At 36.8% G+C, this 144,179-nt stretch overlaps 4 protein-coding genes across 11 annotated transcripts in view; all 4 read left to right on the top strand.

Moving 5' to 3' along the window:
• Positions 1 to 16,237, top strand: part of LOC106871301 (NPC intracellular cholesterol transporter 2) — a 22,791-nt gene extending 6,554 nt beyond the window's left edge. Inside the window, exons 3-4 of the mRNA XM_052971756.2 lie at positions 7,048 to 7,223; positions 16,065 to 16,237. Of these exons, the coding sequence (XP_052827716.1) occupies positions 7,048 to 7,223; positions 16,065 to 16,145 (257 nt within the window). The 3' untranslated portion in view covers positions 16,146 to 16,237. The remainder of the gene's footprint in view (positions 1 to 7,047; positions 7,224 to 16,064) is intronic.
• A 21,317-nt stretch (positions 16,238 to 37,554) lies between these two features.
• Positions 37,555 to 93,476, top strand: LOC106881588 (lysosomal proton-coupled steroid conjugate and bile acid symporter SLC46A3). Of its 3 annotated transcripts, none has more exons than XM_052971753.2 (4): positions 37,555 to 38,853; positions 85,112 to 85,195; positions 89,279 to 89,435; positions 91,761 to 93,476. In XM_052971753.2, exons 1-4 carry the CDS (start codon positions 37,704 to 37,706, stop codon positions 91,969 to 91,971), a joined length of 1,602 nt encoding a protein of 533 aa, XP_052827713.1. In that variant the 5' UTR covers positions 37,555 to 37,703; the 3' UTR covers positions 91,972 to 93,476. The 3 variants fall into 3 exon arrangements, with proteins under 3 accessions (XP_052827713.1, XP_052827715.1, XP_089216005.1); XM_052971755.2 differs by lacking the exon at positions 37,555 to 38,853 and adding an exon at positions 50,400 to 51,571; XM_089359879.1 differs by lacking the exon at positions 37,555 to 38,853 and adding an exon at positions 77,310 to 78,699 and having other exon boundaries at positions 91,761 to 92,419.
• LOC106875162 (proton-coupled folate transporter) lies at positions 64,701 to 66,170 on the top strand. Its single transcript, XM_014923192.3, has one exon. The coding sequence runs from the start codon at positions 64,830 to 64,832 to the stop codon at positions 66,033 to 66,035; it is 1,206 nt and encodes a 401-aa protein (XP_014778678.2). The 5' UTR covers positions 64,701 to 64,829; the 3' UTR covers positions 66,036 to 66,170.
• A 7,744-nt stretch (positions 93,477 to 101,220) lies between the features above and the next one.
• Positions 101,221 to 144,179, top strand: part of LOC106881589 (lysosomal cobalamin transporter ABCD4) — a 99,122-nt gene continuing 56,163 nt past the window's right edge. The window contains exons 1-2 of one of the 6 annotated variants that reach the window (XM_014932045.3): positions 101,221 to 101,721; positions 130,162 to 130,280. In XM_014932045.3, coding sequence (XP_014787531.1) covers positions 101,693 to 101,721; positions 130,162 to 130,280 — 148 coding nt within the window. In that variant the 5' untranslated portion in view covers positions 101,221 to 101,692. Of the gene's footprint in view, positions 101,722 to 130,161; positions 130,285 to 144,179 lie in introns of all 6 variants that reach the window. The other 5 variants (XM_014932044.3, XM_014932046.3, XM_089359876.1 and 2 more) reach the window with 5 other exon arrangements.

Here is a 144,179-nt window from a genome sequence, read left to right as displayed (position 1 = left end):
CGTTTAACGTCCACTTTCCATGCTAGCATGGGTTGGACGATTTGACTGAGGACTGGTGAAACCAGATGGCAACACCAGGCTCCAATCTAATTTGGCAGAGTTTCTACAGCTGGATGCCCTTCCTAACGCCAACCACTCTGAGAGTGTAGTGGGTGCTTTTACGTGTCACCCTTATGAAAACGGCCACGCTCGAAATGGTGTCTTTTATGTGCCACCCGCACAAGAGCCAGTCCAGGGGCACTGGCAACGATCTCGCTCGAAAACCCTACAAGGCCAGTCAGGCGGTACTGGCAACGATCTCACTTGGCTTGCCGGGTCTTCTCACGCACAGCACATTTCCAAAGGTCTCGGTGAGTAGTCATCGCCTCGGTGAGGCCCAATGTTCGAAGGTCTTGCCTCACCACCTCAGCCCAGGTCTTCCTGGGCCTACCTCTTCCACGGGTTCCTTCAACTGTTAGGGAGTGGCACTTTTTCACGCAGCTATCCTCATTCATTCTCACCACATGTCCAAACCAGTGCAGTCGTCTCTCTTGCACACCACTACTGATGCTTCTTATGTTCAGCTTTTCTCTCAAGATACTTACACTCTGACGGGTATGCACACTTACATTACACATCCAGCGGAGCATACTGGCTTCGTTTCTTGCAAGCTTACGCATGTCCTCAGCAGTCACGGCCCATGTTTCACTGCCATGCAGCATGGTTGTTCGTATACATGCATCATACAGTCTGCCTTTTACTCTGAGAGGCCCTTTATCACTAGCAGAGGTAAGAGCTCTCTGAACTTTGCCCAGACTATTCTTATTCTAACAGCTATACTTTCAGCACACTCTCCCCCACTACTAACTTGGTCACCTAGATAGCGGAAGCTATCAACTACGTCTAGTTTTTCTCCATGGAATGTGGCAGAAGTTGTTTTCTGCATTGTGGCAGAAGTTGTTTTCTGCACTCTAATTTGAAAATAACAAAATTCGTTTTTTACTATATAATCATACTGGCTTCTTTCCTTGCGAGCTTACGCATATCCTCAGCAGTCACAGCCCATGTTTCACTGCCATGTAGCATGGCTGTTCGTACACATGCGTCATACAGTCTGCCTTTTACTCTGAGTGAGAGTCCCTTTGTCGCCAGCAGAGGTAAGAGCTCTCTAAACTTGGCCCAGGCTATTCTTATTCTAGCAGTTACACTTTCAGCGCACCCACCCCCACTACTAACTTGGTCACCCATGTATATATATATACGTATATATATATATATATATATACGGGCGTAGCTAGGATAAATGGTGCCCAGGGCAAGCATCAAAATTGTGTTCCCCACCCCAATCAAAAAGTGGAAACTCACTTAGAGAAAATGAATAAATGGTTTTAAAAAATTGCAAGAAAAGATTTAATTAAAAACTGACAAAAGATGACAATCTTATCTCAAGGAAGCAAACTGTTCGATAATTTAAAATCCATTCTCTCAAATTCATCACTTTCCACACTGAGAAGGGTGAGATCATTGAGTTGTTGTTGGCTCATAGATGTTCTCGTGTACGAAAGTATTAATTTCAACTTGCCGAAAGATCTCTCGCAGCTAGCGATTGAAGCAGAAATTGTCAGCATGATTTGTATGCTGACTTGCAAATTTGGAAAAATGCATTCATCTCCGATTTGAACAATGAATTTAAGGAAGCTTTCTGGCCTTGTAATCATTTTGGTTGTCTGAGTGGCCCGCAATGCTCTACAGTCCAATATTTCTTCAAAAAGGTACTCTCCATTAATAGCAGAACTGTATACACCAGCAAGATAGTTGCACTTCTCCTTAAGGATAGAGTTGTCAGAAACAGTTGCGTAGCGCAAGCTATGGACACCAAGAAGAAAACCAAACATAGTCAGTTTCGTTAAGGTGAGTGAACCACTCTTCCATTTTAGTTTGAAGACGATTAAGAGCATCCTTCATTATTCTTTCCAACTCTTTCCTTGTGGTTAATTTAGAGTCCCTGATATTTTCACCAGTGGATTGATGCCTTCTTTACTTTCTCTGAAAATCAACATTCCTTTCCTTGCACAGAGCAAAGCTGTCTTCAAGGGACTCACAGATCAAAGATTCTCCTTCATTTTTAAAATAAATTCAAAGAGCTTTGATATCAGCAGCAGTATTGTAGAAGTTCATACTTGGATCTTGGAGTCTCTTTTGCACTCAGTTAATGCAAGAGAGAGTCTTGTTCAAAAATCCCAGCAAGTTCAAGAAATCCTAGCTGAGTATCCGATTATAGAGATTGCAGGCATCACTCCAGGTCTCACAAGTCTTGGTTTCATCATCACTAATTTTTTCAAGAACTTGAAGAATTAGTGAAGGAAGAAAATGACAAGATTTAATGCATGTATTGTATGCTCACAATTATGAGATTGGAAGGCTACAATGGATATTACAATGTAACTTTGTAATTAGCTTCGTTATATAGGTTGGCACCAGTAATCTAACTTGTTCATACAATTTCAAAGAAGACATGTATATTTTCATATAAAGTTTATTGTAGAAAAGTTTTCCAGTACAAAAACGATATGCATGCAAAACTTTACGATCACACCAAGATTTTCTAAGACATCATGAAAATCATGACTTTCCAGGATGCAAAGGGGCTGGCACGGGACCGCCAACGATGGAGAGCACCGGTGGGCCTGGTTGACTCTATGCATGATGATGCCTCTGAGACCTCTAACTTGGAATAACCTCAACCCCATCAAGCAAAGTCATTTTGCCTCATATATGGTAAAATTGACTTACATTTGTGTAATAATTCACACTGATTTCTGAAAAGTGTGTTGGATTCAAACCCAGGAAGAGAGAGAGGAGACGTTTTGTTTATCAGTTACCAGACAAACAAAGTATGGTGGTTTCATTCCTTTTACTGAAAAATATTTCTACATCATTGATCAAGTTCAATGGTTGTCAGGGCAGGCTTAAATCATTGACCCAAATATTTCTCAAGTAATATTTGTGTCAGTGAGGCTATGAAAGCAGATCTGCTTTCATGACCTCTACTCTTCAGTTGTTCCCTAATTGAATTCTGTTTCTATGACTGTTTCACCTCATTCATTTCTCACCATGAAGTTTCAATTTTCCATTCCATTTCATTTGTTGCTACTTATCCACATTCCTCTCAAGATGATCGCTTATTTTATACAATTGACTACATACTTTGCTTCTACAAACCAGACTTCTCTTATAACTGGGTGCTTATGGAAGGGTGTTTATAGTCTTCAACCATCTACTAGTTCTAGCAATACTGGTTCAATAACATTCCTTTTATTATGCAAATCTTTATAGAAAGACGATTATATTGTTAGAAAAATGGACCAAAATAACTGCATGGCACACAAAAGCACATAAAAGTGCACATTCATGAATTCAGACAAAGTAAACCAGTCAGTGAGGAATGAGGGGTCAGTGCATGCATTTTGTGAGGTCAAGTAAGAACACCCATTCTGTCTAGTGACGTATATGGTGATAAGCAAAACAGACCATGCCTGAAAAAATTAAAAAAACTTTTTTAATGGCTTGATTAGTAAATGATCCTTGCCAAAATTGCACCCTACCTCAAAGTGGTCATTCATGACCAAAGAGGTCTTTACCTCATGTTTGTGCATAAATATAATAACTACTATTGATCCCTGTGGAAGGAAATTCAAAGCTGTCTTTTTGAACTCAGTAGTGGAGTTTTTGACATTTGAACTGGTTCACTTCTGTTATATTTTTGCCATATCATTACCTTTTAAAATTAGTTATCAATGTAATTAAAACTTCATCATCATCATCATCATCATCGTTTAACGTCCGCTTTCCATGCCAGCATGGGTTGGACGATTTGACTGAGGACTGGTGAAACTGGATGGCTCCAATCTAATTTGGCAGAGTTTCTACAGCTGGATGCCTTTCCTAACGCCAACCACTCAGAGAGTGTAGTGGGTGCTTTTATGTGTCACCCGTACGAAGGCCAGTCAGGCGGTACTGGCAACGGCCATGCTCAAAATGGTGTCTTTTATGTGCCACCCGCACAAGAGCCTGTCCAGGGGCACTGGCAACGATCTCGCTCGAAAATCCTACGAAGGCCAGTCAGGCAGTACTGGCAACGGCCACGCTCAAAATGGTGCATCTTATGTGCCACCCGCACAAGAGCCAGTCCAGGGGCACTGGCAACGATCTCACTTGGCTTGCCCGGTCTTCTCACGCACAGCACATTTCCAAAGGTCTCGGTGAATAGTCATCGCCTTGGTGAGGCCCAATGTTCGAAGGTCTTGCCTCACCACCTCAGCCCAGGTCTTCCTAATTACAAAATTAATATTTGATATATTAATATAATAATGAAGTGGGAGGCTGCTCATAGCTATATTAATAGATAGTTTATCCATTGCATGTGCTGGTATGGACATGTCCTTTGCCTCTCACAAGATCATCCTACCAGGGTTTTACTCTCATTCAATGCAGTAGCTACAAGCTGAAAGAAGCTTTGTGGCAGATCCTGCACTAGATGGCTGGATGTGATTGGGGAAGATCTCCAGAGGCTTGACACCATCTTGGAGGATGCAAGGGAGCTGGCACAGGACTGCCAGTGATAGAAAGCACTGGTTGGCTCTATGCATGATGATGCCTCTGGGATAACCTCAACCCCATGAAGCAAAAATATGAAACAGCAGCCTATTAATAGAGGCAGAGGCATGGCTGTACAGTTAAGTTCACTTTGCAGCCAAGTAGCTTTGGGTTCAGTCCCACTGTGCAACACCTTGGGAAAGTGTCTCTACTATATCCCTAGACGAACCAATGCCTTGTGAGTGAATTAAGTTGATGGAAATTAGAAACATGCTGTGTGTGTGTGTGTGTGTGTGTTTGTGTGCACACATTTGTATTACCACACCACCACCACCATTCGATAAGTGGTGTTGGTTTTGCTTAGTGATTTAGTGAAAGAGACCAATGAAATAAGTACCAGACTTTAAACCCTTTTGGTACCAACCTACCTGAGGCCACTTTTGGTTCTGATATAAATTTTCTGTTTTAATGTGATGTAAATTAAAATCTTCCATCAAAATTTTATGTTAATTTATGTTTCAAGCACCATCTTAGTAATGTTATTTTGGTAAATTGTTCATTTTTGAAATTAATTAAAACAAAGTCATTGCATTTCGAAAGAAATATGTTAATTAACCCTGTATTAGTCACATAAGGTGTTTTATTATGTGTTTTATTACCCCCCCCCCCCACTATTTTTTTAAGTGCTCATAATTCCTAGTTGGCAGCAGCTTGCTTTTTTTTTGCTCCCTCCCACTACTCTCTTGATTCAGTGAGGGTATATAGTATATAATGTGGTGCAGTTGTAGTTCAGTTGTCGTAGGAGGCAGACGTTGCTTTGTCTTCAACCAGTGGTGAATCAAAGTGAACGGTAATGGCTATATAATGAGTTCACATTGATTTTGCTTTTCATTTCAATTCATGAAAATATGTTGTGGTTGTTTTTGATGATTAAAACTTTTCTCTATTATTGTATTGGTGTGTTTCACCTACATTTTACAACATACATTTATGCAACAAATCTATTAATATTTTCATTTCAATGAATAATTGTATCTTCAGTTCAAGATTTGATTTAATGTATTTTCTAATGGAGGTTGCCTGCTATGTTATTTTTATTAGCAGTATGACAATATTTCACATAATTGTAACACTATGAGCATATTTGTATTGGGGTGTGTAAACACCCCAGGGGACTGTCCACTTTTGGAAAACCGAGGTGACTAATGAAGGGTTACAGGGTTAAAAATACAAGTATTGGAGGTGATTTGTTCAACTAAGTCTTTCAAGACAGTGCCAGCATGGTAACAATCCAATGACTGAAACAAAAGATATAAAACATTTAACAGTCTGTGACAGCATTGAGGATACTAATGAAACTTGTTAAAAAAACTTTAACACAACCTCTGATGTTGCAATCTGAAACCAAGGGGTTTTAATAGCACAATTCTGGCAAAGGTATGATCATGAATTGATGCAATATTTTGACAATTTGGTAGAAAAATAAGGGAAAAGAATAGAAAATTTGGATTTATTTTTAATCATCATTATCAGAATCCTTTGTGGAGGCGCAATGGCCCAGTGGTTAGGGCAGCAGACTCGCGGTCATAGGATCGCGGTTTTGATTCCTAGACCGGGTGTTGTGAGTGTTTAATGAGCGAAAACACCTGAAGCTCCACGAGGCTCCGGCAGGGGATGGTGGTGAACCCTGCTGTACTCTTCCACCACAACTTTCTCTCACTCTTACTTCCTGTTTCTGTTGTGCCTGTAATTTAAAGGGTCAACCTTGTCACACTGTGTCACGCTGATTATCCCCGAGAACTACGTTAAGGGTACACGTGTCTGTGGAGTGCTCAGCCACTTGCACACTAATTTCACAAGCAGGCTGTTCCGTTGATAGGATCAACTGGAAACCCTCGACGTTGTAAGCGACGGAGTGCCAACAACAACATCAGAATCCTTTAATCATCATTATCAGAATACTATGATCAGCATCTATAATTGCAACAATGAAACAATATCATTGTCTTTTGTGGCCTCCAATAGTTGTAAGGTCTTATTCATCATTTGGGTCGTGCCAACAATAGTTCTTGTGAATGTAGCTTTCATCCATATAAACAATCCTCTGACTTTTCTCTTCATTTACTTTCATCATTCACTTTAAATATTGGTCATGCATGAGCAAAATGTGTTTCTTCAGGTGGTCGTTATTACTTCCTTTCTTCTCTTAAAAATCCCTTACAAAGAAAAATTAATCAAGATATGAACTTTGTAGTGAGCTCCCTTGCTTTCTGGGGTGTTTAGGGCCTGGGAAATGATCAGTTGGTGAGGAAAAATTCAAAAGTATCCTCAGTGCTGTCATGGACTGTAAAATATATCAGAATAGAAATACTATTTTCATATAAATACCTAGTTGACTTACTTGCTTTCAAATTTTTTTATGTAAAGGGATGATTAATTTCATCTGAAATTTCTTTTACTTTTTCTTTTCAGAAGTTACAATAAACTCTGCCACAGTTAAAGTGTATGGAATTATAAACGGCATTAATATACCATTCCCTGTATCTCCAGCAGATGCTTGTAAGGACAGTGGCCTTCACTGTCCATTAAGTCCTGGGATAACTGCTAACTACCATTATAGCATGCATGTTTTACCTTCATATCCATCTGTAAGTATTTTGTGAATTATTTGAAACTCTTTTATATTCACGTCTGTCATAACAATCACCTGATTCTAAGAATTCTGTTAGATCGTTTTCAGAATCTTTTGCATCATCATCATTTAGTGTCTAGCTTCTATATTGGAGTACTGTGTCATGCTCCAATGTCTGCTTGAGCATAGTTTTTATGGCAGGATACCCTTTCTAATGCCTATCACTTTACAGCATGCATCTAATACTTTTCTTGTGGTACCAGTCATTATCACAAAAAATGTTATTTTCACCTGAGTAGACTGGAGCAGCATGAAATGATGTTCCTTGTTTAAGGGCACTACCTAGTCCGGGAACTGAACCAACAGCATTATGATCATGAGCCCAACATGCTAACTACTAGGGTAGAATAAAAGTAATTTTAATTAATTTCATCATTTTAATTTTCTTATTAATGTCCTAGTATTGATCAATCCCTATTCAACCCTGATTCAGCAGACTTATGATCAAAGTCTCTCAAACATAACTGTTGTATTCCTCTCGGGGGACTTGCACAGAAAAGACAACGGGTTGTACAACTTAGTTATTACATGTATTTATTAATTATAAACAAAACGCACTCACCGAATGTTTGTTATTAAGAAACAAGAATCTTGTCCTCGCCATATATATCAATAACATTTAACTTTGACAGTCATTCAAAACAACAACGAAACAAGGACCTCAAACAAACTACATTGAACCACGGGACCTCAGATGAACAACTAACAAATCCGACAGTCCATATAACAATAACTATTCTAGAATGTCGGAAGGAATGTTAAATTTTCATCTGCTATTTCCAGTGAATGGAAATTAACACCTAAGGAGAGACATGTATTAATTTCAAAGAAGTACAAAATTCTAATCTCCTTCAAAATAAGATCCCTTGAGTTCAGTGCACTTGTAGCACTCCAGCCACTTCATGTAGATTCCATGGAAATTCTCTAAAGTGAAGGTGTTCAGGACTCTTGTCACAGCCAACTTCATCTTCAAAACAACTGCCCTTGAGGTTCTCAATCAGGTTAAGGAATAATGAACATTTTAATTAAATGGTTAAATTCAATTTTTAGCTTAAATACCTAATTTTAAATACTGAATTCATTTTTCTGCGAAAATTTTATTCCATCATCATGTTTTTTATATTTCCAAAGTAATGTCTGCAACTAGTCATCTGAACAACAAAGATTTAAATTAATCTAATGTAAGAGTATATATTTAGTTTATTTTATCTCTTATATACATAGAATCAATTTATAAGTTTCACATCATAGTTATGATTCAAGGGAGGTAACACTTTCTGCACTTTCAAAAAAAAAAAAGAAAATAATCCTATCGTTTCAGTTTTAGAAGTTCGCAGTATCTATTAGGGAACCAACCACGTAGGAAGTATAGTAAGCTTATTTAAAATGGGTAACTAATTAAGAAATAGTAAATCGAAGAAAATGGCTGTGTGGTAAGAAGCTTGCTTCCAAACCACATGGTTCTGGGTTCAGTTCCACTACATAACTCCTTGGGTAAGTGGCTTATACTATAGCCTTGGTCCAACCAAAACCTTGTGAGTGCATTTGGTAGACGGAAAAACTGAAAGAAGCCCATCGTATATAATATATATATATATATATATATATATATATATATATATATATATGGGAGAATATACAAATAATAACAACAGACGAGGACAGGTGGTGTAAATAACAAAAGTATATATTAGTATGACGCTCGGGAATACGGAAAGTCTTTGACGTTTCGAGCTACGCTCTTCAACAGAAAGAATACAGAGACAAGGAGAAAAACACGGAGAAAAAAAAATTGAATAGTGTTCAGTCAACGGTCAATCATAATAATGGCCGATCATTATATATATATGTGTGTGTGTGTCTGTGTTTCTGTTTGTCCCCCACTATCGTTAGACAATTAGTGCTGATGTATTTATATCCTTACAACTTAGCAGTTTGGCAAAAGATATCAATAGAATAAGTACCAGGTTTAAAAAAAATAAGTACTGGGGTCTAAAAGTTCTTTTAGGTGGTACCCCAGCATGGCCGCAGTCTAATGACTGAAACAAGTAAAAAATAAAAGATTATAGATAATTCTCACCTTATAGAAGATATATCATAAAGAGTGAAATTTTTGCATTCTGTACTTGAACATTATTTATATTTAGCCAAGAGTTTAAAGGCTTACATGTAAGAGAAAATGAAATTCTAGGAAGAATAGCATTGCTTATCAAACCTGCTAAAAAATATTAGTAACATATTGGAATGATTAGTGAACTGGTAAAGTTTATGTACATTGGCTCGTCTATCTGAACACCAATTAGAGTTAATGAAAGCAATTTGAATTAGAAGTAATTAAACAGCAATTATTACAAACATGAAATATTTGCGTTTTCCTCCTTGACTATTTATACTCATTAGTGTCTCTGAATAAGTCATTAACTCTATTGAATTAACATGATTAAGAAACAAAAATATATTTAGGTTAGTTAAAATATGTTTGTGTCATATTTCAAATTCTAAAGCCAAATTCACTGCAGTTACTATGGAGAAAAAAAATTCTCTCTTATGGTAAAAAGGTGTAAAAACACCATATTTGTTCAGTGCTGTCCCCTGTCAGATTCCCAGACATATTTCTAACTCTAGCCATTATCAATAGAAAGTACTGAAGAGACGCAACTCTGGACATACTTAATTAAAGCTGTAGCAACATTGACTGATTTGTGCCATTAGACCGCCAGGTCATAAAATAATTACAGCAGTATCAGAACCCATCAGTGTTTAGGCATAAGCAAACTTTTGGTTAGTTGAAATATGTTTGTGACATATTTCAACTTCTAAAGGCAAATTCACTGCAGTTACTTTGAAGAAAAATTCTCTCATAGTAAAAAGGTGTAAAAACACCATATCTATCCAGTGCTACCCCACTTTGGATTTCTGGATGCTGCATTTTTAGCTGTTGTCAATGGGAAATACTAAAATGAGGTAACTCTAGACAGATTTAAAGCCATAGCTTTAACTTAAACACACTCACCAACATTGACTGATTTGCGCTATAAGACCACCAAGTCAGAAGAAATTCATTGGTATCAGAACAAAGCAGTGTTTAGGCATAATCAAATTTTGGTTAAGTTAAAATAGGTTTTTGACATTTCAGCTTCTAAAGGCAAATTCATTGCAGCTTTTTTTTCTCCACGGTAACTGGAGTGAATTTGCCTTTAGAAGTAGAATATGTCACAGACATATTTTAACTAAAATAAAGTTCACTTTTGCTTAAACACTGCTTGGTTCTGATACAGCAAAAAAAAACCCCCATTTATTTATGGCTTTGCTCATGTTAATGGATAAAATAGATACAATTTGCCTAGAATTTCTCTTTATTTCTGAGTTGGGGCAACCTACTAGTAAATAGTTTTTGTCATTATTGTTGAATTCTTTCCTAAGACATGATTTAAGGTAGATTTGACTTCTGTTTCTAGCTGCTTGAATGATCACTTAGAGGTTCCCTATATCTTATTATCACTAATATTTTAAAGTGAAATTATATAGCCTATATTTTTTATGCATTCATTTTCATTTAATTTGTGTCTACTGGATATGTCTACTGACTAAAGCTTTGTGAGTGGATTTGATAAATGGAAGCTGTTGTGTGTTTGTGTTCTCTTGTCTTAACATCACATGATGGTTGTAAACAAGACTCACCATCATACAAGTGGTGTCCTTCATTTCCAGTTTTCCATAAAAACAATGTTTGGCTGTAGAGAAATATTGCCTTGCTTGGAGACAAGTAAGGATTGGTGACTGGAAAGGCATATTTGACCATAGAAAATCTGTCTCAACAAATTCTGTCTGACTCATGCAATCATTGAAAATATTAAAGCAATAATGACAGATGTATCTGCAAGATTGAAATTTTCTTGAGCTGCTTCACAGATATGCCAATAAACTCTGTGATTTCATTTCACACAAAAGTAGAAGTAAATAGATAAAAATAAAATCTCTCTCTCTCTCTGTCTGAGGTAAGATTTACATTCTGATCTGCATTGGAAATAGGAATGAAATAGCTCTGGAATTTTGCTTATTTTTGTATTATTCTACAACACTGAGCCTTTTCCAACATTAAACCAATCAATCATGATGTGGAATAGGTGTGTTTTCAAGTTGAGAGACCCAAACATCTTTTTAACTCCATCCCTTCTATTTTCCCAAACCTGTCACTATTCTTTTATATTTCTGGATAGCCCTGTACACTCACTTACACAACCCAACCTATCACCTTTCCAACTCTATCTGTCTTTATCTCAACCCTGTCACTAATCCCTTTCCCTGCTATACTCTTCCATTCTTTCCTTCTTATCATTCTTTCATCCCTCCATCTGGGGTTATCCACTCTCTCTCTTCTGTTTACCCTGATAGAGGGTCCATTTTTAGCCCTTAGATTTGCAAGATATGAGGCAAGTATTACTGGCACCATGACAAAAAACACCCAGCACACTCTAAAGTGGTTGGCATTACAAAGTGTGCCCAGCTATAGAAACCATGTCAAAGATGACACTGGTTCATGATACAGTCCTCTATCTCATCACATCCTATCAAACCATCTGACTCGTACCAGCATGGAAGTTTGACATTAAATGATGGTGAAAGCAAACAGTAATGTGCTATGATTAAATGCAAAAACAATGTCCGTAGTTGGGTTTGAACTATTGAAGTTAGTAATTTAAAACCTTAATGTTACATTGCCATCATCATCATCATCTGTTTTCTATAATGATATGAGTTAGACAGTTTGATGGGAACTGGTAAGCCAGAGAGCTGCACCAAGTTCTAATCTGTTTTGGCTTGGTTTCTATGGCTGGATGCCCTTCCTAATGCAATCCACTCTACAGAGCGTAATCGGTGCCTTTTAATGTGTCACCAGTGCTGGGCATGACTTCAATTTCACTTGGCTTGATGTATCTTCTCAAGCACAGCAAATTGCCAAAGGTCTCGGTCACTTGTCATTAGTTCTGTGAGATCCAACATCCTAAGATTGTACTTCACCACCTCATTCCATGTTTTCTTGGGTCTACCTCTTCCGCAGGTTCCCTCCACAGTTAGATTGGCACTTCTTTATGCAGTTGTCTTCTGCACTTACAAATTGAAGAAATAAGTGCTCTGAGTTACAAAAAGATATAACTCTGAAGTCATTATCTTTTAATGGCCATCTTACGTGCTGGTATGAGTTGAATGGTTTGACAGGATCCACTGAGTCCAAAGACTGCATTGTGCTCCAGTGTTTGTTTTGGCATGGTTTCTATGACTGGATGTTTTTTTGTAATGCCACACTTTTTCCTGAGCATCACCACAAGTGAGGTTGTCATGCAGCTCATAAAACTAAGATCTGCTTTGACTGAGTATGGCTATAGACAAGAGGGAGGTGGCTTTATGCTACAAGATGAACAAAAGAAAATGTGTGAGGAGAGGTTTCTTGCTGTAGAGGTGGGGTGGGGCTACATGGCTACTCACATTGTAGATGAGTGGCCAGGGTGGAACTAGAGAGACAAAATAGCAGTGATAGTCAGGGAGGACTCTCAAGGTACAAGGTGATTAGAAGTTAGTGGGGGACTGAAGAACAGTGTGTGGGTATGTACAGATTGCAAGAGTGTATAGCAGTGTGTGAAGGATGGTTAGAGATAGAGAAAGGGTGAGAAGGTGAATACAATAGATAAACAATGACTGACAAACAAGGGTTGAAGGGTAGTTAATGATGAGTTAGAAGGGAGTAGATAATAGTTGACTGCAGAAAGGGGTGAAAAGCAATAAAGCAGTAATACCAATAATGCAGTTGACAGGGGAAGAATTAGAGAAAGGGCAGTAATGTGTAGGTGGGTAGGTTGCAAGTGTGCAGGAAGAGACATAAAAAGTGCTTTTTTTTTTGTCTTGAATAGCACTGCGTAACACAATTTTTATCCTTGGTAGCAACTGTTATTTCCTATTTGCTTACCCCTAGAAAGTATGAAACATAGCTAATATTTCCTTCAAACTTTGCTTTTGTTACATTTATTCAAACCCTAAAGAATTCCTCTCAACACATGGCTATAATGCTCCCCCACTGCTCCTGCTCATGATCAGAGACAAGCATATCGTTAGCCACTAAGGAACATGCTCAAGTGGTTAAGGTCAAGCAACTGACAAGTAAATCTGTGATAGTGAGCAGAATATTTGCTATAATGTTATTTCTGCTTCAGTAACTCAGTACTGAATCTGTCTGAATTGAATGGAAAATAGGTGAGTTTCAAAACATTGATGTCCAAGTGACAAAAGCAAAGTTTGAAGGGAATAGTAGTAATTTCCTTTAATTTTTAGATAGAAGCAAATAGGAAATGACACACTTACTGATCAAAGACAAAGAAAGAAAAATTTTGTTACACTGTAATCATGAACATCATCATTATTGTTTTAATGTCTACTTGTCCATGCTTGCATGTATCAGGTGTGACTTCATTGAAGCAGATTTTTGATAGCCAGATGTCCTTCATGTTGCCAGCTGTCACCTGCTTCCAGGCAAGGTGGTCATTTACAGTTGTCATGTAATGCCAATGAAAGGGAAAAGACAAAAACACACATGCACACACATTTACATACAAAAACGTTTAAACAAGCAAACACTCATGCACATACATATTATGGGCTTCTCTCAGTTTCCATCTACCAAATCCACTTACAGGGTTTTAATTGGCCCAAGACTTAGACTTTGGGCCTCATGGAGGCAGTGACAAGTGACTGAGGCCCTTGGCAATATACTATGCTTGAGAAGATCTGTCAAGCCAAGTGAGATTGTAGTTGTGGCTGATGCTGGTGTTTCATAATTGGCACTCATGCCAGTGGCAAGTAAAAAGAACCCACTACACTTTTGGAGTGATTGGTGTTAGGATGGGCATCCAATTGTAGAAACCATGCCAAATCAGATTGGAACCTGGTGCAACTCTCCTGCTTATCAGTTTTCAGTCAAACCGTCCAACCCATGCCAGCATGGAAAACGGACGTTAAATGATAATGATGATGATGATGAGGGCTATAATAGAAAGTATTTGCGCAAGGTGCCACACTGTGAAACTGAACCTGAAACCACACGTTTGGGAAGCAAGCTTCTCAATCATGCAGCTACATCTGCACCAACTTGAAATTATACTCTCTTTACTCTTTTACTTGTTTCAGTCAATTGACTGCGGCCATGCTGGAGCACCACCTTTAGTCGAGCAAATCAACCCCAGGACTTATTCTTTGTAAGCCTAATACTTATTCTATCGGTCTCTTTTGCCGAACTGCTAAGTTATGGGGATGTAAACACACCAGCATCGGTTGTCAAGCGATGCTGGGGGGACAGACACAGATACACAAACATATACACACACATACATATATATATATATATATATATATATATATATATATATATATATATACATAAGGGTGAAAAACTAGAGGTAGTCGATAGCTTCCGCTATCTGGGCGACCAAGTTAGTAGTGGGGGTGGGTGCGCTGAAAGTGTAGCTGCTAGAATAAGAATAGCCTGGGCAAAGTTTAGAGAGCTCTTACCCCTGCTGGCGACAAAGGGACTCTCACTCAGAGTAAAAGGCAGACTGTATGACGCATGCGTACGAACAACCATGCTACATGGCAGTGAAACATGGGCTGTAACTGCTGAGGACATGCGTAAGCTCGCAAGGAATGAAGCCAGTATGCTCCGTTGGATGTGTAATGTCAATGTGAATACCCGTCAGAGTGTAAGTATCTTGAGAGAAAAGCTGAACATTAGAAGCATCAGTTGTGGCGTGCAAGAGAGACGATTGCGCTGGTATGGACATGTGAGAATGGAGGAGGATAGCTGCGTGAAAAAGTGCCACACCCTAACAGTTGAGGGAACCCGTGGAAGAGGTAGGCCCAGGAAGACCTGGGCTGAGGTGGTGAGGCAAGACCTTCGTACATTGGGCCTCACCGAGGCGATGACTACGGACCGAGACCTTTGGAAATGGGCTGTGCGTGAGAAGACCCGGCAAGCCAAGTAAGATCGTTGCCAGTGCCCCTGGACTGGTTCTTGTGCGGGTGGCACATGAGATGCACCATTTTGAGCGTGGCCGTTGCCAGTACCGCCTGACTGGCTCCTGTAGGATTTTCGAGCGAGATCGTTGCCAGTGCCCCTGGACTGGCTTGTGCGGGTGGCACATAAAAGACACCATTTCGAGCGTGGCCGTTTTCGTGCGGGTGACACGTAAAAGCACCCACTACACTCTCTGAGTGGTTGGCGTTAGGAAGGGCATCCAGCTGTAGAAACTCTGCCAAATCAGACTGGAGCCTGGTGTTGCCATCCGGTTTCACCAGTCCTCAGTCAAATCGTCCAACCCATGCTAGCATGGAAAGCGGACGTTAAACGATGATGATGATGATGATGATGATATACATATATACGACAAGCTTCTTTCAGTTTCCGTCTACCAAATCCACTCACAAGGCTTTGGTAGGCCCGAAGCTATAGTAGAAGACACTTGCCCAAGGTGCCATGCAGTGGGACTGAACCCAGAACCATGTGGTTGGTAAGCAAGCTACTTACCACACAGCCACTCCTGCACCTATATAGATAACTTTCTATGACATTTTTTGTAACAAATGCTCTGACAAAGTACAAAAATAGTAAAATGTGACTAAAACTATAATTTTAGACTACAGTGTATGAAAAATAAAAAATTTTGCAAATTTGTAACTTTTCCAATTTGTCATTGACTGTTGTGATCTTGAATTTATATTTTGTTTATTCAAATCTGTTTATTTCTTTCAGTTATTGGTCATCATCAAATGGTTGGTTATGCAAGAACAAGCATTTGTTTTCTGCTTTGAAATCAGTGCTCTGCTAGTTTAACTTTGATGTGTAGTTACCTTACTGCATTTATAGTGAATGAGATAAATAAATGGAAAAAATTATCTGCTTTTTTTAATAAATTATTTCTCGAACTTGTTTTTCCTTGTTCCATTATTTAGTTATTTGAAAATAGGAAGTCAATAGATGTAAGTGTTAGGCTAAATAAATGTTTAACATATTCATTCATTTGTAAGTTTGCTTCATATCTATATGATTTTAGGTCCAGTCCCATTGCTTGGCACCTTGGGCAAAAGTCTTTTACTAAAGCTCAAAGCTGATCAAAGCCTCATGAGTAGATTTTGTTGGTGGAAACTGAAAGAAGCCTCTGTGTGTGTGTGTGTTTGTGTATAATGCATGTGTGTGTGTGTGTGTGTGTGTTTTGTTTACATTTGTGCTCTCTTGTACAGAAGTTATGACATTTGAGTATTATTGTTGGAGCTTCTCCTTTGAACAAATCAACTTATTTCTTGCCTTCAAAGATAAGTGGAATAAGAGATCCTTTACTTGAAAAACAGGTAAGGGTTAGCATCATGGAGGGCATTTGGCTATAAAATAATGCCTCAATACTATCTTTGTCTAACCCATGCATGGAAAAACATCTGTAAAAGTGAACAGGTATGTGTGCTTATGTCACTTAGTCTTGAATCACATGATAGTTGTAAACAAGTGTCCCCATCTTACAAGTGGTGTCATTTGTTTCCAATCTGTAGAAACATGTGAAACATTACCTCACACAGAAATAAGTGAGGTTTAGCAACAAGAAAGGCATCTGCCTATAGAAAATCTGCTTTGCCTCACTGAATTCTGTCTGACATGTACAAAGTTGGAAAAGTGGATATTAAACAATTCATTTATTTAATGTCTATGTTTTCATGCTTACACGGATTGGACAGGAATTTGATTGTGGTAAAATTTTACAGCCAGATGTTCTTCATGTCACCAATCCTTACATCTTACAGGTTTTAGACCCCAGACTTAGGAAAAGTGTTGAGTAACTGATCTTAAAGTTAACAAGGAATGTAACTAGTTGTTTTGCTGAAGCAGTATGGATTACACTGTGTAAGACAATTTCTGTTCTTGGGTAGCAGCTATTATTTCTTATTTGCTTACTTAAGAAAATATGAAAAATGGCTAATATTTTCTTCAAAATTTGCTTTTGTTACATTTATTCAAACCCTAAAGAATTCCTCTCAACATATGACTATGATATTCCCCCACCACTCCTGCTCATGATCAGAGATGCACATATTGTCAGCCACTAAGGGTCAAGCAAATCTATGGTATCGAACAGAATATTTGCTATAATGACATCTTTGCTTCAGCAACTCGGTGCTGAATCAGTCTGAAATGAATGGCAAATAGGTGAGTTTCAAAACATTGATGTCCTGGTGACAAAAGCAAAGTTTGAAGGGAATAGTAGTCATTTCCTTTAATTTTTAGATATAAGCAAATAGGAAATAACACACTTATTGACCAAAGTAAAAAAAAAACATTTTTTTAATTTAAAAATTAGAATTTTTGTTACAGTGTTATCAATATTCAGGTACATTTGTGTACACACACAGATCTGGGTGGTAGACTTATTCCATCACCTGGATTAACACCCCCACCTTGTGTCAGTAGTGGAATTTACTCTGTTGCAAGTATTCAGGCGAAGTCTCCAGCTTGAGGGTACCTTCACTATTCTTTCTCACCAATATCAGAAATCCCATTAAGTGTCATGAGCATTCCCCTCTCTCTTGACTAAAAGATTAAAAGAATAACAAAAGAAAGAGGGGTTTCCTGCTACTAAATTCACTCATAAAGCATTAGTTGACTTGGTTGTATACGAGAGGGTGCTGAAAAGTTCCTGGCTTTTGTTAAAAGAAAATACAGGAGGATTAGTTAATTATGATTTTATTCCACATATCCACCATCACTCAGATTCACACACCTATTGCAATGGTTCTTCAGTTTTTCTAAGCCCCATAAAAGAACTGAGAAGGTTGGGCCTGCAATCAGACCTTTCACAATACCTTTAAAGCCAGGAACTTTTTTAGCACACCCTCATAGAAGATACTCAAGCTACTGTGCCTTGTGTTTGCACTTAATTTCTGTAGAATTAATTTAAATTTTAACCTGGAAATTGATAGAATAAGTAACCTCATGTCTCATTAAAATGAATTAATTACACTGTTATTTTGTAAAAACTGCCAAACCTCTGTCTCAAAAAAGTTATCTAAATATGTCAGCTTTTACATGGAGCATTTGAAAAAAAATAATCTTCCCTGTTGAGAATAGACGGATTTGCTGTTTATTTTCTTTTCAGGTTTGTTCATGAAATGATGAATCAAAGCACTGTAACTTGTCATACTTGACCTTTATCTGAAATCTGTTTCCAAATTTCATATTTGTTCTTTAGGTCACCCCTTCCCATTGCCTTTGATAAAGAAAAATTCTCTTGTGGTACTTATCATTGTCATTTGTAGCCTTATATATATATATATATATATATATATATATATATATAAAACACGATGGGCTTCTTTCAGTTTCTGTTTACCAAATCAGCCTGAGGCCACATTGGAAGACATGTACCCAAGGCGCTTTATAAATCGTGTTTTGCTATTTTTGTTTAGAGATGGATAAGTTGGAAATTCATACAGTTTTGAAATATGAGTTCTTTTTTAGAAATAGAGTATCACAAGCAGCTCGGAATATTAATGGAGTATTTTATTCCAATGTTATTACACAGTAGACAGTATCAAATTGGTTTGCAAAATTTTGTTCTGGTAACTTTGACCTCACAAATGAGCAACACAGTCGACCAGAAACAAAGGTGGATAATGACAAACTGAAAGCCACCGTCGAGTCAGATCCATCTCAAAGCGCCTGTGAATTATCATCGTTGTTTGGTGTTAGCAAGCAAACAATACTGACTCACCTAGTTCAAATTGGTAAAGTGAAAAAGTTGGATAAGTGGGTTCCACATGAACTCAATGAAAGTCAGAAACAGCAATGTTTGGAAGCCTGCATTATGCTACTTTCTTGTCACAAAAATGAATCATTTTTTAATTGAATTGTAATGTGATGAGAGATAGATCCAATACAACAACTGTAAACGTTCAGCACAATAGTTGGACAAAGTCAAGCCACCAAAACACAGTCCAAAAAGCAAAATTCATCAAAAGAAGCTGATGGTGTGTGTTTGGTGGTCTGGCACAGGTGTGATCCATTATGATTTTCATTAAACCTGGTTCATCAATCACGGCTGAAGTATACTGCAGCCAATTATTATTATTGTTGTTGTTGTTGTTGTTATTTAGTTTGCAAGCCAGCAGAATTGTTAGCACTCTGGAAAAGATGCTTAGCAGCATTTCGTCCATCTTTATGTTTTGAGTGCAAATTCTGCCGAGGTCAACTCTGCCTTTCATCCTTTCAGGGTTGATAAAATAAATACCAGTCAAGTACTGGGGTTGATATAATCGACTTATCCCCTCCCACCAAATTTCAGGCCTTGTGCTTATAGAAGAAAAGATTATTATCATTATTATTATCATTAAGTTTGTGAGCCAGCAACTTCATTAACATGCCAGGCAAAATACTCAATAGCATTTTGTCCAACTTTGTGTTCTGAGTTCAAATTCTGTGAAGGTTGGCTTTGCTTTTCATCCTTTCGGGGTTGATAAATTAAGTACCAGTCATGTTCTGGGGGTCAATGTGGTCGACTAGCTTCTCCTCCAGAATTTCAGGCCTTGTGCCTTGAGTAGAAAGGATTTTTTATGTATTAGTTAAGGAGGCAAGTTAGCAAAATTGTAAGCGCATCACATAAAATGCATAGTGGTGTCTCTTTCAGCTGTTTAATTTCTGAGTTCAAATTCCTCCATAGTTAACTTTGCCTTTCCTTCTTTCATGGTCATAAAATACTAAATATTTGTCAAGTACTGATGTTGATGGTATTGATTACTACCTCTCCCCTCAATATTGCTGGCTTTGTACCTATGTTGAAACAATTATTATTGGAAACGTGTTGCATTTATATTCATTGTAAAGAGGAACATTTATCGACAATTTTGGTTTAAGCATCCCTTCAACTCTCGGAAGGATGAATGACAAAGTTAACCTCAGCAGAGTAGTAATAATAATAATAATTTTGGAATTTTTAGAAAACTTTTGTGCATTTGTGTTCTATACTCGGGAATTCATACGATTATGCAAAAAAAAAAAAAAAAAAAAAATTGCATGTGATTTAAGGACGATTTAGCTGCTGTTACCAGCACGTCCTATGACAACCTGTCCTCGTTTCTTTGCCACTCTGACATGTATTGATGTATTTCGATATTTGACTTGCGCCAAACACATTTAATGGAATGACGATGCACTTAAGGGTGGTCCACTGCTGGTATTTTTGCCAAATATTCGGACTGACCGTTTTTAAACTGATTAAAAAAAAGAAAAATCAACAAAGTGTGGAAATTTTAGGATTTATGGTGAGGAGGAGAGGTTTCAAAATGTTTTTTCCATAATCATATGAATTCCTGTATATAGAACTCAAATTCGCTATAATTTTCTGATAATCACCCCACCCCTCCAAAAAAAAAGTTAGGAAGGCTTATACGAGTTGCTTAAACCAGAAATCTATCTAATTATCACCTGGAGACGTGTTACATCAAATACAATGGAAGGGAGATAACTACCAACTCTGTTAAAGGGAGCTGATTAGCAACTCTGTGCAGGAGAATACGCTCACTGTTAAGGGGAATAATTACCAACTGTGTCGGTTTTTCAATATGGCTGCAACTTTTCAACCACATGAAATAGATACATAACTAGCGCCAAATTACCAGTAATTTAGAAATGCGTTTTCAATTTCCAACTACTTTTTCGATAGTCTTTCGGTATTATTCTTTTATTTGTTTGTCATTTGACTGCAACCATGCTGGAGCATGCCGCTTGGAGCTGTTCTTAGTTGAGCAAATCAACCCCAAGATTTATTCTATCTTTTTCCGAACCGCTAAGTTACGGGGACGTAAATACACCAGCATCGGTTGCTAATCGATGTTGTGTGTGTGTGGGGGACAAACACTGACACACAAATATATATATATATATATATATATATATATATATATATATATACTAGCAGAGATACCCGGCGTTGCCCGTGTTACATGCAATTGAAGAATGAGACTTTTCTGTTATATTTTCTTTAAGGAACTGGAATACCTATGATTCGAATTTCATCAAAATTGCACATGGGGGTTCTTTCCCTCTTTACACACCCTAAAAAATTCTAATCATGACACATGTATCCCATACTATTGATCTTTATGCGCATATTCCAAATTTCCAGTCTTATGGAACCTATAAAAATGGAGCTCATGGAGCTCTAAAAGGTGTGTTAATGTCAACCAGAGAAGTTGAATTGTTGGGAATGTTTTTAACTTGGGTCTTCTAGTATGCTTGTATATATGTGAGAGTATAGTTTCAGTTTAATAGTTTCAGTATGAAATTGAAAGTATTTAAGTGAAAGTATCTGACATTAGTGTAGCGACATGTTATTGTTTCATTTTTGACACGTAATAGTGAAATAGTGGAATAGTTTCAGTATTAAAGTGAAAGTATCTGAAATTACAGTAGAGTGATGTTATTGTTTCACTTTTGACACGTAATACTGAAATAGTGGAGATATGATATTGCTGTGGGCTCGAACTATGCAAGAAGTTAAAAATTCTTTTGGCCTAAGACACTACATGGACCCTAAGTAAGGCATGTGTAAATTTGGAATGAAATTGGTTGTGTAGTTCTCGAGTTTTAGGGATTCACACACACACACATTCTCATCTTTATATATATATAGATACACACACACACACACCCAAACGCACACACATATATATATATGTATATCAATATAAATACATGAAAGTCGATGAAGTTTGATAAAAAAAGGTAATCATGTACATACTTTCTTGCTGTTGTGATTAGAACACCTCGTTGTAAACAATATTCCTTGTTTTTCCTTGTGGAGCATATGCAAATAGGTTTGTTTTGCTTCCCACTCTTGACCAGCCAATATACAGTTGTCTATGTGAGAAGCAGGGCTCTTCCAAGAGAAGACCAGCCACAGAGAGGATTTGACCCTGAGATTTGTTAATGGACAAGGCAAAAGTCACACGAAGGGGGAATTGCAGTCTTCTGAATGTAAAAGGAATGTCTGCTCCTGATGGAGTAAGAGGAATTCTTGGAATAAAGACGTCATCACCTTTTCCACATCCAGAAAGAATGGTAGCCTCGATAACGTGTGACATCATCGTCTTTATCCCTATGATTCGAATTTCATCAAAATTGCATATGACGGTTCTTTCCTTCTTTACACACCCTAAAGAAATTCTAATCATGACACATGTATCCCATACTACTGATATTTATGTGCACATTCCAAAATTCCAGTGTTATGGACCCTGTAAAAAGGATTTTGCTCCGGAAAATGGAGCTCATGGAGCTGAAAAATGTGGGTGTTAAGGTCCCAATTGGGGCTGGGTGTGTTAATGTCAACCAGAGAAGTTGAATTGTTGAGAATTTTTTTAACTTGGGTCTTATATGTATAGTTTGAATTTCTTTGAAATAGGAAATATATGTGTGTTCACTGGGTTTGTAAAAGAGAGCAAAGCTACAGGAAACCGAAAGACGAATGGTCACGATAATCAGTCAGCTACCATAGCCTAGCCATTACTACTCCCCAATGTAGGATTCTTCACCATACAGGTGACAGGCACAGCTGTAAGATGCATTGCGGATCTATAGCAATTGGAAGGGCATGACTCAATAGAAACAACAATGTGTGACGTTTGGAGTAAAGGGAAATGAAAGTGCCGCCTCTGGAGTTTGCAAATGACCACTATATCGATAGGTAACTAGGCAGAAAAAAATTTACAATCAATAAATGTCTTAGAACAACCAGTCACTCATCTGGGAAGGCATTGAAATCAATGTTACCAACTGGGGACTATGTGTGACCCAGTGATAATAAAAAGACTCAAAGGTGGTCTGTAACGAAATAATTTTACTCAACGATGCGTCTCATTTACTTGACAATCTATGCACCACATTGCAGAAATCACAATGTAAGTATATCTGAAAGGATAGTCTTACACTGTTGTACTGTTGAATTATAAATAATGCTCATCTGTTATGTTTGGGTGACCCTATAGCTTCCAATAGTACAACTGTATTCGTCTTTGCTTAGGAGAAATGACTAAATTGTGGGTGTGAAGTACTCAAGAAGGGGTCTTTGTAACTTCTAAGAAGAAGAAATTTTAGAAATATTACTTTATTTGTGCGTAATATGCATGGTTAAAATTTCATCAACATAAAAAATATATGAATTTTCATGGGAGTTATGGCCGTTATGCATAGAATATAATTTCCAAATTTCATAAAGATCCATTCAGTACTTTTGACGTAGTTTTGGATTTTAAAAAATGACTAATGGGTGTGTGTATATATATATATATATATATATATATATATATATATATATATATATATATATATATATATATATATATATATATATATATATATATATATAATTTATATTATTATATACGGTTATCAATTCGTTTTGCAAGATTTCTGATGTGAAATCGTGTGTTGAATCAGATATTGTTGTATTTCGACACTTACAGCCGCTACACACATAATAGTAGACAGACCGAGCCTCAACAGAAAACATGAATAGAACAGTAACACCCACCACCACACCACATGACTAAAGACAGTAGGGATGTGAAGAGAAAGGGAAAGGGAAAAGAAAAAAACCGTAAATAATACACAGAAACATACAGGGTAATACACACACAATAGACATATATGCACTTATCCGTGATACTTATGAGGAATAGAGATTGATGTATAAAAAATAAGTAAATAAATTAATACATAAGTAGCTGAATAAATAAATATATAAATATATCTGCCTTGTGATAAATGTAAGACAGAGATAGATAAAAATAAATAAATAAAACTACATAAAGGGCATGGATATATACGAAGCGAACCCCCCACACACAAACACACACACATACATGAAACTTCATGGACCACCATAACGATGTCAACAACACATCTAACACAGTGCCAACGATTGCAATAACAACAACCACGATGGTAACACCGTGGCTGAACACACATACACAGGAACTGTATCACACAAACGCACGCACGCACGCACGCTCACACGCACGCACGCACACACACACACACACACACACACACACACACACATACACACACACACACACACACACACACACACGGACACACACGGACACACACGGACAAGGACACACACGGACAAGGACACAAACACATGCGCACATAAGGATACACATCTTAGAACAGAATGAAGTGGGGCAAGAACACACATTACGGGAGGCAATGCGAAACCAAAGAGGTCGTTTACGGAGCTGAGGTGATATCTGCCCCTAATGGCTGCAGCAGCTTTCCCAACTACTACTGCAGTAGTAAGAATGGCAGTATCAATGGCAACAGTAGCAACTCTAACAGAAATAGCAGCAGCAGCATCGCTAATAATAACATAACTCAGCATGATTTTCTATGTTTAAATGTCTACATAACTGTTTGAAGCAATTTTTTACGCTGATTTCAGATTTGTTAGTAGTTTTTCACCATCACGTCTAGTTTTTCCGAAATAAAGCTTTGTTTTTTTTTTCTGTATTATGGTATCAGAGAATCAGATGACAGTGATCATCTGATTTATTTTGCTCAGCAAAATAGATTGCTATAAACCAGTGCTGACCTAATATTAGTAAAGGTAAAATAGCAACCGATATAAAGTTTATTAAATAGTCGTTGGCAACTCTGACAGATGATGTGACCTTGAAAAGCTGTGTACACGATAGCTAACTGATGCTTTAGTGCACATATAAACTCCTTTTAAAATAAGTGCGTGAACAATCCAGACATTCTGCTCCATTTGTGGCAGGTATGTTGTCATTAAGCAGAGACAATATAACTGATCTAGTAAAAAATCTATACTTCGCTTATTTTGATGTTAAACTCGGTGATGAAGACAAACCCTGGACTCCTCACAAAGTATGTCACATTTTTGTTGAGGAGCTGGTTAGAAAAAAAGAAATGCCCTTTGGAATGCTGATGTGGCGAGAGCCGAGTAACTACGTTGACGATTCTTAATTCTGCATTACTAAAGTTGATGGGTACTGTACAAACAATAGACATAAGATAGTGTATCAAAGTATTCTGTCAGCTATACGGCCTATTGGATATGGGGTTGACATTCCAGTTCCTTCCCCACCCACTTGTTATGAAGAATGTTACATCAGATAGTGATAAAGAAGACAAATGTGAAGAAGAAAGAGATGACTACACTCCCGACGAAATCGAAAGTCTGCAGTTATTTACACAGGAAGAGCTGAATGATTTGGTGAGAGATTCGAACCTCCCAAAGGATACAGCAGAACTTCTTGGTTCTAGGCTAAAAATGTAAAAGCTTTTGTTACTGGGAACCTTTTTCTCTTGTTATCGTCACAGGGAACACAAGTCGTTACCATTCTTTGCTGAGGATGAATCAGTGGTGTTTTGCTATAATATTCCAAACCTGCTAAACTATTTTGAGATCTAGAGCTATTCATTGATTCCTCCAAAAGGAGTTTGAAGGCTGTCTTGCTACACAATGGAAATAAGTATTCATCCATTCCAGTGGCACATTCTGTACCACTAAAGGAGTCGTATGAAAATGTGAAAACAAAATTGTTAAATATAAAATACCACTGGCAAATGTGTGGAGATTTCAAAATTATAGGCGTGCATTTTGGCCAGCAGGTAGGCTACACAAAAAGCCATGTTTCTTATGTGACTGGTACAGCAGAGCTAAAGAAAGGCACTGGATGGTTAAAAACTGGCCACAAAGGAGTCGATTATCACCTGAATCAAAATATATTCTGCACGAGCTCTTGATTGAACCTACACAATTACTGCGACCACCTTTGCACATCAAACTGAGTTTGATGAAACAGTTCGTTACAGCTTTGCCTGCAGATGGAAAATGTTTGCAGTATCTCTCAAAAAAATTCCCAAATATAACCAGTGAGAAAATTAAAGCAGGAATATTTGTTTGTCCAGATTATGAGAAATCCATGAATGAATCTCAAAAATAGGCATAGGTGTGCTTCAAGGGTGTTGTCGAGAAAGTTTTGGAAGCAATAAGTGTTCAAATTACAAAGTCATAGTTGATACCATGTTACAAAACTTCAAAAAGCTTGGGTGCAACATGAGTGTTAAAATACACTTTCTTCACTCACACCTCGACTATTTCCCGGAGTATCTTGGCAATCTAAATGAAGAGCACGGTGAGAGTTTCACACTTTCAATTTCAACCAAAATTACAAAGTTCTGCATTACGAGAGTGTCGATGTGTGAATAATGAAAGTAGTGTTTCTACAGATACAGGCAGAGGAAGATTGCGCACACATTTTAACAATCAACATACACCGTGGATTGTATAAACTCAAGCGGCTTTCTTTCGGAGTAAAAGTGGCACTTGCCGTAATGGACGCAATGTTAAATGACTGCAACTTCGTTATTGCTTATCTCGATGATATTCTGATAAAAAAAAAAAAGGCGGCGAGCTGGCAGAAACGTTATCACACCGGCCGAAATGCTTAGCGGTATTTCGTCTGCCTTTACGTTTTGAGTTCAAATTCCGCCGAGGTCGACTTTGCCTTTCATCCTTTCGGGATCGATAAATTAAATACCAGTTGTGTACTGGGGTCAATATAATCGACTGGACCCCTCTCCCAAAATTTCGGGCCTTGTGCCTAGAGTAGAAAAGGATAATCTGATAAAGAGCGAGTCAGGGGAGCAACACTTCGAACAAAAAAGCATTCGGAAAAATAAATGAATACAGGTTTAGACTAACAGAGGAAAACTGTGAATTTTTGATGAAAAAATCAAATATTTAGGTCAAGTAATTGAGGAAAAGGGACAGAGGCCAGACCCATCAAGGGCGATGGCAATACGGAATATACCTCCCCCAACAAACGTCAAATTGTTACAAGCATTTTTAGGCTTGGTAAACTACAATCAAGTATATATCCGAAACATACACAAGTGCTCCACTAAACGAGCTGTTAAAAAAGGATACCAAATGGTTTTGGTAAAAAAAATGTCAGAAGGCATTTGAGGAAGTAAAAAGCATGTTAACTTCAGACTTGTCACTTACACACTTCGATCCGAAGTTGGAAACGATAATGGCAACATATGTTGGTGATTTGGGGATAGGTGCCATACTCCTACACAAAAGTGAAGATGGTAGCCAAAAGCCATAGCTCACACGTCAAGGACGCTATTGCCAGCGGAAAAAAAATTATAGCTAAATTGAAAAAGAGGCATTTACGATTATATTTGGCATAAAAAAGTTCTACAGGTTTATACATGGTAGACAGTTTAGACTACAAACAGACCGTCACCCGTTGGTAAAGATTTATGTACCCAAGAAAGGAATCCCAGTACATACAGCAAACAGATTGCAGTGATGGGGCACCATACTACAGAGCTACGACTATGCAATGGAATATTTACCTTTGAAAAAGCTAGGACATGCTGACGGCCTATCCAGAAATGGCGAGCCATTGAAGAACACAGTAATATTGCAGCCCTAAGAGCCGGAGGGAAAATTAAACACAATGTGGAATATTGTATGAGAGTTACTAATAATTCTGGAGGAGATAAAGCGATACGTGTCAAAAGATAAGTTCATTAATGAAACAAAAAACCCTGTGGTCAGCTAAAGAAAACAAAAACAGGTTTGGTAAAAAAAAAAAAAAGACAGCAACAGGTAAACATATATTCAACATCCGGCGGCGTGCTGATGTATGGCCGAGGGGTAGTGATACCTGAGACTTTACAAAAAAGAATGTTGGAAGAATTCCATATTGGACATCCGGGGATCGTAAGGATGAAAGCGCTTATGCACAGTTATGTGTATTGGCCGAAGATAGACAAGGAAGTTGAAAATGTAATAAAAGGCTGCAGAAGATGTGCTCTGGCAGCGAAATTGCACTAAAAAATGGGAGTCTTGGCCAGAAGTAAAAAGCCTATGGATAAGACTACATATCGATTTTGTTGGCCCGTTTAATGGTTATTACTACTTAGTAGTAGTTGACAGTTTTATAAAATGGACGCAAATTGTTAAGTACAAAAGACCAACCTCTGAAACAGTAATAATTTTTTTGCACGAATTATTCGCAAGATTTGGCATCCCAGACATGATTATATCTGATAATGGAACACAATTTGTGTCCAGTAAATTTAGAAAATTCTGCGAAATGTTCACAGTAGAATATAAAACGATAGCGCCTTACCATCCCAGATCAAATGGAGAATCAGAGCGTGTTGTGGACATTTTTTAAAGAGCTTTGAGAAAAGCAAACAAGGAAACCACAGACGAAGTCGTTCTGTCGCAATTCCTAAGCATATACGGGTGACACCGAACCCCAATACACCAGCAGGAAGCTCACCAGCAGAACTGATGTTCGCGAGTAGGTGAAATTAGTTTTTGGTAAACTGTTACCCGGCGAGGAAAGAAAAAGTAACAGGAAAGAAAATCCAAAATTTTTCAAAATTGGCGATACATGAGGTCGTACAAAACGGAAAACAATACTGGGAAGAAGGAAAAATTACAAAGTACACAGGGGAAAATGATGAACGGAATTAAAAGCAGAAAAGGTGTTAAAAAAAGACTCAGGAATCAATTGAAGAAGAGATTCATAGAAAATGGACCAAACAGATTGGAAGAACCTATGGCATGACTGTATGACACATTCCAGGTATCAATTCAAATTCCGCCGAGGTCGACTTTGCCTTTCATCCTTTCGAGGTCGATAAATTAAGTACCAGTTGTGTACTGGGGTCGATCTAATCGACTGGCCCCCTTCCCCGAAATTTTAGGCCTTATGCCTAGAGTAGAAAAGAATATCGGAGCTTAAATGTCGTGGCGCAGCATCCTATATAATTGTAAATTTTGTTCCGGCTTACTGCTGCACATTCATATACTATGTTCCTTTCTAAACATGATTTATTTAAAACACATTCCCTATCCCCTCTACAGTTACAACCGGCCCTGTCCTTCCTATTATCACTATTGTCGTTACTATCGTTATCATTACCATCATTATTACTTTCTCTTTACCACAGGTCTTGTTGGAGCTCCTGGAACCTTGCATGCGTAGCGGGCTTGCTACCTGCAGCCTATGGTTCCATGCTATTTGTTCTTTTCAGCTATCTAATATTTCTTTGCTTATTCTGGTCATACCAAGGAAGCAAACCTTTTGTAACAGTTCTACTGGGCACTCTATTCCAATTTCCTTTATATTCCTCTTGATGCCTTCAGATACTGTTCCCAAGGACCCAACAATAATTGGCACTATCTTCACCTTCTTCATTTTCCATAGCTGGCCTATTTCGTACTTTAAAGGGTTGTATCTATCTACCTTTTCGCCTTCCTTCTTAACTATTCGTGGGTCAAAGTGGAAGGCAACATCAACTATATACAATATGTGGTGCACCTTGTCCACCACCACTAGGTTCGGTCTGTTATGCTCAAGCACCTGATCTGTTTGGATTGGGAAATCCTAGAGGATTTTGCTAGTCTCCGACTCCGCAACTCTCTGCGGTTTGTACTCATACCGTCTTGCTTCTCTCTAGCTCCCACTTTTCATACACTTTCCAATGTAGCACTTGCGCTACCTGGTCGTGTCGCCACAACTTGTAGTGGTTTTGGGAAAATCTAGAGCATTCGTTCGTGATATGGGCAATGATTTCATCCACTCGATTGCAGATGCGGCGCAGCGGAGACACTTGCTCATTCCTAAGGTTGACCCCCCCCACCCAGTTCGTGGCCAAAGATTGGTCTTGCGCTGCCAGTAGAGTGCTCTCGATCTCTTGTTTTTTTAGGGTTCCTTTCATCAACCAATCCCACCTGTTTTTTTCCAGCAGCTTCTGTTGTGGCTACATGGAATTGATTGTTTAGCCCCTACTTGCATAACTCTTCTTTATGTCCTTTTTGTACTTCTTCCTTTATTTTCCCTTTTTTCTCTGCTCTCAATACTCCCTCGTTCCTAACTGTCACTAGCAAGGTTTCCTTACTTTGGGCTAGGTATCTCATTAAGCTCTCGAGTTCGATACATATGCAGTCTTCCACACTTATCAGTCTCCTTCCTCCATTTGCTCTCTTCATATGCAGGCGATCAGTGTCTGCACGTCGATGATGGGCTTCATACATCGTTAGGAGCTTTCTTGACTTCTTGTCCATCTCCTTTAGCTCCTCCTCTATCCACTTCAGGATTCCATTGCCATACCGAACTACTGCGACTGCGCACAAGTTTATTGCCAAAATTATGTTTCTGGCATTCAGCTTCGAAGCCAGTATTTTTCTCACTCACCGCAAGTACTCTCTTTTTGTCTTTTCCTTCATGTCGTGGTATTTGATTCCATCTGCCTCAAGTATTCCCAGGTATTTATAGATGGATTTGAGTTGAATGGCCTTCATTATTTCATCACTTGGCAACCATATGCCTTCTGTCCTAACAAGCTTTCCTCGTCTTATCACCATCGTAGCACATTTTGAGAGTCCAAACTCCATCTTAATAACATTGGAGAAAATCCGCACAGACTAGACTAGGCTGTCCAGTTCTGCCTCAGTTTTTGTGAATAGCTTCACGTGGTCCATGAATAGCAAGTGGTTCAGTTTTCCCCTACCTCTTCCCAGATCATACCCCATTATTATTATTATTATTATTATTATTATTATTATTATTATTATTATTATTGAGTGAAAGAGCAGTGCATGCCATCAAAGTGATACTGGGGTACAATTATACGAAGCCCAATATACCCATCATTACTACCCGTCTGATAAAGGTACTCCAGGCACATGCATCACAACCACATGCGCGCAACATGGTGATCTTATATCAAGATAAATAGCGCATGACCTTGCAGGTGGGGCCCAGTTAGAATTTATTCAGGTTGAGTAGCCCATCCTGCTCAGAAGGTCCTTGAATAAGGTTTGTTTAAGGATGATGAACAAAACACCCATGTTTCCAGAGGTGAATTATTCAAACCCAAAATAATTCCTCTCAACACATGGCTATGATGCTTCCCCACTACTTCTGCTCATGATCAGAGATGCATATAACATCATCCATTAAGGGACATGCTCAACTGGTTAAGGTCAAGCAACTGACAAGCAAATCTGTGGTATTGAGCAGAATATTTGCTGTAGCCCATCTTTTATACCAAGACAAAACAATATACATGATAACACTTCCAATCAGTTAAGATCAGAAGCCATGAGAGTCACTGCCTGGTACAGCATCAGGGCATTATTATTATTATTATTATTATTATTATTATTATTATTATTATTATTATTATTATTATTATTATTATTATTATTATTATTATTATTATTATTGCCTTTGCACAGCTTCTAACGCTGGAGATGTACTACAGTGTCAGCTGTTCACTACCAGTGAACTAAGGTAACACCTCTTATTTTTCGAGCACCTTCCGGAGTATTCAAGCGGTTCCAAGCAGTGCTGTTTTCTACAAGTGCTTCACCCTTATTGCATCCCCTATTTGTTCCATGTACTTCTCGAGATTTTTGCTCACTGTTCCCAGGACTCCGGCAATTATTGGTACGACTGCTACCTATTTCATCTGCTTAACTTCCCAAGCTAACCTGTCATATCTCTCAACTTTTCTTTCTTCCTTATCGCATACCTTGTTATTATTATTATTATTATTATTATTATTATTATTATTATTATTATTATTATTACTATTATTATTATTATTATTATTATTATTATTATTATTATTATTATTGTTATTATTATCGTTGCAATTACCACCCTTATTATTGTTACTCTTGTCTTCATACCATCACCGCCACTGCCGCTGTTCATGTCATTTATAGTATCATTTCTATTTATTAGGTTGTCAAAAATTTTAAACTTTGGTTTTAAATGATGAATTTTCAAATTAAGTTTCGTCCCCGTTTTTCGCTCTATCTAATCTTTTTGAATAATTAGGCCATTGTTTCCGGAACATGGACAAAAAGCAAATTCGCACAATTTTCTTATTCCAGTTCAAGCTAGGCCGAAAAGCTGCTGAAACAGCGCGCGATATCAACGATGCGTTTGGCCCAGAAACCACTAATGAACGTACAGCACAATGGTGGTTCAAGAAATTTCGTAGCGGTGACGAGAGTCTTGAAGAGGATAAGCGTAGTGGTCGGCCATAGGATGTTGACAACGATCAACTAAGAGCCTTAGAGGAAGCCAATCCACGCACAACTGTTCGAGAGCTTCTTTCTGAATTAGACGTAACGTATACGACAATTTCCAACCTCTTGAAAGAGATTGGAAAAACAAAAATACTTGAGAAATGGGTGCCGCACGAATTGAACGACAACTAAATAAAACGCCGTTTTGAAGTGTCGTCTTCCCTTCTTTTACGCAACAAGAACGATCCGTTTCTCGACTGGATTGTGACTTGCGATGAAAAGTAGATTGTTTACGATAACCGGCAACGCTCAGCTCAGTGGTTGGACGCCGACGAAACTCCACGGCATTTCCCGAAGCCAAAGTTGCACCAAAAGAAGGTCATGGGGACTGTTTGGTGGTCTGCGACCGGTCTCATCCAACACGGCGTTTTGGATCTAGGCGAAACCATTACGGCGGAGAAGTACTGTCAGCAAATGGATGAAATGCATGAGAAACTCCGACAACAACAGCCAGCATTGGTCAATAGAAAAGGACCAATTCTTCTCCACAACAACGCTCGGCCGCACATCGCACAACTGACCTTGCAGAAGTTGAACGAATTGGGCTACGAAACTCTGTCTCATCCGCCATACTCACAATACCTCACGTTTACCGACTACCACTTTTTCAAGCATTTCGACAACTTCCTGCGTGAGAAATGCTTCAAAAACCAAGACGATACCAAACACGCCTTCAACGACTTCATCGCCGCTAGAACGCAGGATTTTTATGCTACTGGCATAAATAAACTTGTTTCGCGTTGGCAAAAGTGTGTTGATTCTGATGGGGTTTGTTTCGATTAATAAAGTTTTCTTTGAGTCGAGATATGTGCATCTGAATTTAAAGGTTAAAAGCCGCAAGAACTTTCTTGACAACCTAATATATTGTCCTCTCTATTCGTCTTAACATTAGCCTTGATGTCTATTTCCTTTCCATTATTTTCTATGCTCTTATTACTTGCATTTCTCATGCGATCTCGACTTCCACGCACACCATGCAAACCATGGCCCCTCTCATTGCTGGTTCTAGTCGATTCGTTACCTCCGTTACTACTAGCGTTATATCTAATGTGTTTCCTACAATCGCTATTATTTCTAATATAATTATAGGTATTCCTAACACTAGTAATATTCATACAATCCTCCATGTTCCAGTTTTTATTACATATTCTATTCCGGGCTAGGTCTGTCAAATTTAAATTTTCTGATTTCCTTAATCTACGGGTGTTGTGGGACGCTATAATTTGTGTTAGGTTTCTAGTAGTGGAGTAGGCAAATCTTACGGAGTGCCGGTTAAACAATTTCCCATATCGACTCGATGGAGGGAAATGTTTGTCTAGGGTTGCGAATAATTTCCTGGGAATATTAGTATCGATTTGAACCCCAAATGATGCATTGAACCAAATAGTTTCCGTATGTTTCTTTTTCTTATTTATGTTGTGGTAATCTATCTTGCGCATTTTTCTCCCTGGATTTTTCGGTTTACGTTTATTCTGATCTGTGTTGTCATTATGACTACCTTCATTCTCATCTAGATTCTTAGCTCTGATGTCTAACTCAAGTGTCTCCCTCTTTCTATTTTGGCTATCGTTCAGTGGTGGTCGTCGTTTTTGTTTGCTTACTTGTGGGTCTAAAATCTTACCCGCTAGTCTATCCTTTCGTTTATGTTCCATTATCTGGCTAGTTTTGCTAACTATTAGGAGCGTCCCACCCTCTGGCAACCCAACCGTTGAATCGCATACATGAATCGCACCGAGGGATATATTTCATTTTCCCACTATAGCCGGCCTCCGTTAATGCCATATTGTAATAACCTACGTGTCTATTAAATATGTCCCAAAAGTCAACAACCTAGATATTCTAGCTGAGAACCCCATGGGGATAGGGTTTATGGTGTTTTTCAGATGGTTAGATCCTCTACTAACATACTTTAGGTTCTCGTTTTGTTTATGGAACGGGTAGTGCAGTCCTGTTCTAAGGTCGAGTGTGGCATCCAGAAAATTAACCTTACTATACTTCATTTCTATTGATATATTATGTCCTAATCGTTTAAAGAGTTTTTTTTATTTGCTTCCTATACTTCTTTAATATGCTAGTGTTACAATTATGTATGGTAAATAGTGAGTCGTCTCTATATAATCCATCCTCTATTTCTAGAAACTCAGTCCATATGCAGCTTAAGATATAAACGCCCACTAGATCTGTAACTTGAGCCGACTCATTCGAAATCATAGTTATATCGAAGTTATACATATGTGTGTGTGTATGTATATATATATATATATATATATATATATATATATATATATATATATATATATATATACATATATATATACTAGCAGAAATACCCGGCGTTGCCCGGGTTAAAGAGAATAATGATATCTAAAAACGCCGTCTAGACTACGCATCATCTTTATATATAGAGATGTATATACACACACGCACCCAAACACACGTATATATATGTATATCAATATAAATATATGAAAGTCAATGAAGTTTCGTAAAAGAAGGTGATCATGTACATACTTTCTTGCTGTTGTGATTATAACACCTCATTGTAAACTATGTTCCTTGTTTTCCCTTGTGGAGCATATACAAATAGATTTTTTGTTGCTGCCCACTCTTGAGCAGCCAACATACAGTTGTCCATGTGAGAAGCAGGGCTCTTCCAAGAGAAGACCAGCTACAGACAGTGTTTGACCCTGAGATTTGTTTATGGACATGGCAAAAGTCACACGAAGGGGGAATTGTAGTCTTCTGAATGTAAAAGGAATGTCTGCTCCTGATGGAGTAAGAGGAATTCTTGGAATAAAGACGTCATCCCCTTTTGCACATCCAGAAAGAATGGTAGCCTCGATAACGTGTGACATCATTTTCTAAATAATGCTCATCTGTTATGTTCGGGTTAAAATTTCATCAACATCAAAAATATATGAATTTTCATGGAAGTTATGGCCGTTATGCAAAGAATATAATTTCCAAATTTCATAAAGATCCATTCAGTACTTTTGACGTAGTTTTGGATAAGAAAACAAATGACTAATGTGTGTGTTTGTGTGCATGTGTATGTATGTGTGATGGGTGTATATATGTATAGATATCTGTATGCATGTATATATGTATATATGTGTACATATTACATGTACATCTATATATATATATACATCTACACATATGTATACATATACATGTATGTATAGATCTATATATATATATATATATATATATATATATATATATATATATATATATATATACATATACGTGTACATCTATATGTAAACATATACATCTCTCTCTCTCTCTTTTTCTCTCTCTCTTTCTCTCTCTCTTTCTCTCTCTCTTTCTCTCTCTCTTTCTCTCTCTCTCTCTTTCTCTCTCTCTTTCTCTCTTTCTCTCTCTGTGAAAGTATGTGTCACTACAGTATCGAAATGTGATTGTTTCAGTTAGTGGAATAGTTTCATTTTTAAAGTGAAAGTATTTGACATGAGTGTTTTTGTTTCACTTTTGAAACGTAATACTTAAATAGTGGAGGAGATATTATGTTGCCGTGTGCTCGAACTCTGCAAGAAGTTAATAACTTTTTTGGACTAAAACACAACTGGAACCCTAAGTAAGGCATGTGTAAAATTTGAATGAAATTGGTTGCGTAGTTCTCGAGTTTTAGGGATTCACACAGACAGACAGACAGACAGACAGACAGACATTCTCATTTTTATATATATAGATACATACATACATACATACATACACACACATGTATATGTATGTATGTATATATATATGTGTGTGTGTATTGATGTATATATTTATGAGTGTGTCCTTGTGTTTGTGTTTGTCCCCCACCATCACTTGACAACCGATGTTGGTGTGTTTACATCCTCGTAACTTAGTAGTTCGGCAAAAGAGACCGAAGAATAAGAACTGGGCTTACAAAGAATAAGTCCTGGGGTCGATATCCTCAACTAAAAACCCTTCAAGGTGATGTCCCAGCATGGCCGCAGTCAAATGACTGAAACAAGTAAAAGAATAAAAGAATATGCAAAGAAAGGGAGACGGGGGAAAAAGCTTTATCGAGCAAGAACACAAAAGGTGAAATATAACACTTAACGTTCCAAAATTTGTATGAAAGGGTGGAGTGTAAGGGTCACATAGTTGTACCATTCAAACCAATTTCTATTAATAGTATTCAAAATCCTGGTCTTTTCCAAAATATCAATCGAATTACTATCTTATTGGTTGATTTATGAAATGGTTGGTTTTCTAAGCAGAAGTGGGAAAACCCAGAAATTCAAGTCCAACTTGTTTCTACATACACCTCACACTCACCCCTGACTTTGCAAAAGTCAACAAAGTAAAATAAATAATATATTTTGAAATTTCCGTTCAAAATCATTTTGCTTTTATTACGTAGCATTTTTTTTTACACCGGTCTTCTCTTCATAACCGAAAGAATTCGATAAAAGGAAAGGGAAGGAAAAAAATATTAAAAAAAAAAAAAATTCATTTCATGATGATTAATACTCTGATTACATATCTTCTATGTATCTATGCATGCATGAGCGCGCGCGCGTATGTGTGTGTGTGTGTGTGTGTGTGTGTGTGTGTGTATGTGTGTGTGTGCGCGTGCGTGCGTGCGTGTGTGTGTTTATGTATATATGTATGTATGCATGTATGTAGATATGCATGTATGTGTGTGTATGTATGTATGTATGCATGTATGTATGTATGCATGTATGTATGTATGCATGTGTGTGTGTGAGAGAGAGATAGAGATAGATAGATAGAGAGAGAGCGAGAGAGAGAGAGAGAGAGAGAGAGAGAGAGATAGGGGATGTGTGCTCGGAGTGTCTGTACAGATGTGTGTGTGTATGTGTATGCATGAATATATGTATGTATATATTTTTGTGTGTATATGTATTGATGACAAGACATGAATATGTACATATTACTATATCCTTTATCTACTGTCTGTCTGTCTGTCTGTCTGTGTCTCTCTCTGTCTCTCTCACACACACGTATATACATATATGCATGCATATATGTGAAGATATACATACATACATACATACATACATGCATGCATGCATACATATGTATATAACGGAAGTCATATCGGCCAACAAGCAGACACCTATCAAAGCTAAATGAAAACAAGTTAAATACTGAATATAACTTTAATAAGTCTACTCTAAGACACAATGGCTACAGAAGAAAATGGTGCTGCTTCCAAGAAACAACTACAGAGATCAGAATCTTTAGTGGAGAATGTCAGCTGGCGTCATTATATGTATTTTGTCGTTCATATACTCCAGTCGTGCGCCTCGGCGATCGGTTATCCTGTGATAACGCAATTCCTTTATGCAAAAATCAATAAGGAGTACCTCGAAGAATCGAACATCACAATCGATTCCAGTGATGACGATCACTTACGCCTAGGCCACTGCTTCGTTAATAAATCTTTGCCTGGTTATGCCATCCAACAGCAAGTCCAAGCTATCAATGCACAATGGCTGCAATGGTTTTCTCTATGTTATGGAATACCAAGCATCATTACGGTCCTTATCGCTGGATCATGGACCGATGTTCTTGGAAGAAAAACAATATTTCTTCTCAATGCAATCGGACGCATGATAAAATACGTTATATATGGTATTGTGATGAAACTTCACCTCCGTACAGAATATTTGATATTAGGATACGTGACAGAAGGTTTTTCTGGGAGTTATTTTTTGTCTATTTTGGTAACATATGCCTATACAGCAGACATTACACCAAAGAACGAAAAGCGGTCATTCTTTCTTGTAGCATCAGATAGTATTTTCCATGTTTGTTATGGATTGGCAAATTTGTCTGCCGGTTATTTCATTCGTGCAACAGGATTCTTTTGGCCGCTTGTATTTGCTACATGTCTCTCAATATTCAGTTCGATTATCTTCATACTTATTGTTCCAGAAACCGTGAAAAAGGGAACTTTTTCAGATCTTTCACCAAAGAAAAGCATTCTCAGAACGCTAACATTTTATGTTGGTAGCAAAAATAAACCTAAACCCAACAAATTGAAGTTCTGGCTTTGTTTGTTAGCTTTTGCAGCATTGTCACAAAGCGTTATTGGAGAATTTGATATTGATACACTCTATGTCCTAAATTCGCCTTTCTGTTGGGATTCTGTAAAGATTGGAAACTATGGAGCAGTCGCGTCATTTGTAATACCAGTCATAACAGTGATTTTCATGAGGTTGATGCAATGTTGTTTACCTGAAGCGTTCATAGCAAGTTTTTCACTGCTGTTTTTTATCGGTCGGTCTTTTGTCAAAGCTTTCAGCACTGAAGATTGGCAACTTTATTTAGGTAAGTACGTTGAATTTATTTCGAAAAAATTTTCTCTGCATTTCTTTTTGACGAAAATTTCAACAAATTAACTTTACAGATAAGTCTGAAATATATATCTGAAATATAGAAGAATGAAATATATCTGCTTCCCTCTGTATTATTATTATTATTATTATTATTATTATTATTATTATTATTATTATTATTATTATTATTATTATTATTATTATTATTATTATTATCATCATCATCATCATCATCATTATCATTATTACTATTATTATTATTATTATTATTATTATTATTATTATTATTATTATTATTATTATTATTATTATTATTATTATTGTTCAGTAGTTTTATTTTTATAACGTGCTTTCACTTCACTACCGAGCGCAGCTCTGTGTGCCTTGGGTATGTGCTGTGGTTTGCTGTGATGCTCTTATGGTTACTGTATTGAAAGTGTTTTGCGTAGGATGTGTGCAGTGCCCAGTAGTGCAATTTTCTGTATGTTATATATATTTGTAAGTCCTGGTGTTTTTGTTATGCATTTGTCTGAATATTTTTTTTATTATACCTAAGGCACCTACTATGATAGGAATTGTTACTGTTTTTAGATTCCACATTCGACTTACCTCTATTTCCAGGTCTTTGTATTTTGAAAGTTTCTCCATTTCTTTTAGGGAAACGTTGTCATCTGCTGGTATTGATACATCAATTAGAAAGCATTTTTTTTCCTTCATGATCTTTGACAACTATATCTGGCCTATTGGACTTAATTTCTCTATCTGTGTGTATTGGCATATCCCAGAGTATGGTTGCTTTCTCGTTTTCTGTGACCTTTTCTGGTGTGTGTTTATACCATCTTTTTTCTGTTGTTATTCCATAGTGTTGGCATAGCTTCCAGTGTATATAGGTCCCAGCTCTGTCGTGCCTGTGAATATATTCCTTCTTAGCCAGGACTGGACAGCCAGAGATAATATGATTTATTGTATTATTATTATTATTATTATTATTATTATTATTATTATTATTATTATTATTATTATTTTCGTTGTTATTGATGCTTTGACTCAAGGTATTCCTGATTGAGATTTGTGATCAAGCACAAGTATCCATCTTTTCAGCGATCACATATTTCGGTTTACCTTATCCAATATCCATTTTTTCTCTCTCTCGGACAATAGTATGTACTTTGGGGTGTGTACTTTGTGGCATAGCTTGAGATCTGCACCCCCACTCCACCCCTGTGCAGTAACCACATTCTTCCTTAAATGTAACATACCTCCGACTACAACAAACACACGTATAGAAAGTGACTGCCCCGTGTGGTCTGCACATCCAGCTCTACTCCACCGCCACTGTTGTTCTACATTTAGCAGATCGAGTGACCAGCTAAAAATAAATATCTCTCTCAATAACGCATGTTGTTCTGAATCGATTATCTGAATCCATTGATGTTTCTACATATAAACTGTGCAACCTGAATTTGTTCAGACACATAAAGCTGGTTGGCTTATCGAAGTCCTCAATGTAGTCGTTTTGTGTTGTCCCAAGTTAGTCCTCATCGAGCAGTCCTATTACACGCTTATATATCAAAAATTGTTCTTTCCAGTTGTATCGTCTTTCCGTCTAAACACGTACAACACTGAATACTCCGACATGCATTGTTATATTGCGTGTATGCAACAGTGTTATATTGTATGAGGTGCGACATGAGAATCCGGGACACACTGCTTTTTCGATTTCCCAGATCATTCCTGTATACTCGTAGATTTATATAAAGACTACAGCGCGGGTGAGCGGGATAGATAAGTCAGAGCAGGCAAGTGCTGCTCTCCTGCACATTCTGACGGTGATATTCAACTCAGTACAGTTGATATTGCAGTTATATCTGCGTGTATGTGTTTATTTTTATATGCTTTTAAGGACTAAGTGGGAGAGGGGTGGTTTTAGAATTAACAAAGGCAAGGTTTGACCTCAGCAACAAAAATCAAACATTCACTGTATCCAAATGCAATGATAGCCGATGCGGTACATGCCGATCAATTCACACCGGCCCATATATGAACACAAAAACAGGAAAATATTCACCAATGCGAACATGAACTGCAAAAGTAGAAATCTAATCTACTTCATCAAATGCCCTAATTGTGAAGAACTGTACGTTGGCCAGACAGGTAATGCACTATCGGAACGCTCACGGGTGCATCGACAACAGATTAAAAACCCAGAAGTCCGCCAAATACCACTGAGTAACCACCTAGCAACATGTGGTCGTCAAACTTTTATTATATTTCCATTCCATAAACTTTACAACCGGAATGAAATTGAGAGAAAATGCAAAGAAAAAGACTTTATTAAGAAATTCAAATCCACTCTTAACAAACAATGATTAAATTTATCTTACTTGGGGTTTAAAAATCTTATCCCTATAACTAAAACACAAAAAAATCTCTCAAATGTCATCATTTCTAAAAATAAACTTGGCATCATTTCTAAAAATAGCCAAACACCTACTGGAGTGTAAAAATCTTATCCCTATAACTAAAACACAAAAAATCTCTCAAATGTCATCATTTCTAAAAATAAACTTGGCATCAATTCTAAAAATAACCAAACACATACTGGTGCTGTCCAAAGGAATAGGTATAAAAGACAGAAAACCAGCCAGTCTATTACAGTCTGTTACAGTTTGTCAGATACCGGCCATGATGAAATACCAAAAGGTATTGAAAATACGTATTAGCCTTTATATATTTAATCCTTTATATTGAACACTCACTATTTCATATATTCCATAAGACATATTCCATATATTCAATAAGACATTCAGTACTTCATTTCATTGTACCATCCATTTTTATATTATATATTACATATTCCATATTCTATATCCCACATTAATTTTACAAGAATATAAATAAAACATAAAAAACAGACAGAGTTGGAACTCTTTTAATAAAATAATATATATACATATATATATTTCACGGTGGTGCATCAGCATGGCCGCAGCTCTAAGCTGAAACTTAAAAATAAAAAAAAAAAAAAAAAATATATATATATATATATATATATATATATATATATAACGTCCGTATATGTAAGTATACTGTTTATATACATGTATTTGTATTTATGTACTTGAGTATATTTCACTGATGAAGGCAGAGCATTTATGCAAAGCCAGAAATCCAGGATTTGAAATTATCTTATTATTTTTACTGGTTTATTTGGTCTTCGTCTTCGCTAATCGTGCCTTGCGGACATTTATTGTGGTTTTGGAGTTAGGATTTGACTGCTATTTTTTCAGCGTGGTGGTATCTCTTGATACCCTGTATTATAATTTTAAATAATTATTACCTTTGATGGTTTTTATTCCCATGCTGACCACTTGATAAGATCAATATTTTAAATACCGATCTTATCCTTATTTATATATATATATATATATATATATATATATATATATATATATATATATATATATATATATATATATATATATATATACATACATATATATATATATATATACATATATATATCCACACATACATACATACAATCATACATGCATGCATACATACATACATACATACAAAAATATCCTGTTAGTGATGTTGAAATTCCAATGAAGGAGCCTTGGATTTAGGTTAGAAATCGGCTCTTTCTCTATTGGCAAGAAATCTTGAAATAAAATTGAATAATGACATACATACATCTCTCTCTCTCTCTCTCTCTCTCTATATATATATATATATATATATATATATATATATATAATATATATGTATGTATGTATGTATGTATGTATGTATGTGTGTATGTATATCGTCTTCTCACACTTAATTGTAGACTTTCTCCCTTCCTTCCTCTGTTCTTTTTCTCTCTCTCCCTCTCTCTCATTCCCACACGTGATCGGAGACTGATTTTCTATTTTCTGCCTTTCGGCCATCGGACGTTTAGTATGCTGGTCAACTTTTTCTCCTCTATTACCAGTTCTGCTTTTATATCCATTTGAGGATTTCTTCCAGGTGTTAATCCATCATTCTCGCGTTTGGCCCTAAGGCCTTATTTATTGTCTTCGTCTATCGTTTCAAATTACTTTTCTTTACTCTCGTACGTCTACTCTGCATTATTTTGTCTGCTCGAGCCTTAATTCTACGCAAATCTTGAGGGTGCTGCCGACATACGAAGTTCCCAGTCTTATCGTTAAAGGTACGAAACAGGGTATTAGTATTCGGTCGATAACTCATGAAGAATTAGGCTCCTTGTGTCTGTCCTACGTGTACTTTTGTAGTATTTAATGCATTTTTCATTTATATATATGTATGTATGTATGTGTGTATGTATGTATGTATGTATGTATGTATGTGTGTGTGTATGTATGTGTGTACGAAAATCCACGGCTGTCTCCCTGTTATACTATTTTTTTTTTACACCGAGTGATATGCAAGGCAAGGCATAAATAATGGTCATTGCATATTTCTTTATTGTAGTAAATTTGACTTGCAGCTGTTTCCAGTAGTCATTATAGGTTCGTTTTTGATTGGTTTAGTCAAACGACCCGTTGATCTGTTGAGAAAAAATGACCGACCTAAAGAATTAACACTACTTTCATCAGAATCATTTCTGGTTATAAGCAAGCAGAACACTGAAAGAAATGATATAGGCACGGGAAGTGAGGTGCGAAAAGAAGCAATAAGTATAAGAGTGGAAGAGAGATAAAGAGGAAAGGGGGAAGGAAAGTGATGAGTTGGAAAAGAAGGATTAAAGGGAAGAGAAAGAAAGAAAAGAAGAGAGGAAGGAATAGAAAAGAAGAGGCATGCGATAAAATAAGGGACAAGGGACAGTCATAAAACCATTATGTTTGTAATTGGAACATTAAACTCGGAAACATTTGCACTCAAAAGCACTTCCACTCATCTTATACTTATTACCTCTCTTCGCTCCCCTCTCCATGCCTCTATCATTCTTTCAGTGCTTGCTTATAAACAGAAATGACTGTGACAAAAGAAGCATTAATTCTCTAGGTTGTTCAGTTTTACTAACCAACCGATGCGCCGATTGAGTAAAAAAATCAAAAACGAACCTACAATGACTACTGGAAACATTTGTAATTCTCTATGTTATGACCATTATTTTATGCCTTCTCTTTATATATATATATATATATATATATATATATATATATATATATATATATATATATATATATATATATATATATATATATATATATATATGGGGATGGTCATATTGCCAGTTTAGCCAATAAAAACACACGCACTGTATATTTCATCTATATCATCCATCGATATATAATTGTGTGTTCGACCGTGTGACACGTTTAAATAAAAGGAGTCCTGTTTTTCCATTCGTCACCATTTCTCCTTTTTGAGTTCGCACGGTCGTCCCTTACAATTGGTGACCCCCGACGTTGATTCGTTCATACAGCTCTTCTGATCTGTACAGCCAACGCGAGCCTGTTCACACAGTTTCCCTTACAACTGGTGACCCCCGACGTTGATTCGTTCATACAGCCCAACTTGAAAAGTTCACATAACTTTCCAAAAAATGGTGACTGAATGCCAGTAATAGACCAACCGTTCTTTAAGTCTTTTTCACTACAATTTTTTTTCTTCCTTATTTCGTCTGTTTGCCTTCGACAAACCGACTGGTGCGAGGCTAGTGTAGTGAAACTACCTCCCGCCATTAGATACAAACTACTATCGCCATTACATACAATCTTCCTTTAAATATAAACAAACGCGAACGTAGGGGAAAACATTAACCTTGTCATCACGTGACTGATCATTATTCGAATCGGCAACTTCTTCGAACCGTTCCCGCCAGAACGCAAACTGACCAATCACGGCCCCTAATAAGGTCACGTGATAGAGTATATTTCTACCATCTGGTGAGCCAATAATTTGTTATAAATAGCTTTAACTCGGCGGCCAAATTTGTCTCGGTCCAGTTTCTCTTTGAGAACTGTTCCGTGTACCACTCGACAGCAGCAGCAGTTCCAGCGACCACTTCAGCAGCTTCGTCCAGCCACGATGACCTCCGCCGTCGCCACATCAGCAACAAGAGTCTACGACTACTATCCAGCATCATTGTCATGACCAACACGATTACTACCAAACAGCCTCTACACCACCAGCGTCAACACGACTTACTATGTACACCAAACCAAACCTCCGCGGCACATCTCTCTCTTCGATTCTGTTAGGTGACTCAGCTTCACCACGGTAAATAAACAGACAAGAAATTCTCAGCCAGCGACGAACATCTGTATAACAAGAATCACGGCCCGGCATCGATGCCACGACATCACAACTAGTGATCAGCTCTGCCAAACTCAGCCAACTCACTTCACATACAGATTCATATTATTGTGTACCCAAGAACTGGTATAATTGTTCACGTGTTATTGACTCTCTTTTTCTCTGCTGTAGTATTTCTCATACACACATGTATCACTCACATACACACTTTTCTTTGTATGACGGCCTGTCTTTGATTATGTTATTATATGTCGCATTCACACTCTCACACAGACATACATCTTTAACACTACAATAAATATCTCTGTTATTCATCTAATACGGTTGTGGTCTTTCATTACTGATCATCTATGTTATCGTCGCATAACATATCATATATATCATCCATCGATATATAATTGTGTGTTCGACCGTGTGACGCGTTTAAATAAAAGGAGTCCTGCTTTTCCATTCGTCACCATTTCTCCTTTTTGAGTTCGCACGGTCGTCCCTTACAATTGGTGACCCCGACGTTGATTCGTTCATACAGCTAAAAAGGAGAAATGGTGACGAATGGAAAAACAGAGGACTCCTTTTATTTAAACGTGTCACACGGTCGCACACAAAATATATATATCAGATGATGATATACATGATATGTTATGCTACGATAACATAGATGACCAGTAATGAAAGACCACAACCGTATTAGATGGAATAACAGAGATATTTATTGTAGCGTTAAAGATGTATGTCTGTGTGAGAGTGTGAATGCGACATATAAGGACATAATCAAAGACAGGCCGTCATACAAAGAAAAGTGTGTATGTGAGTGAGACATGTATGTGTATGTGAAATATTACAGCAGAGAAAGAGTCAATAACACGTGAGCAATTATACCACTTCTTTAGTATACTATAGGAAAAGTTCTGTATGTGAAAGTGAGGAGAGGCTGAGTGCGGCAGAGCTGATCACTAGTTGTGATGTCGTGGCATCGATGCCGGGCCGTGATTCTTGTTATACAGATGTTCGTCGTTTGGCAGAGCTTATCACTAGTTGTGTTTTGGCTTCGATGCCAGGGCCTTGAGGACAGACGTTTATCGCAGGCTGAGATCTCTTGTCTGTTTATTATCGTGGTGAAGCTAAGTCACCTAACAGAATCGAAGAGAGAGATGTGTGCCGCGGTGGTTTAGTTTGGTGTACATAGAAAGTCGTGTTGACGCTGGTGGTGTAGAGGCTGCTTGGATAGATGATGCTGGATAGTAGTCGTAGACTCTTGTTGCTGATGTGGCGACGGCGGTGGTCATCGTTGGCTGGACGAAGCTGTTGAAGTGGTCGCTGGCTACTTGTTGCTGCTGCTGTCGTGTGGTACACAGAACAGATCTCAAAGAGAAACTGGACCGAGACAAATTTGTTGGGTATGGGTTAAAGCTATTTATAACAAACTATTGGCTGCCGATGGCTTCAGTTTAATACTCTATCACGTGACCTTATTAGGGGCTGTGATTGGTCAGTTTGCGTTCTGGCGGGAACGGTTCGAAGAAGTTGCCGATTCGAATAATAATCAGTCACGTGATGACAAGGAATGGGTTCTCTACTACGCTCGCATTTATTTATATTTAAATGAGAAGATTGTATGTAATGGCGATAGTAGTTTGTATCTAATGGCGGGAGGTAGTTTCACTACATATATATATATATATTGATTACTGGTGAAGGCCGGTTTATAGGGTTACCCTGGGTTTCTCGCCATAAAGGGTACCTTTATGGCGCATGGGGGAAACGATACAGATGCACACAATGCGTGCAGGAGCAAAAGTGTGGCATGCTGGCGCGTTGTAAGGGGCAAACAAATTTCTCTATGTATACGTGACCGACACAGGGTCTTACGGAGGCGAGTTGTGTCTACAAGGGCGCAGGGACCATGAAAAACAAGCGAGAAAGGCATGTATGATGCATGAATGTGAGAGTGTCAGCATGTGTGTACGTATGAAAAATGTGTGCAGATGCGTGTGCAAGGCTAGGCGCCGAGGAAAGTTGCATGCGTGTGTATATGTAACAATACGAACATTTTCAAAGTGAACGAAAAAAAGTACATGCAAAATATGAATAATGATATAGAACATTCAAAAAGAAATGCTCATGAATTTAGCTGTTTTAGTGAAACGAGTCGTCGCGGAATTTGTGCATCGCGGAATGTGCATCACGGGATATGTGCTTCGTGGAATATGTGCATTGCGGTATATTGCATCGCGGAATGTGTGCATCGTGGAATATGTGTAACTCGTAAACAAATGAAAGTGTGTAGTGCAAACAGAACAATAAAATAAGCAAAAATGACAAACTTAGCTGAAAATAGTGTTCTTTGTTAAAAGTCTACTGCTGAAAGTGAAAAGATGTGCATGCAAAGAAAAAGAGTTGTTGAAAGTCTATGTGAGAATCTTATGTACGTGCAGAAGTTCATAGACAATGCAGGGTTTGTACGTCGGGGCGAGACGAAAAGCGTGTGTGTACCGAAAAGGTTGCATGTGCGGGCTTCCGTATTTTCTTCCAGTTAGTTTCTGGGCATGTAGCTGTCAAAATGTTGCGCTTATAGGCTTTCATGGTCGGCGAATTCCTTGTGCGTCGGCAGTGTTGCATTGTGGGTGGGGTACCAACACCATGCTTTGATAACCTCTCTCGAACTGGCAAGACCGATCGGTAGCACAACCAGGCCAGGGATTTCTGGAAGTTGTCCAGATACTTCGGCCCGAATGTTCTTCCGAACGGATTGACAAGCTGGTCCCCATCGAAGCCTAGAGTCTCCTCCAGGATGTCGTCGGACATGTGCTCTACCAACCCGCTATAAAAATCCGTAGTGGTAGCCCCGCTGTCGGTATTGCTCGCTCGGGAGAACAGAGCGAGTGCATGTCTGCACTCCCTCTGCCATTCGCTCATTTTCGGTCTCCGCGTGATCCATGTGCCTACGTCCCGCAGAGACGTCAATTGTGACAGGAAAAACTTGACATGCAGTGATCACACCCGTTCACCATCTAGGTAGAACCAGAGATAGCTCAGCTTCAGCGCATACTTGCGTATCATCAGCCAAGGCACCCCTAACCCACCCTTTAACGGTTTCTGGCAGCAGATGGAGCGCTTCACATATGGTGGATTCCCATTCCACAAAAAGTGGAAAATGATTCGTTCCAGCTTGGTCATCCACACACCGGGGAAAGGCACAACGGTTAGGCGGTAAGTTATCACAGATGCTATAAACATCTGTGCAACCTCGGCCCTCTCTAGCAAGGATAGCGTCCTCCCAGACCAGTTCTGGGTTTATGGCCGTCGCTCCACTTTTTCTCCATCTGGAGGTCCGGTCCAAACCAGACCCTGATCAATTTAACCGGGCCCTCCATCCAACGTCCCACGACGCTGTTGGGAGGCATATAATAACAGCAACCATTTGTACGCATTGTTTTTGCATTTATTTTTTTTTTTTTGCTTTGGACTCTCACAGATGCAGCCTGGATTCTAACTGTTTATTTTTACCACCACCACTACTACCACCACTGCTGTCACTGCCACCACAAGCAACAACCCTTGCCTCAAACCCTAACTTATCTAATATTCTTGGGATTCATTTATTTTTCAGGCATGCAGATGTTTACTTATCGCTGAATTGAAATGCCTACTTAATTTTCGACCTTGTCATTTTTCAAATTTGCATGGATGTAGTTAGATTTTTGTAATATGCACACAGGCTGCTATTGTGTTACGCAGCATCCTGTATGTCATCAGTTAAGTGCTATCCTACATGATGTATAAGCAGCATCCTACATGGTAATGATAGTCAGTATTCTCTGTGATAACAGTTAGGCAGTTTACTATAGCGTAGCACATTGGAAGCACTTTATATGGTAGCAGTTAGCTTACCATATGATAGGCATCACCCTATATTATAACTAGTAGGTTTCACAAAATATAAGTTAGATATAGTTAATAATAGTTAGACAGCAGCCTATATAATAGGTAGGCAGCACCGTATGGTAACAGGTAAGCAGTACATGATGACTTTGGCTTATGGAGTTCTTGTTTTTATTGTTATCCAAAACCAGCTAGAAGGATAGACATATTATTGAGAACAATAGATTTCGTTGCTGGTACCTGTTATCCCTATTCTAACTTTTGGTGAAATAGAAGAGGTTAGAAAGGCCAAGTGACGAAGACATTATTCTGCTTAGTGAAGGCATCTGGTAGTTTTATGTGAGTGATAGCAGTTACATTTGCCAGATGCCTTCGCTAAGCAGAATAATGTCTTCGCCACTTGGCCAATGTAACTGCTGTCACTCACAGAAAACTACTGTTTTACCGTGAGAAAAGTGCCGTTGAAGTGTTAAGTGAAATTTGGCTATTGAGGATCGAATCCACGCTATGCCCGCACGAAGCCACTACATATATATATGTAGTTGTGTCGGTCAAATTTCAGTTTCACCTTTTAAAGTGGATAATATTACAAAAGATTGTTTTGGGCTCATTCCACTTATGAAATTATCCTTGGAATATAATCAAAATTAAACACAATCATTATGTAAAGGTGTCACTGTGTGATATAAGAAAAACCAGGGTTCAGGAAAGAATTCTGCACATTTAATAATTACCGAGATACCGTATGTACTCCAGTTTTACCTCTAAAAGTTTGAATTATTAATAAAATTTTCGAGATTTTCGAATCCTGTATTTGTGTACTTTTTCGTAACTTACACCGGACGAACCCACTTGTTGTCTAAACTTAGGAAGTCGATATCAGATTATCAGTGAGAAACGGGTAGTATTAATTGTAGGGCTTTGTCTTCCCTTGATATTTTGTCGTTTCTTATTTATTTTATTTTCTCACTCAAATAGATTTATTGTTTTCACAATAAACTACTTGACTCTTCTAGTGGCATTTAGTTTTACAGTAACTTTGTATTGTCTTTTGTTTATAGGTTTTCGAGAAATTGTTGTTTAATGCATTTCTCAAACATGCAACCTAATGCTTGTACGAAGATTCGAATTCACAAAGCTTTAGTTAAGGCACTGTCAGTATATTTTTCATCTTAGTTTATCTATCTGTGATATATCATATGCATCTATCTGTAATCAAACGATATTTCTTCGAAATTCTTTAATTTATAGGATTTTGCTATCTATCTCAGTAATCAAACACCAAATCTTAATTAGCAAGTCATTAGATGGTTTTACTATCTTCATATCATAATGAGTTTGCTATTTAAGAAAAAAAAAACATTTTGGATATTTATATAGTTTCGTACATCTGAAGTTTTGAACAGATAGCAATAGCTCTTACATCAAAATGGTAACAGAAGGAAAACCGAAGAAAATCGAACGACAAGATTCGCTTGTCCAAAATGTTACTTGGCGACATTATATGTTCTTCGTCATTCATATGCTTCAGTCAGTAGCTTCATCTATCGGACAACCCGTTTTAACGCAGTATTTATATGCTAAGATAAAAAACGAATATTTTATTGCACATAACATAAGTAATAATGGCTCACATCAGCGTCTGGGTCGCTGTTTCAAGAACGTTACTAGCCCGGGGTACAAGTTACAGCAAGAAGTGCAATCCATTAATGCAGAATGGATGCAATGGTTTTCTTTATGCACTGGCATCCCTAGCATCATCGTTATTTTCATCGCAGCATCCTGGATAGATGTTCTCGGAAGAAAAGTGGTGGTTGTTATCAATATGACAGGACATATGCTTAGATATCTTATGTATTGTCTTGTAATGAATCTGGAACTGGAAACTGCGTATCTTTTGTGTGGTTACATCATTGAAGGGATAGTCGGAGGACATCTGTTGAATATCCTTGTCACCTTTGCATACACAGCCGATATTACTCCACGTAATAAGAAGAGAGGATTCTTACTAGTAGTAGTTCATGGCATAACACATATCTGTTATGGGTTAGCTCACCTGGGGTCTGGCTATTTTATCCGAGAAACAGGATTTTCATGGCCTCTAGTATTTGCAATTTGTTTATCCGGAGTTTTGATAATTCTTTTTGTATTTATAGTTCCGGAGACTATGCCAAGAGGTAAACTCTCGGAACTTTCTTTAAAGAAGAGTATTCTACGGGTAACTGTGTTTTATACATCCGACAAAACTAAATCTGGGCCACATAGGTTGAAATTTTGGCTTTGTTTATTGGCGTTCGCATCGTTAAGTCAAAGTGTAATTGGTGAATTTGGTTTAGAGATACTCTACGAACTGAATGCTCCCTTTTGTTGGGATTCTGTTCAACTTGGCTATTATGGAGCTGCGATGTCAATAGGTATACCAATGCTATCCATTTCTATCCTGAAGATAATGCAAGAGTTTTTATCAGAATCACTGATTGGTTTTACTTCTCTGATCTTCTTCATCCTAAGATCTCTCATCCGTGCATTTGCAACCAAAACCTGGATGCTCTATCTATGTAAGTACCATATGTTTAATGTAAATATTTTCTGAACTTTAAGGAGCCTTGCTAAGTCTTGTTGTTCCACACGCACGCACACACACACATTATATATATTATGCATAGATATGTGTATATATGTGTGTGTGTGTGAATGTATGTATGTATGTATGTATGTATGTATGTATGTATGCATGTATGTGTGTGCGTGTGCGTACGTGTATGTGTCTATGTATGTGTGTATGTATGTATGTATGTATGTACGTATGTTCTCTCTTTATCTACTGCAGTCTGTCTGTCTGTCTGTCTGTCAGTCTGTGAAATTTCCCTCGCCTCAAAAATTCAGTCTTTGAGCAGTATTACTTAGATATTCGGCTATGTAACTAAGTTTGTCATTGATTGTGGGTACAAACAAGAAATTGCAATCAGTTTATGGAAGTTGTAAGATCTGTATCTGGATGACATGTTCATGGTCTCGATTATATCTGAGACAACCGGCGGTCTGCTGCAACCACCCTAACCAGATCCAGCATGTCACTAATCCCGATGGTGCCGCTGGTGAAGGCGGGTGGCCAAGTGTGTGGGCCTTGTGATCTCATCACATGGTCCACTCTAAACATAATCACGCGAAGGCCATCTGTGGCTCGAACAATAAGCCTCCCCGCTCCCTTCTCTAAGTCTAGTAACGATGATAAACTGGGCGACGGGAGGCAGGCTTGGTCAGCTGGAAACCCCTAGTCTGGAGATATACACTGGCGGCTCTTGCGTGAAGGTCGTCCTCATCCATCAGAATGAAGAGGCTCAATCACTCACTACAGGTTAACTTCTCGGATACGAGTTAATGCTGACAATAAAAGCCGTGTCACATCCTATGTCACACTGATCCTACCTGAGAATTATGTTAAGGTATACGCTTCTGTGGAATACTCAACCATGTTAATTAAAAAGCAGGGTACTTAATTCATCAAACAACTGAATCTTTATCTTCGAACGACGGAGATCCGTGACCACTGTATATAGTTAGCTTCTTTGTTTAATTTCTTTGAATTCTTGCTGTAAAGAATGGACTGGCTTCTAACAAAGACAGACAGCATTATCATTGGGCTTCAGTTAACAACAACGACAAAGTGATAACAGTTGAATTAGAAAAGTCTTGCGTATTTTCAATCTTCCCTAACTGACTGAATTGTGAATTACTAACCTTCACAAAAATATACATCGGTTGGATAACTACAAGCCCAGATAACTACAAGCCTATTATGTTTATATCTTGTGAACGTTCTTGAAGGGTTGTCTCTTCTACTGACCATGCTGAAGATAGTTGTGGATAGCTGCTTATTCGACATTTTCAGTAACATCTGGGAAATGTAAAGGCTTTACTTCCGTTCGTCTGTCCGTCCGTCGTACGTACGTTTGTATGTATGTATGTATGTATGTATGTATGTATGTATGTACGCACGCACGCACGCACACACGTACGTACGCATGCATGCATGCATCTATGTATGTATGTATGTATGTATGTATGTATGTATGTATGCATGTATGTATGTATGTGAATATTCATGTACCTATGTTTTTATACGTGTTTGTGTGTAAGTCTGTATATGCATATATGTGTACCTATGCAAGAATGTATGTATGCCTTAATGTATATATGAAGTATATATATGTATATATAAGTGGATGGATATAGGTATACATGGGTGTATTTATGCATAAATGTATATTTTAACAAGTTTCTCCTTCTTCTTCTTCTTCTTCTTCTTCTTCTTCTTCTTCTTCTTCTTCTTCTTCTTCTTCTTCTTCTTCTTCTTCTTCTTCTTCTTCTTCTTCTTCTTCTTCTTATTATTATTATTATTATTATTATTATTATTATTATTATTATTATTATTAGCATCTTCTTTCAATTCTGTTTCCATTTCTTGCCGAGTGTCTTCCTGACACCTAGGGTAGAGAAATGTACTGTATACATTGGTAAGCCATTAAAACAAACACACCAGATTGCTCATTTACAAAGACATGTGACAGTAAAAAAGACAGAGAAAAAGGAAAAAATATATGATGTACCAGTTAACACAATCTTTTGCACTTCCTGCTTGGATGTTAATCCACGGATCATTCTTAGATAATTTTCAGTTCCTTATTTGATCATTCCAAAATGCGCCTATAACCACTGGTATTGTAACCGTCTTGAGATGCCACATCTTTTCGATTTCGATTATTATTATTATTATCATCATCATCATCATTATTATTATTATTATTATTATTATTATTATTATTATTATTATTATTATTGAGTGAGAGAGCAATGCATGCCATCAAAGTGACACTGGGGTAAAATATACGAAGCCCATTATATCCATCATGACTACCCGTCTGATAAGGGTACATCAGGCACATGCATCACAACTATATGTGCGCGACATGGTGATCTCATATCAAGATAAACAGCGCATGACTTCGCAGGCGGGACCCAGTTAGAATTTTCTTCAGGTCGAGTAGCCCATCCCGCTCAAAAGGTCCCTGAATAAGGTTTGTTTAAGGATGTTGAGCAAAACATCCATGTTTCCCAAGGTGAATTATTCAAACCCCAAAGAATTCCTCTCAACACATGGCTTTGATGCTCCCCCACTATTTCTGCTCATAATCAGAGATGCACATATCGTCAGCCACCAAGGGACATGCTCAACTGGTTAAAGTCAAACAACTGACAAGCAAATCTGTGGTATTAAGCAGAATATTTGCTGTAGCCCATCTTTTATACCAAGACAAAACAATGTACATGATAACACTTCCAATCAATTAAGATCAGAAGCCATGAGAGCCACTGCCTGGTACTGCATCAGGGCATTTATTATTATTATTATTATTATTATTATTATTATTATTATTATTATTATTATTATTATTATTATCATGATGAAAATTCTTTTTGCTGGGTTTGATGGCAAGTGTTAGCTGTCTACAACCAGCTGACAAAAGTGACATTTATTTACTGATCATACTTCAAGAACTCTGCAGAGGATTCTTGCACTTTCAGGCAATGATGATTTTTGTAGCTGTTCTATCTTTAACATTCGTTCCAATCTTTTTGAGCCAAGTTGGTTGTTGAGCACTAATACTTCCAAGTGATACTTCCACTGATACTTCCAACGTGAAGTTGAGGCGTGATATGGCCTCCTCGATTGATCTAAAATTCGTCCTCTTTTCAACCTATAAAAACTGCTTAGCACCCATCTCAGCCACACGGCCTCAGGTTTTCGCGCAGACAACCTCGGGCATTCGCGTAGACCATCTTGAGCACTCACAGAAAGCAGGCTGCTAAGACCATCTCGTGCCAGAAAGCGACTTTGGACATTCACACATGATGTGCCATAGGTAACCTTCAACAAGACAGCGCGGTTCTCTCCTCGAAGTAAATTATGTCCAGCAATAAATATGCTAAAAGTTAAAAGTTAGTGAGTTTGCTTCATTTATTACACACACAGCCGGCTAGACCACACGACGATGGTCTTCAACAAATACAACACACACCAACAAGCAGCCACTACGACAATGGTGACCAAGCACTCATGTGACATGCACATATTTATATGTATACATATAAATATACGTATATATATATATGTATATATATATATATATATATATATATATATATATATATATAAGTACGTATTTTCATGGACGTGAAAGCACGTCCATCTCGTCAGCCATTATTTAAATGAGGAAGTAAGTCAACCTGTTACTCAATAAATACGTGTTGCAGATGAAGTGGTCATTAGTATTGGTAACACGTAAGTGAAAACTACGTGGGACAGTAAGATATGCACCAAAATTAATTGACAAAGGAAAAAGTTACCTATCACAGATTTTATTCAGCTTCTGCAATTTGTGTTTCACACTTCGTCTCGTTATGAACAGTACGCGAAGTCTGTAGTAGTCGGCTATTTTCGGGATGATAATAATGTCAAGGCTTGTGCAATGTTTGCGCAGTGCAATGTTTGTTACTGAAGGTGCTGGCAAGTGACAGACATGAAACGGCTAGGAACGAAAAAGGAACTGTCAGCCAAAACACTCGGAGAGGATTCTAATTTGTACCTGTTTGAAAGTGGTGGTGCATCTTGTCCACCACCACTAGGTCCGATCTGTTATGCTCTAGCACCTGATCTGTTTGGATTGGGAAATCCCAGAGGATTTTGCAGGTCTCCGACTCCGCCACTCTCTGAGGTTTGTACTCATACCACGTCTTGCCTCTCACTAGTCCCCACTTTTTGCAGTTTCCGATGTAGCACTTTCACTACCTCATCGTATCGTAAAATATATTATTATGTTTAACTTTTGCTTTGTATTTGTACAAGTTGACTTCAAGTCTCACCCAGTGACCCCAAGAGACAACAAGTTAGAAGATCAAGTTGGTGTTATCACTAGGGTGCCATATATTTGGTTTTGCACAAAGTTTTGTACTAGAGAATGTCTAAGAAAACATAAGAAAATTATAAGTTTGTTCTAAAATTTGGGATTACATAGACAGTATTTTACGAAGGATATGGGCAGTTCTCATGAGCACCGTTTTTTGAATTCCTTCGATTTTTAGATTTCCTGGTATCTGAACTAGGTAGCAATCAGCTCCTTTTGCTATCATTCCTAGGGCACCTATGACAACAGGTATTGCTTTTGTCTAGAGGTTCCACATTTTGCCAATTTCTATTTCAAGATCTTTATACTTGTTCAGTTTTTGGTAGGTCTTGACAGACACATTTATGTCGATTGGGACAGTTATATCGATGAGGAGGCATGATTTTTGTCTGAAGTATTTCAATATAATGTCTGGCCTATTCGCATCTATCTTTTTGCCAGTTTGAACGGTGAAGTTCCAGAGGAGTTAGATGTCATTTTCAAGCACTGGAGGTGGATTGTATTTCTACCAGTTTTCATCATGCGGCAGGTCCAAGTCATTGCAAATTACCCAGTGAATATACTGTGCGGCTCTATCATGCCTGTTGAGATACTCTGTAGGCACAAGAAGACTGCACACGGAGACAACATGATCGATGGTTTTATTTTGTTGTTTACATACACATGTTGGGCTACTACCGTTCTTTAGTATGTTGGCCTGGTAGCTCCTTGTAGGCAGGCATTGACCTTGATTTGCTATGATAAACCCTTCTGTCTCTGATTTTAAGCCAGAAGACACTGACCCTTGATGGGTAAAGGCTTTGTCAACATCGGCATTATTAGTTTTCTTTAGGTATCTGTCATTGAGAAGTTTTTTTCTTGCCATTTATCAGTAAGAACATCTAAGGCAACAGTTTTAGCACGGGTTTTCATACGCTTAGCTTTTTCTGTGCTTGCTTCCAGTACGTCTAATTCTGGATTTTTTGTATTTGGAATTCACTTAGATATTTCTTTGCCTGTTTCGTTACTGAGTGTGATGTTTGTTTTCATGCTTTAAGACAAGTTTTTACATGCAGTCATCAAAGTTTTAGTGTTTAGGCCAACTGTGGCAATCTTCATTGTTAATTCCAGTTTTAAAATTCCACTGCCACTCTCTCACATACAAACATACTCATACATGCACACACATACACAAACACATACCTAGAGAGAGAGAGAGGGGCAGATAGATAGACAGACAGTAAGAGTCAGACAGTCCACAACGAAGTTTTCACCTCTCTCTCTCTCTCTCTCTCTCTCTCTCTCTCTCGTCCTACCTGTTGCTTTGCCATTGACTGGAATTGTTTTAGTTGTATCTTCAAGCTCTTTCTCTCTCACTCTCTCTCTCTTTCTCTCTCAGATTTTCTCTTGCTATTAAAACAATAAATGTCCAAAATGATTCAGTGTTTCAACTGAAAAACATATACGAATGTATTAGACAGTTTTTGTTTAGGATACGGTATCCAATATTTGCTGTGGTTGAAAACACAAAACAAACACCACCTTCCTTTGAGTTACCACTCACTCCTCTCTCTCTCTCTCTCATATATATATATATATATATATATATATATATACGTCTCGAGTTCTAGCTGTAATTCAAAGGGGTCAGCCTTGTCATATTCCGTGTGAGGTTGAATCTCCCTGAGAACTACATTAATGTAATGTAGGTCTGTGGTGTACTGAGCCATTTGTGAGTTAATTTTATCCTCGTGTGCTAATGAAAAGTGAAATTGACATCCAATATTTGCTGTGCGCATGTATCTATGTATCTACTTCTCTTGCGATGAACGCCGTCACCACTCACTGTCTCTTTCACTCTCTCACTTTCTCTGTCACTATCCCTCCCTCTCTCTCTCTCTCTCCCTCTCTCTCTCTCTCTCTTTCTCTCTCTCTTACTTCCTCTCTGTCCTCCCTCTCTCGCTTTGTCACTTCTTTGAACTAGGGCTCACATAAAACAACACAAAATGACATGACACATAAAAGACAAGACGAGACAAAGATACAATAGGGATCTTTTTTAAAACGGGGGCCACATTTTTCATTAACGAAACACTTTGAAACTTGGAACACTGGTAGAATGTGTCATATAAAACATCTTTTTCTCTTAGTCTTCTTAAAAAAAAAAGAAATCCTTAAGTTATTCCATGTTAAAGTTGTCGTATTTCTGTAATTTCAACCAATCACTGACGTCCATTCAGCCGATATACATTAAGTGCCGACTACATAAACAAACGATTCTGAAACAATTCTATCGGTGATAGGGTTAGGGTAAAACAGCAAATTTAAAAAGAAAAAAGCAAATAAAACGAAGAAAGAAAAAAGAAACTGAAAAAAGCAAATAAAACGAAGCTATGGCTTAATCAGCCAAAGGAGTAAACGTAAACAACTGAATACTTGTCAGTGATTGGTTGAAATTATCGAAATAAGACAATTTTTTACATGAAATAAATTCGAATACAAAAATATTTCTCTGTTCTATAACACAAAATAGATATGTATACGAAGTTTGAAAGTCTTTCGGTACCAAAAACACTACGTAAAACATTAATGAATAATGTGGCCCCCGTTTTAAAAAAGATCCTACAATAGTAGTAGTAGTAGTAGTAGTAGTAGTAGTAGTAGTAGTAATGATAATAATAATAATAATAATAATGAGAAGAAGAAGAAGAAGAAGAAGAATACAATTATTACTGCCTTTGATTCTGATTATATTAATATTGGTATTATTTGTATTTATTTTTGACTTTTTCTTTAAATTCCTTTATCGATATTACTACTAATTTTGAAATTTATAATTGCTGCTGCTGCTGCTGCTACTACTACTACTACTACTACTACTACTACTACTACTACTACTACTACTACTACTATAGCGCCGAGCTGGCAGAATCGTTAGTACGGACAAAGAACTTAGCCGCGTTTCACCTGTCTACAAGTTCTGAGTTCAAATTCCATCGAGGTCGATTTTCTTTTCATCCTTTTGGGGTCGAGAATATAAGTACCAATTGAGCACTGGGTCCGATGCAAGCGACTTACTCACTCCCTTAAAATTGCTGGCTTTATGCCAAAATCTGAAATCATCATAACCCATCATCATCATCATCGTCGTCGTCGTCGTCGTCGTCGTCGTTGTTGTTGTTGTTCTTGCTGTTGCTGTTTTTGTTACTTATATCTAAGGCGGCGAACTAGCGGAATTGATAGCACGCCGAGCAAATTGCTTAGCGGCATTCTGTCCGTCTTTACGTTCTGAGTTCAAATTCTGCCGAGATCGACTTTATCTTTCATTCTTTCGAGGTCGATAGCATAAGTACAAGCTCAGTACTGGGGTTGATGTAATCAACTTACCAACTTCCCCGAAATTGCTGGTCTTGTGCCAAAATTAAAAAAATCATTATTGTTACAGGACAAAAATTGTACTGGACAAAACCTGTACTATTACTGTAATAATGCGCAATTTCTTTGCATTTTGCCGAGAACTAGTGAATGTAGGAATTTTTTGTTCATGCAGATAATTAATACCTGATAATTTATATTTTCTTATCAGATAATTACGTCACATCATTAAAGAAATAGACATGCAATGTAATCAACGTTATTATACGCATTGTGTGCAGCGTATGTCCCGAGAGCAGTCTTATCTTTCCTCCACCCTATCACACATCTTTGTCATGCTCTATTACCCTCTCACTACATTCTCCCTCTATTCCATTCCCCTTTGACAACCTGACTGTTCTTATATAGTATATAGAAGGGCCTCTGTCTTTGTGCTGTATTTTTGCCGATTAATGCCAACGAAAGGGGCCAGCATCATTTGTTCACATAATTGAGTATTACGCTCATGTTTTCTGTGTTCCTACTATTTTAATATATATGGTGCATCTGATATATATATATATATATATATATATATATATATATATATATATATATATATATATATATATATATACATAATTGAGATTCAGTCGAATTAGGTACTTAAGTTGAAGCACCAAGTCAGTCTGGTATTATCCACATAGCTCGAAGTAAGGTGAAGAAAATCAAAATAAGCAACAGGATATCAAGTAGTGATGCAGTATGATTGTGCCATCTTCAGCTGCACAAATAAATATTTATTTATTTGTGCAGCTGAAGATGGCACTGCATTTAACTTGATGTAATGATTGCATTGTTCAATTAAATGGAGTCGCTTGAAACGGTCGTACTGCATCACTACTTGATATCCTGTTGCATATTTTGATTATATATATATATATATATATATATATATATATATATATATGAGAAAATAAAAAAGGAAAATACACACACTTTACATAGAAAAATAAGGGGAGGTAATTGGTTATCGTTATTATTGTTACTGTTGTGGGCAAGGGAGATAACTGTTCAGCTTTCGGTAAGGGGAGAGGAATATATATATATACACACAAAAAAGTTTTTAAAAACTTGTTTAGTGAGGGGATTTATGTACAGTGATGTAATCATGAATTGAAATATGTAAAAAGATAAAAGTTTTTTCTACTTTTGAAGTCATTCACTTGTAAATATCATCACACACAACATGGACAAAAATTTCTTCTTAAGAAAATACATATTCAAATAAGTAAACCTTAATATCATGAATAGCGAAAGCGAAACCGGTCGATATAATAAAAATTATATTAAAACTATGTAAAGTGTGTGTATTTTCCTTTTTTAATTTAATTTTCCTTTTTTAATATATATATATATATATATACGGGGTGTTTAAAAACAAATTGATATCATTTGAGATCTAAATATCACAAAAACTACATAGTCAAAACAAATGAAACTAAACAGGCTTAATGTTGAGTAACATAAAATTTATTCCTCCAAATTTGAATGAGAAATCCAAAGGTTAGTAGATTCCATGAACAATTTCACAAATGTTCAATATGCGCACTGCTTGAGACACGGCACACGTCAAGTCAGTAGTCCAGTTCCTTCCAAAGACACTGCAGCATGTCTTGGGTAACAGTCTCCAGTGCGGTAGTGATTCTCTGCTCGAGTTCCTCTAGGTTTGCAGGAATAGGTGGGACATAGACCAGGCCCTTCACATAGCCCCAGAGAAAAAAGAATTGCAAGGTGTCAGGTCAGGTGAACGTGGCGGCCATTTCAACAGCACATTGTCTTCATCATCAGCACGCGCGATCCGTCTCCCTCGCAGATTGTCATTGAGATAAGCCCGCAGAGTCAGCTTCCAGTGAGGTGGAGCCCCGTCCTGTTGAAAAATGAAGTCTTCATGTTCATTTGCAATGAGTTCATCCATTAGCAAGTTCTGAAGCATTTGCAGATAAACATTACCGGTCACATTACCCTCAAAGAAAAATGGGCCATGAATATGCTTCTTGGAGATGGCGCAGAACACATTGACTTTTGGTGAGTTCCTCTCATAAGCAACTGTGGTATGGGGATTTTCTTCGCCCCAAAATGCAAACATTATGCATATTGACTTTGCCATTCGTATGAAATGTGATCTCATCACTGAAAACAAGACGCTCTTTGAACTCGGCTTCTTCAAGTTTCTCTCGCATATCAACACCGAATTGTTTGCGCTTTCCCTTGTCATCTGCCGCTATGGCCTGAACGAGCTGCAGCTTGTAGGGTTTCATTAGCAAGCTTTTCTTCGGGACGCGCCAAACTGCCGTTGGAGAAATCCGGGTTTTGCAGACTTGTTATTCTTATGGACTTCTTGGGGCTTCGCAAGAGCTTTTGTCGAACCTGCTCGACCGTCTCTTCCGATGTTAGTGGTCGTCCAGATCCTTTTATCCTGCACAGGCAGCCTTCCTTTTGAATTTTTTGTGACATGTCCAAATCTTCATTGCCTTTGGTGACTTTTTAGAGAACTCTCTCACAAATGCACGCTGCACAGTCTTACTCGACTGTGTTCGAACATACTCCAACACACAAAACGCCTTTTCTCTTCTAGTGAATGCCATTTCTATACCTGAAAAGATAAACATTAAATTTTGACCTGTTTCTACATATGCTGTTAAAATTTGAAGTCATCTGAAGAAGAACTGGCAGTTACTAAGATTGCGAAATGATATCAAATTTTTTGAAACACACACACACACACACACACACACACACTCTCTCTCTCTCTCTCTCTCTCTCTCTCTCTATATATATATATATATATATATATATATATATATATATATATATATGTATATTAGGTTTTCCGGAAAGTTCTGAGCGTTTTTAAGGTAAATCTTTTAACGCTTCATTGAACACGTCTGAAACGGAACACAGTTAAAACTTTGGAATTGCTTGAAGTAGTAGTGCATCTCTTCTTTGTTCCTGACTAAAAATAAATTTATCTTTCATTAGGGTTGCCTTTATTGACATTTGAAATGTATAATCAAAAATTTCATATTTGCGTTATAATGCTGCAAAAACTTGCAAAAACGTTTGTGAAGTTTATGGTGATGGTGCTGTAGATGAATCAACTGTTCGAAGGTGCTTTGCAAAATTTAAAGCCGGAGAGTTTAGTTTGGAAGATGACAGTTGCAATGGAAGACCTTCAAAATTGGATGAAGATGTTTTGAAGGCAAAAATCGAAGAAAACTGAAATATCACGACTAGAGAACTTGCAGAGGAGTTGGAAGTTTCTAAAGGTACGGCTCATGAACACCTAGTAAAGCTAGGATACATTTCTCGCTATAATGTATGATTCCCCCACAAACTCTCAGAAAAGAATTGTTTGGACTGGTATCCCGTTTGTGATATGCTTTTGAAACAGAATGAAAGCATGCCTGTTTTTAAACAACTTGTGACTGGAGATGAAAAATGGGTTGTGTACGAAAACGTAGTGCGAAATAGATCCAGTAGTTTGCGTAATGATCCCCCAAAACAACAATCAAAATGGATATCCATGCCAAAAATGCTATGCTTTGTGTTTGGTGGGATCATAAAGGCATTATTATTATGAGCTTTTCCCACAAAATCTGTTCATTAAGTCTGATGTGTATTGTCGTCAGCTGGATAATTTGAACAAAAAATCAAAGAATTGAGACCGGAATTTGCCAACAGGAAAGAGCTAGTGTTCCAACAAGACAATACCCGACCACATGTGTATTTGGCAACCCGAACAAAGTTACATGAACTTGGCTGGGATCTCTTACCACATCCACCATATTCTGATATTGGGCCATCCGACGAGCACTTGTTTTTGTCTCTACAGAACACATTGCAAGGGAAAACATTTGACAATTTGATGGAGTCAAAATGCATCTAGATAACGTTTTCTTTCTTCAAAACCAGTCAGATTTTATACTGATGGAATATTTAAGTTGCCTGAAAGATGGGCAAAGGTCATTAATAATTATGGCAATTACTTCATTGAATAAAATTTGTTGAAAAGTCAATCATTTATATACCTATTTGTGTATTACAAAAACGCTCAGAACTTTCTGGACACCGTAATATATATATATATATATATATATATATATATATATATATATATATATATATATATATATATATATATATATATATATATATATATATATATATATATATATATATATATATATATATATATATATATATATATATATATATATATATATATGTATATATATATACATATATATATATATATTTTATCATTTACTTGTTTCAGTCGAAAGACTGCAGCTATGCTGGGGCACCGCCTTATATATATATACGTTTTGCAAGATTCTTATATATATATATATATATATATATATATATTAATATTAATATTAATAAAGAGTATGGAGGCTTGTACCAAATAATTTTATAGTTATATACAACATATTATAATGATCAGTGTGTGTTTGTGTGTGTGTGTGTGTGTGTGTGTGTGTGTGTGTGTGTGTGTGTGTATGTGTGTGTGCGTGCGTGTTCGTGTTTATGTATGTATATATATATACATACAATGATCGAACAATCGAACAAAGTTTAAGGAGAGAAATTAATGAGAGACAGCCTAAGTTAAAAAAAAACAAAAAACTTAAGAGATGGTAAAACTCTGCAGGCCCTATTAATTTCTTTTCTTTCAACTCTTCCCTTGAAGAAGTACATCGTCCGATACGTTAGATTTCCACTCCTCCACGGTAATTTCGCGGCACTCCTATTATCCATTTATGTATAAAAATGCACGTGTGTGTGTGTGTGTGTGTGTGTGTGTTTGTGTGTATGCTTATATGTTTGTGTATGTATGTGTGTCTATGCTTATATGTATGTGTGTGTGTATCTATGCTTATATGTATGTGTGTATGTGTGTGTATGTGTGTGTGTGTGTGCGCATGCTTATATGGGTGCGTGTATGCTTGTGTGTCTTTGGACTTATTCAATTGGTTGAGGTTATACTGGGACAAATCTTGTACTATTACTGTAATACTGCGCAATTTCTCTTATTTTTGCTGAAAACTAGTGAATGTAGGAATTCCTTGTTCATACTGATAATTCTTATCTGGTAATCTATATTTTCTTATCAGGTAATCGAATCAAATCATTAAGAAATCAGACAAGCAATGTAATCAATGTTAGATCAGTAACCAAGCAACTTCACCAAAGTATTTACAAATTCATCTTAATCCTATCTCTAAGAATAAGCAACGCAAAGATTTCGTAATGTCCATGTATCTGCAAGATGATGATTTCTTTGCGGCTGTTAGCTTTATCTTTACATGTGAGGAACCACTCGTGTTTATAATCGGTATCAATTCATTCTAGTCAACAATATTCAGCAATAGACCGGTGCTGATCTCAGAACAACTAAACTTAGAATTTCTCTTTCGGTTAAGCTTATTCAGCTACTTTGACTTAAACCATAATGGGTGAACGCAAGGATTCGTATAATCTCACACCTGTTGAAGAAAAACACGACAATAACACAAAGATAGAAAATCAAGATTCTTTGGTCGATAAAGTAACATGGAGGCATTATTCATTTTTCTTTATTCACTTTTTGGAAGATGTATCGTATGCACTTAGCGAACCCGTAATGAATCAATATCTTTATGCCAAATTAGCCGAAGAGCACATTGAAAATACTACGTTCTCCATTAATTCAACTTACAGTCACGGAGGCAACTCCTTATGCTCAGTGAACAAGACATCGCCAGTTTATTTATTACAGCAGAAAATCCAGTCTGAAGCAGCAACATGGGGACTGTATTTCAGTTTGATACATGGCATTCCTCAAGCCTTTATGGTACTTCTTTTGGGAAGTTGGACCGATGTTCTTGGCCGAAAACCGGTCATTGCTTATAATATGTTAGGTTTTGCAGCAAGGTGTGCCGTCTACATAGCAGTAATGCACTGGAAATTGCCAACACGTTATCTTCTTATAGGATTTTTTCTAGAAGGGATTTCTGGAGGTTATTTCGTTAATACTCTTCTAGCGTTCGTATATACAGTAGATCTAACTGCAAAGGGACGTCTCCGGGGAACCTTTCTTGTCATTGTGGGAAACCTGTCTTATTTATTCTATGGTGTTGTTAACTTTGCTACAGGTTATTTTATTCGTGCTTTTGGATTTCTCTGGCCGACAGTTAGCTCTTTAATATTTAAAATAGTTCTCGTGCTATTATTGCTAGTTTTCGCGAAGGAAACAGTGAAAACACGGGGGAAATGGTCAGATCTGAAACTTGGTAAAAGTATGAGACGTGTTTTGAAATTTTATTTAAAAACTGACAAGTACCAAAATAAATATTCACGGGTGAAATTTATTTTGTGCATTATCTGTTTCATAACATTAAGTCAAAGTTTATATGGACTATGGAGCATTGAAACATTATACCATTTCAATTCACCGTTTTGCTTTGATTCTATTAAGCGTGGACGTTACGTCGGAATTATATCTATTGTTCAACCGATTGTCAGTACAATTGCTTTAAAGATCTTCCAGCTCTTTCTTCCGGACGATTTGATTGGGGTCACCGCAATTTTCTCGTCGATAGCCCAGAACATATTTGTAGCTTTAGCTTCTTCGGAGTGGATGCTTTATGCAGGTAACTATTCATTGCAATATCATTAATATTCTTCTCAACGGTGGCAGAAAAACAACGTAGAGTAAGAACCAAGAGCGTCGAAAATTGAAACCATAGCTCGATTTCAATTATGAATTTGAGAAAGGAATAAGGGTCATTATGATCTCAGTTACTTCTCGTAAAATAGGGGACTATTGTACTTTGTAAAACATGTAATCATTATTTTCCATTTGGATGTTTCCTTGAATTATTTCCATCAGTCTTTATGTTGTTTTCCGCCACCAACTTATGTACACTTATATATATATATGCATAACTATTATCCTATTAATTGAAGAAGTTGAATTATACCGAAACAACGCCCAAAGCTGACACAATGTCTATTAAAGAGCAGACTATTATTCACTTCACTAGATTACTATTTCCAATTTTATTTTAACGTAAGCTCATCTTAGAGATAATATTTTTCCATTTCTTTATTTTGGGTTGTAGCCCTTGCCTTTGATTATTATTTGTTTTTAGCAATGTTATCCTCACCGATCATATATTGATGAAAATGATATTGATCGACATATTAAATTAATTAGCATCTCACTTATATGTTGTTGCTCTCAATATTATAATGTTTTTCTCTTTATAATGTCCATCTTCTCAATGATGTTTACAATAACTGGTGCAGTTACGGAGTAGCACGATGGGAGTAAAGTCTCCGGACTTTAAACGCACTGAAACTATACTGATTCTGGTTTCTATGGCTGACGAGAGGATTTCCATGTTTAATTGTCCTTTTCAGTTAATCGTTTCCATGTTTCAGATTGATTTTCACTATATTCATTTCTGGAGTACACAACAGCCTATTATCGCTCATCTATAAATAATTTTTCTTTCGTGCTATGAATACATTATTTTCCTTCCCTCCTAGCTAGCTCATTCTTTTCCTTTCTCCTTTCTCTCTCTCTCTCTTATTCTCAGTCACATTTTTCTTCCCTCTATCTTTCTTTCTGCCCCTCTTATTCAACCTGCTTTCATTTCTATTTACTCTTCCTTATCCTCTTTCATTATCTTTCTTTCTATCTCTCTCTCACTTTTTCTCTATTCAACACCATTCTTACGCTCTTTTGCTGATGCTTGTTAGCCAATATCAATATTTCCCTCATCCTGTCTTTCTTACCGATAACTTCACCTAGGTCACACATTCTTAAAATTCTCTCCTCCTTCATGTTCGTTATGCGACGAAAGTCATCGTCCTCTTTTCCTTCGCACTAATTATTTTTCGGTGAGTTCGTTGCTTTCCGTGCCCAGCGGCAAAAATAAAATCTTATTTGTTCAAGTGCATTATTTGTATATGTCTGTAATTTTCCATCTTAAACCTATGCTGCGGACCTCAGTGACCTAAGCTTGTTTTTCTTTTCTTTGTAATGTTCTTCATCTCGGTGCTATTTACAATCACTGGGGCAACCAGAAGAGTAGTACCATAGGATTAAAGCTTCCCGACTTTTCTAAAAGTTATGAGGGAAAAACTCGGATCTTGTGAATTTTCCGAAAGTCCTCTCCCTACCCCACCCCCGTTATTTTGCGCGCATTTTTGTTTTCAAATTCGTTTCATACACATTTTTCACACCCGTTGCACTAATTATTTTGATCTTTCTGATTTGGCGGATACTATTTTTCATTTATGTTTTATTTAGTGTGTTTTCTACCGAAACACTTTAAAACTTCGTATACTTGTATATTTTGTCTTATAGAACAGAGAAAAAATTTTATATTCGAAGTTATTTCATGTTAAAAGTTGTCGTATTTCGGTAATTTCGACCAATCACTGACGTCTATTGAGGTGAAAACAATTACTGCTGTGGATTGTCAACAACACGTTGTGGCGGTGTAATGGGATCTTTTCGGATCCTTATGGTTTGACGGGCAACATTTGTGTTCTTAACGAAACACTTTCAGACTTGGGATACTGGTAGAATGTGTCATAAAACATCTTTTTCTCTTAGCCTTCTTAACAAAAGTTAGTTCTTAATAAGTTATTACATGTTAAAGTTGTTGTATTTCTGTAATTTCAACCAATCATTGACGTCCATTCAGCTGAATTCAGTTACTGCTCTTTTTATAAACAATAAATTTTTACCGGTGTCAAGAGTGTTATTCCCTGTTTAATTATATCATTATTCCCTAGTAAGGGTTTAGGGTTTTAGGGTTAGGGTTATGGTCATGAGTTTTAGGGTTAGGGTTAGGGTTATGAGTTAGAGGGTTAGGGTTAAGGTTATGGCAAAAATAATCATAACCCTAACCGTAATCCTAAAACTAACCCTAACTCTAAAACCCGAACCCTAACCCTAAAACCCTAAAGCTAAAACCAGTACAAACGCACGAACGATGTCATAAATAAGAGTAACACGGATAGTTGTTGTTGACAAACAACGGGACTAATTTTATTCAAGGGAAAAGATCCCGTAACACCGTTGTTTACATTCCACGCCATTAATTGTTTTCACCACAATAAACGTCAGTGATTGGTTGAAATTACCGAAATACGACAACTTTTTACATGAAATTACTTCGAATACAAATTTTTTTGTCTGTTCTATAATACAAAATATACAAGTATACGAAGTTTGAAAGTGTTTCGGTACCAAAAATACTACATAAAACATTAATGAAAAATGTTGCCCGTCAAACCATAAGGATCCGTATTTTTACATATTTTTCATTTCATACATTTTTGGGACTCATTGACTCAGATAGCTGGATGTATGATTTCATTAGGTTAATTCTATTCATAAAAATTTTAATTAAGAGTATTTCTTAAACCGTTAGCTTCACGTTTCAACAGCTTAACTGAAATTTAGCCAGGAACTGAGAGGGATATCGTGGAGCAGAGAAACTGTGGGTGATACAGATAATTTGACATTATTTTTGAATTCTGCATGCAAAAACAGAAGATACAGGTATTCGTACATAAATATATGTTAGGTATACATAATACTGAAGTACGCATAAAGTAAACACATGCAGACAAATGTATTAATATAACAAATTTAAAAAATCATAAAACATACAATCAAAGATGGTACATGTTGATTTTTATTAGACATTTCTGTTTATTTAGAAACAATGAACAAGTCAGACGCTAAACTATAAATTTCACAGGGTACGACCTTGAAGTTGACACCACTCCACTAAACGCAGAAAATTTCTGTCTCGCTATTGGCTAAAAATACCCCCTTTTTTTTTTTTCAATATTTAAACCTCTGTAACTTTTTCTTCAATTTTTTTTTCACTACAATAGCATACCTTCAAAGCAAGGAGACTGAAAGGCGACATTATTATAGCCGATTTTCAGATTTGCTTACTTCCTTTTAAAAAAGCAACAGTCTTCTAATTAGTAAATAAATAAATTGTCACTATTCCAGCCTGCATGCAACTTAATTTTAATGTGTGCAGCCTTAAACGTGGTTTTCTTAATGTATTTATTTCAATTATTACCCTTACTTGACTCTTGGCCATCTTTCGTTTACAGTATCAGAGTTGCCGACTATCTTCGTTAATTTCCGTGAGCACGTGTTATCTTGTCAACTGTAAACACTTCTGTACTTGTTCTGTTTGACGTGTCGAAGTGGAAGAGGAAGCTAATGGGTGTACGTGTGTGTGTGTGTGTTTGTGTGTGTGTGTGTGTGTGTGTGTGTGTGTGTTCTGTTTTTATAGCTTCCGCCACCAGTATATTTTTCGGTTATTTTTTCGTTTTAGAATTTTTAGTCGAATGTATAGACCCCAAAATATATTTTACTCCATGCTGGGGCACTACCTTGAATTTTTAGTTGGCTATATGGAACCAAGAATTATTTTAAAGCTTGATCAAAACCATTTCTGTAATGATAGATAGTAGACGTGTGTATATGTGTGTATGTGCTGTGTGCGCGCGTACATGTATGTATGGTATGGGTGTATGCATGTATGTACCCCTCTCATTTAAGTTCAGTGCTGCTCGTTCTGCACCTCACGCCTTCCTTATACAACAGCTTAAACAGCCGAACGATTGTCAACAGTTTTATAAGCTACTAAGCTTAAAAGCCACACTCCGTGGGCTAACTGGGCCTGCAGCTCAAAACTAATGAGAGCTAAATAGCATGACTATAATATATCTATAATGATTATATGCCCCGGTTGTGTTTGATCAGAGGTTAAGGGCGGATGAGAATTAATTCTGTAATGCAATTATTCTATTGTTCCAGTCCAAAGCTGGGATCTATTTTAAAACGGGTGCCACATTTTTCATTAATGTTTTACGTATCTATTTTGTGTTATAGAACAGAAAAATATTTTTGTATTCGAATTTATTTCATGTAAAAAATTGTCTTATTTCGATAATTTCAACCAATCACTGACAAGTATTCAGTTGTTTATATTTACTCCTTTGGCTGATTAAGCGATGTAAAGCGTATTTAATCTCCATACCTTCGTTTTATTTGCTTTTTTCATTTTAAATTTGCTTTAACCCTAACCCTAACCCTAACCCCTAACCCTAGCCCTAGGGTTAGGGTTAGGGTTAGGGTTAGGGTTAATTGTTTCAGAATCGTTTGTTTATGCAGTCGGCACTTAATGTATATCGGCTGAATGGACGTCAGTGATTGGTTGAAATTACAGAAATACGACAACTTTAACATGGAATAACTTATAGATTTCTTTTTTTTTTAAAGAAGACTAAGAGAAAAAAATGTTTTATATGACACATTCTACCAGTGTTCCAAGTTTCAAAGTGTTTCGTTAATGAAAAATGTGGCCCCCGTTTTAAAAAAGATCCCAAAGTTGAATTCCAAGTGTTGACCAATTTGTCCCAAAGTTCTTATCTCGACATAAAATTAACGAAGTGAATGTCATTTATCTCCCCTTGATCTCTGACATTATCTGATAAATGCCACTAAGATGGTGTGAATCTGCCAAGCTTTCCCTGCTAGAAATAGCAACCTAAATGCTTTTAAATCAGATTTCAATGTTGGATGTTCTAGAACCAAATGAAGGGCAGATTTTCAGTCCCAGGATCATCCTGATTCCAAAAAGGTATATGTCTATGTAGAGCAAATGTAGCTTGAGATACAGGGGTCCTAGATGTATGTATTTTCTTAAGAAATGTTTATCCATGTTGTGTGTGATGCTCTCGCTGCTCGTCCTTCGCCTCTCACTGTTACTACTACTATCTCTCTCCCTCTCTCCCTCTCGTTGCTCATTTTCGTTCTTCGACTCCTCAAGCTCGCACGTACTTCTTTGCTCCTCCAGTTCGTGCCTCAGAGCGTTCAATACATACACACTTCACGTCTGGCTGTACAGCCTTTTTGTTTGTTTATTTCACCGTTTTGTTTTCCTGTCTTTAATTTGTGTTCGTGGGAAGAACCATTTTAACGATGCGTACTGCCTTAATTCTTCGAAACGCCGAGGTTTTAATGGTGGCAGCTGATGAAGGAGATGTTTCTATGTGGCCTGCTTGTTTGTTGCACCTTGTTTACCATTTTGTCCATGTTCTTTTGCCACGTCATGTACCCAGTTATGTATCTATATGTACATGTGGATGAAGGTATATACATACATGTACATATATATGCATATACTCATATATTGTTTATATATATATATATATATATATATATATATATATATATATATATATATATATATATATATATATATATATATATATATATATATATATATATATATATATATATATATATATATATATATATATATATATATATATATATATATATATATATATATATATATATATATATATACATATATATATATATATATATATATATATATATATATATATATATATATATATATATATATATATATATATATATATATATATGTTTGTATATGGAATTAAAAAAGGAAAATACACACTTTATATAGTTTTAATATAATTTTTAACATATTGACCAGTTTCGCTTTCGCTATTCATGATATTGTGGTTTACTTATTTGAATATGTATTTTCTTAAAAAATGTTTATCCATGTTGTGTGTGATGATATTTACGAGTGAATGACTTCACAAGTAGAAAAATAAGGGGAGGTAATTGGTTATCGTTATTATTTTTATTGTTGTGGGCAAGGGAGATAACTGTTCAGCTTTCGGTAAGGGGAGAGGAATATATATATACACACAAAAAAAGTTTCGAAAAACTTGTTTAATGAGGGGATTTATGTACAGTGATGTAATCGTGAATTGAAATATGTAAAAAGATAAAAGTTTTTTCTACTTGTGAAGTCATTTACTTGTAAATATCATCACACACATCATGGACAAAAATTTCTTCTTAAGAAAATACATATTCAAATAAGTAAACCTTAATATCATGAATAGCGAAAGCGAAACCGGTCGATATAATAAAAATTATATTAAAACTATGTAAAGTGTGTGTATTTTCCTTTTTTAATTTAATTTTCCTTTTTTAATATATATATATATATATATATATATATATATATATATATATATATATATATATATATATATACGGGGTGTTTAAAAACAAATTGATATCATTTGAGATCTAAATATCACAAAAACTACATAGTCAAAACAAATGAAACTAAACAGGCTTAATGTTGAGTAACATAAAATTTATTCCTCCAAATTTGAATGAGAAATCCAAAGGTTAGTAGATTCCATGAACAATTTCACAAATGTTCAATATGCGCACTGCTTGAGACACGGCACACGTCAAGTCAGTAGTCCAGTTCCTTCCAAAGACACTGCAGCATGTCTTGGGTAACAGTCTCCAGTGCGGTAGTGATTCTCTGCTCGAGTTCCTCTAGGTTTACAGGAAGAAGTGGGACATAGACCAGGCCCTTCACATAGCCCCAGAGAAAAAAAGAATCGCAAGGTGTCAGGTCAGGTGAACGTGGCGGCCATTTCAACAGCACATTGTCTTCATCATCAGCACGCGCGATCCATCTCCCTCGCAGATTATCATTGAGATAAGCCCGGTGAGTGAGCTTCCAGTGAGGTGGAGCCCCGTCCTGTTGAAAAATGAAGTCTTCATGTTCATTTGCAATGAGCTCATCCAGTAGCAAGTTCTGAAGCATTTGCAGATAAACATTACCGGTCACATTACCCTCAAAGAAAAATGGGACATGAATATATTTCTTGGAGATGGCGCAGAACACATTGACTTTTGGTGAGTTCCTCTCATAATCAACTGTGGTATGGGGATTTTCTTCGCCCCAAAATGCAAACATTATGCATATTGACTTTGCCATTCGTATGAAATGTGACCTCATCACTGAAAACAAGACAATCCTTGAACTCGGCTTCTTCAAGTTTCTCTCGCATATCAACACCGAATTATTTGCGCGTTCACTTGTCATCTGCCGCTATGGCCTGAACGAGCTACAGCTTGTAGGGTTTCATTAGCAAGTGTTTCTTCGGAATGCGCCAAACTGCCGTTGGAGAAATCCGGGTTTTGCAGACTTGTTATTCTTATGGACTTCTTGGGGCTTCGCAAGAGCTTTTGTCGAACCTGCTCGACCGTCTCTTCCGATGTTAGTGGTCGTCCAGATCCTTTTATCCTGCACAGGCAGCCTTCCTTTTGAATTTTTTGTGACATGTCCAAATCTTCATTGCCTTTGGTGACTTTTTAGAGAACTCTCTCACAAATGCACGCTGCACAGTCTTGCTCGACTGTGTTCGAACATACTCCAACACACAAAACGCCTTTTCTCTTCTTAGTGAATGCCATTTCTATACCTGAAAAGATAAACATAAAATTTTGACCTGTTTCTACACATGCTGTTAAAATTTGAAGTCATTTAACAAGAACTGGCAGTTATCAAGATTGCGAAATGATATCAATTTTTTTGAAACACACACACACACACACACACACACACACACACACACACACACACTCTCTCTCTCTCTCTCTCTCTCTCTCTCTCTCTCTCTCTCTCTATATATATATATATATATATATATATATATATATATATATATGTATATTAGGTTTTCCGGAAAGTTCTGAGCGTTTTTAAGGTAAATCTTTTAACGCTTCATTGAACACGTCTGAAACGGAACACAGTTAAATCTTTGGAATTGCTTGAAGTAGTAGTGCATCTCTTTTTTGTTCCTGACTAAAAATAAATTTATCTTTCATTGGGGTTGCCTTTATTGACATTTGAAATGTATAATCAAAAATTTCATATTTGCGTTATAATGCTGCAAAAACTTGCAAAAACGTTTGTGATGGTGATGGTGATGGTGATGGTGCTGTAGATGAATCAACTGTTCGAAGGTGCTTTGCAAAATTTAAAGCCGGAGAGTTTAGTTTGGAAGATGACAGTTGCAATGGAAGACCTTCAAAATTGGATGAAGATGTTTTGAAGGCAAAAATCGAAGAAAACTGAAATATCACGACTAGAGAACTTGCAGAGGAGTTGGAAGTTTCTAAAGGTACGGCTCATGAACACCTAGTAAAGCTAGGATACATTTCTCGCTATAATGTATGATTCCCCCACAAACTCTCAGAAAAGAATTGTTTGGACTGGTATCCCGTTTGTGATATGCTTTTGAAACAGAATGAAAGCATGCCTGTTTTTAAACAACTTGTGACTGGAGATGAAAAATGGATTGTGTACGAAAACGTAGTGCGAAATAGATCCAGGAGTTTGCGTAATGATCCCCCAAAACAACAAACAAAATGGATATCCATGCCAAAAAAAGCTGTGCTTTGTGTTTGGTGGGATCATAAAGGCATTATTATTATGAGCTTTTCCCACAAAATCAGTTCATTAATTCTGATGTGTATTGTCGTCAGCTGGATAATTTGAACCAAAAAAATCAAAGAATTGAGACCGGAATTTGCCAACAGGAAAGAGCTAGTGTTCCAACAAGACAATACCCGACCACATGTGTATTTGGCAACCCGAACAAAGTTACATGAACTTGGCTGGGATCTCTTACCACATCCACCATATTCTGATATTGGGCCATCCGACGAGCACCTGTTTTTGTCTCTACAGAACTCATTGCAAGGGAAAACATTTGACAATTTGATGGAGTCAAAATGCATCTAGATAAAGTTTTTTCTTCAAAACCAGTCAGATTTTATACTGATGGAATATTTAAGTTGCCTGATAGATGGGCAAAGGTCATTAATAATTATGGAAATTAATTCATTGAATAGAATTTGTTGAAAAGTCAATCATTTATATACCTATTTGTGTATTACAAAAACGCTCAGAACTTTCTGGACAACGTAATATATATATATATATATATATATATATATATATATATATATATATATATATATATATATATATATGTAGTGAAACTACCTATCGCCATTAGATACAAAACTGCTATCGCCATTCTTCTCATTTAAATATAAATGAGCGTGGGCGTAGCGGAAAACATCAACCTTGTCATCACGTGACTGATCATTATTCGAATCGGCAACTTCTTCGAACCGTTCCCGCCAGAACGCAAACTGACCAATCACAGCCCTTAATAAGGTCACGTGATAGTGTTTTTCTACTACGGTCTTGGAGCCCCCTGAACGCTATAAATAGATCAACTCATACCCAGGAAATTTATCTCGGTTCAGTTTCTCTTTGAGATCTGTTCCGTGTACCACACGACAGCAGCAGCAGCAGCAGCAGCAGCAGCAGCAGCCAGCGACACATCAACAGCTTCGTCCAACGATGACCACCAACGACGCCGCCACATCAGCAACACGAGTCTACGACTACTAACCAGCATCATCGCCATGAGCAACACGATTCTACGATTACTACTAACCAGCATCCATCTCCACCAGCGTCTACACGACTTTCTATGTACACCAAACTAAACCACCGCGGCACATCTCTCTCTTCGATTCTGTTAGGTGATTCATATTCACCACGATGAATAAACAGACAAGAGAATTTCAGCCAGCGACGAACATCTGTATAACGAAGAATCTGCCCTGGCATCGAAGCTAAAACACAACTAGTGATAAGCTCTGCCAAACATACGCCTCACTTCTTTCACATACAGACTCATACTAATGTGTACTCTAAGAACTAGTATAAAGGCTCACGGTTACTGACTCTCTTTCTATCTGCTGTAATATCTCACATACACATACATGTATCACTCACATACACACTTTTCTTTGTACGACGGCCTGTCTTTGATTATGTTCTTATATGTCGCATTCACACTCTCACATACACATACATATTTAATGCTACAATAAATATTTCTGTTATTCATTTTATACGGTTGTGTTTGTTATCTTTTATCGTCTCATTACTGGCTATTTATGTTATCGTAGTATAACATATTTGTATATCATCTTTGATATATTATTTTGTGTGTTCGACCGTGCGACGCGTTTTAAATAAAAGGAGTCCTCTGTTTTTTCCATTCGTCACCATTTCTCCTTTTTGAGTTCGCATATATATATATATATATATATATATATATATATATATATATATATACGTTTTGCAAGATTCTTATATATATATATTAATATTAATATTAATAAAGAGTATGGAGGCTTGTACATTCACCAAATAATTTTATAGTTATATACAACATATTATAATGATCAGTGTGTGTGTGTGCGTGTGCGTGTTTATGTATGTATATGTATATACATACAATGATCGAACAATCGAACAAAGTTTAAGGAGAGGAATTAATGAGAGAGCCTAAGTTTAATTTCTTTCCTATTAATTTCTTTCCTATTAATTTCTTTCCTTTCAACTCTTCCCTTGAAGAAGTACATCGTCCGATACGTTAGATTTCCACTCCTCCACGATAATTTCACGGCACTCTTTTTATCCATTTATGTATAAATATACATGTGTGTGTGTGTATGCTTATATGTCTGTGTATGTATGTGTGTCTATGCTTATATGTATGTGTGTCTATGCTTATATGTATGTGTGTGTGTGTATCTCTATGCTTATATGTATGTGTGTATGTGTGCGCGCGTGCGCGTGCTTATATGGGTGCGTGTATACTTGTGTGTCTTTGGACTTATTCAATTGGTTGAGGTTATACTGGGACAAATCTTGTACTATTACTGTAATACTGCGCAATTTCTCTTATTTTTGCTGAAAACTAGTGAATGTAGGAATTCCTTGTTCATACTGATAATTCTTATCTGATAATCTATATTTTCTTATCAGATAATTGGGTCAAATCATTAAGAAATCAGACAAGCAATGTAATCAATGTTAGATCAGTAACCAAGCAACTTCACCAAAGTATTTGCAAATTCATCTTAATCCTATCTCTAAGAATAAGCAACGCAAAAATTTCGTAATGTCCATATATCTGCGAGATGATGATTTCTTTGCGGCTGTTAGCTTTATCTTTACATGTGAGGAACCACTCGTGTTTATAATCGGTATCAATTCATTCTAGTCAACAATATTCAGCAATAGACCGGTGCTGATCTCAGAACAACTAAACTTAGAATTTCTCTTTCGGTTAAGCTTATTCAGCTACTTTGACTTAAACCATAATGGGTGAACGCAAGGATTCGTATAACCTCACACCTGTTGAAGAAAAACACGACAATAACACAAAGATAGAAAATCAAGATTCTTTGGTCGATAAAGTAACATGGAGGCATTATTCATTTTTCTTTATTCACTTTTTGGAAGATATATCGTATGCACTTAGCTTACCCGTAATGAATCAATATCTTTATGCCAAATTAGCCGAAGAGCACATTGAAAATACTACGTTCTCCATTAATTCAACTTACAGTCACGGAGGCAACTCCTTATGCTCAGTGAACAAGACATCGCCAGTTTATTTATTACAGCAGAAAATCCAGTCTGAAGCAGCAACATGGGGACTGTATTTCAGTTTGATACATGGCATTCCTCAAGCCTTTATGGTACTTCTTTTGGGCAGTTGGACCGATGTTCTTGGCCGAAAACCGGTCATTGCTTATAATATGTTAGGTTTTGCAGCAAGATGTGTCGTCTACATAGCAGTAATGCACTGGAAATTGCCAACACGTTATCTTCTTATAGGATTTTTTCTAGAAGGGATTTCTGGAGGTTATTTCGTTAATACTCTTCTAGCGTCCGTATATACAGTAGATCTAACTGCAAAGGGACGTCTCCGGGGAACCTTTCTTGTCATTGTGGGAAACCTGTCTTATTTATTCTATGGTGTTGTTAACTTTGCTACAGGTTATTTTATTCGTGCTTTTGGATTTTTCTGGCCGACAGTTAGCTCTTTAATATTTAAAATAGTTCTCGTGCTATTATTGCTAGTTTTCGCGAAGGAAACAGTGAAAACACGGGGGAAATGGTCAGATCTGAAACTTGGTAAAAGTATGAGACGTGTTTTGAAATTTTATTTAAAAACTGACAAGTACCAAAATAAATATTCACGGGTGAAATTTATTTTGTGCATTATCTGTTTCATAACATTAAGTCAAAGTTTATATGGGCTATGGACCATTGAAACATTATACCATTTCAATTCACCGTTTTGCTTTGATTCTATTAAGCGTGGACGTTACGTCGGAATTATATCTATTGTTCAACCGATTGTCAGTACAATTGCTTTAAAGATCTTCCAGCTCTTTCTTCCGGATGATTTGATTGGGGTCACCGCAATTTTCACGTTGATAGCCCAGAACATATTTGTAGCTTTAGCTTCTTCGGCGTGGATGCTTTATGCAGGTAACTATTCATTGCAATATCATTAATATTCTTCTCAACGGTGGCAGAAAAACAACGTAGAGTAAGAACCAAGAGCGTCGAAAATTGAAACCATAGCCCGATTTCAATTATGAATTTGAGAAAGGAATAAGGGTCATTATGATCTCAGTTACTTCTCGTAAAATAGAGGACTGTTGTACTTTGTAAAAAATGTAATCATTATTTTCCATTTGGATGTTTCCTTGAATTATTTCCATCAGTCTTTATGTTGTTTTCCGCCACCAACTTATGTACACTTTTATATATATATGCATAACTATTATCCTATTAATTGAAGAAGTTGAATTATACCGAAACAACGCCCAAAGCTGACACAATGTCTATTAAAGAGCAGACTATTATTCACTTCACTAGATTACTATTTCCAATTTTAATTTAACGTAAGCTCATCTTAGAGATAATATTTTTCCATTTCTTTATTTTGGGTTGTAGCCCTTGCCTTTGATTATTATTTGTTTTTAGCAATGTTATCCTCACCGATCATATATTGATGAAAATGATATTGATCGACATATTAAATTAATTAGCATCTCACTTATATGTTGTTGCTCTCAATATTATAATTTTTTTCTCTTTATAATGTCCATCTTCTCAATGATGTTTACAATAACTGGTGCAGTTACGGAGTAGCACGATGGGAGTAAAGTTTCCGGACTTTAAACGCACTGAAACTATACTGATTCTGGTTTCTATGGCTGACGAGAGGATTTCCATGTTTAATTGTCCTTTTCAGTTAATCGTTTCCATGTTTCAGATTGATTTTCACTATATTCATTTCTGGAGTACACAACAGCCTATTATCGCTCATCTATAAATAATTTTTCTTTCTTGCTATGAATACATTATTTTCCTTCCCTCCTAGCTAGCTCATTCTTTTCCTTTCTCCTTTCTCTCTCTCTCTCTTATTCTCAGTCACATTTTTCTTCCCTCTATCTTTCTTTCTGCCCCTCTTATTCAACATGCTTTCATTTCTATTTACTCTTCCTTATCCTCTTTCATTATCTTTCTTTCTATCTCTCTCTCACTTTTTCTCTATTCAACACCATTCTTACGCTCTTTTGCTGATGCTTGTTAGCCAATATCAATATTTCCCTCATCCTGTCTTTCTTACCGATAACTTCACCTAGGTCACACATTCTTAAAATCCTCTCCTTCCTTCATGTTCGTTATACGACGAAAGTCATCGTCCTCTTTTCCTTCGCACTAATTATTTTTCGGTGAGTTCGTTGCTTTCCGTGCCCAGCAGCAAAAATAAAATCTTATTTGTTCAAGTGCATTATTTGTATATGTCTGTAATTTTCCATCTTAAACCTATGCTGTGGACCTCAGTGACCTAAGCTTGTTTTTCTTTTCTTTGTAATGTTCTTCATATCGGTGCTATTTACAATCACTGGGGCAACCAGAAGAGTGGTACCATAGGATTAAAGTTTCCCGACTTTTCTAAAAGTTATGAGGGAAAAACTCGGATCTTGTGAATTTTCCGAAAGTCCTCTCCCTACCCCACCCCCGTTACTTTGCGCGCATTTTTGTTTTCAAATTCGTTTCATACACATTTTTCACACCCGTTGCACTATTTTTTTGGATCTTTCTGATTTGGCGGATACCATTTTTCATTTATGTTTTATTTAGTGTGTTTTCTACCGAAACACTTTAAAACTTCGTATACTTGTATATTTTGTCTTATAGAACAGAGAAAAAATTTTATATTCGAAGTTATTTCATGTTAAAAGTTGTCGTATTTCGGTAATTTCAACCAATCACTGACGTCTATTGAGGTGAAAACAATTACTGCTGTGGATTGTCAACAACACGTTGTGGCGGTGTAATGGGATCTTTTCCCTTGAATAAAATTAGTGCCGTTGTTTGTCAACAACAACTATCGGAGGTACTGTTATTTATGACATCGTTCGTACTGGTTTTAGATTTAGGGTTTTGGGGTTCGGTTTGGGTTAGGGTCATGAGTATTTTTGCGAAATTTCGTGAAAAATTTGTGGCGGTGTATTGAACAGATTTTCACCAAATTTGGCAAAAAAAATTCATAACCCTAACCCTAACTCGAAAAAATGGTGTCCGCTGACAATCCACAGCAGTAATTGTTTTCACCTCAATAGACGTCAGTGATTGGTTGAAATTACCGAAATACGACAACTTTAACACGAAATAACTTTAAAAATATAAACTTTTCTCAACAACACTAAGAGTAAAAGATGTTTTATATGATACATTCTACCAGTGTCCCAAGTTTGAAAGTTCCATTTTTTTTTTCGTTCCCGGGAAATATTGCAAACATTAACCAAAATTACATCTAATTAACCGTTTGTAGCTGTTCTCGTAAATAGCTAAAAACTTTTTCCCAGCCCGAAGCATTCTTGGTTTATTATTCTTGTCGAGATGGTCAATCTTCTCTCATGCATTCTTATTGTAATTCGGTTTTGTATCTATTAGCAAGTGATTTAATGTTCATTTTTTCGGATCTAGTCTTTCTCATTCGCAAAATGACCCCTCTTTAATTTTGCTCAGATTGCATTCAATTTTAGTGTATCGATGCAACTCTTTATTTTGATTACGATCAACCAATTACTTTATCTCGTAAATTAAAGAATCTGATGTTTGGGAAATTTGAGCAATTTTAGCCGATAAACAGGCAGTCGCATTCGCAGCTTGTTACCATGGCAACCGCACGCTGTGTTGTGGTTCAGTTTGTGCTGCTGTTGTCTATGTTGATTTCACCTGCATGTTTTGTTTTAATTTTTCTGTGTGTTATTACATATTTTTTCTGTGCTTCTGTGTATTGGTATTTTTCTGTGTGTTAGTATTTTTACATAGTTTTCATTTCATACATTTTTGGGACTCATTGACTCAGATAGCTGGATGTATGATTTCATTAGGTTAATTCTATTCATAAATATTTTAATTAAGAGTATTTCTTAAACTGTTAGCTTCACATTTCAACAGTTTAACTGAAATTTAGCCCATGCAACAGGAACTGAGAGGGATATCGTGGAACAGAGAAACTGTGGGTGATACAGATAATTTGACATTATTTTTGAATTCTGCATGCAAAAACAGAAGATACAGGTATTCGTACATAAATATATGTTAGGTATACATAATACTGAAGTACGCATAAAGTAAACACATGCAGACAAATGTATTAATATAACAAATTTAAAAAAATCATAAAACATACAATCAAAGATGTAACATGTTGATTTTATTAGATATTTCTGTTTATTTAGAAACAATGAACAAGTCAGACGCTAAACTATAAATTCCACAGGGTACGACCTTGAAGTTGACACCACTCCGCTAAACGCAGAAAATTTCTGTCTCGCTTATTGGCTAAAAATACCCCCTTTTTTTTTTTTTTTTTTTCGATATTTAAACCTCTGTAACTTTTTCTTCAATTTTTTTTTCACTACAATAGCATACCTTCAAAGCAAGGAGACTGAAAGGCTACATTATTATAGCCGATTTTCAGATTTGCTTACTTCCTTTTAAAAAAGCAACAGTCTTCTAATTAGTAAATAAATAAATTGTCACTATTTCAGCCTGCATGCAACTTAATTTTAATGTGGGCAGCCTTAAACGTGGTTTTCTTAATGTATTTATTTCAATTATTACCCTTACTTGACTCTTGGCCATCTTTCGTTTACAGTATCAGAGTTGCCGACTATCTTCGTTAATTTCCGTGAGCACGTGTTATCTTGTCAACTGTAAACACTTCTGTACTTGTTCTGTTTGACGTGTCGAAGTGGAAGAGGAAGCTAATGGGTGTACGTGTGTGTGTGTGTGTTTGTGTGTGTGTGTGTGTGTGCGTGTGTGTTCTATTTTTATAGCTTCCTCCACCAGTATATTTTTCGGTTATTTTTTCGTTTAAGAATTTTTAGTCGAATGTATAGACCCCAAAATATATTTTACCCCATGCTGGGGCACTACCTTGAATTTTTAGATGGCTATATGGAACCCAGAATTTTTTTTTAAGCTTGATCAAAACCATTTCTGTAATAATAGATAGTAGACGTGTGTTTATGTGTGTATGCACGCGTACATGTATGTATGTATGTATGATATGGGTGTATGCATGTATGTACCCCTCTCATTTAAGTTCAGTGTTGCTCGTTCGGATCAAGTTCAAAAGGGGGGCACCAGTATTTTCTTAACGAAACACTTTGAAACTTGGGACACTGGTAGAATGTGTCATATAAAACATCTTTTTCTCTTAGTCTTCTTGTCAAAAAAAACGTACATCGCAAGTTATTCCATGTTAAAGTTGTCGTATTTCTGTAATTTCAACCAATCACTGACGTCTATTCAGCTGAATAGAGTTACTGCTAACCGGTCATAAAAATGTTATTCACTGTGACATATTTCATCCGGTTTAATCGTAATTTATTCGCATATATTGTTTATATAATAAATTACGCTGTGCGTATCTATGTGTGTAACAATTTTAGAGTTCGGATTCTAGAGTTAGGGTTAGTTTTAGGGTTAGGGTTAGGGTTGAAATGTCAGAACTAACGGGGATTAATACGATATACACCGTTACAGCGCTAACTGTTTTCAACTGAATAGACGTCAGTGATTAGTAGAAATTATTGAAATAAGACAATTTTTTACATGAAATAAATTCGAATACAAAAATTTTTTTCTGTTCTATAACACAAAATAGATAAGTATACGAAGTTTGAAAGTCTTTCGGTACCAAAAATACTACATAAAACATAAATGAAAACTGGTGCCCACGTTTTGAACAAGATCCGCTCGTTCTGCACCCCACACCTTCCTTAGACAACAGCTTAAACAGCTGAACGATTTCAACAGTTTTATAAGCTACTAAGCTTAAAAGCCACACTCCGTGGGCTAACTGGGCCTGCAGCTAAAAACTAATGAGAGCTAAATAGCATGACTATAATATATCTATAATGATTATATGCCCCGGTTGTGTTTGATCAGAGGTTAAGGGCGGATGAGAATTGATTCTGTAATGCAATCATTCTATTGTTCCAGTCCCAAGTTGAATTCCAAGTGTTGACCAATTTGTCCCAAAGTTCTTATCTCGACGTAAAATTAACGAAGTGAATGTCATTTATCTCCTCCTTGATCTCTGACATTATCTGATGAATGCCACTAAGATGGTGTGAATCTGCCAAGCTTTACCTGCTAGAAATAGCAACCTAAATGCTTTTAAATCAGATTTCAATGCTGGATGTTCTAGAACCAAATGAAGGGCAGATTTTCAGTCCCAGGATCATCCTGATTCCAAAAAGGTATATGTCTATGTAGAGCAAATGTAGCTTGAGATACAGGGGTCCCAGATGGACAGACAGAATTTCCCTTTCATTATTACAGATAGGACACACACACACACACACACACACACACACACACACACACACACAATTACAAGTATGTTAAATAACCTGACAGTGAACTATCTCTTCGAGTCTGTGGCATTTGAGACATTTGAAGGGACTGGGCTACTGACCACGAAGTTCTTGTCATCATTGGCAGCTCGCCTCACTGAGGTGTCAAGTGATACCCATGAAGGCGCTTGGCTTTTCCAACGCCTTAGCTATGCCATCCCCTGTAGTAATGTTGCGAGTGTGTTGGCTTGCTTCACTAGATTCCAATGAACCTTGTAGTGTGTAACCAATTGAAGCACTTGGTGCTGCATTGATGTTTTTTTCCCTCTATTATCTCCCTCCACTTTCTCTTTTTTATTCCACTCTTTTTCTCTTTGCTTTGTCTTTCTTTTGTAAAAACTTATATTACAGAAGAATCATGACTATTGTCTAAGATTTATATTCTAATGTGGTTTTGTATTATTTATATATCATATTACATATTACATGTTATAAAATTATATACATTTTTAACTTCATGCTTTCGATAAATATATACATTTATACATATAAACAGTAAGAACATAGATTCTTGATTTTTAAAATTATCTCTGTCTCTAAAGGAGAGTCATAATTACTAAATGGCAATTCTGGACAGCTCATGAGGAAATAATTTCAGGAGTAAAGGATTCTTCAAAACTGAAATGTCATTATCAATTGGACAAGCTTATTGTCTGGAGATAAGAACACTGTCGTGGACATGTGTTTCTGGCTCAATAGTCGTCATCAGCACAGCAACTGTCTGACTTTATTTCCAGTTGCCAAAAGACTTAGCCTTATACAAAGAGTAGAAAACATACATGCCCGCACATACGCATATGCATGCACGTGCGCACGCACACACACACACACACACACATGTACACCCACACACACGCGTACATACATATGCATGTATTTATGCATATATAGGGTACCATTAGAAAGAATAGTAAACAAAAGGTTCAATTATTTTTCTCAAATTTCAGCCGGATTAATTGGTGCTCCTGGATTGCTGTCTTTTGCGATGATACGGACAATCGTTTCACAACTTTCAGATGCTACAGAACAAGGTAAACAGTGATAATTATTTCCATTAGAAAAGAAAATGGCCAAAGAAGCCTTTCAACAGCTTTCTTTGTAATGGTGATGGATACCAGATTCAGTAAAGCACTAAACAAAATGGCTTCTGAATTTAGTGATGTCCCTTTAACTTTTGAGACCAAATCTTGAAGGGGTTTAGATTATATATGATATTGGTCTATAGGTGACTGGGAATATGATTTATAGGTGAGTGATAGTGAATAACAAAACCTATTAGATTGTTGAAACACCACTGAAAAACAAGAAGTTGTTAAGTACTAGGAGCAACTATACAACCTCTGAATTTAGGGCTTTTTGCCTATGTTAGAAACGAGTGTGTATCTTTAGAGTGGAACAAACCATAGAACACTTAGCAAGATAAGTCATGGTATTTAGCTATCTCTTGTATGTTCTGAGTACAAATTCTGTAGTGGTTGACCTAGTTTTCTGCCTGAGTGTGAGCAATGAAAATAATCAAAGAATACCAGAAATATGGATCGATTTCCTCTACAATTCTCAGTCACTACTAATTGTAATTATTTGTAATGTCTTAACCATATATTTTTGGCTTACCTTATAGCCAAGAGATTATATATGATATTGATCTATAGGTGGATGTGAATGTGACTTGTAAGTGAGTGATAGTGAATAATAAAACCTACTAGATTGTTGGAGCACCACTGAAATTTTCACCAAGTCAGTCTAGAACCGACCACTGTACTCCCCAATATAAATATTAGTAGCATTCTAACTCAGCAATACAAACTAATACTCTAGTCCAGAGGTTCCCAACCTTTTTACAGTGGTTCCCAATCCATTTATTTAAATGAGTTTTCCCATGGACCCCTCTTAATATGCGTATTCCTATGTGTGTGTGGATATATATATATATATATATATATATATATATATATATATATATATATATATATATATATATACACATATACTTTATTAAAAGCAGCAGAAATATAACAAAAAACTGTTACTCAGAGTTTCACAATCCTGTTCATCGGAAAACTGGCCGATGAACGGGAATGTGAAACTCTGAGTAACACCTTTTTTGTTATATTTCTGCTGCTTTTAATAAAACATATTACTCTACCTCTGGTATTTGAATACTCTATTTTCCACTTTGTTTCACATTTATGTGCTTACTCCGGTATATATATATATATATATATATATATATATATATGAAATTTTGATTTTAGTTCACAGACCCGTTGTGTACTACCTTTGTGGACCACCAGGGGTCCGTGGACCCCAGGTTGGGAACCACTGCTCTAATCAATTAAAACCCCATTGCTAATTGTTGCTAGCTGTAAACATTACTTCTTCATGGCACTTATATGCTCAACTCCCTGCTGCACATGTTCGATGTTGTTAACTTCAGGTAGCCCTAATAGATCAAAATTATGACCAAAGAATTCAAATCTATTTTTCATTTTATTTTTATTTTTTTTTGCGGAGTTGGATTCTATGGACTACGTTATCCAATGTCTCGAGAAGGCAGCGATCTAGCAGAATCGTTAGCATACAGGACAAAATGCTTGGTGGCATTTCATCCGTCTTTACATTTTGAGTTCAAGTTCCACTGAGGACGACTTTGCCTTTCATCCTTTCAGGGTCAATAAAATAAGTACCGGTTAAGTACTGGGGAATCAATGTAATCGACTTTCCCCTCTCCCCAAAATTGCTGGCTTTGTGCCAAAATTTGAAATCACTATAGATTGTCTTACACACAATTGTGATTTATTAAACAAGGTAAGCAATAGATTTTCTGCTTTATTTTATTTATTGTATAAGCTTCTTAACTCTAAAACAATTCAAAACTTTCCATGGCCATCAATTACAACAATTATTGGTCAATAATTATTTATTTATTTTTATTTAATACCCAGAGCACCACCAAATGAAACAACACTAAGAACCACTGGATTTAGGAGTAAAAAAACGAGTTACTTCTTACTTTTATTATTTACTAGACTACCATAACACATTGGGTCACCGGGAAAGTCTAAGTTTCCCAGTAACGGAGTTTTGTTTCGTGCTTTTTTTTTTTAACCTTTCCCAAGTTATTTTGCATGCTTTCAATGAATGTGGCATTGAAATCACACGTAAAAGGTTCCTTTCCTCAGAAAAAGAAAGATTTGCCTGCTATTTCTTGCACGCACTGCTACCACGTAACAGGTATTTTGGGTCTTTTATCACAAATAGCTGTTACGTGGTAGCAGGGCGTGCTAGAAATAGCAGCCAAATCTTTGGAGGTGAGATATGTTGAATGCACTAAAAAAAACTTGTGGAAAAAATTATTTCACACCGAGGTTACAAACGGGCCTTTTACAAAATATTTACAGTATTTTTAAAGTCATTTTCACTTGAAAATATTTTTTAAATATGCCAAAAAATCTTTGTAATGATTTTCACTTGAAAATAATTTTAAAAAACATTAAAATATTGTCTGTTTCAAGAAAGCTAAAATATAAATACGTACTGTACAAACAACTTACATTTTTGAAATCACATTCACTTACAAATATTTCTAAATGATTAAAATATTGTGTTTAACAAAAGCAAAAACAGAAACATTTACTGTAGAAAATAAATCGTATTTTTAGTTGTCAAGTCAGTCTAATTGAAAGGTAAGAGTTTCTTCCCTTTCAGGAATATTTTATTTTCGGAATATTTTCTCATTATGCACCATTTTGGGTACTTATACCTCGAAAACTCCTAATATCTCCACAACCACTTGTCCAAATTACGCGAAGTTTGTTTTATACCGTTCATATTTACATTTCAGAGGAAACTTATTTCATATTCATATTTTCCCATTATGCGCCAGTTTGACTGGGTAACATTGCAAGCAAGGAAGCAAGAGTCAAGCTGACTTTTAATGTATTATAGATTCCTTCAAATTAAGTCAGTGAGCTGGCAGAGCTGTTAGTACGCCGGATAAAATACTTAGCAGTACTTTGTCCGTCTCTATGTTCTGAGCTCATATTCTACTTAGGTCGACTCTGTCTTTTATCCTTTCGGGGTCGTTAAAATATATGTACAAGTTGAGTGCTTATGTAGTTGTAATCAATTGTCCCTCTTCTCTAAAATTTTAGGTTTTGTGGCTATAATAGAAAGAATTGTTTATTCTTTCAAAGAAGGTGGCAAGCTGGCGGAATTGTTGATATACCGAACAAAATGCTTAGCAGCATTTTATCCGCTCTTATGTTCTGGGTTAAACTTACACCGAAGTCAAATTTATCTTTCATCCTTTTGGGTCGATAAAATAAGTACCAGTTGAGCACTGGGGTCTCTGTAATCAAATCACTTCTCCCCAATAATTTCAGGCCTTGTGTCTGTTGTAGAAAGGATTATTTATTCCTTCAAATTAAGGTGGTGAGCTGGCAGAGCTGTTAGCATGCCACACAAAATACTTGGCAGCATTTCGTCCGTCTTTACGTTCTGAGCTCAAATTCCGCTGAGGTTGACTTTGCCATTTATTTTTTCGGAGGGAGCACAAAGGTCAATAAAATGAGTACTAACTGAACATTCGAAGTGATTGACTAACTCTTCTCCTCTCCCTAAAATTGCTGGTCTTGTGTCAAACTTTAAGACCATTAATATATTCCTTCTGTGCTCAAATCCAGTTGAGGTTAACTTTGCCTGTCATCCTTCTGGAATCAATGAAATAAAACATCAATCATACATTAGAGATGATGTAATCGACCATTTCCCCCCTCTCCCCTCAAAATTGCTGACCTAAATTAAAACCTATATTTCTTCATAAGGGTGGTGAACTGGCAGAATTGTTAGAACATGAGAAAAAATGCCTTGAGGCATTTGTTCCGGCTTTTTACGTTCCTAGTTCAAATTTTGCCAAGGCAATTTTACTTTTCCTCCTTTCGGGATTGATAAAGTATCTGCCAAACGAATGCTGGGATAGATATAATCAACTGAATTCTTTCCCCTACCAAATTTCTGGCCTTGAGCCCTTATAAGAAACATTTATTCTTTCATTCATTGATTCCTCTAGTAATTTATTCTGCCATTTTTATCTCCTTCCCCCAAATGTACAGGTTCAGTTTTTGCGGGTCTTGGAACAGTAGAAGCTATTTGTGGAATGACCAGTTCTTTGATGTTAAACTCTATTTATGCTCACACTTTACTCTGGATGAAAGGATTTGTCTTCGTGGTTGTGGCCATCTGCTGTGTTGCTCCAGCATCACTTTTACTGTAAGTATTTAATTGTTTTTATATTGTTGTTTTTTCACATCCACCCCATTAAATCAATAAAAAGGTAATGTGCGTTGTCGAAGATGGGTCTTTTGTTTTGTTTGAGCCATATTTCAGATGTGAAAATAAAAATTTAAAAAAAAACTTAGAAACATTGTGTTTCAATAAAAATGAAAGAAAAAGTATTACGAAAAGTGAGTTCAATTTTGAAACGAAACTGCTCCCCAAACACAATTTTCTAGTAGTTTAACATCTCCTTTCAGTGCAAGTACTGTCTCATCTTTCCAGGGTGTTTAAAGAATTGGGGTAATAGCTCATATACTGAGTTGAAACTTCCTGTAGACCGTTTGATGAGTCTTTAGCGAAGCAGCGCGTCCCCTAAACCATTGGCTCTTAAATATATCTCTAAAAAGTTCTATTCCTCTAGAATCAATGACAAGACATTTGTAATGGTAATGGTTAAGGTGGAACCGAAGTCACCAATGTAACGGTTTGTATTATGATATATGTTGGTTATTGGCAGTTAGCGATTGTAACAAGTGTTACTGTTGCAGATGTGCAAGATGAACGAAGAACAGTGATTGAATTTGTAAAGAAATATTTATTTACTGTTACTTTGTATATATCCAAAACCACGATGGGTTAGTGTGTATAATTAGTAAATGGAAAAGCATACGAGGTAAAAAGAGTTACTTTCGTCCAGTATATGTGTACACGTTCTCGTAGTAGTAAACCATAGATAGTTATAGAATGATGTAAGAGAAAAGAAATTGAGCTAGTGAGAGTTATAGAGTCGAGGGCGGTTGTGTTTCATAGTTGACTGATTGTAACCTTCTTTCTCCCTCTCGCCGTGTCTTTAGTGGTTGCCTACTTGTGGCTATGACTCTAGTTGTCTCAGTTCACTAACTGTTGCTCTCGCTAGCTGATTTTGGCTTACCAAATTCTTGTATTTATAACTATCGCAAGATAGTAAGAAAAAGAGACATATTGTTGAGAACAATGGATTTTGTTGGAGGTCTGTTATCTCCATTCTAACTTGTAGTAAAATAAAAGAGGTTAGAAGGGTGAAGTGGCAAAAACATAATTCTGCTTAGCGAAGGCGTCTGGTAAATGTAACTGCTGTCACTCACAAGAAATCTATTGTTTTACCTTGAGAAAAGTGCTGTTGAAGAGTTAAGTGAAATTTGGCGATCGAGGATCGAATCCACGCCATGCCTGCATGAAGCCACTACACATTGATTCTATTGAACCTATTGATCTGTTATATCCATGGGTTATTGAGCTCAGCCCTGCAAATTAACAGAACATAAATTATTTTTATAGTGTCTCATCCTTACAAAGGTGATCTATACAATCCTATGATATTTATTTATAGATTGGTGAACTGGGTCATCGAGTGTTTTGTATTGGTCAGGAATACTAGTTCATCCTATTGATTTGACAAACGCAACTCAATGTATCTCTTTTTTTCTATTTAACTATGGTGAATGTATACCAGACAGTATGTAGGTGTTTGTGGCAAAAGACCAACGACTAATCTCGAGAGAGAAAAATACCACCAACTTTATTGTAGCAGACATTGAGAGGGTGGTAAGAAAGAGAGGTGGTCACTATTCAGTGGGAAAAAGTAAGCTCCAGCAAGCCAGCTCTTCAACGGAGTTTCGATTCCGCTACATTGTTAATGTTAAGGTTATCTCTACAGGTTTTCTATAGCAATTATAGCCAGCACTGATTTTGTTACGACGTTTCGTATCCGAGATGCCTTATGTAAACAACTATGAAATCGAACCAACTTCCAGGAATGTTCTTAATAATTAAAAGTGGAATATCCAATAACGTTACACCGCTATATTTAGTGGTTATTTAAGCATGTGGAGGGTTAATGGGTTGGATGGGTGGTGATGAAGGAGCAAAAACTCCTGAAATATGGCATATACACCTGTTACCCATTTTTCATCTTTGACCTCATTATTGTTTACATCAGGTGTCTCGGATACGAAACGTCATAGCAAAATTAGTGCTGGCTATAATTTCTATAGAAAATCTGTAGAAATAACCTTAATAAGTGATGTAATAGCACTACTAACACAGCGGAACACAGTATTGACTTATAAAAGCATCTAATGTACTTTGTAGTGTACTATGGATGCATAACGAAATACGGAGTTGCTAAAGGTCATTGATAACTGTTAATGCTATTGGGAAGGAAACAAACATTACAACTCTTGTTTTTACTCCCTAAAATGCTTTCATAGTCTAATGCATACTTAAGGAACACTTGTATAATTTTAGAATGATTCTGCACAGCTTCCAATGTCTTTTCAGAGCTCTTCATTTTGTGATCAAGAAAGAGCAAAAAAAGCAAGATGAGGTAACTGTCAACTCAGTGGAAATGGAATGTAAAGACGGCACACCAAGTACCTCACAGAGCAATAATGAGAATGGAATGAAACACGGTGAAGTCGAAGAAGAACGAAAGGAGAGTAAACATGGTAAAACTACAAAAGGGGAAAACAATCTAGGATATATGAATTAGGATGAAGGAGTTTGTTAAATGTCTGCAAAGCTGACCTATTTTTGTTGTTATTTCAGCGAACTTTAAAATCACTCAGTATGACAAAAACAATATATCACCTATAGCAAAAAAGGAAGTAGGTCACTTTATATTTTCGTTGAGATATTGATATGGTGGCTATGTGTTGTTTTAGACATTTAATCTCATCGTTTGCGCTTCGTTAGCTCTGCTTCATTCCCTTTAGTTTCATGTATGGGCAACCTTTTTCGAGAAGCGAGCTACATGAGACATGGATCATAGTTAGGTGGGCTGCACTACTAAAAGATTCAAGGTAATTTTTCGTTGGTGTGCCATTCAGAAGGTCCTGTGGGCCGCAGTTTACCCATGACTGCTTTAGATTATTCACAAATCATTTTGAAAATCCATCTAAAAACTATCTAAGTAAAGGATACAAGAAGTATTTGAAAAATACACCGATTGACATATAATGTAAATATAAAAAAAAGAAAAAAAAGGCTGAGATTAATTGTTTGAAAAACTCATGCTATTTCAGAAGTTTTTATGTCGTATACTATTAACTTGGTACTGACTCAACCACAAAAAAAAAAGGCAAGCAGAGCCCAGGTTTCAAGAAGCGAGGATTAGGAAAGAGAAAAAATGTATACCAAATTCATCTATTTATCTACTAATTTAAAATCAGTATTCTAAAACAACACTCTATTGAACTTTTTTCTAAATTAAATACTATATTAACCAGCAAATTAAGCCATAAAAAGAGGGATTGAATTGAGAGTGAAGATGCATTAACGCGACATACCTACACAACTGTACCCCACTTCGACTTTGTTTCCTCACAACTTTCAGAAAAACGGAAATTTTAAAATGAAATCTACAAATATCCTTCAGAAGGTGAAGATTCCTATTATATCGAAATTTGTGGTGAAATTATTTTTCGTATGGAGTGGGGAGAGGAGTTTAGAATAATTCACACGAGTTGACTTTGTCTTTTCATAACTTTAAGAAAAGTAAGTAATTTTTTAAATGAAATTTTCTTCGCATACCTTTCAGATAGTATAGATTACGATTATATTGGAATTTAATGTGAAAAAACATGGTGGGCATGCACACATACATACCGACACATATCACATATATATCTAGAAAATGAGCCTTGTAATTTCGAACAAATTATGTTGTGTGTTAGTTTGTATTTGTGCATGGCCACCAATTAACTTTTTTTTTTTCACATAAAATTCCAATATAATTGTAATTTACACCATCTGAAAGCTAGTTGTCGAAAATTGCAGAAAATAATATGTATCTTTCTGAAAGTTATCAGGAAACTAATTCGGGTGAGGGAACATTTGTGGGTAGGTATGCTTATTAAAGCAATCAACTTCACCTGATATTAAATACAAAAGATGGCAATTTTGTCATTAAAATAACATCGATTCAGTTTTGCTATTAATTTTTATTTGTCTCTTTTTACTATATAATAATTAATGAATAAATTATTTATAAAATAATTTTCAATCCTGTTATTATTCCTTATGATGTTTAGACCACGATTATATCCATCCCAGTACTCAATTGGTAATATTTTATCAATCCTGAAAGGATAATAGGGAAAGTCGACCTCGGCGGAATTTGAACTCAGAATATAAAGACGGACAAAATACCGCAAAACATTTTATTCGGCGCGGTAATAATATTAAGTGCTGGCATGGTTATGTGGCTAAACAGTTCGCTTTGCAAGCAAGTGGGCTTGGGTTCAGTCTCACTGTGCAACACTTCGAAGAACATATTTGTTCAAGGTGTTGCGTAGTGAGACTGAACCCAATAGTCCCTGACCGACCAATGTCTTGTAAGAAGATATGGTAAACAAAAATTGTGTAGAAGCCCATCATATGTATGTATGTATGTATACACACACACACTTTATTTGTGTATCAAGGCTATCATTGGTTACATGTTAAGAAAATATCTTAAAATTTTTCAGGCCGATCACATGGGGGAATGGTGTTCATTTTCATTTTGGATTAAAACACGAAAAATTACGGGAATTCACGATAAAGTCACACAAGAATTTGACAAAGAAAACAAGAGATCAAAGGGGCAACTCTTGGGTAACAGCTTTTGGGTGATAATCTCCCTTGTGTTCGACTTTTGGAAAAGAATGTGTTTATGGGCAGAAAAATACTGAAAAACATCAATATATGTCAGAGTAACAAATAAATGAGTAAGGTCGCAGGTGGTCGTAGGATGCGCGAGAAACAACAGCTAAATCTTCCTTAAATAACACCGTTTCGCCTGAAAATCTTTTTGAAACTATGAACAGAAACAAATTGCAGTTCGGACTATCCGTATTTTAAAACTATGATTTAAAAAAAAATTGGAAAAACAAGCCGAAATTTTAGGATTTATGGAGGGGCAGGGTTAAAAAAAAAAGATTAAAAACGATTTCAGTATTGTTTTTAAATTACGTTTCATTTTCTATTTGAAAATAAAGGAAGTGTTAATTGTGATGATGATCGCCAGTTCCCAATTTTAAAAAAAAATTTTAAACCTTCAAGGTTTTTCCCATTGTTTGTAAGTGCGTAATGCAAAAAAAAAAAAAAAAAGGCCGAAATCAGTACTGTGTGTGAGAAAGAGATTTGAAAAATTCATAAATTTTCACAAGTTTTCTTATTTTATAAGAAGCTTGCCCCCTTCATTTCCAAGGGCGCACTAGAAAAATTTAATCTCCGTCAAAACTGAGAGAATCCATTGGATGGTGTGTGCTCTTCCGAAAATCTGCCTAGGCATTCTATTGTGAGAACTACCCGGCAAGGATGGGATACTCGTGGCCACCTCTGACCTCACTACACATATCAGACTAGTGGCCACTACCGACACCCTATATGTCACATCAGTATTCCTACTTAATATCAAGGGCTTTGTAACGTCCCACCATCGCAAAATCCAATGCATGAGAGACTTAGTGATGTATAATCAAGCAATATGCATGGGACTAGCAGAAACACATCTGAACGCTGACATATCAGATGTTGAGATACACATACCAAAGTGTGTTGCATTTCGAACTGACAGGAGAGTAATGACTCATGGAGTTGCAATGTACATCCGGGAAGATGTTACACCAGTGTTCCTACTGTCTGTGACACTCTGGTGGTACATATTAAACTGATGAAAATAGTAAGATTACCACATATCACCCACCAGATGTTCCAAATCATGGGGACTCGTGAAGAGAGTCTCAAAAAGAAGGAAGAAGTTTTAAGCTACCTAGATGACAATCTACTCATACTTTTTCTAAGGGACTTCAACCTCCCTAATGTCAAATGGCTTGAGGGCCGCATTCTCTCATGTTTGTCACTTGCTCCCTGACACCCAGCATGGATCCCGCTCAGGAAGAAGCTACCTTACACAGCTTTTGCAGCATTATGACTGGGTGTTGAAACAACTAATGAATCGCTCAAACATGGATATGAGATATCTTGATTTTGCAAAGGCTTTTGACAAGATTGATCATAGGGTGATATGTCACAAGCTATGGAGAGTCATTATAGTCGGAAAACTGGGAGAGTGGTTGCATGACTCCTCAAAAGACAGAATACAGGCTGTGGCAGCCAGTGGAGTCCTATCCAAGCAGACAGTAATGGAGAGTGGAGTGTCTCAGGGAACTGTATTAGGGCTACTGCTGTTTATGGTGGCTCTTTCAGATATGCCGACGACACAAAAGTAGCCAAGCAGTCAAGGAACCTTCCGATGCTAATCTTCTACAGAAAGACCTAGATGCCATATATAATTGGGCTGGAGAAAACAATCTGCAATACCAGGAAGATTGCGCCAATGGAACAGCTGAACTACTGGCAGAGACTGAAAGAGCTACGACTCTACTCACTGGAACGAAGACGGAAGAGGTTTACCGTGATATACGCATGGAGGATCCTGAAGGGGCTGGCACCAAACTTCGGTGTCGAGTGCTATACAGTCCTCGAACTGGACATCACTGCACTGTTCCAAAACTCCCAGCTATCCCCCGGCTTGTCTGAGGACCATGTACTGCAATAGGTTGGGATTCCAATAGGTTGGGATTCCAATGGCAACTGAAATTGTGATTGCACTGGCGGTGCACTAGTATGGTCATAGTTTTGTAACGAAAAATCAAATACGAAAGTTCAGAATATAGGTAAAATAACTTTAAGCAGATAACAGCTTGGCTTACTACTTTGGAAATAGGCACCAATGTGTCTGTGGCTTACGACTGGCTAAAGTTACCCCCAAATTTGCAAACTTTAAAAACTATTTACTTTTTCTTCATTAATTTATGGCAAAAATATCAGTTCCATAATTAGCATACAAAATTACATCAATACACCAAATTTGAATTGAAATCAAATTAAAGGAATTGAAAAGTGAAAGCCAAACTGAAAAGATCTCATTTTCCCGAAAATTACTAGGAAACAAAGCTGATTCGTAATTTTAGAAAAAATGTTCACTAAAAATATGTTACTAATTGATTTAACCCCTAGTTATCCACTGGTCAGACTGACCCTAAACCTTAAATCTAACCCTAACTTTAGTGTCTCTCAAACTTTCGCTTTTGAATTTTCGCTATTAATTGCTTACATGAACTGAACTACTGTAGTATAACATACAGTTTGTAATTTTTCGCCGAAAAAAATTTCATTGATAATTTTTCCTATTTATATTGCTTGTTCCAGCATTTCACATGACTTTAGTCATTTAAACTTGTTAAAACTTCAAAACTTATTACAACTTTCGTCATTGCAATATATTGCTTTCATTTTGTTGAATAAAAGTTATCACGCAGAAAATGCCAGCTTCCAAATCCTGTTTTCTGGCTAGGTAAAAATAATCAAACTTGAAACCTCTGTAACATTTTTCAAAAAATTTCTGGAACAAGTGAATAACAACATCAGCTTCAGCGTGAAAAATTACGTCAATATACAAAATATGAAAATTTTCCCTTAATCTTAAAATTTCAAAAAGTGAAAACTAAACAGAAAAGATCGGAAAAAAAGAATATTTTTCTATGAAGCTTTCTACAAATACCCTTCAGATAGTGCAGATTACGATTATATCGGAATTTAATTTGCCATCTACCAAAAACACCATCTGCTGCACGCTGGCACGGAAGTAGGGATATTTGATTATGGCACATGCATTCCTTATTTTGTGAAAGTAAATTATTGTCCTACAGGTACGGCACAAAAGATTCGGTTGTACAGTCGTTTGGTTATTTTCATTCTCGGACAATCCATTTTTGAGATATATTTCATCAAAAGCTTTAAGAAAAATCAAAATTTTGTTCTAGAAAAAGTTGCTAGAAAAAAATATAAGGAAATCTTTTAAATTGTTGTAATAATTACAAATTGTTACTTCCTCTTGCAATGTTACATTTCCGAATTTCATTTCAGTTGTGATTATGTAGCAAAGGTTTTCCGCACCACCAAAATTAATTTCTCTTCTAGAGAGAGTGGCAAACTCTCTTTCATTGAATTTTTCATGAAAATGTATGGAGAGAATATGTTGTTACTAAACTGTTAAAACTTTACTAACTTGATCGTTCTGTAACTAAACCTGGATTAATTTGTAAGAGGATAAATTGGTTCGCACTGGAACGGTGCCACACAATTCATTACATCAATTTTAGAGGAAAAATATCGGAACAAGAAAACATCCGAACATAAAAAACAATCCTTTTATTTTGTATGTACAAAATTTACACCTTGGGACAATCAGTAGCCAGGTCTGATGTGGAAGCAGCAAAGTCGGAGTTAATCATACTTTGTGAAGGCATTCTTCACAGAACTCCAGCTACACAGAGATGGTCAAATACCGGTCAGCTGCTGAGAACACGGCTGCATCTCGAGTCCGAGATGCAAGTGAACTCTGCTGCTGCTGCTAGTTTTCTGCGCATGCGCATCAGGGACCTTCGGCAGGCCTTCCAGAAGGTTCCAACCCTGCGCATGCTCCAGCTGTTGCAGACACGACGGTGGAGGGTAACGACTTCTAACTTGTCGCTACAAGATGCACCACAGGTGCTCAATAATATTAAGAAGTGGAGATTGAGGGGGCCATTCCATGTGTTGTAGCTCACTGCTTTGCTCTTCATTCCAATTCTTAGCCACATGAGAGGTGTGTACTGGCGTATTGTCATCTTGGAAGCTGCACTCACCATCAGGGAATAATGTCTAGACAATGGGAAGGACTTGATTTCCCAAAATATTCAGATAATCATTGCTGTTGATCCTACCATGATTGGACCAAGCGATTTCCCAGAAATGACTGCCCAAACCATCACAGACCCTCCTCTGTGCTTCACTGTACGAAGAAGGCAGTCGAGATTAAAAGCTTCCCCGGGCTGTCTCCACACATAAACTCGCCCTGCAGTGGGGAAAAGAGAAAAACTGGATTCGTCGGAGCACTTGTGATCTCTACACCAGTTCAGCATTTTATGCATGTTTTGATGAGAAATCAGAGGTTTCCTGATGGCTTTACTGAGCGAAACTTTTGGTCGAAACTGGGCTAGTCAGATTTTGATTCAACCCTGCAGTTACTTTAGGGGCAGTTTTCCGGTGATTTTTCATCACAATGCTATTCAACACTCGTCGGTCTCTTTCAGTGAGCTTCGAAGTCCTGCCGGACTTACTCCTCCTGCTGGAGGTTTTGCCCTGCTTCCCAAATTTAGTCATGGTCCTTGATAAGATAGCTCTCGAAAAAGCAAGGAGTTCAGCTGTTCTGCTGACGGAAGCTCCTGCCAATTCGAGCTCCAACAATTTGCCCTTTTTCGAACTCAGTGAAGTCACGCAACTTTGCTTAATTTATACTACGATCTAAAAAAAGAGACAGAAATAATCATTAAATTAGATAGATAAAACCATCTACAAAAAAAAAACAAAAAACAAAAAAAACACTCACATTGAAATTTGGATGGATATTCGTAGTATAATAGCTTATTGTGGAGGCTCAATGGCCCAGTGGTTAGGGCAACGGACTCGTGGTCATAGGATCACGGTTTCAATTCCCAGACTGAGCGAAAACACCTAAAGCTCCACGAGGCTCCGGCAGGGGATGGTGGCGAACCCTGCTGTACTCTTTCACCACAACTTTCTCTCACTCTTACTTCCTGTTTCTGTTGTGCCTGTAATTCAAAGGGTCAGCCTTGTCACACTGTGTCACGCTGAATATCTCCGAGAACTACGTTAAGGATACACGTGTCTGTGGAGTGCTCAGCCACTTGCACGTTAATTTCACGAGCAGGCTGTTCCGTTGATCAGATCAACTGGAACCCTCGACGTCGTAAACGACAGAGTGCCAACAACAATAGCTCATTGAAATATTGGAGTGAAATTTCTACTGTTCCAATTAATTTGTCCAATCACTATATATATATATATATATATATATATACATACATACATACATACATACATACATACATACATACATACACACACACACACACACACACACACACACACATACATACATACATACATACATACATACATACATACATACATATATATATATATATATATATATATATATAGTTTTAGGGAAAATAACCAATTTTCAAGAACTCATCGGTGAAAATCCACTATCACATATAGAAAAATTAATAATTAAAAGCACAATAAATGAGTACAATATAAAGTAAAGTAAATATCACAAGATAAATATAATATTATATTATATTTATCTTGTGATATTTACTTTACTTTATATTGTACTCATTTATTGTGCTTTTAATTATTAATTTTTCTATATGTAATAATTAAAAGCACAATAAATGAGTACAATATAAAGTAAAGTAAATATCACAAGATAAATATATTATATTATATTTATCTTGTGATATTTACTTTACTTTGTATTGTACTCATTTATTGTGCTTTTAATTATTAATTTTTCTATATGTGGTAGTGGATTTTCATCGATGAGTTCTTGAAAATTGGTTATTTTCCCTAAAACTATATATTTTATATATACTTTTATCTATAAGGCTCAATTTAATTTTAATTTTTTATAAATTGATTTTAATTGAGTTTTTTGCCTGTAATTTTGGATTTTGTCCCTAATATTATTATTATATATATATATATATATAATTTAGAGAAAAGAACCACAATCCTTGAACTCATCCATGAAAATCCCCCAAAACAAACTCAAAATGTTTTCACGTGTTGGGGATGTATATTTGCGCATGCGTAGACTCTTCAGAGCAGACGAGAAAATATTAAGCCCTCACCAGAAAATGCTAGAAATAACAGCTAGATGTCAGAGAAATATCTTTTCATCAGCTTAATAAGACTTTCTTTTTGACGGGTGGAGATCTTTTCTGTTTGGATTTAATTTTGTGAAAATTTTCAAATTTTCGAATCTGATATTAATTTGTAAATCTTTCAGTTTCTATCTATCAAATACACTCACAAGGTTTTAATCATCCCGAAGTCATAGCAGAAGACTCTTGTCCAAGGTGCCGCGCAGTGGGACCGAGCCGAGAACCACCTGGGTGGGAAGCAAACTTCTTACCACACATCCACGCCTGTGCCTGCTCAAGTTTTTCTTATTTTGGAATTAAAAAGAAACAGATGTTATTTATATGAGCAGATTTTAAAATCAGATCCCTGAGGCAGAAGAAGAGTTAAAACTCAGTTTGTAACTTATAACATATTTTGGCTCGGTATTGGTAGACATCATTCACCCATGCAAATTTACCTTATGACAGATAAAGAGGCTAGGCTAAAATAGAGGGTAAATGACGTCGTCTCCTCACACGAAGGACCGCCAAATTTTGATTTGTTCTCAGACACACACACACACATACACACACACACACGCACACACACACACACACACATACACACACACACACACACACACACACACACACACAGAGGTTCGCTGAGGATCAACGGTATAAATACACATAATTAACGAAGTTATTTGCTATTTCCAAGGAAATAATACGAAAATAATTTGTGGCATGGTATCAAAACTGAAATAGATATGGAAGTGAATAACAATGAATAACAAGTGCATAATGGCATCAGATTCGAAAATTTGAAAATTTCCACAAAGTTAAATTCAAACAGAAAAGACCCACCCCACCCGTCAAAAAGAAAGTGTCGTTAAGCTGATAAAAAGATATTTCTCTGACATCTAGCTGTTATTTCTAGCATTTTCTGGTGAGGGCTTGATATTTTTTCGTCTGCTCTGAAGAGTCTACGCATGCGCAAATGTAGACCCCCCCTCCAACACATCTGGAGTTTGTTTTTTGGAAAGTGGGAAAGGGTATAGGAGTGTCGACATAGGGTGTTTTCAAAGAAAATTTGAAATTAAAAAAGAAATTTTTTAATCCAGATTCTCAATCTACGTATTTTTCTTAGTGGATTGTAAAAAACACAAGGTGTAGGGAAGTGGAAAATTAAAAAAAAAAAAAAAAGACTTGTTTTATCAAAATCGTAAAATATATGCGCCGAAAACAGTTCTAGGTGTTTTGTTTTTTTAATACTTTGGTTTAAGGTATTTCCCATTAACGTCATCTTATTTGAGAAGTACCTCGGCTACATCTGAAAACATGGAATGCGGTGTATTTAAATACTGATTAGTTGTTGCTTCGACACAATTGTTTCTGCTCCATCACCTCTCATTTAAATCTCTCGGCAGAGGTCGACTCCCATGTTTTTCATTTGTGTCTCCTTATGAAATGGATCATACTCAGAACAATACACAAAAGTAAGTTTAATGTTGATTATTCCCCCAGCTAGTTTATGTTTATATACATATTCGGGCAATCTTTCGGCTTAAATAATTTCATTGTTATTTTTCGTTAAACTCTTTAATGCACATATTTTCAATAAGTTGTTCACTTTTCCGATGCTATGTTTTCTTATATATTTCTGAAATTTTATACTAATAAATTTTTTTTTCGACTATTTACATGTGTAGTGGATATACTAAATATTATTTGGGAGGAAATATTTACCCCCGTTTAAACGTGGATGTTTTGTTAAAACAAACCACACAGCGGTATATTAGCTTTTAATACAAAATGCATATGGTGCAAAATATTATTTTGATGGCATATCTAAGATACCACGCTCTATCATTATTTGATATGTATGCTTTATTACTGTTGTTTAACTCTAGGCGTATCGTGGTTGACTAGGCTTATGATCAAAAGCAATGAAAACACCCAAAACCGGCATGATGCCCTTTTTGTGTTTCGGCTGTTATTCGAGCGGTTTCTTAAATCTCGTCCAGCAACCGTCTGGAGGTTCGTTCCTTCGTTGGTTCGTGTAGTTTTCGCAATCCATAGAAAAAGTCCAAAACGTCTGCTTTAATTTCCCGGTGTAACATATATTATCGATGTCATATTTATCGATCACCGTTTTTTTTTGTTAAAAATTCGGTGAAGGTTAATTCGTACACCACCCGTTTTCGGCGTAACAAAAACCCTAACCCTAAACACCGGGTGTACGTACTTTACTTTCAGCCGTTTGTGTGTGTTTTTAATGACACAATGTAAACATTCTCACATTTATATGGAAAAAAAAAAAGTGCATCCCTTACTTCAAGGACATAATTATGGTATCGAGCCAGTCTACAGACTAAGTTTATAAGGAATCTTTGGTGGAGCTAAAGAATACGCACGCCACCCCTTTTCGGCGTAACCCCAACCCTTAACTAACCTAGCTCTAAACCTAACCTTCGCTCTCAATTTAGAATAAAACGAGTGGAAAACGTAGAACAACAAGCACTTCTGAGTAGGAAGAAAAATGTAGTTATATAAGTTACAACATTTGATATTTAATGCAAATTAATGTTTTCTAATTTAACTGCAAGACCAGCCATTTTTTTTTAAAGTGGGGGTGGGGCGGAGAGTCAGTCGATATTATTAACCCCACCTTCCGAACCTCGATCGGAATTTTATTTTATCGATCCCAAATTGATGTAAGGCAAACTGACCCTAGTAGTCCTATTATGTAATGTTTTATGATTTTAGCTTTTCGTTTGAAAATACTTGCAATTTTTTTTCTTTTTTACCGAAGGGATTTTTACCACCATTTTTAAGTATGTAGTGAAAAAAAATTGTCAAAATCGGTCCAGGGAATCGTGGGTAGGGGAAAAAAATCATTAATTTTCACAATTTTTCATAAAAAGTTCCCCATTTTCTTCAAGGCTGTGTTGAAAAAAAAATATGTAAAAAACCCCGTCAAAACGGAGAAAATCCAACCTATGTAGACGCCCATATCTGAAACTCTGCCCACATGCAACTAGATGGTCACCCTTGTATAGGAGATTGAGGTCACGTTTGGGCGGCATTCCTACCAGTGTGTATATTAACACAAGTGTGCTGCCACAACTTTGTTACTTCATAACTCTCAGAAAAATGGATATTTTTAATGAAATCTTTTACAAATACCTTTCAGATTGGTTAGGTTTATAGGAATGTAATGTGAAAAACAGAAAAGCTGTGGTTGACAAAATAAAATAAAGAATGGTTTGATGCAAAGAACTGCCAAGATGTGAGTGTGTACACTATATGTGATGGTGTTCTAATGTACGCTTAGAGGGTGGTCATACTACAGACATTACAGAAGAGAATGCTAAAAGAGTTCCGTGTGGGACACCCGGGCATCTTTAGAATAAAAGCACATGCAAAGTTTCGTATACTGGCTGAGCATGGACAAGGAAGTTGAAAACCTGGTAAAAGGCTGCAGAGGATACTACCTACTACAAAATGTGAACGTTGACCAGAAGTGAAATATCATGGTCCCAATTGCATATCAATTTTGCAGGCATAGTAAATGGATATTAATACTTAATAGTAGTGGACAGCTACACAAAATGGCCTGAGGATGCGAGGTGTAAACAACTAACCTCATATATAGTAATAAACTTCTTACATGAATTGTTCACAAGATTTGGTGTACCGGATATAATTGTCTCTGATAACAGAACACAGTTTGTATCCTGTAAGTTTAAAAGATTCTGCGAGATGTTCATGTTAGAACATAAAACTATAGCACTGTATCACCCTAGATCGAATGGAAGGGCCAAACGGTTCATGGACACTTTTAAGAGAGCTTTAAAGAAAGCTAATAAGGAAGCTATGTACAAGGTTGTGATCCAACAATTCTTAAGGGTATACAGGGTAACTCAAACCTAAATGTGCCAGAAGGAAGTTCACCAGCAGAATTAATGTTTGCCAGAAAGGTGAAGTCAGTATATTAAAAAAATATGTGCTAGTAAAGACATGCTAAAATTCTTTAGAATCGGTGATAAGTTATATGTTAGAATGTACAAAAATGGTGAGCAATACCGAGAAGAAGAGGAAATTATAACATACATAGGAAGAATAATGTATGGTGTAAGAAGCAGAAATGAAATGGAAAAGAGACAAAGAAATCAGCTTCAGGAAAGAGTCATCGAAAAGGAACCGAGAAGAGTAGAGATACTGATGGATTGGCTATATGATACTTTTTGGGTTCCAACACCGTTACAAGAAGTCAAAACCACATGTACAAAGAAAAAGAACACTGAATTCCAAAAAGTAGACCCTAAGAAGAAAAGACATTGAGTGTATAAAAAAAGAAGGGTGAGGTGGGATGAATAAAAGAAATTGATTGTTAAATAAAATAATTAAAAGGGGAGATGTTGTATAGTAAAACTGTATGCCCTTCCTAGTAAAAAGTGATTGGAGTCAGCCGTTATAAATAAACCAGTAGCTGTCAAGAGAGTCGAAGAGTTGACAGTTTTAGACGGTGTCTTGTGGAGCTATTGGTACGAAGAGATATAACAATATCTGATGACTAGTAACTATTGTGGCTACTAGTGTAAAACAGCAACTACAGTACAACAGCAGTCATATATCACACCAGTGGGAGGAACCCACTTTACAACAGTTTCATAACCCCTTGTGAATTTGTTTAATCCTCTTGAGTTTGTTAATTCCTCATCGCCGCTATTGTAATCCAGCATCAGACTGTTGTAATGTCCACTCTAGTATAGCAGTACAGTTAGTTAGACAAGTAAGACATGACTATCTGTGATAAACTTCACCAACTTTTCAATAACCCAACTTCCTATCTCACAGTATTTGTGACAATTAGCACATACCACTTGTCATGTGGGAGGGGTGTTACGTTATTATTATTATCCTCCCCATAACAGAAACTGAAAGAACCTTGTATATGTCATACACAAGGATTGGCAACAGGAAGCACATTCAGCCATAGAAAATCTGCCTTTACAAAATTCCATCTGATGCTTAAATGATGATGATGATATGTATGTATTAACCCTTTAGTGTTTAAACCGGCCATAATTGGTTGAAAATTATTCCTCTTTATTTGTTTGAACCAGCCAAATCTGGCCATATCTGATTTCTCTATGAAATTGCTAAAAAAATAAACAAATCACATTATTGAATTCTTGTAGCTTTGAGATAATGTGAGATAAAGACTTTCCCACCTTTATTCAAGTAAAAATATGGTGAAAGTTTTGAGACTTCTTGGTTTTTTTCAACATTTGAAGAGAAGTATATCTTAGTTTTTAACGATATGGTGCCAGGAAGTAGCAATTCTGACTTCAAAGGTTTTTCTCTTGATGATGTACAAAATATAAACAAAGACAGCAGTGATTTGTCTTCAGACAAATCATGACATTAACGAATCTTTTGTCTGACGAGGAAGATTTTGATGATGAAAGTGATAAAAATGAAAGTGATGAAAATGATATTGAAAGCATTATGGCAACATGTTTGAAGATTACTACATCAACCAGAATTCTCGATTTCACAGAAAAGACTAGTCCACAATACAGTCCATCTCTTGTTACTCAATTATATGGACTATTTATTTTTACTGAAAAGTTTTTTTGAAACTCTCATGGAGGAAATAAATGCTCAATGCATAATTTCTATTTGTGGAAGACCCAATCCACTATGGCAGCCAACTGATACTGCAGAAATGTGAGCTTTTTTTTTTTATTATTATAAACATGTTTGGTATCAAGTAACTTCCTCAACTCTGGAACTACTGGAATCCTGATATAAGGTATGGTGATCCATATATCTCCAGCATTATGTCTAACTATTGTTTATGTAAAAAGTCACAAGGTACCTACGCCACCAAAGGACTATGACCATTTGAAATTTCGGGTTGACATGATATATCAGTTATGTGATAACTTTTCTTCCAGAAAGCACAGAACTGGGAGAAAAGCAAAATTAACTGAGATGGATGTCAACAGAAAAAATATTGACTTCCATAGAGTGGAAAAAATAAATGGAAGGAAAAAAGTTTGCAGACTGTGTTCACTGCAAAAAAGAAAAACTGTGAAAGGATATCAGGTCGAGACTTCATATATGTGTCCATTTTGCAAAGTGTCCTTGTGTAAAGGGTGCTTTGGACAGTTTCATGATAGAAATATGACATATCTATATTTTGTTGTTTGATAGTAATACTATCATATATTCCTTTCATTTTATTACTAATAATATGTAAAAGTGAGAAATACATGTTAATTTTCAATATATTACACACCTGTGTTCACCTTTGCCTCACCTGTTAATGAGCTTTTTATATTAGATGCATTCTGGTATGTAAATGTATTCATTAAATTGTATGTATAAGAGTACATAGCCAATGATATATTGACTTTGTTAGAGGCTTCCAAACCAGATTCATCAACCTGACTAAGTCTGTTGCACTTATTAACCTCAAAGGTCAATGCAGAAACTTCAGTAGTGTTTCACATTGATTTTGGTATTAAAGGTTCTCAGAATACTGACTAATTAAGTACCAAAAGATTTGAACATTCTTTGATCAACTTCTTTCATCTTTGAAATTTAATTTAATGTGTACAACACTGTAGTGTAATGATTTCACAATGCACTAAAATAATTTTTCCAATGAAACCTTAATGTTATCGCAATGTTTTTTTTACTAAGTTTCGATAAAAGAGATACCATACACAGTAAAAATTATATCTATGATCATACTTGTCTAATAATTAAGATGTGGATCAATTTTTTATATTCTGTATGCATGAGTGTGTTATTCATGGGAAACCAATGAGAAACCAACTCAATTTTTGCTCTAGAATTATGAAGAATTAAGGTATTTTACCAATATTAAGTGAATAACCTTCATCCCCTGTACCAGTACAAACCAATTTTATTTCAAAAGTCCTGCTGTGTAAAAATTACAATAAGTATCCTATTTCAACATTACAATAAATATCCCATTTCAACATTCTGTTTGCAGATTCATGGTATCATTTGTATATTCCTTTTGTAAAAATTGCTACAAATGACTATATCCATCCCATTGCAATATTCTTTCAGAATTACTGAATTAAATTTAATTTCCTTTTACTTCCAAAGATTGATACATACATCAGAGTTTTGCTTTTTTCTATCGTCCTGTATGGGGCTGTTTATGTTATCATATTACAAAGCTGGATTATACACCTTTTACAAAGAAGTGTATATTTTGGGGCTAAACTATTGAATAAATTTACACGTTTCATCAATGTGAAATCCATATATATTTGGCAGTTCAATTTCCCCTTAATTTGCCAAATTTTAGTCTTCAATCAGATGTCAGAATATCAAAATATCTACTGAAGTCTTCAAGATACTCCAATTTATAGATCAAAAATAGATTCTTGACAAAATTTTAGTTAGGAAAACATGTGCCCATGCCTTTGCATATCCCCTTTTCCAAAGAAAATCATTTACAAATGTCTGCAAAAATGTGTAATGGACTCCACTACAATGAGCTGCTCAGTGCTAGCTGACATTCAGTTGCTTGGTGTTGTTGTTGATGGTATCTAGGATCTGCTAGAGAAGTTGGCTTCCCCATCAATGTCTGACTGCTGAAGAATATTTCTTTGTCTTGGCTATTGATGGCATGTCCCTGCTAGCTCATTCTTGACTTGAACATGAAAAATTTGGCCACATTTTGGAAGCTAGTAACCTCTGAGTCAAAAGTATGATATGCTTCTTTATTTACTTTATCCAACTAGAATCTACTATGGTGATGTTGATGACTAAAGGAGAAATGTGAAAGTTAAAATTTGACCCTTATTGCATATTATGTTAGGTTGTCTTCTAAACAGAAGATAACCTAATGTAAGAATTGTGTTCACAAATACCTAGCACTCTCTATATCGAAATGTTTTCATCCAAAAACACCCACTCTCTGTCTACCATACATGTGTATTCTGTGATGATGATGATCACTATTTAACGTCTTCCTTGCCAGCATGGGTTGGACAGTTTGGCAGAATCTAATGAGTTGGCGGAGTGCATCAAACTCTAATGCAATGGTTCCCAAAGTGGTTGATACCACCCTAGTGGGGGTGGTGGAGGGATCTAGGGAGCATTTCAGGACAAACTCACAAGGCATGGAGGCCTAGGCACTCCGACCTGTCCAAGATGTGGGCTGGACAGGGAAAACGTCCTGCACGCTATTGTTCAGTGCTCAAAGGTGTCAGACGTGTGGGTTTATGCCGAACAACAGTTGTCAAGTGGAGGAAGAGTACAGCTGTTGACTGAATCTATAGTAAAAATTAAGCTGCCAGATTTCTTAATGAAAGAAAGTAATTGTTTTCTCTCTGTAGTAGTAATCACAAGAGAGGTGATATGGAAGACAAGAATGAAAGTGTTAAAGTCAGGTTTCTTCATCTCTGGCCTTGATTTAGTGAATTTTTTCATCTTTCACCTGAAAAGACAAATAGGGCTGGAGAGAAAATGCTTGACTATGAAAACTTTTGATAACAGATGGAAGAATGTTACATGAACGTTGCGTATGAAAGGTCCCTTATGAATGCGACATAGGATGAAACCCAGGTGTCAGTGGTGAGGCAGGGCTCGTGGGGTCTGAAATAAACCCGTCCCCCACTCCATCCATAATGTATCCTGTTTTGTCCTATCATTCAATCATCATCATCATCATCGTTTAACGTCCGCTTTCCATGCTAGCATGGGTTGGATGATTTGACTGAGAACTGGTGAACCAGGTGGCTACACCAGGCTCCAATTTGATTTGGCAGAGTTTCTACAGTTGGATGCCTTTCCTAACGCCAACACTCTGAGAGTGTAGTGGGTGCTTTTACGTGCCACAGGCACAAAGGCCAGTCAGGCGGTACTGGCAACGGCCACGCTCGAAATGGTGTCTTTTACGTGCTACTTGCACAGGAGCCAGTCCAGCGGCACTGGCAACGATCTCGCTCAAATGTCTTTACATGTGCCATCAGCACAAGTGCCAGGGCACAGGTGCCATCACGATTTCGCTTTCGCTTGCCTCAACAGATCTTTGCAAGCCGAGTTTCATGTCCAATGAAGGAACCTATTATAAATCCACTAAAATTTTAAAATAAATATTAATGTTAAATCCTATGCTTTCTTCTTTTTGCTACTGGACTGGTAGTAGGTGTATAGGTAATTCCCTCGTTAAAACCACTATCTTTTAGAACCTTATTTTTCTGGGGCAACGCTATTGAAAATGTCCTTATCAGAGGAGAGGCTAGATATTCTTTTACTAATGTTCTCTAATGTTCTTCTTTTACTAATGGCTCTAAAAGATAGTGGTTTTAACGAGGGAATTACCTATACACCTACCACTAGTCCAGTAGCAAAAAGAAGAAAGCATAGGAATAGGAAAATCATCTGGTTCACACCCCCCTACTCACCTGAAGTGACCTTTAATATAGGCAGATATTTCTTGGCATTGATAGACAGACACTTTCCAGTTAACCATAATTATAGGAAGATCTTCAACAGACATAACTTAAAAATCAGTTTCAGCTCAACTGCTAATTTTAAGAATATAATCGCACACAACACACAAAAGCTGCAATATGATGCCAGCTGTTCATGCAGAGATAAAAATTTGTGCCCGCTAAATGGAGCTTGCATGTCCGAAACCATCATTTATGAAGCCACCGTAGATTCTGTATCCACTAAGAATGCAGTTTCCATGAAGAAATACGTGGGCCTCACAGAGGGTAATTTCAAGGCCAGATACAATAATCGCACTTTGAGTTTTAGGCACTGGGACAAAAGAAAAGTGACAAAATTATCCAGTCATATATGGTCTTTAAAAGATAAAGGTGTCAGTTACAACATCCATTGGAAGATCTTAGCCAAGTGTAAACCCTACACCAGTGGCAGCAGAGGGTGCAGTCTATGTGATATGGAAAGATGGCTCATCTGGAAGGGCAGCTTGGACCCTACCACATGTCTAAATTCAAAGACTGAACTTTTCGGATCATGTCCACATGTGACCAAATATTTGCTACGTTTTTGGTCCCCCTGAGTTCACAGATTGGACTTGCTTTCTATTTTTTTGTGTCTCTCTATAATTAATGCTTATATTTCTTATATATATATTTTTTAATAGGACATGCTGATGGGCAGCACTGATAGGCTTCCATATTGTGTCTATGCACAAGTTTTTCACTTTTTTACCTGGATTTTATATTTTTATATTTTTATTTTATTATGTTTTTTTAATTATTTTTTACATAGTTATAGGCTTAATGTGTTTTTTTGTATTTTTCCACATATAGTTTTCTGTTTTCTCCCCTCGAAACTTTTTTCCGTACGCTTATAGACACGTACAAGGAACTTTATATGTGCGCGCTCGTGAGTGTGCGCGTGGATGCATGCGTATGTAGATATATGCGTGCATATATTGATTTATGTGCATGCGTGTATGGATATATGCGTGCATGCGATAATATATGCAGTTTTAGATGCGTTTTGCCACTACACAGTAATTTCCTTTTGTTTTTAATTTCCCTTTGTTTTTAACGGTCATTTTTCACAGGAATTTTCAATGGCCCGATAACTGAAGAAATGTTGGCGTGCCCCCCACCCCCCGGCATCCGAAACTCGGAGTTTTATCATGGCTACTGAATAAGTGTCACATATTTTTACAGATAAATTCCTCTATTTGCATAATATCGATGTCTCTTTCTTTCTTTTGTTGCCATTCCTGTCAAATATATATATATATATATATATATATATATATATATATATAAAATATATATTTTTTTTAACCAAAACATTTGGTAAAAAATATAATATCTATTAACAATCTTAGCAAAAAACTCACACTTGCGTTTTTGAATATATATCAACTTTAAATAGAGCTCAAAATTGATCCGTTGAAAATACTTTATTGCAACAACAATAACAATAATAATAACAAATAAATAGACCTATGTACATTTCGATAGAACATCCAGAATGATTAATACATATCATAAAATATTATAAAATATAGGATACTCCATCTCCATCATTATTATTAGCAATACACATCCAAAAAAAACAGAAACCATTCAAATCTAATTTTCATAGTTGACCCATGAAAATATACAAAACAGGATGAAAAAGTAATAGATGGCACACAACTTTCCATCCCAAATGTGCAATGAACGAGCAAACGGTAAATTTCCTGAAATCTAAACCTAAAAATTTTATATTATAATTTCATTTACTGTTCAATTTAGAACGCTATAAAATCCGTTAGAGTAATAATCATCAAAATAAATATCAAATTTAATAAATAAATAAATAAATAAATAAAGAATGTAAGAAAGAAAGAAAGAAAGAAATCATGCCGTATTGCTAATAATAATGATGGTGATGATAACAATAATAATGGGACCCTGAGGAGATGGAGTATCCTATATTTTATAATATTTTATGATATGTATTAATCATTCTGGATGTTCTATCGAAATGTACATAGGTCTATTTATTTGTTATTATTATTGCTATTGTTGTTGCAATAAAGTATTTTCAACGGATCAATTTTGAGCTCTATTTAAAGTTGATATATATATATATATATATATATATATATATATATATATATATATATTTACGTTTGTGTGTGTTCATGCTTATAGTACTTAAAACTGGTACTGTTGTTTATGTTCCATAACTTAGTAGCTTGAGAAATAGAGAAGGATAAAATAAGTATCAGATTGAAATAAGTACTGGGGTTAATAATATGATTGACTACACCTTTGATTGACTCCAGCATGGCCTCATATATATCTATATGTATGTAGGTATATGTGTATGTCAGTATATGTGTTCAAATACCTACTTATGAATCTAATATGTGTGTTTGTATAAATATATATATTTTCAAATATTTAAATATTTATGTAACTAAATCTACATATTTGATATGTATACTTTTATTTGTAAATGGATATCTATATATATAAAAATAAGAATTTGTGTCTGTCTGTCTGTCTGTCTGTGTGTGTGAATCCCTAAAACTGGAGAACTACACAACCAATTTCATTCAAATTTTACACATGACTTACTTAGGGTTCCAGTTGTGTTTTAGTCAAACACAATTTTTAACTTCTTGCAGAGTTCGAGCACACGGCAACATAATATCTCCTCCACTATTTAAGTATTACATGTCAAAAGTGAAACAAAAACGCTCATGTCAAATACTTTCACTTTAAAAATGAAACTATTCCACTAACTGAAACAATCACATTTCGATACTGTAATGACAGATACTTTCACAGAGAGAGAAAGAGAGAGAGAGAGATGTATATGTATACATATAGATGTATATGTACACCATTTCGATACTGTAATGACAGATACTTTCAGAGAGAGAGAGAGAGAGAGATGTATATGTATACATATAGATGTATATGTACACGTATATGTATATATATATATATATATATATATATATATATATATATATATATATATATATATATATATATATATAGATCTATATGCATATATAGATCTATATGCATACATGTATATGTATACATATGTGTAGATGTATGTATATATATATATATATATATATATAGATGTACATGTAATATGTACACATATATACATATATACATGCATACAGATAGCTATACATATATACACCCATCACACACACATGCACATGCACACAAACACACACATTAGTCATTTGTTTTCTTATCCAAAACTACGTCAAAAGTACTGAATGGATCTTTATGAAATTTGGAAATTATATTCTTTGCATAACGGCCATAACTCCCATGAAAATTCATATATTTTTGATGTTGATGAAGTTTTAACCCGAACATAACAGATGAGCATTATTTAGAAAATGATGTCACACGTTATCGAGGCTACCATTCTTTCTGGATGTGCAAAATGGGATGACGTCTTTATTCCAAGAATTCCTCTTACTCCATCAGGAGCAGACATTCCTTTTACATTCAGAAGACTACAATTCCCCCTTCGTGTGACTTTTGCCATGTCCATAAACAAATCTCAGGGTCAAACACTGTCTGTAGCTGGTCTTCTCTTGGAAGAGCCCTGCTTCTCACATGGACAACTGTATGTTGGCTGCTCAAGAGTGGGCAGCAAAAAAAACCTATTTGTATATACTCCACAAGGGAAAACAAGGAACATTGTTTACAACGAGGTGTTATAATCACAACAGCAAGAAAGTATGTACATGATCACCTTCTTTTACGAAACTTCATTGACTTTCATATATTTATATTGATATACATATATATACGTGTGTTTGGGTGCGTGTGTGTATATGCATCTCTATATATAAAGATGATGCGTAGTCTAGACAGCGTTTTTAGATTTCATTATTCTCTTTAACCCAGGCAACGCCGGGTATTTCTGCTAGTATGTCTATATTTTTCATTTTATATATATGTATGCATATTTTGTAATATCAAATGTTATTTTTCCTTGTTTGAATATAAAGTCTGTTGCCAACATCTGTTAATCATTCAGTTATGAAACTTGATAGAACAAAGAAAGTACCAAACTAGTAACCGTATTCCAAAGTACAAATGTTAATCCAACTGTGCATTAAAAATAATGAGGAAATCATGTTGTCACATTATCAAAAGCACACAGATCTTGAATTTACAAGGGTGGAATGAAAAGTTGATAGGTTGACTATGAAGGAGTGATGCTAAAGCTGTGAAATCTTGCATGCTTTAATTTCGACTCATTAATAACTACATTGTTTCTTTCCAGGTAAATTGACATCTGATTGGTCAAAGAAGACTTTAAAAATAACTAGTAGCGACTTCTTGAAAATCAACAAAATTTGGCATCATGGTATAATCAAGTACCTGCAGAAAAAAAGCTTTAGCCCCAAAAGGACATTCATGCTTACATGGTTGCTACAATAGGGTACAATGCACCAACTTTATCAACAGTGCAAAAACAGGAAGCTGAATTTAGGAGTGGAAAGGAGAGTCTTGAAGATGACCCAATGCCTGGATGTCCTGCAAATGCTACCACCAAGGAAAACGTTGACCATGTTCACCACATGGTGGTGGATGACAGGCAATTGACAATAAATGAAATAGCCAATGCTATTAATATATTCCGTGAGAGAGTTGAGAATATGCTGCACATTGAACTTGGTATGATGAAGATTTCTGCTTAGGAGGTTCTAAGTCTTCTGGCACCTGCTCAAAAGCACACCAGGATGATGACACCACAGGAAAATCTGGCACTATTTAAGGCAGATCCAGCTGTTTTTCTTGAACATTTCCTCATCCAGGATGAGTGTTAGTTTTATCACTTTGAGCCAGAGACAAAGAGACAACCCATGCATGGGAAACACCCCCTCCTCACCTGTTCCAAAGAAGGCTAAAGTAATTTCATCTGGAAGGAAGGTGATGGTCTCAGTTTTTGGGGATGCATAAGGTATTGTGCTTATTGGACTATCTTCAAAAGGGCCACATCATCAATGGAGAGTACTATGCCAACTTGCTGAGGCAGTCATGATAGGACATCAAGAACAAATGTCTAAGAAAACTGACGAAAGAGGTCTTTTTCATGAGGACAGTGTTCCAGCGCACAAGTCTTTGATTTCAATGGCTGCTGTGTAGCTTTGAATTGGTTGATCAGCCTACCTATTCTCCTGATTTAGCCTCATCTAACTATCATCTGTTTGCTAACATGAAAAAACACTGGGCAGGAAGCCAGTATCACAGTGATATGCTATCTATTATTGATGACTTTTTGACCGACAGGATGAAAGCTTCTTCACCAATGGGACCCAGGCACTGCAACACTGATGGAAGAAGTGTGTGGACTGTAAGGGTGACTCTGTTGAAAAAATAAACTGCATTTTAGTCACATTTGATTAGAGCATCTTGGTCAGCCTATGAACTTTTCAGCCAACCTTTGTATGTTAAATTGGATCCTATGTTTATCTTTCCTGTTGGATACTAGCAAATAGCACTGGTATACAGCCATTTATTTATACAAGCATTATAGGTTGTTTACCAGTAATACCATTGATACACACACACACACACACACATGTATGTATGTATATCCATTTTACCACACTTAAATTGTAGTAAAACAACTTTAATATTTCTCTCTCTACAAGATTTTATTACAATCTATGTGTGTACATTATATAGTATCCCATTCTTAGTAGGTATCACTCTGAACTTTTGAAATATATTTAAATGTAATTTCTTCTGTGCCCCCCCCCCCCCTTTTTGGGAGGAGCGTCCCAAAAGAAATATTTAGATACCTCCTTTGTGAAATTTGTGAGTATTTTGGGAAATATTCCTTTGTGAATATTTTAGGAAATATTCCTTTGTGAATATTTTAGGAAATATGACAATCTGAATCGTCAGCAAATTGGTTGAAGTTTTGCCTAATTAGCCTAAATGAATTATTAACTATATTTTTGAAACTGAAGTGATAATCATCTTCAAATTACATAGATTAGTAGCGTCCATAAGATAGTAGTTGCCTATTTTTTATTTTTTTCAGGTTTTTGAAAATGAAACTTTTTCTTTTTGGTAATTTTAAAAATATTTATGTAAAGCTTATTTTGTTACTTTTAAGAAACAGTCAATTTCACAGTGTTCCCAAACCTACTTTAATCCAAAAGTATAAGCTACAAGGTCTTGAGTTTTGACACATTTGTAGTAGATATGGAAATATTTTAAATCTTGAGACTTTTGGGACATGATACCATTTTGATAAAATTTCAATAGACTATTAAAAATGGCTCTAAATGGTGGAGTTTCAGATCAGGATGCCCACGTAAGTTGAATTTTCTCCATTTCGATGGGGATTTTTCCAATTTTTTTTTTCACCACAGCCTTGGAAATGATGTGGGAAACTTTTTGTGAAAAAAAGTTTTTGAAAATTTGTTGTTCCCCCCCACACTTCCCTCCACCCCTGATCTGGACCAATTTTGGCCAGTTTTCTTTCACTGTTGTTTCTAGCACGCCATGACCACCTGATACCTTTCTCAGAATTGCATGTAAGCTTAGATTAAAAAACAGATAAAATGTGATAAAATTGCTTTAGCAGTAAAAGCATAAATTGCTGTAACTTACAGCAAACTCATTAGTAGAAGAGAGAGGGATCTTTTCTGATTTATGGTGAAAATGAATTTCATATCAATAATTACCATACAAAACTATATCAATACACCAAATATGAAATCAATTGGACCAAAAATGAAGAAATTGAAAATTCATTTCACAATATAACTTTTATTGGTTAAGTTTGACCAATATTTCTCAAAGAAAAATTAAATTTCTATGTACAAGAATATCTGATAGGTAAAATTCAAACATTACTTCCACACTTTGTTAAAACAAGAAGAAGGAATAAGCAAAATTTTCAGTATGCTAATCCTGAGTTCCAGAAGACTTATGAAGCTCAATTTAGTGCATTTTTTTCGTAGAAATATCTGTTTACTTAGTAATTAGTTTGTCCATTTCTTGAAATTCTGGCTGAAACTCAATATTTGAAACCTTGGATTCATGTTCTGTTTGACCTTTCACCAAGTGGGAATATGTCAGTTTAACAAGTAACATCAATTTACTACCCTCTTTATTAACTTTTACATTTTTTTTTGCCATACCATGGCCAGATATGGCAATGACCTTATTGAATTAGTGAGAAATTTTTCTTATAATACTTGAAGAAATTATGTTTTTTTCTAAGTAAAGTTTAATGATAAATTTTCACTTTATATTTCATAACAATTATCTGACCTACCCCATTGATTTTTATATCAAAACTAGCAGCGATACCTGACGTTGCCTGGGATTAAAATGGTATAGTTTGTATATATATATACACATAAAAGTACCCACTACACTCTCTGAGTGGTTGGCGTTAGGAAGGGCATCCAGCTGTAGAAACTCTGCCAAATTAGATTGGAGCCTGGTGTTGCCATCCGGTTTCACCAGTCCTCAGTCAAATCGTCCAATCCATGCTAGCATGGAAAGCGGACGTTAAACGATGATGATGATGATGGTGATGATGATATATTACAGTTATGTTGAAACAGGTGATACGGGAAAGTGCAGCATTGACGACCAAACATTTGTGGAGTAAATGATGGTCTAATTTGACTAAGCAACATATAATACATCCGTTTGGAGGATTCCATGCCCCAACCTGTCATGGAAAATTGGGAGTTGATGGGATTATGAAATTTTTGAACCCACCAAAAAGCTGTCAGTGGATATATTCACTTTTGAGGCAGTCAACGCAGTGTCTAACATGATCCATCATTTGGTTGACAGTCAAATGAATGGAGGTGTAATGGAGATATTGTATGTAAATGAGTACATTCCGGAAATGGGCTGCAATGCGAGACAGTAATGAGGAAGTGAACTGTTGTAATGTTGCAGAAGGTGAAAGGTTGACATTGAATTGCTGGTGTGGCTGTAGGATAAGAGACATAAAGTGAGCCTATGCAGCCACATGTGAATATGTAGTAATGAATTACTTGAAAAAATAAGGCATAATGGTTTACCGTGTGGTATCTATATAGCATGTCTGTATTTTTGTATGCAGTGCAAATTAACAAAATAAAAGCAAATGATACATTCTTGCATACCAGTTGTCACATATGTATTGCATGTGTAGATGTGTGTGTGTTTAATAACATACCACACAGATATATACATGTTCATACACTTACACACATACACTCACAGACAGATAGTCATATACAAAATTTGATGTCATCATCATCATCATCGTTTAACATCCGCTTTCCATGCTAGCATGGGTTGGACGATTTGACTGAGGACTGGTGGACCAGGTGGCTACACCAGGCTCCAATCTGATTTGGCAGAGTTTCTACAGCTGGATGCCTTTCCTAACGCCAACCACTCCGAGAGTGTAGTGGGTGCTTTTACGTGGGTGCCCCGGCACGAAGGCCAGTCAGGCGGTACTGGCAACGGCCATGCTCGAAATGGTGTATTTTACGTGCCACCTGCACAGGAGCTAGTCCAGTGGTACTGGCAACGATCTCGCTCGAATGTCTTTTCACGTGCCACTGGCACAAGTGCCAGGAAAGCGACGTTGGTAACGATCACGCTCAAATGGTGCTATTTACATGCCACCAGCACGGAAGCCAGACAGCTGGTGCTCTGGCAACGATCACGCTCGGACGGTGCTCTTAGTGCTCCACTGGTACAGGTGCCATCACGATTTTGCTTTTGCTTGCCCCAACAGGTCTTTGTCGTTGCATAAAATGTCATGTTGACAATAGAAAGATTATCTCTATTGAATGTTATATTGTTATATTGTTTTAATCGAAATGAAAATAATGGAAATGAAAATAAAATTTTGTATTGACACTGACCAGCCCTCACATACATATAGTGTGTTTAATAACATACCTAACGTGGAAAGACACACTGTGAAACATATACACTCTCATACACTAACACACATACATTCACAGACAGATACACAGTCATATACAAAATGTAACATTGTTGTTGTCATCAGTCATCATATGTGTAGACAAGTGTGTGTGTTTGATTGTGTACTGTTACATATGTATGTGTAAATGTGTGTTTAACCCTATTGTTACCGTATTTATTTTGAGATGCTCTGCGTTTCTTTCATTTACTTTCAATATAACAAAGAATTTAGTAAAATAACTTAGTTATCATTCAGCTAGTGTTAGGAACATAAATTGTGACTAAGATTTGATGGAAGATTTTAATTCAAAACTTATGAAAACAAGACATTTGTACTATAGAGCCAGAGCCAGTTTCAGCCAAGTTGATAACGAAATGGTTAATGATGTACCTAACGCAGAAAGACACACTATAAAACATATACACACTTATACACTTACATACACTCACAGAGAGATACACAGTCATATACAAAATGTGATGTCCTTGTCGTCATGGTATAAAATGTCCCGTTGACAATAGAAAGATTGCAGTGTGAAAGATGTTTGTAAGCCATTCAAGAACACACAAAAACTGTTAGTTTCACTTCAACATTTAAATTTCATTTGTGTCAAAACATTTTTGTTGCTTTGAAACCGCAACTGTTCACTGACAAAACTTTGTGCTGCATCTGAGAAAGTAACAGTTACTTCATGATATATATACGTGTTTATGTATGTTTATCATTATTCAGTTTATTTCAAGATTTCTTGCCAATTGAGAAAGAACTGGTTTCTAACCTAGATCCAAGTCTTCTTCATTGGAATTTCAACATCAACAACAGAGTATTTTTGTTTGTTTGTATGTATGTATGTATGTATGTATGTATGTATGTATGCATGTAGTTGCATATCTAGACATGCTCACATATATTTAAACGATAGACTTCTGGAAAGTTTTACAGATTTTTACAGTTCCAGTGATGGAGTGGATCTGTAGTCTTTGAATTAGCTTTCTCCTTTCTGGTTTTGAGAAGCCTAATTTCTCAAGATTGGTATTTAGGCAGTGTGTTACATATCCCTGGGCCCAAATAATTATAGGTATAAACCTGAACTTGTAATCTGGATAGAGTAACTGCAGATTTCTCAATAGTTCAGCATAGGTGTTCTCTTTTTCACTGAGCTTCAGCTTTATCTTAACATCTGCTGGGCAGCTAATTTTCACAACTGTGCACAGTTTCTTTTCTCTATCCCAAATCATTATATCAGGTCTGTTGTGCTTACATTTTATTGAGGGCTTCACTGGTATGTTCCACCAGTATTTCTTTTTATTACGACTGGCTATAGCTTCTATTATATTGTGGGTTCTTATTTCTTTATCCTCAAGATTATCCTTTCAACAGATTTCATTATAGAGTGTCCTAGCTACAATGTCATGTCTCATCCGTGATGATATTTTTGGACAATTGCTTGTGATGTGGGTGATATCTTCAGTGTGAACTCCACATTTTATGGCTTTTCCTGTATCTCTATCCCTTTTGTGCATCAAGTACTTGGTTGATATTTCCTGTTTCTGGATTGCAAATGCATGCCCTTCAAAATGGGAGCTAGTAATCTGGCTATTGGTCTATGATAAATTGCTTTGATGATTGATGTTACTATCATCATGGAGCTTTCTACCAACATAGCCATGCAGTCTTCTGCTCATATAGGCTCATCCTTTCATCTGATGATATATTGCAGTACAGTCGTGCAGCTTGTTTGATATGTAGTCTATGTTATTCATGTATGTATGTATATGAGTAAATGTGCATGCATGCATATACACTGCATACAAAAATACAAACGCACTATATACATACCATGTATATTCTCATGTGACTGCATAAGCTTACTTTGTTTCTTATTCTACGGCCACACCAGCAATCCAATGTATGTATGTATGTACGTGTGTGTGTGAGTGCATGTATCAATGTATATGCGTAAATGCACATGCATATTCGCATATATGTGTGTATGTATATATGTATGTATGTATGTATGTATGTATGTATGTATGTAAAACAAAACATGGCAAACATGGAACTCTCTAGGACGTTTTGGTGTAGGGAAAATGAATAGCAATGGTTTCATGCTACTGAAGCTTTGCAATAAACATGGACTTTACATCAGAAGCACTCATTTCATGCACAACATGAATGCATTCAAGCTCTAAAGTTTGGCACTTGCTGGATTATGTCATCATCCACAAATGTGACATCTATGGCATTTGTAATGTCAAGTCCTTTCATGGATTGGAATGCTGGCCAGACCACGTCTGGTGTGAGCAAAGTTCTGGATGATGATTAGAGTGAAAGAGAGAAGAGGGCCATTTGGCATTCCTTGGTGTTGAATGTTCACAAGATATATGATGCTGTGTTGAGGAAAGAGCTTCAAATTCACTTGTCTGGCATTGAAAATACTACAGTATGGGAAGATTTCTGAGACCAGGTTCTTTAATGTGCTGCTGAAACACTGGGATATGCTACTGCCAGACACAGAGACTGGCTTGATGAAAAGGATGCTGAAGTTCAGCGATGATTGATTGTAAAGTGCCATGCCCACAATGTATTTCTGCACAGAGGACTTTCAGCAGTGCAGTGAAATCTAGCACTTGCCCACTACAGCAGTGTAAAATCACTACTGCAACGATCTCTCAGGAAGATGCAGAACACTTGGTGGGAGGATTTTGCTCATGATGTTCAGGCTGTTGCTGATGCAAATGACGGCAAGAAGCTTTACCATCTTATGAAGCAAGTTTATGGGCCTAGGAGCTCTGCATCAGCTCCTTTGCTTTCCAAGGAGTCTTCTACTCTATTTACTAAATCAACAGGAATCACAGGTCGCTGGATCGAACACTTCTCTGAACTCCTAAACCAGTGGTTCCCAAACATTTTTACTCACGGTGCACTTTACAAAAAGTTAAAATATTTTGGTGCACTTTGTACATAAATTCTAAAATTTATTCAATAGGGGTTTTATACATATTAGCATAGCATAAACTATAACGTAATATATAGATAACTAGCAGAGCAACCCGGCGTTGCCCGGGAATGAAATTGTTGCTTATATACTGGAAGGAAAAAAGCAAAATATGCTGTATAGAAATCTGAGGACATTCTATAGATGGACTCTCAGATGAATGATGACTGGGCACCTCTCATGAATTGGAAAATTGAAGATGCGCCAAAAAGCCTCATTGGTACTTGGAAACTTTACGAAAATTAAAATGTGGATTAAATGAAAAAAATGATTTACGTGAATATCCTCACAAGAGTAATTGAAATAAATTGCGATTGTGGAACCCCTCACGCACGCACGAAAGCACACACGCACGCATACACACAGAGTATCACACATCAGATGAAATGGAAGTGTGTGTGTGTGTGTGTGACAGAGAGAGAGTGAGAGAGAGAGAGGTTTGTTGTCATGTATACGTACATGCATAAATATGCATACATCTTTGTGTGTGTGTGTGTGTGTGTGTGCGTGTGTATGAGAGAGAGAGAGAGAGAGAGTAAATCTATACTATATATAAAACAGATGTGTGTGTAATCGACTTCACCAAATGCTTCCATACTTGTGATGCGTGAATAATTTGACCTCGGATAAATGTTAGGCTTTATATTTAAGATTCACTTCTTTAAAAAGGTTCCTCAATATCAACTTCCGGTATTGACGTAACAACGGCAAAAAGCTTCACTCTCTATTTTGTGTGAGTGTGTATGAGAGAGAGAGAGAGTAAATACTACATACACACCGCTCTCTCACTCTGTCTCACACACATACACACGCACACCTTGACTCACTCACACTCTGTCTCTTACAAACACACACATACATAAATGTATACAAACATATTTACAAAGACACACGTGTGTATGCGTGCGCGTGCGTGTTTGTAAGAGACAGAGTGCGAGTGAGTCAAGGGCTGTGTTGTCATATGCATACATCCAAAGATGTATGTATATTTATGCATGTATGTATACATGACAACAAACCTCTCTCTCTCACTCACTCTGTCTCTTACAAACACACACATACATAAATGTATACAAACATATTTACAAAGATACACGTGTGTATGCGTGCGCGTGCGTGTTTGTAAGAGACAGAGTGCGAGTGAGTCAAGGGCTGTGTTGTCATATGCATACATCTAAAGATGTATGTATATTTATGCATGTATGTATACATGACAACAAACCTCTCTCTCTCACTCACACTCTATCTCTTACAAACACACACATACATAAATGTATACAAACATATTTACAAAGACACAGGTGTGTATGCGCGTGCGCGTGTGTGCGTGCGTGGGGGTTCCACAATCGCCATTTATTTCAATTACTCTTGTGAGGATATTCACGTAAATAATTTTTTTCATTTAATCCACATTTTAATTTTCGTAAAAGTTTCCAAGTACCAATGAGGCTTTTTGGCACATCTTCAATTTTCCCCATTCATGAGAGGCGCCCAGCCATCATTCATCTGAGAGTCCATCTACAGAATGTCCTCTCAAATTTCTATACAGCATATTTTGCCTTTTTTTCTTCAAATATAAAGCAACAATTTCATTCCCGGGCAACGCCGGGTGCCTCTGCTAGTACTACATACACACCACTCTCTCACTCTGTCTCACACACATACACACGCACACATACATCCAAAAGTGATGGATGCATATGACAACACACCCCTTGACTCACTCACACTCTGTCTCTTACAAACACACACATACATAAATATATACAAACATATTTACAAAGACACATGTGTGTATGCGCGCGCGTGAGAGAGAGAGAGAGAGAGAGACAGACAGACAGACAGACAGACAGAGAGAGAGAGACAGAGCCAGTGAAGGGGTGTGTCGACAATTATACGTACATACATAAATAGTCATACATTTCTTGTACGTATGTGTGAGTGTGTGTGTGTGAGAGAGAGAGAGAGAGAGAGTCACTGAAACATCTGTCTGTCTCTCTCTTTCTCACACACACACGTGCAGATATACACACAGAAAAGATGTATGCATATGTATTTATGTATGTACGTAGACATCACAACACACCCCTTCACTCACACACATACAGAAACACACATGTGAGCGTGATTCACTACGAATACATAGAGCTGAACACGGTGTGCCCCCCCCCCCCCCCAATAAATAATAGAAAATTTATTTACGGAAATTAACGAAGTGTGCGAGTTCGGAACAAAATCAAACCTGGAGTGTGTGAATGAGAGAGAGAGAGAGAGAACATTGCAAAGAATGAATGAGATGAACATGGAACGCCCAAAAATCGTATAAATAAAAGCACATTAAAAACTATCTTGTACGGAATATTTAAATTTATGAACTTCGTAAATATGTGTTTCACTAATTGATCGTAGTTGTTTACAGAAAGCGAATATTAAAAGTAGAGAGTGAGAGATGTCGCCGTTTTTTCACGTCCGTACCGGAAGTTGACATTGAGAAACCTTTTTAAAGAAGTGAATCTTAAATATAAAGCAATATTATTTATTTTTAATTAGAGATAAAAAAAATCAAATGAAGAGCCTAAGATTTATCCAAGGTCAAATTATTTATGTATCACAAGTATGGAAGTAAATAGTGAAGCCGTTTTCACGTGAAAAGCGATTACACACACACCTCTGTTTTATATATAGTATAGATATGTATCACAAGTATGGAAGTAAATAGTGAAGCCGTTTTCATGTGAAAAGCGATTACACACACACCTCTGTTTTATATATAGTATAGATATAGATTAAGAATACAGAAAAATTGCATGTACCTACTCATTATTCGATATATGAAGGAAAGTTATCAATGACAAACATGCACTTGATGCTTTTTAGAAACGTTTTCAATATTGGGACGTATTTGAGAAAGACAAACCCTCATTTCTTCTTCACTACAACGGAGCCTCCCTCTTTTTTGGGGTTTGATGTTATTGAGGGTTGAAAATCCCAACTTACATAAATATGATGTGAAAAACTGCATCAAAATGGATAAAGCTTTTTCTGCTACTGAGGTGTATTCACTTATAATAGTAATCCAAAATGTATCACTTTATATCTATAATTAAATCATTACTTGATGGGATGAAGGTTTGGCTTAATATTGCTGGTGGTATGGTGGGACCCATTCCTGTAGAGAATGGTGTCAAGTAGGGTGACATCTTTGCCCCAACTCTCTTTTCTTTGTACTTTGTTGCTGCTTTTACTCATGCTTTTGCTAAGGGTAGCTCTCTGGGAATTTATGTCAGATATCGATCTTCTGGCTGCCTCTTGAATCTGTGCTGATTTGTTGCCAATTCAAATGTTTTCAAGTCTCTTATTCATGACCTCCTTTATGCAGCTGACTGTGACTTAGTCACTCATACAGTGGATGGCATGCAAATACTCATGAATTGCATTTCTGCTTCTAGCAAGGCATTTGGACTCAGCATCAGCTTGGACAAGACTGTTGTAATATTCCAGCCTGCACCACGAAATCCATATGTGGAACCAACTATCTTGGTTGAAGGAACAATACTGAAAGTGGTAGACAAGTTTGTCTACCAGGGCAGTACATTAAGTCGTTCTTGCTCCCTGGATGATGAACTATTTTTCAGGCTGCAGAGAGTAACTGATTCCTTCTGGTCTCTTCAATCTTGTGTCTGATTCCAGCATGGCATCACAGGGCAAACAAAAATTGCTGTGTGTCGTGCATGCATACTGACATCGCTCCTTTGTTCATGTAAGACATGGACCTTTTTACAAACGTCATATAAAGGTCTGTGAACACTTTCATTAAAGATGTCTGAGACACATTCTGTATGTTGGCTGGACCTTAAAAACTCCAGACACACAGGTTCTGAGGAAAGCTGATATCTTGAGTATTGAGACAATGGTACACAAGCACTGGTTACGTTGGACTGGACACCTTATTAGAATGAAGGATAGCAGGATCCCTAAACAAATACTATATGGGGAACTTGTTAGTGGAAAGAGACCCCAGCAGGAAACCAAGGCTACAATTTAAGAACTGTGTCAAGTCCTCATTAAAGGCCTGCGATATGCAGGAGACTGACTGGGAGAACAATGCTTGTCGTCACCACAGATGGAAGAAGCAGGTTGAGAAAGGGGTCGGCACCTTTGAGAGAGCATGTATTCTGCATGAAGAATTTAAGCGTGCTGCTCAAAAGCACACTGCTAGTGTAGTGAATGGGGAAAGCTTGGTTTGCAGTTGTGTATGCTTGTCAAGAGCAGGGCTCATTAGCCACCAACAGAGCTCCAAAGGCAAAATGTAAGTTAGTCCTAGAGTGCACAATGTTCCTAAAGGTCAGCAATGGTCTTCTTCAGTCACAAGTGGATGGCCATCATCATCATGTATGTATGTGAGTATTTGCGTATGTAAGTGTGCAGATGTGCCTGCATGTGTGTATATGTATATGTACATGTAAATGTATGTTTATGTATTTATATGTGTGTCTGTTCAAGTTGTATGTGCATGTGTGTATGTATGTTTATGTATGTGTGTATGTATGTGTGTATGTATGCATGTATGTGTGTGTATGTATGTATGTGTGTAAATGCGCATGCATGCATGTATGTGAGCATTTACATATGTAAGTGTGTAGACGTGCCTGCGTGTGTGTATATGTACATGTAAATGTATGTTTATGTACTGATATGTGTCTGTTCAAGTTGTGTGTGTGTGTGTATATGCATGTGTGTGTGTGTGTGTATGTATGTGTGTGTCTATATGTGTGTGTGTATGCATACAGGTATGTACGTTTGTGTAAATGCAAATGCATGCATATATGCAAATACATCTGTATGTATGTATGTGAGCATTTACATATGTGTGTCTGCATGTGTGTATATGTGTATGTACGTGTAAATGTATGTTTATGTACTGATATGTGTGTCTGTTCAAGTTGTATATATATAACTGTTACTCCATCGAAGGTTATATATATATATATATATATATATATATATATATATATATATATATATATATATACATGTTCTGAGCACTTGCTTCTCAGATCAAGTCACTTGCTATGCAAGTATATTTCCGTAAATAGAAAGTCTATGAAATGTTATATTGTTTTAATGGAAATGAAAATAAAATTTCATATTGACACTGACCAGCTCTCACATATAGTGTGTTTAATAATGTACCTAACGTGGAAAGACACACACATACTGTGAGACATATACACACTCATACACTCACACACATACATTCACTCACAGATACATAGTCATATACAAAATGTAACGTCATCGTCATTGTGGTTAACCAGCCCTCACATACATATAATGTATTTAATAACGTACCTAATGCAGAAAGACTCACATACTATGAGACCTATACACACTCCTACACTGACACATATCACCATCGTGGTTAGAATTAAAAGTAAAAGTATGAAAGTGAAACATAGCGTGTTTAATAACATACCTGACATAGAAAGGCACACACATACTGTGAGACATATACACACTCATGCACTCACACACATACATTCACAGACATACACAGTCATATACGAAATGTGACATTCTTGTCAGAATTAAAAGTGAAACAGTATATCACATTACAATGTAGATGTTATTCTTTCATTTTTATTCTGAGTTTTGACACGTAATATGGAACCTGTGCCGATATTGCATTGTTTTAATCCAAAAACATTACATGTTGACACTTATGGGGTCTGATAGTATTACCATGTAAAATTTGATTTGATTTGGTTGAGCCATTTGAGAATGCATTGGGAACAGACAGAGAAGCAGAGGATTTTATATATATATATATATATATATATATAGATAGATAGATAGATAGATAAAGCAAAAATAGTCCTCTTCATGACTATGATTTTCAACACAAATCAACTTATAATAGTGCTCCAGTGCATTGAACTAGTGAAGTTTGAGAAAGTTGACAAGGGCTTGGCCAAAGAGGAAAGTTTCTGTCTTCAGCCCTTTCAATCTTCTCCACTACACAACCTCTTTTGTCAGATAAAGTCTTCCTGTCCTTCCCAGCTAAAATAAGACAGCAGGATGATCTTCACCATGGACCCAGCTAATTGCTGGAGCTGCTGCACATATGATTACAAGCGTTTGACATAATTTCACAAGTCAGCAGTGGTCAGACACTGGGCAGCAAAATGATCTTCACAATGGACTCTGCTAACAGCTGGATTTGCTGCACATATGACAGTAAGTATTTGACATAACTCTATAAGTCAGTAATGCTCAAGCACTGGATGACTGCATGCAGAACAATTTCATTATTCTGCCTGTATCTTGGAGAGACCCAGCTGGCAGTACTTCCATAGCAGTAGGGTTTATCTTGAACCAGCAATGCTCCCTGGTGGCCATACCAGGCTGAGAATTTCTGGATATTATCCATGGGCCCAGACCCAAGAGTCCTCTGAAACAGACTTGCCAGTTGATTTCCAGTGACACCCCGATTTTTCCTAAAAACATCATCACTTTTGCCCTCCACTTATAATAACTGTTTCAAATATAAGCACAACTAAAATCTTAGGAGAGGGGTTACTATCAACCCTAATACTTCATTAATACTTTATTTTCCCGAACCCAGAAGGATGGAAAGCAAAGATTTTAATGACAGGCAAGTAAAAGAATAAAAACAGTTTAAACCTTATGGAACATTCGTTGATGTAGATATTTTAAGAACAATGATACAATGAATTTCAGATAAAAAAAAAAACCCTCTCTTTTCAAAGATGATGGAAGTAGGAGAAAGTGAAGAGTGCGGGAACTTATTAACCCTTTAGCATTCAAACCAGCCTTTTCTGAGTCATATATTCTACTTGTTTTATTTTCAAACTGGCTTCCCACACTTACAATGTCATTCTGAAAATAACAATTACATCATTGAAATCTGAAAAGCTATGAGATAATGCATGATTAATTCAAAACAATTTGAATAGATAAGCATTACATTTGACAGAGATAATGCATGATTAATTCAAAACAATTTGAATAGCATTACATTTGACAGAGTAATCTGAATGCTAAAGGGTTAAACCATTGTATGATAATATTGATATTTGAAGAAGCTCAGGATATTACTTTTACTCATATTGCATTAACTTTCAAAACTAAATGTAGTTGCTAGTATATTTAGATTGCTTTATCTAGTTTGAGGAAGATATAGCTTGTTTAAATAAGACTCTGAAAGGGAAAAAATTATTTTGACCTATGTCAAGTACCATCATATCATCATATCAATATTTGATAAGATAAGGCCACTCTTCACCTTTGCTTATTTTCAGTCAGTTGACATTATTTAACCTTCACCACCACCACCATCACCACTACCAACCTGAACAATTACCACAATGCAATCTATCTGATATGCTAATGACTGCACTAACTGTTGGTGTGGGTGTCTGTCAGTATCAGTGTCATCATGGTCGGCAGTGTTGGTGGTGGCATCGGCAAAATGTTTAGTAGCATTTCTTCTGACTCTTTTTGTTATGAGTTCAAAAACTACTGAAGTCAGTTTTGCCTTTCATCCCTTTATCATTGATAAAATAAAGTGCCAGGAGTTGATATAATTGATTAATACCATCTTCCCAAAATTGCTGATCTTGTGCCAAATTTTGAAACCATTATTATTATATTGTTATTATATTGTTACTTTGCATTCCATTTTTAAGGTTAATCTATCTTGCAATATTTTTATATTTTACTGACAGCTTAGTATAAATCATGAGCGGTAAGTCTGAAGATGTTCACTTAACCATAAACAACTATGTCAACAATGTGTGAACAAACTTAAGATAATTTTGCTTGCCCTAAAATGTCACCCAATTCAGGATAACTTTCCAATTTTTTGCTTTCTTTGGCATACATTCTGTAAAGATATCAAACTTGAGAACGACTAATGACCCCTTTGTGTTTGCTCAGTCTCTTGTCATCAAATATGTTTGCTAGTTTTAAACAGTAGCCTTACTGAGAGTTACTTGCTTGTAGCCCATCATGAAAGCATGTCTGGGCTTCTTGACATATTGTGCAATCTTTGTTAGGCAGAAGACTCATTTATAAGGTATCGTTTGTTTTCAGTTCTTTATGTAAACATGTCCAGGCAGTTTGTCATTTGATAAAACTATGGAAGGGCATTTGACCATAGAAAACTTTACCCTAACATACAGTCATCTGACCCTTGCGAGTAGAGTTTAAACAATGCTGCTGCTCCTCCTGCTGATAGACTTAATTGATTTATGTATCAAAATATAATATATAAATATTTGTATCAATGTAATTCTACTATCAATGATTTTGATTTTGAAATCTAAGGAAATATGAGGAATATAACTATGAAAAAATCTGATTTATTTTATTTTGTCAAAAGTATTAATATTTCAAAATTTAATCTAATTTGCAGGCTCCAGTTTGATCTTCTGTTTGTGAAAAGGTTTCTCAAACTGTTCACCTTTATGTTTCCATCATTCCTCAGCCTCCCAACATTACTCTGCACCTTTCTGTTATTGCTGTCCATGTTAGGTAGGTAAGTTTTCAAATTAGTGTTTGTGTGTGTGTGTGTGTGTGTGTGTGTGTGTGTGCTGGGGAGGGTTATATGTTTGTGTTTGTATGCGTGTATGTATCTACATGTACCTGTAAGCATGTATGTGAGTGTGTACATATGCAAGCATACGTGTATATATGTATGTATATATGTATGTGTATGTTTGAGTGTTCACTTCCTGATTGGAATTTTGGAGTTTATTCTGACCAACTGCCCTGCTCAGTGGCCAGCTTGTAAATGAATGATTAATCTTTTTGACACCAACTTGTCTGTGACTGCCCTTGATTGTATGATACAAATTTTTTTTTGAAGTGATCTAAATTAAAACCTTCCAACAAAATTGCTGCAGATACCAGATGAATAATGACCAATATGGTAACCCCTTTGTTACTATATTTCTGTTGAAATATATTGCCTTTGTTTCAGTTCTCGTAAAAACCTATGTAATTTGTGCACCTGTGTAATTTATGCAGGTGATTCTCAGGAAAAAAATTGTTAAAAAATGCTTCTACTCATGTAAAATTCACACCAAAAAGTTTTCAGAATTGCTGATATGGCCAGGGGAAAAAGGTTTTCAATTTAGTTGTATTTAACTTAATTTCACTTACTTATGATTAGATTTTATTAAATTTTCATTAAATAAAGATAATTTCTATTTAACAGGTGTCACATTAAAAACTATTAAATTACAAAATGTTTGTATTGTTTATAATAAACTTTATTTTACATTTGTTACCCACAAAAGATTATGTCCAATCTTTAGCATGCTGCTGTATGTCTTCTCAAATCACAGGAAAAGTTGTTGATAAGAATTATCAATAAAAACAAAGCTGATAAATCTTCCCAGGTGTTGCAAATTAAGTTTAATTACCAATAAACATCAGCTTGGATGACACTTTACTCAACTGACAGAGGAACGTGACCGATCAAACTGAATATGTAAACAGAATTCTGATTGGTCGAAAGTGTCTTCTTGTCTCAAACTCTGATTTTCTGCCTATTCTTGTTGGAACATTTGATATGGAGTATTGAAATTTTAATCCCTTTCACACTTACAAAATGTCAAGCAAACTTTAAAATTTATCATTATCATTTTAGCTGGGAGACCAAAGTGATAGTTTGGTAACCCACTAAAATAAACATTAAAAATCAAAAGGGGAAAATAAACAGCTTTGCAACTCAGTGTTTATTGAACAAGAGAGATGCGAAATTTAAGAAGCAACTTGTTAGAATATACACGTCTGTGAGGAGACATAAACAAGAATAGCAAAAAATCTACTATACCAAAAGAACTGGTAATACATACATTACAAGTGTTGTATGAAGAGAACGTAAGATTGCTGCATAATTCAACATGAATGTGAAACAACTGTGGTGTATGCGTGCGAGTAGATGTAATCGCCTTACCTCGGTTTTCCTTTCGTCGACTGCGAGTCTGTCTTGTGGTATCCAATCCTTGAAGCTTGCCCCGACCCAAAGAACAGCAGGAATAGCAGCTGCTTCTCCCAAACCTAGACCGTCTATTAGCATGTCTTGTCCCGACCACGACCCCATTCGAAAAGGGCACGAATCCCGATCGAGGCTCCCTCTGCCCTTTTTCCTCTTCCGGTCAACTCGCCCTTCCGGTCAGCCTCCCCAGTCACTGACATCATCCCACATTAAACATTGTATAATGGTAAATGAGGGCTTCTGTAGGAATGCTAAAAGTCATATTCATTTAGTGAGTTTACATGCGCAAGGATGAGTTATGATGTTGTCGTTGGCGTTAGATGCAGTAAGAGCTGGTAGCAGCGATATTGGTGGTGATGAATTTCATTGTCGTAAAATGGAGAAAACGAGCAATAGCTTCCTGGAGGCAAATGCAAGCTAGACTTCTTAAGTGGAGAAAAACTGATCTATTTAAGGAAATTGCTGGGCTCCAAGAGAACACGTGGTCCATTTTGATTGTATCCAATTGGTTGACTGGGTAATTTGGCATAATTGTTTAGGGGACAAATTGCACCTAAAAATTAACTAGTCAGAGCAAATGGTTAAAACATGATCTTTATAGCTAAGTGTTCTCTGCTAGGTCCAAACAACAATTATAAAGAGAGAGAATAGTTTGTCATTTATGCTGTTGTCAATCCATTCTGCTACACCATTATTGTCAGTATGGGCAGAACTTGTGAATCATTTACTGCGAAGGAGAAATTAAATATTATTGAATGTGCATTTGAATGTGGCAATAGAGCTGCTGGAAGGCATTTTTATGTTAATGAAGCCAGTGTTTGAAATTGGGGTAAACAATACTATAAACTTAAAACTGTGCCTAGTAATAAACCTGCCAATAGGGGTAAATCTGCAAAATTCCTCGAGTTAGAGACTGAACTTTATCATTGGATATGTAACAAATGTGATGAGGGTTTTGGTGTAAGCACCACCGAGATAAGATTACGTGCTAGTCAGTTATTTAAGACCAAATATAGTGCTGATAGTGTGGACTTTAAAGCTTCGCTAAACTGGTACTATTGTTTTATGAACCATTATGACTTAAGTTCACAATGTAGAACAACAATTGCGCAAAGACTTCCTGAAGATTCTGAAGAAAAGTTGACAAACTTTCTGAGTTATTTTATCAAAGTTAGAAGAAAATATAATATTGAACTGACATGCATCGAAAATGCAAACCAAACCCTGTTAACATTTGATTTGCCATATGACACAACAATGAAACATATTAATGAAAAATCAGTTAAAATAAGAACAATTGAAAATGAAAAGAATAGATTTATTGTGATGCTTGGGAGATGGAACAAAATTGCCACCATAAGTTATCTTCAAAAGAAAGACATTGCCAAAGTTAAACTTTACAAAAGGCATAATCATTAGAGTCCACAAAAAAGGCTGGATGGCCAAATACAACACGAAAGAATGGTTAAGACTTGTGTAGGGGCAACGTTCCAATACCCATGAACATAGTTTATTAGTTTTGGATGGTTTTAGATGTCATAAGGCGAACTATGTGAAACATGTATTAAGAAGTAACAACTATGAACTTGCTACTATTCCTGGTGGAATGACTTCGATCTTGCAGCTGTTAGATGTTGGTTGCAAATAAACCCATGAATTGTGCTTTGCGCCAAAAGTGGAACAACTGGATTAGTGGCGATAAACATTCTTTTATTAAAGGTGGCTGTATGAAAAAGCCTGAATTAGAGGAGATATGCCAATGGATTCTTGAGGCATGGAATGAACTTGATCCTAAGATCATTGTGAAATCATTTCTTCAGTGCAGCATTGCCTATCATCTTGATGGTACACAAGATGGTGTTTTGTGGCAATCCGAACCTGCTACATGTGATGATCATGCTGATGAACAAGATGATGTAATAAATGTATATTATCACGACAAGGACACTAATGACTTTGACGCAGAGGCATTTTTAATGTTGGATGATGAGGACAAGGTCTTTGGATTTGATAAACAGGATTTCATGTGTCGCCCGCACATGAGCCAGTCCGGATGCACCGGCAACGGTCTCGCTCGAAAACCTCATGTGTCACCCGCACAAGAGCCGGCCCAGGGGGCACCGGCAACGATCTCGCTCGAAAGATTTCATGTGTCACCCGCACATGAGCCAGTCCAGGGGCACTGGCATCGATCCTGCTCGAAAGATTTCATGTGTCTCCCGCACATGAGCCAGTCCAGGGGCACTGGCAACGATCCCGCTCGAAACATTTCATGTGTCACCCGCACAAGAGCCAGTCCAGGGGCACTGGCAACGATCTCGCTCGAAAGATATCATATGTCGCCCGCACATGAGCCAGTCCAGGGGGACTGGCAATGATCCCGCTCGAAAGATTTCATGTGTCACCCGCACATGAGCCAGTCCAGGGGCACTGGCAACGATCCCGCTCGAAAGATTTCATGTGTTGCCCGCACATGAGCCAGTCCGGGGGCACTGGCAAACGATCCTACTCGAAAGATTTCATGTGTTGCCTGCACATGGGCCAGTCCAGGAGCACTGGCAACGATCTCGCTCGAAAATCCCATGACGGCCCCGCACAAAGCCAGTTCAGGGGCACGGCAACAATCTATTTCTATTTCACTTGCCTCAACAGGTCTTCGCAAGTGGGGTTTAGTGTCCAATTTTAATTTAACTCGATTTCGATTCAATATAATAATATTTGTTATAAAGTAGTTGTATGCTGTCAACTTAATGTGAGAGTCCCATGAAGGGAATAATATTACTGCTATTTAGCCCTAGGAAGCAGCACCGCTTCCTGTCGGCCTTGACACATTTCCTGTGTCCTTATGTTTCAAAGGGGTGGGTGGAGGTGCTTGTCTCCCCCTTGTAAACATAAGGACAGAGGAAATGTGTCAAGGCCGACAGGAAGCGGTGCTGCTTCTTAGGGCTAAATAGCAGTAGTATTATTCCCTTCATGGGACTGTCACATTAAGTTGACAGCATACAACTACTTTATTGCATCACTACTGCATAAATCTCTCTGAGAGATTTAGAAATATATTATTTCTAATATTTGTTATGCATTGCCTGTACAAAATTGTTTGTTGTTTTAGATAAGCTATGTTCAGGAAAATCTTGTTTTAGATATGATTGTGACTGAACAGCTGCACATTGCTCCGAATAGTTGGTAGCTCACAGCAATGTCAAGAATGGTAGTAGTCAGGATGTAAATTGTAAACATTTACTTTCCTTACCATCCCCAATAACTTTGGCAATCTCTCAACAAAACAAGAAAACAGACAAAAATAAAACCATGCAATCGAGATTATCAATATCATTACATTTTCTTCAGTCAAGAATATCCATATCACATGTATGTCAATGGTGCTCCATTGCGATAGGTAGAAACTCCAAGCAGTGTAAAATATGGCCCGGACTGTGATTACCAGCATGAATGGCAGATTTCAAAAAGTAGTTAACTATTTAATTGTTTTAGTAAATTTATACAGAAAAAGTAAGCATCATACCGTCCAGCATAAATAAAAGTCAACTTCATTATATTTAAGCTCTGATTTTTTCTGTAAAAACTTATTCTGATATTAAATAGTCAACTTCTGGTACAAATGTTTGTTTTGTACATCTTTTTTCCAACAAAAAAAATTTCTAAAAAAATTCTGGAAACGATCACCTCATGTAATTTAAGCACCCACTGAAGTCAATTTGTATTTTTGCAAAAAACAGTGCGTAAATTGCATGGGTTTATATGGTAATTTTAAAGATAATTTATTAAAATAAATTTGTCATTTATTAACTTTTTAGCATTCACATTACACTGTCAAATGTAATGCTTATTTATTCACATTGCTTTAATCATGCATTATCTTGTAGCTTTGAGATTTTGATGAGATATTTTTAGACTGTCATTGTTGGGTAAGTGTCAGAGGCTGGATCTGTTTGAACATAAAACAGGAAGAATATTTTGGCTGGATGTGGCCAGTTTAAATGCTAAAGGGTTAAAGTGGCATTTGGAACATAAATTGGTTCCAAATTTTGGTACAAGGCCAGCAATGTTAGGGAAGGAGATGAGTTGATGATATTGACTGGTACTTTATTTTATCAACCCTTGTAAGGATGAAAGATAAAGTTTACCTTGACGTCATTTAAACTCAGTATGTAAAAAGCTGGTAAATTACTGCTAAGCATTTTATCCAACACTAGCAGTATAGCCTGGCGTTGCCCAGGATTAAGTTAGGATTATTAAGCTAATCAAGCGCTTTGTTTCAAACCAAACTAAGTAACACCGATGTCAAATTTGAGTGAAATCCATTGAAATTGGTAAACATTTGGCTGAAAATGGGTTGCAGACAATTTGGTTAAGAAACCCCATAAGGTATCGATTTTTCCACTCATTGATTGGTTTTTTTTTGTTTTTTTTGTTTGGGAGAAAGCAGTCAAAGATCCCATGAGTCCTAAGTAATGCCGGCATCAAGTTTGAACAAAATGCGTCAAAACTGGTAAAAGTTATGGTTGAAAATGGAGTGTAGCCAATTTTAGTGGGAAATCCTATAAGGAATCAGTTTATCAATTTTTAATCTTGATTGAATGGAAAACCCCATAAAGAAATCAGTTTATTGATTTTTCACCCTAGATAGGACTTAACTGAACACAACATTGCTGATTCAAAAAAATCTATACTTTAAAGTTGGTTTTCACACCCAATCCAGTTCTGCAGAATCAGTGTCGCAATGGGGATGCATGGGTTGGGAGTTTGACTGACAGAAGTGATCAGGTTGCACATGCCAGCCCTTTCGAACCCCCACCCCACCCCATCATTTAGGGGTTGACTCAAAGATTTGGATTGGATAAGGTTGCATTAGAGATCCACATTGGAAAAGGTTGATTTGAAGGTTTGCATTGGGGATCCAGATTGGAGTAACTTAGGAAAACTTACCAACAGCCTTAACAAAAAAATAAGGGGCCTGGCCCTTCTAGCCTAACTATATTAGCAACTTGGCCAAGCACTGATATCAGCTGAATGAGTATTGTTGTTGGAGAAGTCAGCTTTGTCCAATAAAGAAGAGGAAGAGTCTATGAATCATATTGCCATGGTTTGAGAATATGTCCAGCCAACGCTTCCGGATCACCTGTTTATAACCGCATTGGCTGCAATGATGACTTGTTCTTCTGTCTACGCCTATAAAACTTCACTATAAACAACATTGCGTGTTCTGCCCTGAGGAGCATACGCAAAAAGAGTGTTTCTACTCCCCACACAGGAGCAGGCCACATAAAGTTGCCCATGTGAAAAGTACGGCTCCCCAAATGGATGCCCACCACCGATAGTGTTTGGCCTTGCGATTTGTTGATGGACATGGCAATCTACGAAAGTTAAATGGCATGTCTGACCCCGAGGGATAAAAGTGCATCCTTGAAATGAAAACATTTTCCCCCTCCTGCATCCCGTAACAATGGTGGCCTCAATAAATTGGGGCGTCAGGGACTTGACTACCAAGCGGGTCCCGTTGCACTTTATAGGCAGATAAAGCGTGTACTCTTTATCCCATTTGAGTTTTATTGAATGAGCGTGTAAAATTTTCTTAACAATAGGATATATTGTAAGTCTACACACACACAAACACACATTTGGTATTGTTGTTGTGATGCGTGTACTCTTTATCCCATTTGAGCTGTTGTTTTGGGTGGCAGGAGATAAGTTTCAGCAAACTTGAATAACATGTTGGGAACTCGTTTCTAATGTTGAAATGCCACATATCAAAAAATGCTTTCAATCACATCAGAAGGAATATGGCTACAGCACGAAGTCATCGATTTGCTTCGACCACCAAGAAAGCAGAAGTATGTACAGAGAATTTCATTATCAGAAATGAATGGAAAGAATGTTGCAGCTGAACAAAGTTTGTCGTGAGGTTTCTAGTGAACAGAAATAAAAAAAAAAAAGTCAAGTACAGAATTTAAATATTAAAGGAAACAAAAACTAAGAAACAAAATGTGCTAGTTGCTAATTACATCGTCATTAGGTTTTCGTTTTCTAATTGAATACCTTAAATCCTCAAGTATAGTCCGCCCTCTAGTATAATACGCAGGGGATTTTTTGGGGACTGTACCTCTGAAAAACCTAAACCTTGTGTATAATACGCACCCCTTCTCTAACTTGAGTCAAGGAGGTCTACATAACGTCCTTGGTTTATAAACATATATTCGGTAACATCCTTTATTATTATTATTGTATATATAACATAATGCAAGTTATGGATGATTCTTTTATGACTTCATTGAAGGCTTAGCTTAAGGTATTTTCGCGCCCGACATCACAAAGTGCGTCTGAATAAACATTACCGGACAGCAAATAGAAACTCGGACATTGCTTAGAAATTATTTTCCATTTTTAACCTCGTATATAGTATGCACTAGGGATTTTGACCTTTAAATTTTGGGAAAAAAATGTGGATTATACTCGAGGATTTACAGTAAACCAACATTAATTATCTAACATTTAAAATGAAATATATAGAAAATTAAATATATACATATACTATATGTATACTGGATATACATTTCTTTCAGAGCGGTTCATCATTGTTTTTCTGTATAATTAAAACTATATATATATTTCTTTTAGACCACACGAACTCATAAAAAATAAAGCAAACCAAATCTAAAAACGAAATAGATTATCTTTGTTTTTCTGTATAATAGTCGCCAGTGCAGGGGACTTAACTCATGTTAGCAAACAACGGATTTCACTGACGTGAAAATTGGTAAAAGTTATGGATGAAAATCGATTTTTACCGCTATCCGAGGATGTTGACAAAACCCAGCTAGGGCTGAACAATGTCCTCCTAAAATTGGAGCGACATGCGTGCTAATTTGTGGGCGTGCATAAATTATATTCACGTACACACACACACACACACACACGACTCTGCTTTTATAGATATTGTTATGTTTCCCTCGGGTGACTCGTAGAGATAACACAACGAGTTATACAATTTAATTATTACATTTATTGTTCAATTACATACAAAGAACGCACTCACCCAATGTTCGTTATGAATAAACAAAAGTCATGTCCGCCATATATATATCAATGACATTTTACTCCGACAGTCACACAAGACAACAACAATGAAACAATGAACTCAGACGAACCACATGACACACGGAACGTCAGACGAATTACATATCTAACAGTCCATATAACACCTCCCCACTGAAATTGATGCTACACAAGAAGTATCAACAGCAAAGTCTCTCTTGGGTTTTACGGGTTCTCTTGGACCGTCTTGGGTTGTCTGGTCCATACTCTGGAACGGGTATGGTTTGTCTTTGTGTTAGTGGCACAGTTTCCGAGATCTCCATCGGGTGATCTGTTGCAAATTCAAATACAGTGTTTTCTGCATCACCAGGTTCATTGTCTTCCTCAGTTGTGTACCGCGGTCGCAGCTGTTCCCAGTGTCGTCTCCACATCGGGCCATGAGGTATGACCTTCACGTTAAAGCAGCGAGTACCCAATGACTTCTTAATGATTGCTGGTACCCATCGGGGATCTTTGTCTCGGCGAGGTCCATAGTATAGTGCATACACAGGATCTCCGGCCTTGTACTGCCTGGTAACTTTAGCGACATCAGCCGAGCTTGGAGTCATCTGAGACTTATGTGCTTCCTTAGACTGTTTGCCTTGAGCAATGTGTACTGGCGATGGCAGCAGAGAATCAATCCTTCTTCGTATCTGCCGGTGATTCAAAAGTTCACTTGGAGAGAATCCACAGGATGTCGGTGTTCTCCGGTACTGCATCAAGAATTCTTGAAGTGCTCGTGTTGGCGGAAGAGAAGACTTCCTCAGAGCTTGTTTGAAGGTCTGCACCAAACGTTCCGCTGCTCCGTTGGTAGCTGGGTGGTAAGGTGCCCCTGTCAGGTGTGTGATCCCGCGTTCTTTGCACCAGCTCTGGAACTCCTCAGACGTAAAAGTTGGTGCATTATCGGTGACCAGTGTGTGAGGAAATCCGAAGTGCGCAAAGTCTTCCTCAAGCAGATTTAAAGTGGCTTTGGAGGACGTGGAGGAAGTAGGATGAATGCATGGGTACTTGGAATAAGCATCTGTGATCACCAGCCAATCTCTACCCATAAAATTTATTGCATGGTCCAGATGTAAGCGGCTCCACGGCTTTTCTGGTAACATCCATGGGTGAACTGGAGGCTTAGATGGCTGCCTTTGATGTTCGTTACATGAATCACATCGTCGACTGGCTATCTCTATAGCAGCATCGATACCAGGCCAATAAACAGCAGTTCTTGCTAGTTGTTTCATGCGTTCCATGCCAAAATGTCCAAGATGCAGAAGATTGAGGATCTTTGGCTGCAAGCTATGTGGAATCACAACTCTAGATCCATGTATAAGGCATCCATGACAGATACTAAGTGAGTTTGATAACTTACGGAACTTGTTGACTTCGTCATTGATCTCCATGTTCTTTGGTGGCCAGCCTTCACGGACGTAGCGCATCACTGTAGATATCACTGGATCTTTCCCTGACTCTTGACGGAGGACGTTAGCATCCACAGGTTGGACTTGAATACTAAGAGCTTTGATGGCACACACCATGTCTATGTCTTCACCATTTTCCTTTCTGTCAAAGTCGTTATCATCACCGAATGGCAAGCAACTGAGGGCATCAGCATTGCCATGATCTGCTGATTTCCGATATTCAATGGTGTAGTCAAACTGGTTCAGCCACAGGGCCCATCGTGCTAGTCTGTTAGCAGCGAGAAGTGGCGTCCCTTTCCTCGGACTGAATAGTGATGTCAGTGGCTTTTGGTCAGTCACGAGTACGAATTTACGACCGTACAAATATTGGTAAAACTTCTGCAAGCCAAATATGATAGCTAGGGCTTCCTTTTGAATTTGACTGTAGTTACGCTGTGCAGAAGTGAGAGTCTTGGACATATTGGATATTGGGCGCTCGCTTCCATCAGGATAGCGGTGAAACAGGACTGCTCCAATACCAACGTTTGATGCGTCGCAAGCCAGTCCCAAAGTTTTGTTTGGATCGAAGTGTATCAGAACTTGACTTGATGAAAGTACATTTTTCAAGTGATCAAAAACTGACTGTTCCTCATCTCCCCACTTCCAAATAGTTGACTTTTTCGTAAGGCAATAGAGTGGCTCTGCTATACTGGCTAGGTTTGGGATAAACTTTCCATAAAACTGAACTGAACCTAGGAAAGATTTCAAGCTTGATTCGTTCGTTGGAGATGGCATCTTTAAGACTGCTTCGACTTTGGATCCCTTAGTGATCCCTTCAGCCGACAAAATGTGTCCAAGGTATTCTACACTGGGTAGTGCAAACTGGCACTTTTCACGGTGACATCTGAGTCCATTGTCGCTTAGACGTGTGAGCAGACACTTTAGGTTGTTTAAGTGACTGTTTGCATCTTTCCCACTGATGAGCATGTCATCCTGGAAGACGGCCACTCCAGGTAGATCATGGGTCAGGTTTTCCATGATCTCCTGAAAGTAACCAGGTGCTGACTTGATTCCGAAAGGGAGTCGTTGTTGCAGGAGTACTCCATGGTGAGTGCTGAGTGCGAGTCTGCGTTGACTTTCTGGAGCCAGCTTGATCTGATTATAGGCATCAGCAAGGTCTATCTTTGTATATCTGAATCAACCTCCGAGTTTCTGCATCAGTTCAGCAGGGAGTGGCATTGGATGACGGTGATCAGCAAGTTGGTCATTAATTCCCACAGAGTAGTCACCACAAATCCGTAGTTTGGGCTTCAGGTTGCTTGAAGCGTGTGCTTTACGAATCGGTACCACTGGCGTTCCGTATTCATTGAATTGAACAGGCTTCCAGATTCCCTTAGCGATGCCTTCTTCGTAACCTTTGGCCAGGTCATCACGAAGAGCAAATGGGACCGGACGTGCCTTGTGAAAGACTGGTGTTGCGTCCGATTTGAACTTCACTTCCAGTTCAAAGTTCTTGAGACATCCCAATTCTTGCTTGAAAAGATCTGGAAATTCATCACACATGTTGTGACAATCTTGCTGCAGGGAAACATAGGGCTCGCTTGAGGTCTTTAGATACATCCCTTCTGCACCTTCCCTCTTAGCTTGGCTGTCTATGCTTTTCAAACCTAGAGCAGTGTCTACGGAAATTCCCAGAGTCTGGATAGCATTCCGACCCAGCAAATTAAGATCAGAGATCTTGGTGACTATGTAAGGTATAAGATCCTGCTTACCAGTTGTTGGATCCTTGGTTTGGCCCATGAAAGTTCCTAGAACAGGCAGGTTGTGCTTGCTGGCAGATTCATAGCGATGCTTGACATCTTGCAGCTTTGGTCTTCCAAGTTGTTTCCAGACTGACAAGGAAACAAAATTGCCTGTAGTAGCAGTGTCCAATTCCATTGTGAACAGTCTGTTCTGGATTGTTACTGGCACAATTAAACTATGAGTGTCTCGGGAAACTTCACCTAGGATCGCCTTGACTAGCTCAGCTTTTGTGATTCTTTTCACGGGAGTTTGTGAATGACCATTGCGTTGCTGATGTTGTTTTTTCCTACACACCGCTTGCAAATGACCCTTTTTATCACAAAAATGACATTTGGTTTCCCTGAAAGGACAGTCTGTTGCTTTGTGGGCCTTTCCACATCGGTAGCATTTCTCCTGGTTTGTGGAATAAGACTGCTGATGTTTCTTTTGAGGACTCTTATTCCTGTTCTGCTGGACCTTGTACACCTGCTTGGTTTTGGAACCGTAAACAGTTTCTTTTGCAACCTTTGCTGCGTCTTCAGTCTCAATGGCAACCTGGACAGCACGGGCAAAATCTAGCTCTGAGTCTTTTATCTTAAAAAGCGCCTTCAGAACCGCTTCATTGTTAACCGAACATATGAATCTCTGTCTCAGAGCTTCATCCTGTGGGTTGGTGATCGCTGGAAAATCACAGGTAGCTGCATCCTGGCGTATACGTGCTGCCAGCTCCTGGAGAGTTTCGCTTGGCTTCCGCTGCATATCACTCCAAAACTTGAAACGCTCTCTCACAATGAAAAGTTTAGGGTCGAACTGTTCCTTCATGAAGTCAACGATTTCGTCCATTATCAAGTTGTTGATATCTTTAGGCGGATTTTGTTGGGTAGCCAGATTAGCAAGTTGTTTGTAAACAGTAGCAGTCTGATTGGTCAGGAACACTTGTGCCATGCGTTTTTCTGGTACAGCATTAGCAGCCACAAACGTACGGAATCTTGACCAGTAATCAGGCCATAGTTCTGTCGCTGAATCAAATGCAGTAAATGGTGGAATCGACACTGTTGTTGAAGCAGCTGAAAAATAGCCACTTGAATCGCCTTCAACTTGTCGAGCATCAAACAGTTTTAACAGAGCGTCCATATCTCTCTGATGTTGTTGCATTTGCTTGTCCATTTGTTCCCTAAACAATTTAATAAGTTCTACTGTCTGTTTTTCAGCCATTGTTATTACGATGAATAATTTTACGGTAAAGTAAGCATGTATCCTATCGGTCCTATCGACGACGCCAATAAACTCTGTTATGTTTCCCTCGGGTGACTCGTAGAGATAACACAACGAGTTATACAATTTAATTATTACATTTATTGTTCAATTACATACAAAGAACGCACTCACCCAATGTTCGTTATGAATAAACAAAAGTCATGTCCGCCATATATATATCAATGACATTTTACTCCGACAGTCACACAAGACAACAACAATGAAACAATGAACTCAGACGAACCACATGACACACGGAACGTCAGACGAATTACATATCTAACAGTCCATATAACAGATATACAGATGTTTATGATATTGCCTGTTTACTGCTTTCATTTGGAATATAAATGAACAAAAATTTGATGGTAGGTTTTAATGTAGATCACTTGAAAACAAGAAGTTTATATTCTTAAAATCAGGGGTGCCTCAGCCAAATTGATATCAAAAGGGCTAAAAGAAAATAGAAGTTTTTTTGCTTTTGATTTTTTTTGTCTTTCATTCTGGAGCCATTTATCTTCTTACAGATTTTTATTCTCACAAATATGGTAATCCTCTATATCATGTGAATTATGCTGCTATGTTATTTTCCCAAGACTTCAACTTGAGCTATACTTTGATCCATATCTATTTGTACTTTGATCCATATCTAGTCTCTCAAAATGAAAGTATGTTTTAGGTGAAGTAAAAGGTTCTCTCAGTTTCAGTAATGATTATTCAGTTGTTTGATCAAATGAATTTACCTGTTCATTGAATTAGAATCCAAGTGGTTGAGTATTCCACAGACGCATAGCCTTGGAATCTTCATGACAAGGCTGGAGCTTTAAATTAAAGGTAAATCCATTTAGCAGGCTTTCACACAGTTTCCATCTATCTGCTTTTATTCATAAAGCTTGAGTCAACCTT

This window comes from Octopus bimaculoides, chromosome 11, assembly GCF_046866305.1.
Source record: "Octopus bimaculoides isolate indiv1 chromosome 11, ASM4686630v1, whole genome shotgun sequence".
Taxonomy (NCBI): Eukaryota; Metazoa; Mollusca; class Cephalopoda; order Octopoda; family Octopodidae; genus Octopus; species Octopus bimaculoides.
The sequence above is the reverse complement of the archived record's forward strand: the minus strand, read 5'-3'. Positions and strand labels throughout refer to the sequence as shown.

Coding starts and splice junctions, on each gene's coding strand:
- LOC106875162 (XM_014923192.3), top strand. CDS start 64,830: ATGGGTGAACGCAAGGATTCGTATAATCTCACACCTGTTGAAGAAAAA.
- LOC106881588 (XM_089359879.1), top strand. CDS start 77,520: ATGGGTGAACGCAAGGATTCGTATAACCTCACACCTGTTGAAGAAAAA. Junction 85,196..89,278: donor TTCAGATGCTACAGAACAAG/GTAAACAGTGAT, acceptor CCAAATGTACAG/GTTCAGTTTTTGCGGGTCTT. Junction 89,436..91,760: donor GCTCCAGCATCACTTTTACT/GTAAGTATTTAA, acceptor ATGTCTTTTCAG/AGCTCTTCATTTTGTGATCA.